This window comes from Schistocerca serialis, chromosome 4 (genome assembly GCF_023864345.2).
Source record: "Schistocerca serialis cubense isolate TAMUIC-IGC-003099 chromosome 4, iqSchSeri2.2, whole genome shotgun sequence".
Taxonomy (NCBI): Eukaryota; Metazoa; Arthropoda; class Insecta; order Orthoptera; family Acrididae; genus Schistocerca; species Schistocerca serialis.
Window position 1 is genome coordinate 838,436,299 of NC_064641.1, and position 144,179 is coordinate 838,580,477.

Consider the following 144,179-nt stretch of genomic DNA (forward strand, 5'->3'; position numbering starts at 1 on the left):
ATAGACACCCCGTGTGAGCAGTACAGTAGTGTATCTAAAAAATATTACCAGGTGGTTCTATCGCGAAATCTTTGGTTGCAAACATGGCAGAATACAAGCGATTGGGTAATTCCGCAGATGGACGTTCCGAAACAAACGCGGGTATATACCAGCTCCGCTCGCGTGTAATTTCTAACCGCGTGTTAAATATTGAGGACGAGGAGCGTGAGCTAAGATTTGGACAAACATAGCAGATGAAGTCAATTGGATAAACTTCGCATGTTTATTGAAATGTGGCAGAGAGATAAACGCGAACGTGATAACAAGGAGAAGGAGCGGGACGAGAAACATGTCTCGTCATTCTCCAGTTTAAAATCGGACGTGGAAACTAAATTTGATTCCATGGCAAGTAACTTAAAGGCAGATATACAAACTAAATTTGACTCAATGAATAATAATTTGAAGGCCGAATTAAAATCGGATATTGGTAAACTCGGATCACAAATGGTTACAGTAGCGGCAGAAATGACTCAGTAAAGGGTAATATGAAAACCAAATTTGGTACAGTCGAAAGCAAGATAGATTTGGTAAAGGACGAACTAAAAGAAGGTCTCAAACATGCCCAGTAGCGCATATTATGCCGGTTTACGTTACCGCTGTTGGTAAATTACGCTTCGTCATTTCGCGTGCAAAAAATCTTGTCATCGTCTCGTAATTTCTCTTGTGCCCAGTGGCAGAACTGTACACGACGTTCAAAGTCGTCGCCATGCAATTCCTGGTGCAAAGAAATATGGTACGGGTGCAATCGATGTTGATGTAGCATTCTCAACTCCGACGTTTTTGAGACTCCCGATTCTCGCGCAATTTGTCTGCTACTGATGTGCAGATTAGCCGCGACAGCAGCTAAAACACCTACTTGGGCATCATCATTTGTTGCAGGTCGTGTTTGACGTTTCACATATGGCTGAACACTTCCTGTTTCCTTAAATAACGTAACTATCCGGCGAACGGTCCGGACACATGTGGATGATGTCGTCCAGGATACCGAGCAGCATACATAACACACGCCCATTGGGCATTTTGATCACAATAGCCATACATCAACACGATATCGATCTTTTCCGTAATTGGTAAACGGTCCATCTTAACACGGGTAATGTATCACGAAGCAAATACCGTCCGCACTGGCGGAATGTTACGTGATACCATGTACTTATACGTTTGTGACTATTACAGCGCCATCTATCACAAAGCGAAAAACGTGGTCCAACTAAACATTCATATTTCTTTACGTGCTACACAAATACGTAAGAAAAATGGGGGTTCCTATTTAAAAAAACGTATTTGATATCCGTTTGACCTATGGCAGCGCCATCTAGCGGGACAACCATAGCGCCATCTGGTTTCCCCCTTCAAGCTAGACGAGTTTCGTTCTTTGCAGTTTTTTCGTTTGATGCTTATTTCGTGCGATATTTAGTCCGGTCACTACCAATGGACCACCCTGTATATCTCTGATTTACCCATCATAACAATTGCTGATACAGGTGCGAACGTGAATGCAATGTCATTGTGTGTTTTCAGAGAAGTATCTGCCATAATCAAAGTACCCACTTTACCTGTTCAAGGCTGTACAGTCACCGGTGCTGTTGGTTCCATGATTCAAAGAGTAAATCTTCAAACCCAAATACCAGTCCGAATAGAGTCAGTGACAATCGCATGTGTGTTTTTAGTCATGAAAAATCTATCCGTTTCTTGCACACTCGGGATGGAGTTTCTCCGCAACACAAGAGCAGTAACTGATATTTATAACGGTGCATGCAAGTTAACAGTCAACGAGAAAGCAATTATGGTTCAACGTTTGCGTGACAAGATAAAAGTAGCGGATCGACAATGTCATGTTTTGATGCGCCGACTGAACCGGAACGGTAAAGTACGCCAACGATCACCTGTTGCATTTCAGCCAACACATTGCCGATTGTGACGAAGACGAGCAAATACCGGCTCAAGAAGAAATAATTCGAAAAACCATGGAATCACGTGAACTAAGACGCCTAACAGCTAGACTTATTCCATCTTTTAATGAGATATTCACGGCTATTTTCTACCAAGCCAAGAGGCTTTGAGTTCGACATGAAGATCATTCCCCATGAAACATACTGCAAGACCACCTATGCGGTTCCGCAATCCAAGAAGGCAGCCATTAGAGACGAGATAATTGGAACATTGTCGAAAACTCTGGTTCATCCTATTGCAGCCCCTTAGTTCCTGTTATAAAGGAAGATGGTAGTGTAAGGTTGGTACTGGATGCTCGCCAACATTAATAAAATAGTATCACCGGTTTGCACGAGGCCTGAACCGCTCGAAGAGCAACTACAACAATTTAGAGGTGTAAGGTGTCTGTCTAGTGTTGACCTAAGAAGTAGTTATTAGCAGGTCCGGCTGCCACAACAATCGAGGAAGTACACTGCATTTATTTTCGCCGGCCGGTCGTATCAGTTCAAAGTAGTTCCGTTTGATTTGAATGTCAGTTCCGGAAACTTTATTGCGGCTTTGGATTACGCTCTGAGACCAGAAATTTTAGACGGCGTACGTCGATGACTTGCTAATTGCCACTACTTCATGGGAAAAGCACATCCAGCTGATCGAGAGTTATTCAGAAGTTTCACGGACTACGGAGTTACTGCCAACCTCAGGAAGTCAAAATTCGGGAAACAAGAGATCAAATTTTTAGGCCACTTGATATTTTCAGAAGGAATTCGACCGGATCCTCAGAAACTTTCAGCTATAGAAAACTTTCCTACTCCCACCACGAAACGCCAACTTAAAGGGTTCATCGGAATAGTGTCATTCTTTCGGCGTTTCCTATCCGGACGATGTCTTAACCAGGAAGAACAAGTAAACGGAGAGAAGAAAATCAGAATTATTAGCTTCGCGAGTCGCGTATTTACGGAGTGTGAGCGAAACTACTCAATAACGGAATTGGAAGGTTTAGTCGTCGTATGGGCATTTCGGAGATTCAATTATATTTATGACCGAAAAATAAAAGTCTATTCCGATCACCAAGCCCTCAGCTTTCTCCTTTCTTGTAAATTACTACACCCGAGGTTAACAAGGTGGTGTCTTTTCCTACAGGAATACCAATTAGAAATTGTCTTCATTAAAGGAAAGGACAACGTCATAGCCGATGCACTATCACGCATGCCGGAGGAAATGCTCGAAAATTGTGAATTGGAGGAACAATTACACAACGGACAGATATTGGTAATGAAAGACCCGATTCACCGAAACTACTGCCTACAGCTACGCAGACAAATGAAGACCTTGCAATACGCCGATATAAAATGGAGTAAAGGGGATACTTACGTTAAATCCTCAACACCGGTTAGCGAAATTTTACAAATTACATAAAGGAGTATTATTTCATCGGACGACGGAAACCGGAAGATGGTGCGTGTCCATACCCCATGTCTATGTGGAACATTTGTTGTGGTATACCCACCTGTCTTGGGGACATTGCGGTCCTGAGAAATGCAAGAAGAAAATACCGATGTACTGCTACGTTCCTAATTTTCATGGAATGATACATATACTCTTACGAAGCTGTCTAGTATGCAAGAAAGTCAAGCCATTTAATCTGTCAAATGCTTTGCCATTAAACCCCAAATTATCCCAGAAACCAGGGCAGATAGTAAGTATAGATCTCGCTGGACCGCTCCCGACAGGAAGAGGAGGTGCGAAATACCTTGTGGCACTTCTGTTTACAAAACATATACGTCTGTACGCGACCAAGTCGTCAAAAAATGGTAAAAATGGCTCTGAGCACTATGGGACTTAACTTCAGAGGTCATCAGTCCCCTAGAACTTGGAACTACTTAAACCTAACTAACCTAAGGACATCAGACACACCCGAGGCAAACGGTCGCGCGGTTCCAGTCTGTAGCACCTAGAACCGCTCGGCCACCCCGGCCGGCAGTCGTCAAACGCGCCGCCGATTATAAGAAGAATAGAGCAGGATTACTTCCCACGTTTCGGCAAACCGGAGGCCATACTTTCTGACAATGCCTCGAACTTTATCGGCAAACAATGGAGAGGTTTTCTCGCAAGAAACAGCATCGAGCAAATTTTGATTTTGATTTCGAAATTCAGACCATAGTCAAACTATTTAAGGAATTCAACCGATTCATCCGCACATATATTCCGACACGCCATACAAAATGGGCGGAATTTGTAACCCCGTTCGAGCAGATAGCCAACAACCTACCGCACATGTCAACTGGTTACACGCCAGCAGAACTAATGTCGAATCAAAGGGATCGATCCGATACCTAAAATTCAGAGTGATGAAAAAGAACTCGATGAAAAACTCAGACAGGCCATGATTTCACTTACTGTTCATGCGAATATCAGAAATAGAGCCCACGATGAGAAGATCGAGAAAGTGATAGACTGCAAAATTAATGAAAAAGTGTTAGTGAGGACGCATTACAAACCTTCCAATACTGTACCGTCTAAATAAAAAGTGGAGAAACTTGTACGAGGGTCATTACATAATTTTGCGCAAACCACACATTGGTTGCTATCTGATAGGCCTAGCCGATCCCGTATCTGGAAGAATAAAGGGTCTATACCACCACCAGGACATTAAGAAATATGCTTCGAGCCGAGGAAATAATAATGACCATTGAGGAAGATTTTGCCGGTCACATCTACAAAAAGACCGCTGAAAGACAATAAGAAGAATGAATCCACGACTCAAGACACTGCCGCACAGAAAGAGGAAAGAAGAAAAGAAAATTACTAAAGAATGTCGCCGACCAGATTTACAGGAGAAATTATTGGATTAGTTTTAAGTTAGTTATTAAGAAGATGAAGTCCTATGCGACTGATGGCCACGAATGGCGAATTATATTGAGATTTTATTTGAATGCAATGGGAGGACGTCGCCGGTGAACCGACTTCCGACATTCTACATGATGAATTTTGTTAGATGCGAGACGAAGATAATTTTATCCGAGGAAGAGACGGCGCGACACGATGGAGAGAGAACAATTATTCGTAAACACCGCATGTAACGACAGATGTAGACGCGCGGATGATGAAAGAAACTCCAACGGCAAGTGAGATAATGAACCACGTGGACTGAGAGGTAAGGAGAAAGCAAGGCAACGTATGACGTAACCCTGACGGCAAACACGCACAGAATTTATAACTCATTTGTTACTTGACATGCCAACCTTAAATATTTACGGATCGACGCGCGAAGCGAATACTACACAGCGCAGGAAGACGGGATAATGCGACCACGCCTATTTAAAATGAAAGTTTCCATACTTAAAGATATGATCAAGCTACTAGAATACTGAAGCGTTACAAGAACGAAGACCAAAATCTTTGCTACTTATCAAGAAGTGTGCAACCAATACAAAGGACTGATACATGAGTCTACGATTTAAATCTGTACTGCCCAACTATTAGAAGCCAAATGTAAATATCACCACCCACGAGGAGGCAATTTGATATAGACATTGTAAATAAAATGTAAATAGAATAGAAAATAGTATTAGAGGTAAATTTAGAAGTAATTTGACTTCACTGATACTTTTGATGTGGCAGAAGTGTCACCGATTTTTTTGTTTTTTTGTAAAGATTTCAAGGAACTTTAACATTTTCATCTCACTATGTATGTATGAATTCCATGAATTCCTACCTACCCTATTCCCATCGTAAGTGAGAATCAGTAGTTGAATGGACGACATGTAAACAGAATGTGAACACACACTGGATGCAAAAAATTCTAACACTTCGCGACTCCTCGTACCTTCCAAATTTCTTTTAACCCTTTCAACAACTTTCGTTCCGTGATCTCTTATTTTGTAATAGGATTTCACCGCGAATAGTCAGTTATCGGTCATTTGTCTTCTTTATTACTTTTATCGACTGGAACACATGAAATTGAAAATCCGAATGCCGTGACAGTTCCAGTTGGATGAAGCCACGTTCTCACCGTTGCGAGTTTATCTGTTGGCACACAATTCTCTCTAATGCACAATCAATGAAAGCAAATGGTTTGCAAATCATAAACAAGAAAGTAAGAGAAATCCGTAAAAACCCCATTAACTTTAAAGAGTATCTTTGAGACAGAATTCAAAATTAAAATTACTCTGAAAGCGAAATCGAATGGCTATACCGACACCAAACGAACTGACTAGTAAATAAACTGTACATACTTATGATTAAGCAAATACTGTGACTATTAGCAATTTTTCTTCGTAAATTGAAACGAACAAAATATGGACATGTGCACTGCTCATGTAAATCAGCGAATGACAATATTATAAACTTGTGTTTTACTCATGTGAATCGGAAGTGACTAAGTTAAAGTGTATAGTCACCGATTAACACAAAACATCACAGGACACGTTAGGCAGTGGGAATTATAAACAGTGCTACGAAGTTTTACTCCAGCGTGCATGCTCAAAACTTTAAATGACCTTACCTGCAGGCGACTCTTGCAGCTTGCAGACGACGAACCACAGCAACGATCCAAGGAACATAAAGTGAAGTTCGCCCTGTAGTGAGCTTCGCAGATACGTCAAACACACTCACAATGCAGTCAAGTAATGAGTTATCAACGAAAAGACAGTACTTCGAAGGTAGCTTAGCTAACCCGCGCGTACCGGCGTAACCGGCAAGCCTGTACTGCGCGCGAACGGCTAGGCAAGCTACGGCAACAGTGGCACATATCGCCTCTGACAATGCTACGTGATTGACTTTAACAGCCGCGTACCCAGCGGCAATTCAAAATATGTACACAGACATTTCCTCGGATATAGAGACCTGCATAACAATAAATGCACCCAAACTAAGGACTTATGTCAAGCACCGAGTGTACACTAAACACGAACAGTAGTATAGTCATTTCGGAGCGAAAATATTACTGAACAGTGTATAAATGAAGTGAGCGAGTGCACACGCTAGCTTTGTAACTCTGATGTTCACATCCTTATCCCTTACCCCGTTAGTGATATAAGCTTAGTGTTAAGCGGAACCTAACTCAGGTTTTCATGAGAAAGAAAAAGACACCAAGACGAACACACGTCACGGACATTTATTAACATGGACGAACAGTTAACATAATGAGATTCCAGCTTCGATAAGTCCTTGTCTTGCCCACCAAACCACGTCAAGATGCGGTGAGACAAGACCACAAACTGCCATCGACAACCCACAGCGAAGAACGTCAAAGTGTTTTGTGTTCGTGTGCAACATGAAAGTTCATTAGTGCAAATTTAAGCAATAAGCAAATGCCGTGCAATTCACACATAAAAAGAAAACAAAAACTCTACAAAAGAGACAAAACCCCTAAACTAACTAAAATATCGTACAAATGTACAGACAATGATTACTGTATAAGCCATCTACCTTTGATTTTCATGTTAGATTATAAGTTTCTCTCTTTTCAGCAGGACTGAATTTATTAAACTTAAGATTATGAAAACTAGATCAATCTATTGCACAATTATATTTCAAGCAATGAAGGTCACCGCCTGTCCATAGACAGACGAACACAATGACCGTGGCACCGATCACAATGGACTGAAGCATAATAGTGCGAAAACAATGGACTTTAAATTCAAGGCATAAACACTTCTATGCACTTATTTGATAAATTTTATGGATATTATGATGTATATGTTATGGCAATTAATGTAAGAGTGTGATTTTGACAATTTATATGAATACATGTACTGTGCGCAACTACAATATCACTGGAATTACGCGTGGATCACGAGAATCCAGTAGAAGTTCTCGTTCTCCACACGGGAGGCGATGAGATGTATTTTGGCACCGCCACATCTCGTCACATAAAACACTGATTTGCGTAATTAAAGAGGCCAACAGGCATTTATTTGCCAGTGTATAATATTTAACTACGCATTGTAATTAGATATTTTAACGATTTACAAGGAGAAATGAATCCAGCGCTACTGACGCGCCAAAGAAATTATAGACTAATTCAGCGCGCATGTAAAAACATCGATATTAAAGACAGACTCTGAAGACATTTGAATATTACAAACGACAAGCGCGCAACGCATCGTCCACTGCCGGACGATATCTCTCTCTTTTTATATCCTGTATAATAATTTCTATGCGCCAAGTTTTTTTCACAGAGCCAACCCTGTCCGACGTGTCATTGTGAGGACAGTGAAGGCGAGGCCGACGTTACCATACTACTTTTATTCCCCTACTTGTAATGTTCTTCAAACTCTGTTATAAAATGGCCCTTAGGTACATTTTCAGAGCGAGTGACATCCGGGAATTTCTTAGCAATCTTCACTTCTCAAGTCGTACATCGCTCGTGCAAAGCCTCTCTGTTCCACAATGGTACGCGGCACTTTCTAAACGGGAAAGGGACCCACGCAAGTATTTGTTGCTTCCCCTTCTCAGTCTGATGCTTAATAATAATAATACTATTTCCTTGCATCAGAGAGCCTTGTTATATTCCATATATCTGATGTCGATGTCGACCCAATTGTTATGTGATGAATGAACCAAGACCTTTTCCTTCAATGTGTCATGATGTGCTCAGTGCTCTAGAAAAGGCATAAAGTTCAATGCTTCTCTGCAATTCTTCAGTGTAGAAACTTACTGCTATTTCGATACCTTTGCTATCCTTGAGAATGCACCTTGTCAGATTTATCTGCTGCAGTTTGCATACTGTAATTATCTGTTGACTAGTTTGGTAAGTGTGATTTTTTGAATAAAGTTTTGTATTATGAAATTTGTACTAAGCACTTACACATTAAATTTCTATTTTCTTGGTTCCACTATTGTAATACGAGTATTTGCAATATTTAGAAACTCATTATTGCAAATGTCAATTTGTTTCATGTTTATTGTTTGATGACTAAGTTATTTGTAAAAGAATGTCCATGCATTTGTTTGACCAGCAAAAATTAAAACACATTCATTCGAATGTTTTGCAATACTTGATTTCATATGAGAGAATGTTGAATAGTGGTGTACTTCATTAGTCCAGTCCTGTCTCGAAATGTCTGTTACAAAACTCACCACCATGTTTGGTTTGAAGGTTGAATAGTGGTGTACTTCATTAGTCCAGTCCTGCCTTGAAATGTCTGTTACAAAACTCACCACCATGTTTGGTTCGAAGGTTTAGTGGACTGTGATTCAAAGCTGTCTGCAGCAACTGGCCCCTCGCCTGTGGAACTGTCTTGCCTGTCTCTTTTCACAGGTAGGGCCCAAGCAAATTTGGAATATGTATTGATGACCATTAAAATATATTTGAAACTTTTACTTTCCCATGAGTATTGCCCCGTATCTACAAGATCAGACTGCTTCATATTATCACACGTCTATATGGAAATATTTTGTATGCTGGTTTAGGGTGTTCTCAAACTACTGTCTCAGTAATATAATAATAATAATAATGATAATAATAATAATAATAATGATGATAATAATAATAATAATAATGATGATAATAATAATAATAATAATAATAATAATAATAATAATAATGATGATGATAATAATAATAATAATGGCAAGCACCCGTATCATCTAACACAGCCACACATCGATCAAGACGCATCCAACACATGGCTAAGAAAAGGCAATATATACAGTGAGATGGAAGGATTCATGATTGCAATACAGGATCTAACAATAAACACCAGATATTACAGCAAGCGTATTATTAAAGATCCCAATACCACAACAGACAAATGCAGACTTTGCAAACAACAAATAGAAAAGTAGATCACATCACAAGCGGGTGTACAATACTAACAAATACAGAATACCCCAGAAGACATGACAATGTAGCTAAAATAATACATCAACACGCTCCCACATACAAGTATGCACCACAAAATGTACTGGAGAATGATGAATACAAATTATACTGGAACAGAACCATTATAACAGATAAAACAAGCCGGCCGAAGTGGCCGTGCGGTTAAAGGCGCTGCAGTCTGGAACCGCAAGACCGCTACGGTCGCAGGTTCGAATCCTGCCTCGGGCATGGATGTTTGTGATGTCCTTAGGTTAGTTAGGTTTAACTAGTTCTAAGTTCTAGGGGACTAATGACCTCAGCAGTTGAGTCCCATAGTGCTCAGAGCCATTTGAGCCACAGATAAAACAACACCACATAACAAACCTGACATCATACTCACCAATAAAAAGAAGAAATTAACACAACTAATCGAAATATCCATACCCAACACAACAAAGATATATAAGAAAACAGGAGAAAAAATTGAAAAATACATCCAACTGGCTGAGGAAGTCAAGGACATGTGGCATCAGGATAAAGTTGACATTATACCAATTATACTATCAACTACAGGAGTCATACCACACAATATCCACCAGTACATCAATGCAATACAGCTACATCCAAACTTATATATACAACTACAGAAATCCGTAATTATTGATACATGTTCAATTACCCAAAAGTTCCTAAATGCAATATAACATATACCATAAAGTTAAAAGGAAGTCACACTTGATCAAGGTCCGCATCACTTTCCATTTTTAACCAGACATAACGTCTGAGAAAAAAAGAAATAATAATAATAATAAACCCCGTGGAGGCCCGGGAAAAGAATAGGCCTCCGGTATGTTCTGCCAGTCGTAAAAGGCGACGAAAAGAACAAACCACTAATAGGGCTAACCCCCCTTTTAGTGTGATTAGTTGGTTCAGGACAGAACTAAAGAAGCCTCAGACAATCACCGTCATGGTCAGGGACAACGCTTGAACCCTATGCCCGCCCACAATGGTAACGACACTGCTAGCCAACTGGAAAATGATTTAAATCCAAATAGAGGTGTTTTGCAGGATATGCTTCCTGCAACCACCCTAGAAGGAAAACAAAGACAGACGATGAGATGGTCAGATGAAGTTAACCGACACCTCATGTTCTGTTATTACCAAGCAACAAACCTAGGAACCAACACAACTGGATACAGATCACAAGTATGCATAACATTTATTACCAGATACCCAGAATAAAATTTTTAACAGAACAACGACTAGCTGATCAGATCCGTGTAATAATAAAAAATAACAGGATACCCCAGTCAGAATTAGAACACATCAAACAACAAGTACAACAAATACTGGAACAAAATAATGTGCAGTCAGAAGAAGAAGAAGAAAATACAGTAATGGACTCAAACATCCCAACAACATCAAACAACATGCATCAATTAAACAATCAGAGGAAAACAAAATCTTAAGACAGCCACCAGAACAAGCAAAAATAGAACACGAAGTGACACACATGTTAGATATAGAAGAAAAATTTCAGCTGACATATATAGAATACAAAGACACAAATACAGACATTAGACCATTCTTGTATAGACCGCCAAATAACTCACAAGTCGAAACAACAATAACAACTATAAACACAATCGTACACAACAAAATAAATGAAAACACAACTATGGAAGAGTTACAACTACTGGTTTATATAGGAGCACTCACTACACTAAATATACACACTAAGCAGAGATCAGAACCAACCAACACACAGAAGAAACCCACAAAACCAGCATGGCTACACTGGCTACAGATCAGAATAGAAAAACTGAGAAAAGACATCGGACAGCTAACACAATTTATAAGAAATGAAATATCAGACAAAAAACGAAAAAAGTTAGGTAAAATCTCACAACAAGACGCGATAGAGCAGTTAGATGAAAAGAAGCAGAAATTACAGGCATTGGCCAAACGACTTAGAAGATACAAAAAAAGTGAAAATAGAAGGAAACAAAACCAAACATTCAACACAAACCAAAAGAAATTTTACCAGACAATAGATAACAGACACATTAAAATAGACAATCCACCAAACATAACATACATGGAACACTTCTGGAGCAACATATGGTCAAACCCGGTACAACATAACAGGCATGCACAGTGGATACAAGCAGAAACAGACACATACAAGATGATACCACAAATGCCTGAAGTGATAATATTGCAACATGAAGTCACCTGAGCAATTGGAAAGCCCCTGGAAAAGATAAAATAGCAAATTTCTGGCTAAAGAAGTTCACCTCAACACATTCACATCTAACTAAATTATTTAACAGTAACATTGCAGACCCATACACATCCCCTGATACACTCACACATGGAATAACATATCTGAAACCTAAAGATCAAGCAGACACAGCAAACCCAGCTAAGTATCGCCCCATAACATGCCTACCAACAATATACAAAATATTAACTTCAGTAATTACACAGAAAATAATGACACATACAACACAGAACAAAAATATAAATGAAGAACAGAAAGGCTGTTGCAAAGGTGCACGAGGATGTAAACTGATAATAGATGCAGAGGTGACATATCAAGCTAAAACTAAACAAAGGTCACTACACTACGCATACATTGATTACCAAAAAGCTTATGATAGTATACCCTACTCATGGTTACTACAAATATTGGAAATATGCAAAGTATAATGAAATATTGGAAAACCACACTTAATATCCAAACAAATTCAAATAACATCACATCACAGCCAATACAGATTAACCGTGGAATATACCAAGGAGACTCATTAAGTCCTTTCTGGTTTTGCCTTGCTCTGAACCCACTACCCAACATACTAAATAATACAAATTATGGATACAATATTACTGGAACATACCAACACAAAATCACACATTTGCTATACGTGGATGACCTAAAACTACTGGCAGCAACAAATCAACAACTCAACCAATAACCAAAGATAACAGAAGTATTCAGCAATGATATAAATATGGATTTTGGAACAGACAAATGTAAGAAAAATAGCACAGTCAAGGGAAAACACACTAAAAAAGAAAATTACATATTGGATAACCACAGTGACTGCATAGAAGCGATGGAAAAAACAGATGCCTATAAATATCTAGGATACAGACAAAAAATAGGAATAGATAATACAAATATTAAAGAAGAACTAAAAGAAAAATATAGACAAAGACTAACAAACGTACTGAAAACAGAAGTGACAGCAAGAAACAAGACAAAGCTATAAATACCTATGCTATACCAATATTGACCTACTCATTTGGAGTAGTGAAATGGAGTAACACAGACCTTGAAGCACTCAATACACTTACACGATCACAATGCCACAAATATGGAATACATCACATACACTCAGCAACACAAAGATTCACATTATGCAGAAAGGAAGGAGGAAGAGGATTTATCGACATAAAAAACCTACATTATGAACAGGTAGACAATTTAAGAAAATTCTTTCTAGAACGAGCAGAGACTAGCAAAATACACAAAGCAATCACTCATATAAATACATCGGCTACACCATTGCAATTTCATAATCACTTCTACAACCCTTTGGATCACATAACATCAACAGATACAGAGAAAGTAAATTGGAAAAAGAAAACACGACATGGCAAGCACCCGTATCATCTAACACAGCCACACATCGATCAAGACGCATCCAACACATGGCTAAGAAAAGGCAATATATGCAGTGAGACGGAAGGATTCATGATTGCAATACAAGGTCAAACAATAAACACCAGATATTACAGCAAGCATATTATTAAAGATCCCAATACCACAACAGATATGTGCAGACTTTGCAAACAACAAATAGAAACAGTAGATCACATCACAAGCGGATGTACAATACTAGCAAATACAGAATACCCCAGAAGACATGACAATGTAGCAAAAATAATACATCAACAACTTGCCATACTATATAAACTAATAAAACAACCCGTTCCTACATACAAGTATGCACCACAAAATGTACTGGAGAATGATGAATACAAATTATATTGGAACAGAACCATTATAACAGATAAAACAACACCACATAACAAACCTGACATCATACTCACCAATAAAAAGAAGAAATTAACACAACTAATCGAAATATCCATACCAAATACAACAAATATACAGAAGAAAACAGAAGAAAAAATTGAAAAATACATCCAACTGGCTGAGGAAGTCAAAGACATGTGGTATCAGGATAAAGTTGACATTATACCAATTATACTATCAACTACAGGAGTCATACCACACAATATCCACCAGTACATCAACGCAATACAGCTGCATCCAAACGTATATATACAACTACAGAAATCTGTAATTATTGATACATGTTCAATTACCCGAAAGTTCCTAAATGCAGTGTAACATATACCATACAGTTAAAAGGAAGTGACGCTTGATCAAGGTCCGCGTCGCTTTCCATTTTTAACCAGACTTAACGTCTGAGAAATTAAAGAAAAGAAATAATAATAATAATAATAATGAGAAGAAGAGGAAGTCGATATTGACTCCTTCTGAGCTTTGAAGTAAGATTTCTTTTGTATGACTAGTATATCTTCCAGCAGTAGATGTTTTGAACAGTCTTAATCATTCTAGTAATTTGTTGGCATTGTCATATATATTCTAAATAGATGTAATTGTTTTCCTTGTAGGTGGCAATATTGGCACTAATGCCAACATATCCAACAAATTCCAGTTTATAAACGTTTTTGTACTTCCCATTGTTTAGGTTTTTTAGTTGTACTGATGGGGCATTGTTTTCTCTATGTAGATTAGTAATACATAATATTTTTAAATGCAGTTTTAATTCTTTTCGTAAATATCTGTGACTATTAGTAGTTTTTAAGAACATTAGGTTCAAAACCCAGATATTCTTTTAAATTCTCTATCCCCAACCCGTGCTGTGTGCTTGATTTTATGTTACATACCCATGGTCTATGGGTAGCGTCTTTGATTCATAATCAAAACGTCTTCGGTCCCAGGTTCGATCCCCGCCACTGCCTAAATTTTGATAAATAATCAGCATTGACGGCCAAAGACTTCCGGCATAAGAAGTCAGCCTCATTCTGCCAACGGCCTTGTCAAAGAGGGCGGAGCAGCGGATAGAGGTTCAGGGCACTCTCTTGTCCTAGTGGTGGGAAACTGCCCCTAAAGGCGGAAGAATCAGCAATGATGAACGACATGAGGATGCAGAAGGCAATAGAAACCACTGCATTAAAGACACGTAACGTGTATCCACAGGACATGTGGCCTGTAATTGAAGAAGTGTCATGATGATCTCTCCATTGGCAAAAGATTCCGGAATAGTCCCCCATTCGGATCTTCAGGAGGGGACTGCCAAGGGGGAGGTTACAATGAGAAAAAGCTTGAATAATCAACGAAAGGATAACGTTCTACGATTCGGGGCGTGGAATGTCAGAAGCTTGAACGTGGTAGGGAAACTAGAAAATCTGAAAAGGGAAATGCAAAGGCTCAATCTAGATATAGTAGGGGTCAGTGAAGTGAAGTGGAAGGAAGACAAGGATTTCTGGTCAGATGAGTATCGGGTAATATCAACAGCAGCAGAAAATGGTATGACAGGTGTAGGATTCGTTATGAATAGGAAGGTAGGGCAGAGGGTGTTACTGTGAACAGTTCAGTGACCGGGTTGTTCTAATCAGAATCGACAGCAGACCAACACCGACAACGATAGTTCAGGTATACATGCCGACGTAACAAGCTGAAGATGAACAGATAGAGAAAGTGTATGAGGATATTGAAAGGGTAATGCAGTATGTAAAGGGGGACGAAAATCTAATAGTCATGGGCGACTGGAATGCAGTTGTAGGGGAAGGAGTAGAAGAAAAGGTTACAGGAGAATATGGGCTTGGGACAAGGAATGAAAGGGGAGAAAGACTAATTGAGTTCTGTAACAAGTTTCAGCTAGTAATAGCGAATACCCCGTTCAAGAATCAAAAGAGGAGGAGGTATACTTGGAAAAGGCCGGGAGATACGGGAAGATTTCAATTAGATTACATCATGGTCAGACAGAGATTCCGAAATCAGATACTGGATTGTAAGGCGTACCCAGGAGCAGATATAGACTCAGATCACAATATAGTAGTGATGAAGAGTAGGCTGAAGTTCAAGACATTAGTCAGGAAGAATCAATACGCAAAGAAGTGGGATATGGAAGTACTAAGGAATGATGAGATACGTTTGAAGTTCTCTAACGCTATAGATACAGCAATAAGGAATAGCGCAGTAGGCAGTACAGTTGAAGAGGAATGTGTGGTGTCACCGCCAGACACCACACTTGCTAGGTGGTAGCCTTTAAATCGGCCGCGGTTTGTTAGTATACGTCGGACCCGCGTGTCGCCACTATCAGTGATTGCAGACCGAGCGCCGCCACACGGCAGGTCTAGAGAGACTTCCTAGCACTCGCCCCAGTTGTACAGCCGACTTTGCTAGCGATGGTTCACTGACAAATTTGCCGATAGTTAGCATAGCCTTCAGCTACTTCTTTTGCTACGACGTAGCAAGGCCCTATTATCATTTGCTATTTATCTTGTGATGCATGTACCGTCAGACCGATGTTCACCAATTATGGATTAAAGATAAGTATTTCAGAAGCTACGTACCTTTTTTGCGAGTCTCTATTCCTTTAACTGTTACAGACCTCACGGCAGCCTGCGTGAGCTTAAACGCGTGCCTTCGGCTTCCTCTCATAGTGGCTTGGCTGTCTTGCCAAGTCACAACAGTTTGGCGCCGAGGATTGGCGACGAGCCAATTCGCGTTTGTACCAATACAGACTGATATACTTGTGTAATGGCTTCGCCACAATCTCCAGACGTACTGTCCGAATTTTATTGCTTGCAGAATCAGCAGACGCAGGCCTTACTGGATGCCCTTGGACAGCTCGTTCAGGGTCAACGTGCAATGCAAAACGATGCGTCCGCCGCCGCTCCACCGCTCCCGCAGTCACAACACGCAGTTGCACCACCTTTTCGTCCTTTTGATGCTGCACTGGAAAGCTGGACGGAGTGGTCACGCCAATTTCGATTCCATCTCGCCGCTTACAGAATTCAAGGTAACGAGCGGCAGCCTTAATTGTTCGCGTCCGTAGGCGTCCAGACGTACCGTGTGATGGTGCAATTGTTTCCCCGACGCGATATAGCAACTCTGTACTACGATGAAATTTTGTCTGCATTAGACGCATATTTCAAAGAATCAATCAATGTAGTTGCGAAACGGTGTACCTTCTTTCGTACAAAACGTACGGCAGGTCAGACTAATAGGGAGTGGGTTGCAACCTTGCAAGGCCTTACTAGGGATTGTGCTTTTGAGTGTGAATGTGGACTCTCTTATTCAGATACTATGGTACATGATGCTATTGCACAGAACGTTTCCGATGTTCGTATACGGGAACAGATTTTGAAACTTGTCAATCCCTCCCTTCAACAAGTGATGGACATATTGGATCGGTAGGACACACTTGACTTTGTTCAGGAATCATTTGACACTTCGCCACCCATGTGTCAGGTTAACCGGCCCACCGGGGAGCTCCACGGAACAGTAAACAGCCCTCGCGCCCGTCCGCGCAGCTGCCGCCTGGTTCTCGGCCACATGTACCACGCTGGCAAGCAAATGCAGTGCAATCATGCCCGCAGTGTGCTACTAGACATTCGCATGAGAATTGCCCGTCACGCCAAGCTATTTGCTTTTTCTGTAATAAACAAGGACATGTTCAGAGTGTTTGCCAGAAAAAGCTCCGAATGGACACTCACAACCATTCCAGGCCCTTTGCTTCGCGCCGGAATCGGAATCGAACCCAGAATACTCTGGCTCGTGAACTGTCGCCCATGGAAATTCATGTAGTTCATTCCACTCAGCCCAGTGCCACTCTCTCTAACAGTGACTGTGTTTGTTGACTGTGTTTGTCCCACGAATAGTGTGCGTCGACATCGCCGGAAATCCTGTCAAGTCGCAAGTGATTCTGTACCAGTTCACGTTGCACGAGACAGTCGCTCTTGTCTTCAGCAGGACAATAAACTTTTTGTAGACTTGGACATTAACGGCAACGTGATACCATTCCAGCTCGATACCGGAGCTGCAGTTTTTCTGATCAATCACGACACGTACAAACAGCTGGGCACACCTCCGTTGCATGCCGCAAATGTTAAGCTAACTACATATTCAGGTCACGGGCTCCCTGTGTTAGGACAGTGCAGCCTTCTTGCAACATACAAGGGACAAACAAAACTTGTGTCATTGTATGTCCTTCGTTCTTCTTCTGCAATGAACTTGTTTGGTTTCGATTGGTTTCAGTTGTTTAAATTGTCTATAGTAAATCAGGTCCTAGCAGTGAACCAGACTGTGCCTTCAGCCAGTGTTTCTCGTCTATGTGAAGAATTTGCAGACATTTTTGCACCGAGCCTTGGTTGCGCTAAGAACTATGAATCACATTTGGAACTGAAAGTAAACGCGCAACCGAAATTTTTCAGAGCACGCAATGTTCGCCACGCATTGCGTGATGAGGTCGCAAGAACATTACACGATTTGGAATCACAAGGTGTAATTGAACGTGTGCAGGCTTCTCTCTGGGCATCACCATTAGTAATTTTGCAAAAGCCTTCCGGAAAATTGAGACTTTGCATGGACTTCAAGGCAACAGTGAATCCCCAAATAGTAACTGCAACTTTTCCTTTACCCCGCCCAGAAGATCTTTTTGACAAACTGTGCCCGGGTAAATATTTTTCTAAGTTATACCTAGCAGATGCATACTTGCAAATACCGGTGGACGAAGAATCCCAGCTCGTTTTGGTGGTTAACACGCATCTTGGTTTGTACCGATTCAAACGACTGCTATTCGGGTGTGCATCCGCCCCTGCATTGTTTCAGCAATATCTACAAACTATTTGTGCGTCGGTCCCTACTGCAGCAAACTATCTCGACGATATTGTGATCTCCGGAAAGACGGACGAAGAACATTTAGCCAATCTCCGAACATTATTTCAGGTCTTGCGATAAAATGGTCTTCGCTTGCGGATGGACAAATGTGTGTTTTTTGCTCGTGACTTATCCTATCTGGGACAAGTCCTCAATGCCAAAGGCATACATCCCAGTCCAGAGCACCTCCGTGCCATACAAGACTTGCCTTCGCCGCAGAATTTGAAGCAGCTACAGAGTGTGCTGGGAAAAATCAATTATTATCATCGCTATGTGCGCCACGCCTCTTCCTTTCAGCTCCGCTTCATCGCTTACGCCGTAAAGGTGTTCCGTTCGTCTGGACGACGGAATGCGAACGCGCCTTTCGCCAGTTGAAATCGGCGTTGCTTTCCAATACTTGCCTTACGCCATTCGATCCCAAGAAACCCCTTTTGTTGATGGTGGATGCATCGGATTTCGGGATTGGAGCTGTGCTTGCGCACAAAGATGGATCGCACGATCGCCCTATTGCCTTTGCGTCCAAATTGCTCTCGTCTGCGCAAAGAAATTATTCACAGATCGAGAAAGAAGCACTGGCTCTCGTATTTGGTATTACAAAGTTTCATGATTTCTTGTATGGTCGTCACTTTACCATCATCACAGACCACAAACCTTTGACATCGCTTTTTCATCCGAACAAGCCTGTACCTCCACGTACAGCGCAGAAATTCATTCGCTGGACTATTTTCCTCTCGCAGTACTGCTGTGATATCTTGTATCGGTCCACTGCTAAGCACGGAAACGCCGATGCGTTGTCCCGTTTGCCTGTTGCTGAGGATAGAGCATTCGATTCCTCCGAACTTGCTTGCATGTTCATTGATTCGGAAACCGATGACGTGGTCGAATCGTTTCCGATTGATTTTCGTCGTGTAACTACAGCCACAGCTGCCGACCCTGTCCTTGCTACCGTTCTGCGTTTTGTTGCTACGCAATTGCCCTTGTCAACGTCACGGATCGAGGATCCGTTGGTTCGCCGATTTTTTGCTCACAAGGAGAGACTTTTTGTACGACGTGGTGTTTTGCTGTTGCGTTATAATGATCAGTCCAGGGTCGTGGTCCCACGTTCGTTACAGTCCTCTGTCTTACGGCTTCTCCACCAAGGACATTGGGGTATAGTGAGAACGAAACAACTTGCTCGTCAGCTCTGTACTTGGTTCGGAATCGATGCCGCGATTACGAATATGTGCTCTTCTTGCATGGCGTGTGCCGAACAACAATCAGCACCACCGCGGAAATTCTTTGCGTGGCCAAAAGCCACTTCCCCTTGGCAACACTTACACATCGATTTTGCTGGTCCATTCTGAAATGCTCGATGGTTAGTTGTGGTAGATTCATTCAGTAATTTTCCTTTTGTTGTCTGGATGTCTTCCACGATGTCATCTGCCACCATCCAAGCGTTATCTGCTATCTTTGCATTGAAGGTCTTCCACAGACTACTGTTTCCGACAATGGCCCACAATTCATGTCTGCCGAATTTCAGTCATTCTGCAAGGCCAATGGTATTCAACATCTGCCGTCCGCGCCGTTTTCGCCGCAGTCAAACGGTGCCGCAGAACGATTGGTCAGGACTTTCAAGTCACAGATGTTGAAGCTGAAAGAGTCGCATTCTCGGGAGGACGCGTTATTGCTCTTTTTGTCCTCGTATCGCTCTGAGCCTCGAGATGGTCGCTCGCCGGCTGAGTTACTTCACGGTCGCCCTCATCGCACCTTGATGTCTTTGCTACATCCGTCGCATCAGGTTCCTGTGCAGCGGCAGACACCTGCTTTTGCCCCGGGCGACGTTGTCTACTACCGCAACTATCGAGGTTCACGGCGTTGGCTCGAAGGGCGCATTCTTCGCTGCCTCGGCCGCGCTATGTATCTGGTTTTGGGGGCCTCTGGTGAGGTGCGTCGGCATCTCAATCAGCTGCGCCTCTGTCGTCGCACGGGATCTGCCGCTCCCCGTCTGCTTTCAGCGACGGTGCCGTCCGGTCAGCGCCCTGGGGACCCATCTACTGGCTCGCCTCAGCCCCAGGTGTTAGCGACGATGCCTTCCATTTTGCCCCATGGCGACGCGCCGGCGACGCCCGCAGTGGACGCGTTGCTGCAACCGCCGGGCGCCTCCCTGGGTCACGTGCCGCCGATCGCTTCCTGTGACCCGTTGTCCTCCGCCATGGACTTCTTGCCCGCTCCGGACCATAGGACGTCTTCGCCCATCGGGCGCATACACCGCATGTTGGACTAGGTTTTCAGGCGTTTCCTAGCTCCCCTCGGACCGAATGGCAGGGTGCGGGTGGCACAGCCTCGCCTGTTGTTAGGCTCCCCACCTCGTCGCATACGTCAACATGGCGTCCTCCCCACGGCGGGCGGAAGCCTTATAACACAACCGTACGCCGATTTGCGGGGGAGGAATGTGGTGTCACCGCCAGACACCACATTTGCTAGGTGGTAGCCTTTAAATCGGCCGCGGTCCGTTAGTATACGTCGGACCCACGTGTCGCCACTATCAGTGATTGCAGACCGAGCGCCGCCACACGGCAGGTCTAGAGAGACTTCCTATCACTCGCCCCAGTTGTACAGCCGACTTTGCTAGCGATGGTTCACTGACAATTTACGCTATCATTTGCCGAGACGATAGTTGGCATAGCCTTCAGCTACGTCATTTGCTACGACCTAGCAAGGCGCCATTATCAATTGCTATTTATCTTGTGATGCATGTACCGTCAGACCGATGTTCACCAATTATGGATTAAAGTTAAGTATTCCAGAAGCTACGTACCTTTTTTGCTAGTCTCTATTCCTTTAACTGTTCCAGACCTCACGCCAGCCTGCGTGAGCTTAAACGCGTGCCTTCGGCTTCATCTCATAGTGGCTTGGCTGTCTTGCGAAGTCACAACAGAATGGACATCTCTAAAAAGGGCCATCACAGAAGTTGGGAAGGAAAACATAGGTACAAAGAAGGTAGCTGCGAAGAAACCATGGGTAACAGAAGAAATACTTCAGTTGATTGATGAAAGGAGGGAGTACAAACATGTTCTGGGAAAATCAGGAATACAGAAATACAAGTCGCTGAGGAATGAAATAAATATGAAGTGCAGGGAAGTTACGACGAAATGGCTGCAGGAAAAATGTGAAGACATTGAAAAAGATATGATTGTCGGAAGGACAGACTCAGCATACAGGAAAGTCAAAACAACCTTTGGTGACATTAAAAGCAACGGTGGTAACATTAAGAGTGCAACGGGAATTCCATTGTTAAATGCAGAGGAGAGAGCAGATAGGTGGAAAGAATACATTGAAAGCCTCTATGAGGGTGAAGATTTGTCTGATGTGATAGAAGAAGAAACAGGAGTCGATTTAGAAGAGATAGGGGATCCAGTATTAGAATCGGAATTTATAAGAGCTTTGGAGGACTTACGGTCAAATAAGGCAGAAGGGATAGATAACATTCCATCAGAATTTCTAAAATCATTGGGGGAAATGGCAACAAAACGACTATTCACGTTGGTGTGTAGAATATATGAGTCTGGCGACATACCATCTGACTTTCGGAAAAGCATCGTCCACACAATTCCGAAGATGGCAAGAGCTGACAAGTGCGAGAATTATCGCACAATCAGCTTAACAGCTCATGCATCGAAGCTGCTTACAAGAATAATATACAGAAGAATGGAAAAGAAAATTGAGAATGCGCTAGGTGACGATCAGTTTGGCTTTAGGAAAAGTAAAGGGACGAGAGAGGCAATTCTGACGTTACGGCTAATAATGGAAGCAAGGCTAAAGAAAAACCAGGACACTTTCATCGGATTTGTCGACCTGGAAAAAGCGTTCGACAATATAAAATGGTGTAAGCTGTTCGAGATTCTGAAAAAAAGTAGGGGTAAGCTATAGGGAGAGACGGGTCATATACGATATGTACAACAACCAAGAGGGAATATTAAGAGTGGACGATCAAGAACGAACTGCTCGTATTAAAAAGGGTGTAAGACAAGGCTGTAGCCTTTCGCCCCCTATTCTTCTATCTATTCATCGAGGAAGCAATGATGGAAATGAAAGAAAGGTTCAGGAGTGGAATTAAAATACAAGGTGAAAGGATATGAATGATACGATTCGCTGATGACATTGCTATCCTGAGTGAAAGTGAAGAAGAATTAAATGATCTGCTGGACGGAATGAACCGTCTAATGAGTACACAGTATGGTTTGAGAGTAAATCGGAGAAAGACGAAGGTAATGAGAAGTAGTAGAAATGAGAACAGCGAGGAACTTAACATCAGGATTGATGGTCACGAAGTATATGAAGTTAAGGAATTCTGCTACCTAGGCAGTAAAATAACCAATGATGGACGGAGCAAGGAGGACATCAAAAGCAGACTCGCTATGGTAAAAAAGGCATTTCTGGCCAAGAGAAGTCCACTAATATCAAATACCGGCCTTAATTTGAGGAAGAAATTTCTGAGGATGTACGTCTGGAGTACAGCATTGTATGGTAGTGAAACAAGGACTGAGGGAAAACCGGAACAGAAGAGAATCGAAGCATTTGAGATGTGGTGCTATAGACGAATGCTGAAAATTAGGTGGACTGATGAGGTAAGGAATGAGGAGGTTCTACGCAGAATCGGAGAGGAAAGGAATATGTGGAAAACACTGATAAGGAGAAGGGACAGGATGATAGGACATCTGCTAAGACATGAGGGAATGACTTCCATGGTACTAGAGGGAGCTGTAGAGGGCAAAAACTGTAGAGGAAGACAGAGATTGGAATACGTCAAGCAAATAATTGAGGACGTAGGTTGCAGTGGCTACTCTGAGATGAAGAGGTTAGCACAGGAAAGGAATTCGCTGTGGGCCGCATCAAACCAGTCAGTAGACTGACGAGGGAAAAAAAAAAAAAAAAAAACAGGCACATGCGATTCTTTCCTCCTGACTGCGTATGTTCCATCTAACTCGGTATTGCTGTGAAATTAATAAAATTGTCAAATAGATCAAATTATTCTTCCCTTGCGTTATTTCTCGTTTGTGATAGTCATTCAAGAATTTTAGCAACGTACTGAAACATGTCTCTGAGAGATAGGTTTCTCTCCAACTGCCCTACTTTTAGGAAATTAAATTTCTGTCGAACTGCTTAATTTTGCATTTTGTCGACACATTGTTGCGTATTACACAGACCGATACAGTATACAGCTTATATTCTCTCAAACTAGTTGCGAGGGTTTTTTTCTCAATCTAATCTAGCGCAGTTTAAAATATCAATGACCTTGCAGTTGACACTCAGTAACCTCCAGAATGCCGTCCATTTTGTTTTAACTATTCTATTAAGGCCGTCTGCTCAGGCATTTATATAGCATGCGGACGTATGTTCTGTCTGTGCACCCTCTCAGAATAGGAGGGTCTGACCCGTGGATCACCGATTTAAATCAATTTTACAAAGACGTTCTAGGTTGAAAACGGAGAGACACGTCTTTTGGCTTCTTACTTAACACTTCCTAGTTCTTGAAAAATCTAGGACAAAATTGATGACGGAAAGTCAACGCTATATATCGAAAGATTGTCTAAAACATTTTTTATTAATATAATATGAGTTCCAAATTTATTTATGTTTGCGTTCTTAAAGTTTGAGTTTTCATGCTGTAGCTTGAGTATCCGTCATTCGACACGTCTAGCAGAGCGACATTGGCGGTCGAGCCGTCGAAGCGTTAGAATGGCTGGTCTGTTTTCGATTCCTGGTCGTATCTTTTTTTCACTACACACACACTATATATATCTGAAATGATTTTCTTTGCCTTTTTTCGAAATAAAACACCAGGAGTTACGATGATCAATCAAGTAAGAATATACAACACGTTGACAGTTATTTTCATGGTGATACATGGCGTACTACATAGGACTTTTGTAGATGATGGTGGTGACGATGAACCAACTAGCACTGTGAAAGTGATACAACGGAAATGTACCTCACTTTGTCAACCGTGTAACGTTTACTTTTTCCGACAATTAAAGAATTTCATCGTGTGACGTCAAAATCATACAACATGTAGCAAAGCAGATAATTAAAACATAGGATAAATGCTGTCAAAATTCAAGAGTTGGTCCATAAGCAGTTGTCAACGCCTGTCTTTCAATATACGCTTTTATATGCTTGGTACGCCTGCAAATTGGTGTCCGATATATATGTTTTTAGCTATGTGATTGAAGTATGTTTTCCACGAACAATGTACTGGAAAAAAATAGTGCGGCGAGATTTCGTTGGTGTGTTGCGCATGGTGCGAGAAATATTTATCTTTTGCCTGCTTTTCAAGCCACTGATTACGAGAACGCTCATGAACAGACGATCAGTTGGATTTACGCAATACCACACTTTAGACGTACTTTTATCTATGTATCACCTTAAAAATAACTGTCAATTCATTGTATACAGTTTTTTGATTATTGATCATTCCTCCTCGTGTTTTACATAAATGTTTCAAGCCACTGATTACGAGAACGCTCATGAACAGACGATCAGTTGGATTTACGCAATACCACACTTTAGACGTACTTTTATCTATGTATCACCTTAAAAATAACTGTCAATTCATTGTATACAGTTTTTTGATTATTGATCATTCCTCCTCGTGTTTTACATAAAAGAGGGAAAAAGAAGTATTCGAATTATCAGAATATTATCTGATACACCGAATAAAAATATCGAATGAAAAAAGCGACGATCAAGTATCGAACACGGACCAGCGGACTGATAGTTTAATATCTTGACTGCTCAACCGCTGGCCTCTCCCTGCTAGACGTGTAGAGCTACAGTATGAAAGCAAAAACGTTAACAACACTATTATTATTAACTTTGGACCCAATATCATTTAATAAAAATGTTTGTTTGTAGACGATCTTTCGATATATAGCATTGCAAATACGATTTTTTTTATCATCACTTTTGATCTCGGTTTCTTCAAAAACTAGCGAGTGTCTATCAAAAAGCCGAAAAACACGCATTTTAATTTGTCCATAGAGTAATGTATAGTGGTGTCTTTTCTTATTTCCACCTATATAGTTGCAAGATCCATCACTCGGTCTGTTCTTCCATAATTTTCGATGTTGATTTCTCGTTTTCAGTTAACTTATTAAACAATTTTGATGGTGCGTACATTCACTTGCAAGGGTGCGTCATGTGACTGTACCTGCCCATGATGCACTATGGGACTTAACGTCTGAGGTCATCAGTCCCCTGGAACTAATTAAACCTAACTAACCCAAGGACATCACACACACATCCATGCCCGAGACAGGAATCGAACCGGCGACCGTAGCAGTCGCGGATGTACTGATGCAATAAGGTACTGGTATAGTATTATCTTAAAAAAATAAAACGTCAGGTATTTCATCTATAACGCCGATCATTCGGTCGTCTTTGTCATAACCTAAAACCTGCAATGTGTGTACTTCCAGCAATCAGTGGAAAGAATGGTCCTAGAAACCTTCCGTGAAACGCATGAGCATAATGGTTGGACAACAGAAGAAAGAAAATTTACTAATATTTTGTTTTTCAAATGAGGTTAAATATTGATCCCATTGTAATACAGAATTTTGTTTATTTACAACTTAATTCTTTACAAGTCTTTTGCATATCTCCTCTTAATACTTTAACACATTTAACACCTTGAAAGGGAAAAAAATATTAACATTGTCCGCTATGAGAACCCGCTAGCGAGATTGTTTCACATATGTTACATAGTTTTAAGGACGTTAACGATGTTCACGAGATCAGTTTCCCGGTCTATTCCTTTGAGGAGGAGGAGGAGGAGGAGGAGGAGGAGGAGGAGGAGGAAGAATCACGAATAAAATATCACCATTCACCAAATACTGTCCAGGCGCGCTTCTGGTGAGATACTGGTAACCGGGTACGAGCGTTTTAGGCCTTAGGTAGGGGACTGATTGGTGTCACCGACTGGTACTTGTGCCTCGTGATCCAGAGGAAGTTGTCCCCTGCGAAGTAGTCCTCCACCTCGTTGAGGGTGCGGCCTTTCGTCTCCGGCATTATCAGGTACACGAGGAGGGTGCCGAGGAGGCTGGCCATGCCGAAGGCCATGAAGATCCCGGCGATGCCGATGACGTCGGTTAAGAAGGGGAAGACTTTGGTGGCGACGAAGAGGCCCGAGTTGAAGATGAAGAAGGTGTAGCCGCCGGCGACGCCGCGCACGCGCGCGGGCAGCAGCTCGCCGATGGCGATCACGGGCAGCAAGAAGAAGCCGGCCGTGTTGGTGGCCACGTAGAGCAGCAGTAGCGCCGCGATCACCATCGGCTCTGACGCCGGCACAGGCTCGGAGGCGGGCCGGTGTTCCTTCAGCAGGCAGACGACGCCCAGCGCCAGGGCCGAGAGAGCCGACAGCACGCCCGACACCATGGCCATGCGCCGGCGCGTCCACCATATGAGCAGGCAGCAGCCCACCACGCAGAAGACCATGCGCACCACCGCCACCGCCACCGAGAACGTCTCGCCCTTGATCTGGCTGCCCGTCGAGCTGGCCGACTTGACCACGATGTCGACGCCGTAGAAGATGACGAGGAACGTGCCCGATACGATCTGCATGATGTTCAGCAGGTTGACGATGAGTAAGGGCTTGTAAACCTGGGGCATTACGAACACCTTGCAGCAGCCGCCCTTGGTCTGTGAGGCCTGCTGCTCGTCGTCCGACCGCGCGCGCTCGATCAGCTCTGTCAGCTCGCGAGCCACCTGCAATCACATCGTGTGATATGTTACAGTACAGAATAGTGACGGGTAGAAATTAGAAATCAAGTCACACCAGAGGCAGAGGCGGAAGCAGGAACTAAACAAGTAAGTTGCAAGTGGGTCATGTCGTCGACACATAACGACACTGTATGCTAAGTGAACATACACATGCAGCAGAAGCGAGAGCGACAGAAAACTGAAGGAAGCGAGACATGTGCAGGGTGGTCCAAAAGTCCGGAAACACCCTCATAAAATCCAAATGGAGTAGCAGACAAGGAAACAGAGTCCCTACACACGAGGATCGGGAAGGGGGAATCTTTATAGGCTATGCCACCAACATGGTCCAAAGCGAGGGGAAAGATCCACCGTGGTATAACAATCATGTACGAAAGGTACTACGGAAACAAAGAAAGCTTCATCATAGGTTTAAGAGTAGTCGAATCATAGCTCATAAGGAAAAGCTGAACGAAGCGAAAAAGAGCGTAAAGAGAGCAATGAGAGAAGCATTCAACGAATTCGAACATAAAACATTGGCAAACAATCTAAACAAGAACCCTAAAAAGTTTTGGTCATATGTAAAATCGGTAAGCGGATCTAAATCCCCTATTCAGTCACTCGTTGACCACGATGGCACCGAAACAGAGGACGACCGAAGAAAGGCAGAAATACTGAATTCAGTGTTCCGAAACTGTTTCACTGCGGAAAATCGTAACACGGTCCCTGACTTCAGCCGTCGCACGGACGCCAAAATGGAAAATATTGAAATAAACGATATCGGAATTGAAAATCAACTGCTATCACTTAGTAGCGGAAAAGCATCCGGACCAGACGAGATACCCTTAAGATTCTACAGTGATTATGCTAAAGAACTTGCCCCCTTTCTATCAGCAATTTATCGTAGATCGCTGGAAGAACGTAAAGTACCTAGCGACTGGAAGAAAGCGCAGGTCGTTCCCATTTTCAAGAAGGGTCATAAATCAGATGCGAATAATTATAGGCCTATTTCGCTTACGTCAATCTGTTGTAGAATAATGGAACATGTTTTGTGTTCTCGTATTATGACGTTCTTAGATAATACAAATCTCCTTCATCATAACCAACATGGATTCCGCAAACAGAGATCATGTGAAACTCAGCTCGCCCTATTTGTCCAAGAAATTCACAGTGCCGTAGACACTGGCGAGCAGATTGATGCCGTATTCCTGGACTTCAGGAAGGCATTTGATACGGTTCCGCACTTACGTTTAGTGAAAAAAATACGAGCTTACGGAATATCGGACCAGGTTTGTGATTGGATTCAGGATTTCCTAGAAGAAAGAACACAACATGTCATTCTTAACGGTTCAAAATCTGCAGATGTAGAGGTAATTTCGGGAGTACCGCAGGGAAGCGTGATAGGACCTTTATTGTTTACAATATACATAAATGACTTAGTTGACAACATCGGTAGCTCCGTGAGGCTATTTGCAGATGACACGGTTGTCTACAAGAAAGTAGCAACATCAGAAGACTCGTACGTACTCCAGGAGGACCTGCAGAGGATTAATGCATGGTGCGACAGCTGGCAGCTTTCCCTAAACGTAGATAAATGTAATATAATGCGCATACATAGGGGCAGAAATCCATTCCAGTACGATTATGCCATAGGTGGTAAATCATTGGAAGCGGTAACGACCGTAAAATACTTAGGAGTTACTATCCGGAGCGATCTGAAGTGGAATGATCACATAAAACAAATAGTGGGAAAAGCAGGCGCCAGGTTGAGATTCATAGGAAGAATTCTAAGAAAATGTGACTCATCGACGAAAGAAGTAGCTTACAAAACGCTTGTTCGTCCGATTCTTGAGTATTGCTCATCAGTATGGGACCCTTACCAGGTTGGATTAATAGAAGAGATAGACATGATCCAGCGAAAAGCAGCGCGATTCGTCATGGGGACATTTAGTCAGCGCGAGAGCGTTACGGAGATGCTGAACAAACTCCAGTGGCGGACACTTCAAGAAAGGCGTTACGCAATACGGAGAGGTTTATTATCGAAATTACGAGAGAGCACATTCCGGGAAGAGATGGGCAACATATTACTACCGCCCACATATATCTCGCGTAATGATCACAACGAAAAGATCCGAGAAATTAGAGCAAATACGGAGACTTACAAGCAGTCGTTCTTCCCACGCACAATTCGTGAATGGAACAGGGAAGGGGGGATCCGATAGTGGTACAATAAGTACCCTCCGCCACACACCGTAAGGTGGCTCGCGGAGTATAGATGTAGATGTAGATGTAGATGGCGGCCATCTTGAAAGCCACCATCTTGGATTCAACTCCAAAATTTAAAATGCGAATGTGGACATGTGACATATCAAACAGATAGAGAATTTCACCAGAAAAACAATGCCGATGTTATTTTAAACATAGGTTTATTCATTCTCGGGTTATAACCAGTTACATGTGGCAGCAGTGGGACGCTCGGCAGCGTGAGTATTACGTACTGAGAAGTCATAGAATGGGGGTCTGGAACGGTGCAGAGTGACTATCCCATGCCTGATATGTTACATGTGTGTAACTGTTAGGTATCATTTACTCATGCTTACGTTTTCATCATTGTTTCCCTATTTCCAGGTTACAAAATGTCCTTAACACATGAAGAACGCATTGAAATCATCTTGATATCAGGAGAAAGAAGCACACGGGTCATTGCTGAGGATTTCAACATTCGTCACCCAGCCAAACAGCCCACCACTCACAGCGCACTTGCCAAGCTTTTGGCCAAATTCCGAGCAACAGGTTCTGTTGCAGATAAACCTGAGGCTGGAAGACCAAAATCCGCCATCGATGAAGCAACAACAGTGAGCGTGTTTGCATCATTTAGCAAGAGTCCGCAATGGAGTACTCGTCGCCTGTCACAAGAATGTGGTGTTAGCCGTACCTCCATACTGCGAATTTTATCGTTGCACTAATGGCAACCATACAAAATTCAGCTCTACAACATCTGAACGGGGATGACCCAGACCGTCGGTACAGTTCGCAGAATGGGTGACACAGCAGCTGCAGATAAACCCACGTTTCCCTATCAGCTGCTGTCCAGTGATTAAGCCAATTTCTTTATCAATGGTGAAGTGAACAAGCAGAATCATAGATACTGGTCAGACAAAAATCCGCACTGGATTGATGCTTCCAAAACGGTCGACTCACAAAAAGTGATGGTCTGGTGTGGTGTGTAGGGTACCAAAGTCGCTGGACCTTTTTTTATTGATAGTACGTTAACAGCCAATGGTTATCTGAGGTTATTGGGTGAATAAGTGTTTCCCTCGTTGGTAACGGAGGACCGGAGATTTCCGGAATTCTTCCAGCATGATGGAGCCCCACCACATTATGGGCACAATGTGCGAGCATACCTGGACGTGCAGTTCCCTCAAAAGTGGATTGGTAGTAGGGGTGCTGGGGAGTGGCCACCACGTTCACCAGATTTGACTCCATCGGATTTTTATCTCTGGGGTCATGTCAAAACACTGGTTTTTTATGTGAAAATACGGGATTTGCATCATCTAAAGCAGCGCTTTGTTGACGCGTGTGGTCAAATCCAGACAGATGTGTTGGTCAAAGTTCATCAGGACTGGGTTCAGAGGATAGCATTAACAATCCAACATGATGGACAACATATCGAGCCATTCCTATGACTATTGGTGGTCTGTCAGGACTGTGTAACATCGGCTTCATGTCTCTTCGGCACATAACACACATGCTGCTGAGCGTCCCACCGCTGTCACATGTAACTGGCTATAACCTGAGAATGAATAAAGCTATGTTTAAAATCACAACGGCATTTGTTTTCTGGTGAAATTCTCTATCTGTTTGATAAGTCACATGACCACATTCCCATTTGAAATTTTGGAGTTGAATCCAAGATGGCGGCGGCATAACCTATAAAGTTTCCCCCTTCCCGTTCCTCGTATGTAGGGACTCTGTTTCCTTGTCTGCTACTCCATATGAATTTTATGAGGATGTTTCCGGACTTTTGGACCATCCTGTATTTTCGTTAGCTCATAGGACATTCTGCAAGAAACTCTGTCTCTCTCAAGAGCACATAGTGAGAAACTGACAGAGCAGTTAAAGTGACTGTGGCAGAATAAGGAGGATACATGCAGTTATTACAAACCAAACCTTGCACCATAGTCTCATGCTTGCTTCCTTTAAAAACCCCAGATCTCCAGCTTTCATCATGAGTTGATCATTGGGATCGATGGAATTCACATTAATAGCTCGCGACTCCGTGATTACGATACTGTAGTGAATCTACGTCCTAGACGCTCCAGAACATTCTATGAATTAGCTGAAGATGACCCTTATGAACATCATGCTGGTCGTCACCTACCATCTACTGATGGAGGAACTGATTGTCTTCCAACAACACCACATCGCTGGGTGCTGCCAGCACTGAACTTCTACACAGAAGCCAGCAACAGGGCCCCATGAGAGCCATGTTTCTGATCTAGACTCGGGTGCTTTTGCGTGCTGCTGGAGCTGAGGACACTCTATGCTGAGGAATGGCTCCTCCTGCTTGCCAGCAAGCAACTGCCGGAGCAAGTGTCACTGACATCTCCTGGGGCGTGCAACCGCTTAGCAGACTCTACGGGCGTCAGCTGGAATCTAACACACAGCTGAATAAGTAACAGCCGAGGCTGGTGCGGAAGAGCGACGACTTTTAGACGTTGTGAATAAATGACTGAACTGTAATATAAACATTAACGTCGAGAACACTTCACTGGTTCCCATCTCTGTCCAGACTCCACGCATGGGTATCTCTGCTCAGACTCCGTAGATACGTGACTTAACGAATATAGCTGTTCACAAGTGTAGAACAAACCCTGATCTCGTAGTCATCCTTCGAATTCACAAGACCAAACAAACAGTGATATTTATTGACTTCAGAAAAGGATATTAATCCATAGACAATATATATATATGTACTTGCGTTCATACGCAAAGTGTCCACGCTGATACCACTCAATCCCTGTGGGTGCTAACCAGCCGCAGCAAGGGCTGGCCGATGCTCCAGAATAACAACAACCACTCCTAGGCGTAACAGGGAGGCAGCAGCTCGGTATCACAAGTGCGATCCCTTTGTTGGCAGGGGGCTCAACCAAAAGGGTACATAACGATCCCACTATTCGCATTAACTAATGAGCTAGCAATATCGGGTTTACAAGACAATGGCATCGAGTACAAAATGAAGAGGTAAGGCCATATGCTGAAGACGCTAAGTTGACTCACACTACAGAGATAAAATTTGGATGGGGAGGTCAAACCCCAAAGTGGGACGTAAAACGTAAGGATAGCTGGGCCAATGTAATCAAAGACACCAAGATATGGGAGGGATGGGGCAAAGGGAAAGGATCGGGGACAGGAATGGCAGTGTGCAGGAAAAGGTTGGGAAAGGGAATGTGGCCTGGGAAGGAGGAAAGGACCTCAATATCTCAGGGCCCGTATTCACCAAACACGAACTCATGAAAGAGCTGTGAGCCCTGGGACAGCCGTCAGCTGGTGAACTCCAAAACAAATGCCCCCAGACAGGTTGTCAAAAATGGGCGACCAAAGTCTGAATGACCATATAACTCTCTGACAAGGCTACCTATTGCCTTGCATGTGAGGAAGTGTCAACTCACCTGCTTGCTGGTCTCCGACGTGGAGCCGCGGAACCAGGCGAGCGCCTTCTTGGCGTCGTCGAAGCGGCCCTGGCGCACCAGCCAGACGGGGCTCCTGGGGATGAAGCAGAGCGCGACGACAGCGAGCAGCGGCAGCACGGGCCCCGTGCCCGCCACCACGTGCCACTCTAGTCCGGCGCCCAGTGCGTACACCAGCAGGATGCCCATCGAGTAGCTCAGCGTCGGCACGCCCGCTAGCAGTCCACGGATGTGCACCTCGGACAGCTCGCCCAAAAATGCCTGCCACAAACAACAACAAAGTTTTTCTCTCTACCGTTGAAATTTCCTGACGTCGGTGCCTCTGAGCTTCTGCGACATCACAAAAATCACTCACGGCCACAGCCAGAATCCATGTACTCTTGGTGTCGTTCATCGTGCGAAGCAAGTTTTGCATCTTACGGCTCTGGAGATTTGATTGGAGTGGCGGACCTGGTTTAATGCTTTCCTTTGCTACACTACTAAATTAAACTAAATTTAAACTCCTGCCGCAGAAGCCGTGAAGGCCCAATGATACCGACTGACCGCCGTGTGATCCTCAGCCCACAGGCATCACTGAATGTGGTCAGCACACCGCTCTCCCGGCCGTATGTCAGTTTCCGAGACCGGAGCCGCTACTTCTCAATCAAGTAGCTCTTCAGTTTGCCTCACAAGGGCTGAGTGCACCACGCTTGCCAACAACGCTCGGCAGACCGGATGGTCACCCATCCAAGTGCTAGCCCAGCTCGACAGCGTTTAACTTCGGCGATTTGACGGGAACCGATGCGGCGAGGCCGTTGGCTCTGCTACACTACATTACACTAAAAATCATTGTAAATAGCGTTTATTTATATACGCAGACTGAAGCGACGAACGAAAATTTGCACCAAGGCCGAGATTCGAACCAGTCTCCTGCATACTAGGCAGATGTGTTAACCACTACGCCATCCTGGCACAGTGGTTTTACACAACTGTGCGGACTACCTTAGCACGCCTCCCTCCGCAATCCTCAATCCAAATATTGATACTGACGTACTGTTCCAACATGGTTGGGGAGTTTCTGCAATGTTGTTGGTGTTAGGGGCAATAACGACTGGTCTGAGGCGTGAAGGGTAATTTGGACTGAGGAGGGAGGCACACTAGGATATTCAGTGCTATTGTGCAAGGCCACTGTGCTAGGTTGGATACTAGTGGTTAGTGCATTTGCCTAGTCAGGAGGAGACAGGTTCGAATCCTGGTTTTGGTAAAAATTTTTCGTCGCTTCAGTCTGCATAAGCACATCATAGATGGTTCAAATGGCTCTGAGCACTATGGGACTCAACTGCTGAGGTCATTAGTCCCCTAGAACTTAGAACTAGTTAAACCTAACTAACCTAAGGACATCACAAACATCCATGCCCGAGGCAGGATTCGAACCTGCGACCGTAGAGGTCTTGCGGTTCCAGACTGCAGCGCCTTTAACCGCACGGCCACTTCGGCCGGCGCACATCATAGATGTTTAAGACATGAAAAGATCTCTGGAACCATGTAGCTACCTTTGATCAGCGCATTCTAAATAAGTTTCGCCGGCCTCGCTTTGACCCATGAGACAAGGTTTAACATCTCGTAATTCCACAGTCAGTAATTAAAAGCCCTATAGCTAAATATACTTTCAGAAATATTTACAGATCGGGCCACTGGAGTGGAATATGTTCACTAACAATTCAGTGCGCCACCTGTTACTGGCTACTAGCAACTTCCTCTGATACAAATGGCTATGAGCACTATGGGACTTAACTTCTGAGGTCATCAGTCCCCTAGAACTTAGAACTACTTAAACCTAACTAACCCGAGGACATCGCACACACCCATGCCCGAGGCAGCATTCGAACCTGCAACCGTAGCGGTCGCGTGGTTCCAGACTGAAGCGCCTAGAACCGCTCGGCCACTGCGGCCGGCTGAAAAAAAGTAAAACTGTTCCAACTCAGTAGGGGAAAAGCTACATAGAAACACGAAACAGATTAGTACGAAACAAATTAAATTTATTAGTACCAACTAACCATAGCCAAGTCTGTCACTTTTATCTAACACCACCTCCAGCTGGCTAATGGTCACACGCTCTGCTCTGAGGCCAGTTTTGACCGAACAGGTCCACGCTCACTGAACAACAATAACACTGGAGGAGAAAAAGGGACGCCGCTTAAGCAGAATTCGACGTCCAGTCAAGGCAATGCGGTTTCGAAAGTTTTGTAGGTTTTTCGTAGCCGGAAAATATTCTCGTTGTTCACATAGGATCAGTAACTCCAGAATTCCGAAATTATGACCCCATTAAATTACAAACTCCTCCCCAGAGGGCCACGGCTTTTCACCTTAACCCCACGAGGGCCGCCGGACCACTGCTCGATTTCGTGAGCCCCAAATTGCTCCACAACATTACAGTAGACTCATGAAAATCCGACGTTTGACAGTCTCGTAAGTCGGTGATCGGAACTGCGCCTGTTCCAAACACGGATAGGACACATTTACTGCGACAGGCGCCTCCTCCCCTCTACCACTTGCCTCACGGCAATATAAAATGTGTGTTATCGACTGTGCTCTTTTCATGTTACTAGTGAATTTGAATTCTGCTACACGGATTAATCGTTCTGTTTCAATTTTTGTGTTGGAATGTGTTGTGTGATTGCGAGTCCAAGTTGAAAAGCTAAACGTAAGCATAAAAATTAGCTCTTACTGATAAAAGAGAAATTATTTGAAAGGTACGACCGAGGTGAATCTCCAACTTCCGTTCCCGAAGCTTGTGATACCGGGCGACCTACCGTTTATAAAGATGACTAAGAGAAAAACCCTTTGCATGAGCGACTACCCTGAAGTTGAGGAAGCTCTGTACGTTTGGTTTAAACAACAAAGTAGCAGACATGTCCCTAATTCGGGAGATATTTTGAAACAGAAAACCCAGCTTTTTTATAGTGAGATGACCAAGAAAGGTGATTTTCGTGCCAGCGATGGTTGGTTCGAAAACTTTAAGAAGCGGCATCGCGTTCGTTTCTTGAAGATGAACGGAGAAAAACCATCATCAGACGAGACTTCAGTTTCTCAGTTCAGTCAGGACTAAAATGCCAAAGTGAACGAACTAGGCATTACGCCGAAACAACTGCATAATGCCGATGAAACAGGCTTCAGCTGGAGGCAACTTCCAACAAAATCTTTTGTAATGAAGGAAGAAAAAAAAGTTTCAGGAAGGAAGCCTCAAAACGAGCTTACCACGTTAACTGTGTGTGCCAATGAAAACTTTTAGCTGTGGACAAATCCAAGTCTCCACGCGCATTCAAAAAACATGTAAGTCCAATCTCTTCCGGTGACGTACAAAAGCCAAAACCGACCATTGGTTACTACAGAAGTTTCTTTTAGACTGGTCTTCCAAATATTTTGTACAAGAAGTCAAAGAACATTTAAGGAGAAAAAAACCTGAAGGCCCTTTTGTTGTTAGATAATGCTCCAGGACATCAGGACAAGGAAGAAATGAGAGTTAAGATGGCTGATTGTTGCATAGAGGCTTTGTATTTGCCAAGAAAATACGACTGCATTGATTCAGTCGATGGGTCAAAATGTTATCGAAATATTAAAAGCACATTACAAAAAGCGTCTGATATCGTCAGCCAACGCGACGCAGACATCACATCAAACTTGAAAAAATTTGACATCAAGCACGTCGTTGTCAATGCAGCATTTGGGTGGCGTCAAGTCAAGTATTTAACTCTGATAAAATCTTGGGAACACATTTGGCTAGAAAACCCACTCCTTCCAAAGAAAGACGACAGAGATAACAAATCTGAAGATGATAACGAATTTACCAGGGCTGCGCTTACATTTTGGATGAAATTAACATTCCGCAAGAAGATACCGATAAATTGAGAAGGTGTGTGTTAAAGATAACCTTGGTTCTGAACTAACAGAAGAGGTGATCCAGGACCTTATCGCTCATGTAGACGACGACCACATTGAGGCGACCACGGAACGGAAATGCACTATCACTTGTAATGAGGTTATGTCGGCTGCCAACCCATTGGTATGTTGGTGGAACTCAATTACGAGAACATTTTAACGTAAAAGACATTCGAAACAAAAGTCATTACGGACTATTTACGAAAGAAGAAAAACTATTACAGATTTTTAAGCAATAATACGCTATTTGTATAGACTATATCTCTATGTATGTGCATTTGTAATACATACACACACAATAAATTTGACTTATACGTACATATCTTTTTTTTATAACCCTAGTGATAGTAAAATGTGTGTGCGTGTGCGCGCTCAATATGTATTCCAGCAGTAGGCGTGCTATATTATGTACAGTACATATTCAATATTTATACAAAACAAGTTTTCTAGACTTAGAAGACTAAATTTAGATTAAAAAATTCTACCTTTGGCAATCCGGCATTTTTTAATACTCCTAAACCATCTCGACCTCGTAACTGTCGCACTATCGCGAGCCTACTGTATTTACATTTGAGAGTTCCAGCCAATCGGAAACAGGGGTTAATTGAAGGCATTTTAATTGTCTTTTTCCTACTCCTGCTTATCGTGGTTCTGTCAACTGCTGAATATTCAACAGTAGTCATGTTCTATGGTTATGGGCAGATAAATGAGAAACAGAAACAATAAGCGGGTTTAGAACATTTTCTGTGATATTCCTGAGACGCGTGGTTTGCCGCGAAATTATTGTCGCCACGTCAAATCTTCAGCAATGTTAACGATGTTTCTTTCCTGAGAGATCCATGCTAAGAAAAGTCGTTGTGGCAAACCTGCCTTCGTCTGATGGCTCCTTGTTTTCGGAATTTGTATGTTTCCAATGTCTCTGCGATCGGTATCATCCAAGGCAATGTACCAAATTTTCCTGAAGAATAAAATTCAACAACATAAGAACTTATATAACAATGAAGTATAGGCATATGAGACATTAAAAAGATTGTAACTGCTGACACACGTTACGTAATGTTTGATACTTTCTATGAAAATGAGTTATACTTTCACAGTTAATGTAACGCCTTTGTAGCCCTTAATTGGCCCGACGCGGTGGTCTCGCGGTTCTAGGCGCGCAGTCCGGAACCGTGCGACTGCTGCGGTCGCAGGTTCGAATCCTGCCTCGGGCATGGATGTGTGTGATGTCCTTAGGTTAGTTAGGTTTAAGTAGTTCTAAGTTCTAGGGGACTAATGACCACAGCAGTTGAGTCCCATAGTGCTCAGAGCCATTTGAACCATTTTTTTAGCCCTTAATTTTGTGTGAAGAATTTTTGTAGTAATGTTGTAAGGACATGGGTAGACAAATGAAAAAAATATATGTTTATAAAATACACTCAACAATCGCGTTTCGAACACGGGTCGCACAAGTATTAAACCACGACGCTAACAACTGCCACCGCTTCGGCTGTGCCAAAAGACACCGAGCACCGTTTTCTCAGAAACGGTGGAGTATCTACGGATTAGCCGAGACACGCGTTCGCTTATTTTGACCGCTCTTCCACTAAGCAAAGTTTCTGGGAAGTCAGCCGTGTGCTCCTCGTGGGTGCAGGTGTGTACGAAGTTTCCTTGCTGCCTGCCTGTCCCTATCTCCGCCGCAGCTCAGCCTGCCGCAAAGGAGACAGGAGAGTACACGTGTACTGAAGCACGGTGGTTAAAGCAGGGCAGCTTCAGCTACTGCAAGCCTGTCAAGCTTCGCGGAAATCGTTCAGCCTGCAGCACCTGGCAACAGGTTGCGCTGTCACTCCAACGGGACTAACCAGGCATATTTCTGCGTAGGTAGTTTCACCGTAGCTCATTCATCATAAAGATGGCAGCAACAAAATGAACAAATCAATCTTAAACGAGAGTGAGGAGAAATGAAGACTCGGACTGTATACCAGTCAGGTAACAGAGCCCAAGCCCAGCAGGGGAAAGGCTGTGTGTTTATGAGGCAGCTTTAAATAAACCCGCAGGTGATACGCAATGAAAACTGCATAAAAAGTTACTGAACACTTTTTTGGGAACATAGACTATCTTACGACATGTTTGTAAATTGAACAAGCACTCACTTCATAGGTGTATGGAAGAAGACTAAGGCTTAGTGGCCGCCAAGTGTGTGGAAATGTACATCTATGGATTGGTAGAGGCGGACCAATTCCGTGGCCTCCACGCTCTCCTGACCTCAACCCTCTTGACTTTCATTTATGGGGGCATTTGAAAGCTCTTGTCTACGCAACCCCGGTACCAAATGTAGAGACTCTTCGTGCTCGTATTGTGGACGGCTGTGATACAATACGCCATTCTCCAGGGCTGCATCAGCGCATCAGGGATTCTATGCGACGGAGGGTGGATGCATATATCCTCGCTAACGGAAGACATTTTGAACATTTCCTGTAACAAAGTGTTTGAAGTCACGCTGGTACGTTCTGTTGCTGTGTGTTTCCATTCCATGATTAATGTCATTAATGTGATTTGAAGAGAAGTAATAAAATGAGCTCCAACATGGAAAGCAAGCGTTTCCGGACACATGTCCACATAACATATTCTCTTTCTTTGTGTGTGAGGAATGTTTCCTGGAAGTTTGGGCGTACCTTTTTGTAACATCCTGTATACTCTGCTAGTCACCAAGCGGTGTGTGGCGGAGGGCATAGTTCGCGCCAGCGGAAAGCACAGTTCGCGCCAAAGTCATATTCCCCCTCTTTCTCTCCCCCCCCCCCCCCCCCCTTGCCCCACGCGCGAGGGAAAAACGACAAGCTCTGATTTCCCATATCTCTGAATGGTGATCACTGCGCGATTTGAAAGGTGGTGGTAATAATATATGACCTACATCCTAGGCGAAGATCGGATTTCGGAATTTCGTGAGCAGCCCCTTCCGCTTAGCGCGTCGTCTATCTGCAAGTGTATATAAAAAAAAAAAAAAAGGTTCAAATGGCTTTGAGCACTATGGGACTTGACATCTGAGGTCATCAGTCCCCTAGAACTTAGAACTACTTAAACCTAACTAACCTAAGGACATCACACACATCCATGCCCGAGGAAGGATTCGAACCTGCTACTGTAGCGGTCGCGCGGTTCTGGAATGAATCAGACCCCTGATAAGGGTCCCATACAGACGAACAGTACTCTAAGACTGGACGAACTAACGTATTGTAAGCAATTTACTTTGTTGAAGGGCTGCATCGCTGCACGATTCCACCAATAAACCGCAATCTAGAGTTCGCCTTGCCCGTTACTTGTGCAATCTGATCATTCCATTTGAGATTATTTCGAATAGTCACACCCACCTACTTGACGGATGTTACCGCTTCCAAAGACTGGGCATTTATATTGTACTCTTACATTAATGGGGATTTTCGCCTTGTTATACGCAGTAGGTTACACTTACTTATATTGAAAGATATCTGCCAGTCATTACACCACGCATTAATTTTCTGCAAATCCTCACTGATCTGTTCACCATTCTCGTGTGATACTGAAAGGGTACAGTACCGCCCGACATTGAAAATAGGTACAACATACTTCATTATTCTTGTCTGAACAACATTTTTTCTAATAATAACTCAATTTCAATTAATACAGCGAAGCCGGATACCAGTGTGGGAAAGAATGACAATTTATTTATTTAATTGATCACATGTGCACTCCCACAAAATAAATCCCTACATCCAGTTTGGTGAGATCTGTGAAATGAATGAATGTATGGTCGTCTGCTAACCGCAGATAGTGAATGTGAATATATGATCATCTTTGAGACGATCCTTTGGCCACCTTTGGTGGGACCAAAGAGATGAAATTTACCTGAGCTTTGAGCGCCTGAAATGTGGCTGACCAATACGGTAGCATGGTCTTCCCCCACCTCGACAGAGGTGCGAGAGGACCTGAAGAACGGCCATGTTTCGGCACTCTGCCGCTGGATCTTGTGCTGTTAAGACCTGTCTTGGGTGTGCTCCGTAAAGACAAAAAAGTGGAAACATGGTATGCATGTGGAATATTTAAGAGTAGTTCGAAATAATAATTTCTCTATTTCAGGAACTTTTGTGGGGAGAATTAAATGTCAGGCAGGTAATATTAATGGGATCGTAATAATCTTCGGAAGTGACCAACGGTCACAATGAAACCACGTGTAGCGATAAGTTGAAATACTTCCGTGTGCTTAAGTTAAGCTGAATTACTAGCGTGTGTACAATAAGTTGAAATATTTAAGAAATAGCGTGTGTACCATAAGTTGAAATATTTAAGAAATGGCGTGTGCAGGACTTGAAATTAGAGACGAGTACTTCCACGTGGTGAGTACTGTGTGAGTCTCAATCTGTGTATGAGACAAAGGATAAAGAGAAGTACTCGTCCATGGTATCAGTTGAGGACTCGCGTGTGTGATGAATATGTTCTTAATATTACTTTGCGTGATATGATTCCGTGTGACGCTAGATTCAAACTCTGAGAGAGAAGCAAGGTGAGTCGGCCGTCTATCCAGCAACGCCACTTGGCTTGCATTGCACAGGAAGACGTGCATATATCTCCAGAGTTCATAGTAGGAAAGTAGAATTACAAAGTGGGGCAGTGTCGTGTGAAACTGGGATAAATACTAATTGAAGTGGGAAAGCTGAAAGTGATAGTGTTGTGACTATTTGTTGTATTGTATTCCATGTTGTAGTGTGGTGTATGTCATGTAATTTGGGTATGTGTGGTTTGCATGGGAGAGTAGCAAGGTAGTTTCAAAAGATTAGTGGGTTATGCTTGTTCCTTCTGTACCGCTCGATCTGGAGGAAAGTTTCGTGATGATGATTGTGAGAGTCGAAGTGTGAGATATAATAAAAGATCCACCATCCTATCCAGAAAGTGCACTGTAGCGTTAAATAATTACGAGACCATAAGGTAGAGAATCACCAATGTAAAGCCATGCCCACTGGGCGGAATTTCTCATGTGTTATTGTTGTAGGTTATAGAATTTGTGTGTTTAGTTTATAGAATTTATCGGAATAAATAAAATAGTGAAAAGAAAAAGATTGGTGGACTTTTCCTTCGAATTGTATGTTGTCATGATGTCCCGAATTTATAATGTGTGCGCCATTCATATTCAGTGCAGTGGCCACGTGTTGATAAAAGCCGTTAAATAAAAGACAAAAGGAAAATGTGGTATTGCCAGTGCATAGTGAACAGTCAGAGTTCTGTAAATTACTGATAGTCAGATGTGCGTTTCCGTTGCGTATTATTCATACAGGAGGATAATTGGTAACTTAATTGAGAGTACGAGAGTTCATATTACTCGATAAATAAGAATGAATCCACTCGCTTGGCAGACCACTCATCTTGCAGGCCTGACTGCTTGATGCCACAGTATGAGCAAGGTATGTGGGTGCCTCTCAATACTTTCGTGTAAACTACAGCATCATCGGCAAACAGTCTAATACTGCTGTCAATACTAATGTGTACTAAGGACTTAAGACCATTTAGCAGTATATAGGCTTCCTAAATTTAGGGCAAAATTGATTGAAACAGGAAAAAAAATATGGCTCAGTGGGTATTAAAAACTACGTTCTGGTAGAATGCAACGTAGTGCGAAGAAAGCTTAGCATGAAAGAAAAGGTTCTTCTTTTAGCTATGTACTTCTTAGATTAACATAACATGAATAACGAATTTGTTTGCTAAAATGCATTTGAGAAATACAGAATGACTTATTTTGGCCACAGAATGGATTCAGTATACCCGCTATACACAACCTGGAGAGATTAATTAAATTGGTACAACTGGGGTCATATTTGCCTCTAACACACGAAGATTACAGAAACTAGATTTCCAAAACCTTATTTTAGTAGGGGTTTCAGTATAAAAAACATGTTCAGGGTCATAGATGCAAAGGATGGTTCTCTTTGCCACAGCGAACATTACACGTGACCTGATGATGTTTCGAATTGAGAATAGCTAGTACTATCTAAAGAGGGCAGAGTTGCATAGAAAACCGTTCATATCGAAACAAATAAATAATTAATTATTTAAATAAGCTGCAAGTACGCCGAACAGGAAAAATGGAAAAAAATCCATTTTCTGCCCTATCATAACCCAAAATGAATGTATATTTCGTTTAACCTCATCTTGTGATAGTCGGGTAAAAAACGACTTCTCGTCAACTCCCGAACCCTACTCATAAAACTACAATGAAAGCGTACAGAATAAACTGCTACGCCGGGTAGCGTCCAAGTAGGCAAGTAAGATTCCTTCGTATATGCGGCTGCCTGCCTGCTAGGCTAACAGGCATGCATGGACTGGTTAAAATCGGAACGTGGCCCCTGCCATGGAACTGAAGAAACAAACATTATAGCAGTGACAACCGTACTTCTACGGATCTCGCTTCGTGTGCCGCCACCAGCAGCCATAATGGCGGTGTAAGCCTGAAAATGGAGGGAGGAAAGGGCCGAAACCGTTACCAACACAAAAAAGTGGAAATGTGATCGTAACTATTTCTATTGGTTTTCTAACATTTTATACTGATCACTGCAATCCAGTCAAGAATGCTTTCTAAAAATTTAGACACTGTACAACAAACATACAACATAGCGACACTAATGGGCGTGGGAAACGTTGGAATGCAGTTTGAATTTGTTTTTACATGTCGATTTTCCATGTTTTATACGGAAAAAGTGTATGCTGTATACCCGACGTTACGACAGCGACTCATTATTATAACGTACAACGAAAATTAAACAGATACTCAAATACTGAATGTTATTGTCATTGATTTATCTGTGGAAATGTAAATCTGCTGATGAGGTAATGCTCACGTTGAGTCTGCTGCAAAAATCGCTGTTACATTGAGAGCTATATTCCACAGAACAAATTATAACTGTCAACTTTCTTCGTAATTAACAAAATTTCAATCCAGCAATATCGTAAGCTCTCTTGAGTAAAACGAGCAAGTGAATTAGTAGGACTCGTTACAGTTGATAATATTGACTGTACTGACTGGAAAGATAAAGGAAGCAGAGATGGGAATTATTCAAAAAAATTCTATCTTCATAGTTACCCCAATAAGGACACCACTCAAACCAAACTTTATCTCTAATGAAATATTCACGCCTACAGCTATTATTTCTCTCTGTGAACACAAATAATTGTTTATTATTTATGACGTGTAAATAAAAGAACGTGCATCGTAGCATTCCAGCGATTTTCGGTACTTCTTATGCAGAATTATATAATTAGTGTTTGTTGCTTCAGCTCAATGCAGTTTCCCCGTTTGATGAATCTTGTTAATGGTCTGTACAAAAATATGCCACTATGGGTCAGTGTAAGTTATTGCTGTTCATAACGATAAAGAAGCTAGCCGACGGAGGTCCAGATCATGAGCGCAGACTACAAAGCTAAAGGTTTGGGGTATGATCCCGCGTTGGTCGTACCAGTTTTTTCAGTTTTTTAGAGCTTCTTTCACCTTCAACATTGAGAATAATACCATATCAAGTGGCACCGTTTCAGAATACATCTTGAGCTGTCGGTCCAGAGCAAGGACACACACGATGCGTAGTAAAGCACTGCAGTGTTCAAAGCAACCTTCAGGTTGACCACAACTTCCTCTTAAAACGTTTGTGGAATGGTGCTGGACGTCCAAATTCATTTAAAAGTGTTGTGGGGTTAATGCCGCCACGGGAATGGTCCAATCCGACATGTAGAAACCTACCCTGAAACTTTTTACGCGGAGAGAATACATCAAAAGAAACACTGACAAAATTTTACCTGCCAGGGCGCACTGCATGCATTTTTAATAAATGTTGAAAATGGCCCAATTCGTAGCTCGCCCTGCAGCTGGAGAAATGTACACCTTTACCGTATCTGTAGCGATAACGCATGCGCAAAAGATTCTGTACTTATCTCTCATTGACGGCACATAGGTAAACATAACACGGCACAACGCCATCATAATTTGTAAAGCGAATTTCAGTTTCCGCTTTTAGTTTCACTGACACAGTTGCTTACAGTTACTCTTCACTCAAATCTGCAAATACCCACAATAATTAGCAGTTGCCTTTGCGGCATCGTTACATGTTAAAAACAGACATAAAACTATTTTCTTTATGATGTCTTCATACATGTTTACTAATAGCATCTCTATTTGTGCAGGATCTAGAGTTTCACACTGTTTTCAACCTTGCAAAGAGAAAATAAGAAAAACGTGGTATGCAGTCGAAATCATCTACTCCTGAAGATCTTCATATGTGTTTTTGTTAGTTAATTTCCTGGACGTTCTTTCAAAAGATGTCGACATTTCGTTAGAAATTGCGGTAACATTAGAAAAAAAGAGGAAGTAACTCTGACTAATCTGTGAAATGTGGTTCGAATGATTATTGTAAAGCTAATTGAATTCCAGAGGAAAAAAGCAGTACCTTCCTATCCCAAAGAAAACGTGTAGACCAATAGCAATAAGTTACAAAGGAAAAACTATAAATTTTTTGGTTCAACAAAAGAGGGAGAATACGCTTAAAGATAAGCTTTCTGCAAAGCCAGTTTCATTCTGTAAAATCCGGACGTGTATTGTATAAATGGAAGGAAGATTTAAACGCAATATGAAACTCTTAGAAGTGTGAATACAAAAAAACCTACTCGAAATTTAGATTCACTCGTGAGAGTTTATGCACCTTTCACTGAGGGAAATCTATGAGATTACACCCCCCTGTATTGTTGGTGAGATGAACATTACTGGTTTCCAGACTTCTTCGACCTGGCTAAACAGATTCAGCAAATTGCATTGATAAAGTAGTCGCAAAATTACGAAGTCTAATTGAAGTAAACGTGTAGAGGAGATGTCATTAATAGTTAGTAGTATAGACAAATTCGTAGCTTCTTGTTATACTCTAAAATGCTGCGGTATCAGTAAGGTTTCCTACAAGAAATGCGTGCAAACCGCACTTCAACGTTCCGAGAAAAATAAATAAAAAAGGCTTAACTGAGCGTCCCCATCCACTGACAGGGAAAATGACGGTGCGGTGCAGTCAGCTGGTAAGACAAACGCTACTGGGAGCAGCTTGATGGAGGGGGGGGGGGGGCAACCACAGAAACTGTGGCTACGAAATACTCGTATTATAAATCAGTCAACATGGCTAGGAGTGTGTTTTTGCTAGAAAGAGCAGATAAGCCGTTGTTAGCATCTCATTTAGACACTGAACTGGCATAACTTTGAGTATGATGGACGTAGAAGAGGAATTATGGGTGAAGTTTAAACAAGTTGTAGATTGTGCTCTGAAGAAATATGTGCGTAGTAAGCGGATTAAGGACGGAACAGACCCACTGTGGTGTAACAATGACATTCGGAAAACGCTGAGGAAGCAAAGGCTGTTGCATACACTGTCTTAAATGTACCGCACGAATGACGACAGGCAAATGTTAGTAAAAGTTGGTGCGTCTGTGAAAAAATTATGTGCGAAGAATACAACGACTACCATCGTCATATCTCGCAAAAGATCTGGCCGAGAACGCGCGAAAATTCTGGTTATATGTAGAATGGCTAAGCGGATCTAAGGGTTCCATCCAGTCATTCGTTGACCAATCTAGTGTGGCAGTTGAAGATAGCAAAAAGAAAGCCTAAGTTTTAAATATCGCCTTTAAGAAATCTTACACGCAAGAGAATCGTATAAACATACCGTCGTTTACGACCGAACAGATTCCCTTATGGACGATATTTTAATAAGCATCACTGGTGTAGAGAAACAACGGAAAGAGCTCAAAACAAATAAGCCGCCAGGTCCGGATGGAATCCCAGTTCCATTTTACAAAGAGTGCACTAGGGAATTGGCCTCTAACATTGCTCTCACTTATCGCGAATCTCTCAGCTAGCACAGGGTCCCAAACCATCTGGCAAAAAGCGCAAGTCAATCCTGTATATGAAAAGGGCAAAAGAGTATAATAAATTTCCTTGAGACTGAGAAGCTTGTGTTCGTGCATCAGCGCTGGTTTAGAAAGCACTCAGCGAAACGCAGCTTCCCCTTTCCTCGAAATGAAAACGTAGGCATTGTCAACTATAAAATTCCGACGTTTCGGCGACTGTTGCAATACGACTTCCTCAGGGTGTATTGCTAACTACTGCGAACTACTGATGAAGGGGAACGGGCGGATTTCACATTTCTACGTTTCTGGAAAGCGTTTGACAAGGTACCCACTGAAGACTTAACAAAGATACGGGCGTGTGGAGCAGGTTCCCAGATATGGAGTGGCTCGAAGAATTAAGTAATAGAATCCAGTATGTTCTCTTCGACGACTAGTGTTCTTCAGAGGAAATGGTTTCGTCAGCAGTGCCCCAGGGAAGTCTGATAGGATCGCTATTATTTCCAACATACATAAATGATCTGGCGGACGGCATGGGCAGCAGTCTGCAATTATTTGCTGATGATGCTCTGTGTATGGTACGGTGTATAAATGAGTGAGTGTAGGCCGATACGAAATGACTGACAATATTTCTAGTTACATTTAATGCATTCGCAGTTGCGGATTTGGACAACCATCAGCTGTAGAATGGAATGTCAATGGAAAGTTGTGCCGCACCGGGACTCGAACCCTGATTTCCCGCTTACTGCGAGCGTTCGCCTCTCCATTTGGCTACCCGTGTACGACTCACGGCCAGACACAAACTTCACTATGTCGTTAGCCATGGGTCTACAACCTGTACTCTTACATCCATTATGTATATTCCCGTACATGTGAGAGACTTTACTGAAATGAAGATGGTATCAGTACTTTCGGACATGTCCGAGAGAACTGATACCATCGGTGACAATGTAGCTCTCGTAGAATGAAATGATAATTAAGACCCTAAGCTGTCGACAGGCGTTGATATACGTCAACGGGGACAGTTGAAAATGTGTGTCCCGACCGGGACTCGAACCGGGGATCTCGTACTTACATGGCAGACGCTCTATCCATCTGAGCCCCCGAGGGAACAGATGATAGTGCGAATGCAGGGATTTATCCCTTGCACGCTCCCCGTGAGACCCACATTCCCAACTTAATGTCCACACACTGCGTTTGTAGCACCCCTGCCCATTATTCGCGGCAGACAATCTTACCGAGTCCTATAAGAGTTCGGGCAATGCGTGTGCATCCAGCACAGAAGGAGGAGGTCAAATGGCCGGTTAGCCTTAACTATATAAAGATGGCATGTGTTCTTTCGGACATGTCCGCCGCGAGTAATGAGTGTAATGGGCAGGGCACTACGGATGTAATGTGTGGACATTAAGTTGGGTATGTGGGTCTCACGGGGAGCGTGCAAGGGATAAAACCCTGGAGTCGCACTACCATCTGTGCCCTCGGTGGCTCAGATGGATAAAGCGTCTGCCATGTAAGCAGGAGGTTCGAGTCCCGGTCGGGGACCACATTTTCAATTGTCCCCGTTGATGTGTATCAACGCCTGTCCACAGCTTGGGGTCTTGAATTATCATATCATTTTGCTTGAAAGTCGCTTGCCCGGTGTCGGCGGATAAATGCTATGCATGCAGGCATGTCCGAAGGAACTTTGCATCGTAATTCAGAATAACACAGGCACTGTAATATCAAAAATTTGTAGTTGGTATGATGAATGGCAATTGGGTCTAAAACTAGAAAAATATGATGCGGATGAGTAGGAAAAACAAGCCTGTAACGTTTGAATACAGTTTTAGCAGTGTCCTGCTCGACACAGTCTCGTCGTTTAAGTATCTGGGTGTGATGTTGCAAAGCGATATGAAATGGAACGAGCGTGTGAGGATTGCATTAGGGAAGGCAAATGGTCGACTTCATTTTGTTGGGAGAATTTTAAGAAAGTGTGCGACATCTGTAAAACAGACGGCATAAAGGACGTCAGTGCGACTTATTCTACAATACCGCTTCAGTGTTAAGGGAAGGCAACGGTCTTTTCGAGGAACACTGCCAAGAAAATTTGGAGAATCGGCATTTGAAGCTGACTCCCCTACTGTAGACGACATACATTTCACGTAAGGAGCACGAAGGTAAGATACTAGAAATTAGGGCTCGTACAGAAGAACACACAGTCTTATCTCACTCTATTCATGAGTGGAACAGGAAACGAAAGGAAAAAAAGGAAAGGAAGGAAAGGAAGAAAAAAAGGAAAGAAACGAGGGCAGGAAAGAAACGAGGGCAGGAAAGAAACGAGGGCAGGAAAGAAACGAGGGCAGGAAAGAAACGAGGGCAGGAAAGAAACGAGGGCAGGAAAGAAACGAGGGGAGGAAAGAAACGAGGGGAGGAAAGAAACGAGGGGAGGAAAGAAACGAGGGGAGGAAAGAAACGAGGGGAGGAAAGAAACGAGGGGAGGAAAGAAACGAGGGGAGGAAAGAAACGAGGGGAGGAAAGAAACGAGGGGAGGAAAGAAACGAGGGGAGGAAAGAAACGAGGGGAGGAAAGAAACGAGGGGAGGAAAGAAACGAGGGGAGGAAAGAAACGAGGGGAGGAAAGAAACGAGGGGAGGAAAGAAAGGAGGGAAGGAAAGAAACGAGGGGAGGAAAGAAAGGAGGGAAGGAAAGAAAGGAGGGAAGGAAAGAAAGGAGGGAAGGAAAGAAAGGAGGGAAGGAAAGAAAGGGAAAAAGGAAGAAAGGGAAAAAGGAAGAAAGGGAAAAAGGAAGAAAGGGAAAAAGGAAGAAAGGGAAAAAGGAAGAAAGGGAAAAAGGAAGAAAGGGAAAAAGGAAGAAAGGGAAAAAGGAAAGGGAAAAAGGAAAGCGAAATAACGCCGGGAAAAAGTAGTGGGAGATGCTAACGTAAGAATAAAAGAAATGTGAGCAGTAGCGGGGAGTGAATTATGGGAAGTGGTGTTACCTGACAGGGTGAAGCGGTGACGCCGACGGCGAAGCCACAGACGATCCGCCCGACCATGACGACGGGGTAGCTCTGGGCGAAGGCGAGCAGCAGCCAGCCGACTAGGAAGGGCAGCGCGGTGAGCTGCAGTGCGGTGCGTCTGCCCACCTTCTCCGACAGGTACGAGCTGAACAGCGCCCCCAGCGGAGTCGCCGCCGAGTGCACGCTCGCTGCGGGGGGCACACAGCATACGCTCTAAGGAATGTCTTCGCAGGTAACCAAATAGTCTTAGAGGAAAATATAATAGATCAGACTACGGTTCATTTAAAAAGAATCGTATCAACTGTTACTACTTTGTTAGGCTAATGTTAGACACATACCCAGTTACCCTTTATAAAAGTAATTTTCAGTGCAGGCAGTGTATTTGAAAAACTATTTCATAGTTTTCGGATAGCTAAGTTGGTCCCCCTCAGGCCGCATCATGCTACGTGATGGTAAGGACAATAGCAACAGTTAAGAATAGCATCAGGTTAAACAAGAAACGACGAATAAAAATTTGTACGTAGACCGGGATTCGAACCTGGATTTCCTGCTCACTTGGCAGTAGCGCTAACCACTGCGCCAGCCTGACGCAGTGGCTGTTCCCAACTGGGCGGACTACCCTCGCACACCTCCCTCCTCAATCCAAATTCCCATTCACGCCTCAGCCAGCGTGGTATTCCCCATAAACTCTAACAGCATTGAGGCGCGCGAAATTAAGACCTATTCGAACACGAAATGGTCCTTATTACAACAATTATGCAGTGCAGAGGAACAAAATTATACTTTGTGCCTTGGGTCTATATAGAGATGAATATCCGAGAAATCAGTGAGACAGCTTTCCTTGAATGTTCATATATATACATATATATTGTGCGACTGCAGATACAGAAGGCGGTTGAGCAGTTCTAACTGACAGGTTTCATGCAACCCGCAGTGCCTTCTAAAACCACGCACGAGATACTCAGATTCTCTCACTTGCTATACAGAAACTATTAGTCCTACAGGAAAAATGGATAATACCGCTTTGTAGGAAATTTTTTGTAGTTAATTTTTGTACTAAGGTACGTTTTCACGGGAGCCATGGTTTTCGAGTTATTTAAGACGACCGGCTTTGAAGATCACTTTTGTACTTTATATTGAATAATTCTAAAACTGTGGCCTGGAGCGTAAACTTAGCCCCCAGTACAAAACTTCGCTACATTAAATTACCTAAGATATGTACCATTCACTTTTTCTGTAGGACTGATAGTTTGCAGGTAATGAGCAAGAGTATATGAAAATTTTGCACACGGTGTTTGAAGACGTTGCGGGTTGCATAAAACTCATGGATAGGGGCAACTGAATCACCCTCTAAAAGAAGCTGGTTTATCATAGGCTCAACAAATATCAAAAACGGTTCAAATGGCTCTGAGCACTATGGGACTTAGCGTCTGAGGTCATCAGTACCCTAGAACTTAGAACTACTTAAACCTAACTAACCTAAGGACATGACACACATCCATGCCCTAGGCAGGATTCGAACCTGCGACCGTAGCGGTCGCGCGGTTCCAGACTGAAGCGTCTAGAACCGCTCGGCCACCGCGCCGGCCAACAAATATCAGTAGCATCCATAAATACTAGAATCTCAAAATCGGTAACACTGTGCTTTAGGTCCTTACTGTTCTCAGCGCTTCAGTGTTTGCACCAGAGTACATTTTGGATAAGGCACCGTCGTCGGTAACAGGAAGCGCCGCCGACTTGCCGAATATTATCGCAGAGCAACGAGGGGAGAGCGGCCGGCACTGACCTATCCAGGATTCCATATCCTCGTTGGTGTGGATGACGGAGTCGTTGTGTCGCAGCTGGGGCAGCATGACTGCCGAGAAGCCGATGGGGAAGCCGCAGCCGGCGGTGAGCAGGAGGCAGGCGGAGGCGGCCAGCAGCTGGTTGCGCGTCCCCGCGCTGCTCCACCTGGGGCGGCGCTGCCCCCCAGCGTCGTCGTCTCCGTCGTCGTCCGCGTGCGGCGCCGCCGGTGGCAGCCGCAGGGCGAGGGCGGCGGCGGCGTCGACGGGGCCCAGCTTCTCCGACGCCAGCAGCTGAGCCTGCGCGCCGGCGCCGTTCTGCAGCATTGGCGCGTCCGGTCTGGCGGGGAAACAGAGCAGGCCACACGTTATTAGGCGGTACCGTGACGTAAGGTTACGAGTCTACTTTCGCGTCAGTATCGTCTCTTCAGGGTGATTCAGCTGCCCCTACCGCTGTCGTTTTATGCAGCCAGCAATGTTACTAGGTTGGTGCGTAACTTACAAGGGAAACTTCCCATCGGACCCCCTTGTTGTAACGTTACTATAAACCTGTACGATTATGAGCAAGCCAAGAACTGTTCGAAACAAAATAAAGTGATGGACTTTGATTTTCCGCACCAACCACGGGGGGATTTCGACAAAAATTAACTTTCCGATAAATCTCGGTGCACCGTTGTAATGTACATTAAAAAAGAAAAATTTTTATTTGAAATGTCTTTTCATACCTGCTACCCTTTCAACGTTAATCATTCGGAAATACTGAACTCATTTTTTTCCGAGGTGGTGCTTCACCCCCTTAATCGTTGCATGGGCACAATACAAAAAGTTTCTTATTTTGCTCTACTTTATATTCAAAGCCTATCGACCTCTGAGTGTATCCCTCGGTTTACTTGTAAGCACTGTGACCTTTCTTGCAGAACAACACTAATATAGACAAGCAATAGACAATTGGATTAGAAGCCACTTGCGACGAATGGTGTCGAATTTTGTAGTACAATACGCATTCTAACTCTACGAGCTAATTCATAGTAATTGTCACTGCAGACGTAGATGCGTAAATTAGGCACAGTGGGCCAGCTCGCTTCAAAACCTGGAGAGATGTTTTTTCAAGTGCACGTTACGACTTAAGTCCCGCGAATTTTTTTATTTATTTTTCTTTTTTTTTTAAATTACACCGATGCATACTTGCCCAACGTTGCAGCGTCATTCCATACAGTGAATCGGACGACGACAGATGTTTTCAGATACTGTTTGTGTAGCCTGTTTAATATATTACAGCTGCCTAGTTGTCAGGATAAAGTAAGGTGGATAGCCTCCAAAGGCTGTTTAGGACATTTTTAACCGGTGCAATGACATATATGGAATTAAAACTAAACTGCTACTAATATTTTCCGAAATCATTGGCTACAAAATTTACTCTGCATGGCTCTACCCTCCTAAATGTCTCTTCTACTACTTTAATGCACGTGTTATACGGAAAGCAAGATCTGATCGGTCACGAAACGAGAACGACATTGAAAAATTTGCACAGATGTGTTAGGCTGTGTCTTTAATGTGCCTGTAGATCGCGTCACGTGACTCTTTCCAGTTCTTAGCACACAGTTAGCACGTATAGATGTTTAGAATAGCAGTGTCTCCCTCCAAGTATTGGTGTCCGTAGAGGTTTCGTACGATTTCACGCAACCCTACACAACGTAAATGTGATCCATTTCCTTCTTCGGTCCGGACTTGGCTCTCTCTGATTCTCTGCTCACATGAACCGCTGGCTAAGAAGACAACATATTGGCACAGAAAATGAACAGCAGAACAGCGTAGAGAATTGGCGGCTGCCTTCTATGACAGCGGTATTGGAAAGCTGGTAAACGCTACGAGAAATGTCCAACTCGAAGCGGCGACTGTGTAGAGAACTAGCTGGAATGTGCAGCAAACTCCTGCAAATAAAACATTTTTAATTTTCACTGTGGTTTCTATTTCACGACCGATCAGACCTTACTTTCCGAACAGTCATCTTAGTACACTAAACAATTTCAAATGCGTCTGCGTGCGTATATTTGAACGTTTTAGTGGTTCAAATGGCTCTGAGCACTATGGGACTTAACTGCTGAGGTCATCAGTCCCCTAGAACTTAGAACTACTTGAACCTAACTAACCTAAGGACATCACACGCATCCATGCTCGAGGCAGGATTCGAACCTGTGACCGCAGCGGTCGCGCGGTTCGAAACTGAAGTACCTAGAACCGCTCGGCCACATCGGCCGGCTCGTTTCAGTGGACGGTAATTTCTCTACCGAGCGGCAGTGCCACATGGTAAAACTGTGTCCTTCATTGTTGCAATTATCTCAAACTAAAAAGGAAGTAATTAGTATTTTCGGTAGTATTCTTTGGGGGCTATTCCGAATTGCGATCAATTTTTTTCGCAAATAATTTTTTTTACAAGATTAAAATATCCCCGAGTAATATTTCTTTCTTCGTGAAATGCTGCAGAAGTATTCAAATTTTGTACAGAGAACTCTAGAACTGAAAGGCACATTTCTTCTCGACCAGATTCACGGGACCCACAATATTCGGCTATATAATACACGATGCCGACATAAGCCCACTTAGTTTTGATGTACTGATGTGCCATAACGAAGCAGCCCTGTTGCCAATTGGTCGACTATTTGAAGATGCGCAGGAAGCTCGGGATAAGGACACCTGGCATTACTGGGACTTTACACACAAATATTCCAGTGAGATAACCATGCATCTCGTATTCCATCAGCTTCTGGCCTCTATGGATCCTTTCATCTCGAGACTCCAGAAAATGGCAATTGAAGAAGATAAACAGCTGCCACCTGAGATAAAAGATGTGCTCTTCGAACCATTTCCCGGTTGACAACCCAGCAGCGACTTTTCTGAAAGCAATAATGACATAAGCGACGAATGTGGTTACGTTTTAGATATAAAAATATACAATAACGACTAAAACATTTCAACACGACAGTTTCGGCTTCTAATTTGCTATCAGCGAAATTTTGCTTGAATCCGCTAAATTTATAATTTTTGATCCGCCAAATGGATCCGACATTTTGAAATTTGTAATTTCGACATCCGATTCCTAATGAGCGATCCAAAGAATCTAAAAAGAGCACAGTTTCATAGGATTTTATATCCATTTTTCTGTTATGTCCAGGTTGCGAAGCGATCTAGCCCACTGTGCGGCGCCAATATGAGTAACTTGCCCCATACCGGGGGCGCACACGGACGTAGCTGTACAGTAAAGCCAGTGTTCTGTTCTAAGTCTCATGCATCTGAACACGAGACTTATTCCCAACGTGCAACCTGTGCTTTCGGTGAAGTTCTAGTGTACGAGTATACGCGAAGTTAACGCACAGTCATGGACTTCCTGAACATACACTATCAGTAATGAAGGAGCTAAAATGGAAATTGTCCGCATGTTAAAGATAGAAAACTGTAGAATCGTGGTCGCTGTAATCGCATTTTAATTCGCGTTCGACTTCCAAAGCCATTGCTGCTTGACGACAACCTTCTAAACGGAAAACCGGTTAGCAATGGCAGCAGGTCAAACACAGCGAGTTTTTCATTTTTTAGTATGGAAGTATTCTCTCAATGTGTGATGGAAGAGTTACTTAATGTGGCTGTATTTTTATCTGCAAGGACCAACAGTAAAAATAATTTACTACTTCCACTTACCAATTTTTATAACGCTGCTGAAGGTTGCCTTATTTGTAATAAATATCATTTCGTACAGCTTTTATCGATTTCTGAATCTCAATGACGATCGCAAAATTTGCACAGGCTGCAAAGCACCAGAAGTATCAATAAAAAATGTTCTCTCTCTCTCTCTCTCTCTCTCTCTCTCTCTCTCTCTCTCTCTCTCTCTCTCTCTCTCTGTGTGTGTGTGTGTGTGTGTGTGTGTGTGTGTGTGTGTGTGTGTGTGTGTGTGTGTGTGTGTGTGTGTGTGTGTGTGTGTACGTAAACGTAACTCCGGCAGAAGCAACGTAATGAATTTAGTTAAGTCACAAGAAAACATGTTTTATGTCATCAATAAAGGAAACATTTATTCGCCGACAAGAATGGAACTGAACTACCTACACTATCGGAAACATGTTTATCGGAGGTTGTTTTGTGACCTCGGCGACCTTGGCAACGTTTGCCAGCAACGCGGACAGGCGGGAGTCTGTGAGAACCAACTTGCTTCGCGTCTAGCAGTTTCTCGTTCGAACTACAAAGCGCCTCGAGCGACTGGGAAAATATGTGTGACATTTCAAGTTGAAGTAAAAATTACGGCACAGACGATCGTAGTCATGTAGTAATGCTGCTGAAGTAAAACTGGTAGAATTACGACCCATATACCTCAAGCAGCATACCACCGAAACTCAGCACATGCCATGTTTCTTGACTTCCGGAAGTCATATGACATTTCTCTACAGTCATCACGTGAACAAAACACGAGCTTGTAGAATACAGAATCAGATTTGTAACTGGCTGTAACCCTTCTTAGAAGTTAGTCTTGAACGTAAAATGTGGAAACCGCTTCGGGTCTATCCCAAGGCAGTGTTGCAAGACGGTTACCTGTAAATGACCTGATGGAAACCGCTACAAGCTCAAAGAGCCTTAGGATGGTGTTTTTACTTCCCACATGAAAGAAGCTGAAAGATGGACAAATGTCAGACCGATTCATTGAATAGTCTTAAAAATAAATTACTTCAGTAACGAAGGCGTCAGCCTACGAAAAACCTTCGTATATCAATCCTTGACTATTCTTCGCCGAATGATTTGGAGTCATCCTGGAGTCATAAACAAGTACTGCGAGAAGAGCGTGTTCCATTACACAGGGGATTAACAGAAAATGTCCGAGAGGTAACGTTTCAGTAGTCTACTAACAACGTATTACTTCTTCCGGTATATGCCTCAATCAGTTACCGATTAAATAATTACGAGCTACAAGAGAATGTCCTCCTTGGAAGATAATTAAGAAACGGAAAAACACTAGGGTGAAATGATGTAATGAATAGAGCGTTCTCTAAATGTGGACAGATACGTGATAATGTCTATGACGGAGAGAAAGAAATCGGTAATATTACAAGATTACTAAGATCTAGAGCACATCAGAGTATTTAAATACTTGCAGCCAATATACTAACTAGCGCGATGAAATAGAACGAACACCTGAAGGCGAATTGAACAGATCGGTGAAAGACGATTACATCATTAAAGGAGATCGCTTAGAGGACAATAGTGCGACTAATTAAAGGGTGTTGCTGTAGTGTTTGGAGTTCTTATGAAGCGGTGATGATCACTACAATTGCTCTAACCCAGGACCGTGATTTTACTAGAGTAATTGCCAATTTACTGGACAATCGAAGATTCAGTGTTGAATTTCAAGCAAGTGACGGCCCTTGGAGGGACAAAAGAAATGGTGTAAACCAAGGGAGTGTATTGTCACCGGTGCTCTTGGAAGTTTACACAAATGATCAGCCAAGACGTAATACACGCGAAAGTTTCAGATATGCTGATGACCTTGCTTTGACGATACCGACAGATGACCTTGAACAAGGCATTGACAAGAGCTCAAGCAATGTTTTCTGATTACTACACTGAGGTCATAAAAGTCATGGGTTACCATGTCGGACCTCCTTTCGCCCGGCGTAGAGCAACCACTTGACCTGGAATGGACTTAACAAGTCGTTGGAACTCCCCTGCAAAAATACAGAACCATGCCGCTTCTAAAGCCATCTATATTTGTGAAAATGTAGCCAGCGCAGGATTTTGTGCACGATATGACCTCTAGCTTATATACCATAAATATTCGATGGGATCTGGATGGCGAAATCATTCGCTCGAACTGTCCAGAATGTTATTCAAACCAATCGTGAACAAGCGCACTGTCGCCCGTAAAAATTCCATCATTGGCTGCAGAAGGTCTCCAAGTAGCCGAACGTAACCATTTCCCGGCAATGATCGATTCAGTTAGATCAGACGACGTAGTCCACTCCATGTAACCACACCTCACATTCCATTAGCATTACGGATCCACTATCAACTTGAGCAGTGCCTTGTTGGCAACTAGGGTCTATGGCTTTGTGGCGTCTGTGTCACACGCGAACCCTGCAATCAGCTCTTACCAACTAAAATCGGGACTCATCTGACCAGACCACGGTTTTACAGTCGTGTAAAGCGATACAGTCACGAGCCCAGGAGAGGAACTGCAGGCGATGTCGTGCTGCTAGCAAAGGCACTCGCACCGGTTGTCTGCTGCCATAACCCTTTAACGACAAATTCCACCACACTGTCCTAACTGGACAGGAACAGGGAATCAGCGATCACAAAGCGGTTACTGCAGCGATGATTTCAGCCGTAAAATGAAATATTAAAAAGGTAGTGGGATTTTTCTGTTTAGAAAAGTGACAAAAAGCAGATTTCAGAGTACCTGACGGTTCAACACAAAAGTTTTGTCTCAAGTACAGAGAGGGTTGAGGATCAGTGGACAAAGTTAAAAACCATCGTACAATATGCGTTAGATGAGTATGTGCCAAGCAAGATCGTAAGAGATGGAAAAGAGCCACCGTGGTACAACAACCGAGTTAGAAAACTGCTGCGGAAGCAAAGGGAACTTCACAGCAAACATAAACATAGCCAAAGCCTTGCAGACAAACGAAAATTACGCGAAGCGAAATGTAGTGTGATGAGGGCTATGCGAGAGGCGTTCAATGAATTCGGAAGTAAAATTCTATGTACTGACTTGGCAGAAAATCGTAAGAAATTTTAGTCTTATGTCAAAGCGGTAGGCGGATAAAAACAAAATGTCCAGACGCTCTGTGACCAAAATGGTACTGAAACAGAGGATCACAGACTAAAGACCGAAATACTAAATGTCTTCTTCCAAAGCTGTTTCACAGAGGAAGACTGCACTGTAGTTCTTTTCTAGATTGTCGCACAGATGACAAAATGGTAGATATCGAAATAGACGATAGAGGGATAGAGAAACAATTAAAATCGCTCAAAAGAGGAAAGGCCGTTGGACCTGATGGGATACCAGTTCGATTTTACACAGTGTACGCGAAGGAACTTGCCCCCCCTTCTTGCAGCGGTGTACCGTTGGTCTCTAGACGAACGTAGCGTTCCAAAGGATTGGAAAAGGGCACAGGTCTTCCCTGTTTTCAAGGGACGTCGAACAGATGTGCAGAACTATTGACCTGTATGTCTAACGTCTATCAGTTGTAGAATTTTGGAACACACACTATGTTTGAGTACAATGACTTTTCTAGAGACTAGAAATCTACTCTGTAGGAATCAGCATGGGTTTCGAAAAAGACGGTCGTGTGAAACCCAGCTGCGCTATTCGTACACGAGACTCAGAGGGCCATAGACACGGGTTCACAGGTAGATGCCGTGTTTCTTGACTTCCGCAAGGCGTTCGATACAATTCCCCACAGTCGTTTAATGAACAAAGTAAGAGCATATGGACTATCAGACCAATTGTGTTATTGGATTGAAGAGTTCCTAGGTGGCAGAACGCAGCATGTCGTTCTCATTGGAGAGAAATCTTCCGAAGTAAGAGTGATTTCAGGTGTGCCGCTGGAGAGTGTCGTAGGACCGTTGCTATTCACAATATACATAAATGACCTTGTGTATAACATCAGAAGTTCACTGAGGCTTTTTGCGGATGATACTGTGGTATATCGAGAGGTTGTAACAATGGAAAATTGTACTGAAATGCAGGAGGATATGTAGCGAATTGACGCATGGTGCAGGGAATGGCAATTGAATGTCAATGTAGACAAGTGTAATGTGCTGCGAATACATAGAAAGAGAGATCCCTTATCATTTATATACAATATAGCAGATCAGCAACTGGAAGCAGTTAATGCCATAAATTATCTGGGAGTAGGCATTAGGAGTGATTTAAAATGGAATGATCATATAAAGTTGATCGTCGGTAAAGCAGATGCCAGACAGATTCATTGGAAGAATCCTAAGGAAATGCAATCCGAAAACAAAGGAAGTAGGTTACAGTACGCTTGTTCGCCCGCTGCTTGAACACTGCTCAGCAGTGTGGGGATCCGTACCAGGTGGGGTTGATAGAAGAGATAGAGAAGATCCAACGGACAACAGCGCGCTTCGTTACAGGATCATTTAGTAATCGCGAAAGCGTTACGGAGTTGATAGATAAACTCCAGTGGAAGACTCTGCAGGAGAGACGCTCAATAGCTCGGTACGGGCTTTTGTTGAAGTTTCGAGAACATTCCTTCACCGAAGAGTCAAGCAGTATATTTCTCCCTCCTTCGTATATCTCGCGAAGAGCCCATGAGGATAAAATCAGAGAGATTAGAGCCCACACAGAGGCATACCACAATCCTTCTTTCCATGAATAATACGAGACTGGAATAGAAGGGAGAACCGATAGAAGTACTAGAAGTACCCTCCGCCACACTACGTCAGGTGGCTTGCGGAGTATGGATGTAGATGTAGATACGTTCGTCGTACGTCTCACATTGATTTCTGCGGCTATTTCACGCAGTGGTTGTTGTCTGTTAGCACTGACAACTCAACGCAAACGTCGCTCTCTTGGACGTTAAGTGAAGGCCGTCTGCCACTGCGCTGTCCGTAATGCGAGGTATTGTCTGAAATTTGGTGTTCTCGGCACACTCTTGACACTGTGGATATCTGAATATACAGGGTGGTCCACTGATCGTGACGGGGCCAAATATCTCACGAAATAAGCGCCATCTAGCGGGCCAACCACAGCGCCATCTGGTTTCCCGCTTCAAGCTAGACAAATTTCGTTCTTTGTAGTTTTTTCGTTTGACGCATATTTCGTGAGATATTTGGCCCGATCACGATCAATGGACCGCCCTGTGTAATTCCCTAACGATTTCCGAAATGTCCATGCGTCTAGCTCCAATTACCATACCGCGTTCAAAGCTAAGTCCCGAAGTGCGGCTTTAATCCCACAGGAAATCTTTTCACGAGAATCACCTGAATACCATTGATAGCTCCGCCTATGCAATGCTCTTTTATACTTAGTGTGCGCGATACTACCGTCATCTGCATATGTGCATAACGCTATCTCACGACATTTGTCACCTCAGTACATAGATCCCCAAGTGAATGCTGCTAACTCGAATAAATAAATAAATCAAGCAGGGGTTGGAGCAACCCTTCACCGAATTCAGGGACAAGCTTGGGGGTAGCATTCGCAACAGAGTGATATAGCCAGCCCATACGGAATCTAAGAGGAGTGCTCGTAGAACTTTAATGAGCATCTTCGGAAGAAGGGTGACACTTTCTCGCAACACCCTGTTGGTTGAATTAACATGACTAGTGCTGGACGAATGTGCGATGTTTTGCTGCCACCGTCGTTTACCTCGCCCTGAGAACAACAGAGAATAGATTGCGTACCGGGGCATATAGGCACGCATTCTTTCCTCACTCACTACACGAATCGAAAATTAGAAAATCACAAACATTGGTACTAACAAGGGAACCTCCCCATCGCACCCCCCTCAGATTTAGTTATAAGTTGGCACAGTGGATAGGTCTTGAGAAACTGAACACAGATCAATCGAGAAAACAGGAAGAAGTTGTGTGGCACTATGAAAAAAATAAGCAAAATATACAAGATAGGCAACATCAAGGATATGGTGGGCTCAGTAGCGCCGTGGTCCCGTGGTTAGCGTGAGCAACTGCGGAACGAAAGGTCCTTGATTCAGGTCTTCCCTCGAGCAAAAATTTTTACTTTCTTTATTTTCGCAAAGTTATGATCTGTCCGTTCGTTCATTGACGTCTCTGTAATAAGTTTAGTGTCTGTGTTTTGCGACCGCACCGCAAAACCGTGCGATTAGTAGACGAAAGGACGTGCCTCTCCAATGGGAACCGAAAACATTTGATCGCAAGGTCATAGGTCAACCGATTCCTGCACAGGAAAATACATCTGGTATATTCTATACGACACTGGTGACGGCATATGCGTCACATGACAGGAATATGTTGTCGACCGACCTAACTTGTACACTTGGCGAATTGGTGAAAAGATTCTTCTACCTTGCCCGATTTAGGTTTTCTTGTGGATGTGATAATCACTCCCAAAAAAGTGATGAAAACATAAGAGTTTGTCACATAAACTGCAACAAATGAATGCAACAGTTTCACAGTCGCACAGTTTTCCCTGTGCTCTGTCAAAACATATGTTTTTAACGTTATCAAATTTTTCCGTGTGTTGACTGTCAAATCCTGCATATGTCCAAGCAAATCTGAACATGTCCTGGAATTTTGGAGAGCGAAGTTGATTATGTGTGAGCACCTGAACTTGATAATTGTCTGAAAATAAAAAATTAAACTTTTCACGCGAGGGAAGACTTGAACCAAGGACCTTTCGTTCCGCAGCTGCTAACGCTAACCACGGGACCACGGCGCTACTGAGCCCACATTAACCGTGATGTTGCATATCTTGCGCATGAACTACTCAGTTTGTATATTTTGCTTATTTTTTTCATAGTTCCACTCAGCTTCTTCCTGTTTTCCCGATTGATCTGTGTTCAGTTCTTCAAGGCCTATCCACTGTGCCAACTTATAAATAAATCTGAGGGGGATGCGATGTGGAGGTTCCCTTGTAAGCACCCTGCACCTCGCACGTTGTTCTTGGTTGCGGAGAGTGCAAGTAGATGTAGATTTATTCAGAGTCTTACCAGTGCCAGTTTGTGATGGGAAAAGAAAGGATGATGGTGGAACACTCCTCCACACACATTAAGCTGACCTGCGGAGCATAAAAGTGAAAGTGAACTGCAGGTACTGGGGTCGGCAGCCATCAACATGCTGATTAACACAGTGCATAAGCGTCATATCCCGTATTTCGCAGAATTGCCACCGTGTTGAAAAGGGGTCAAATTAAGCTTATCCGTTTACGTTCAACCGTTTTTTAGAAAACGACGGTCAAAGTTTTGGAGGTAATTTATGTGCCTTTCAGCGAGTAAATAGACCAGCCGAAGAGGGGCTTAGGGCTACTGCCGCATTTTCACAATTTTGCATTTTGTTCAAAACCCGATCATTATTTTTATCTTTGTTTTTCGTTTATCTACCAATGGCTATAGAAAACTACTACACGGATATTTTCCAGTGCATATTTGAATAACGTTGTCATTCGTCTCCTAATTGTCTGTCTGGTGAATAAATTTACAAATAGAAAAAGTAATACTAATAAATCCGTGGGAAAATTAATTGAAATTGTTTTCGGTAAAATTCCAGTAGCGTATCTTGATTCATAATCAGTTGCAAGCGCCAGTTTTCGGAGAAGCGTTCAGTGATGCTTGATTTGATGTGAAATTATTGCTAACAAGTGAAATAGTCGGTAGTGTTAACGACGCGTCTTTCCGGAGTAAGAGTCATATGAATAAATGTCGCTGTGGCAAATTTGGAATTTGTGTTTTCAATGTGTCTACTAACGGTATCATTCAATGGAAACGCACCGTATCTTCCTCAAAATAACTATTTGAATAAAATATAATAATTAAGAACTGATATAAGAGTGGAGGATAAGAATGAGAATTTAGAAGTCTGTAACCCCAGAAAATACCAAACACACACATACAATATAAAATAAAAGTATGACTCTTATTGTGAAACCCAGCTGCAATTTTACAATTAATGTAACGCATATGTATTCTCTAACCTGATAAGAAAAATTCATGTAGTAACCTTGTAAGGTTATGTGTGGATAGATGAAAAAAAAATTAAATAAAAAGAATAATCGGGTTTCGAACACGGGACACAGAAGTGAGAGGCCGTGATGCCAGTCACTATGCCACCAATTGGACTGAGGTTATAGCGCGCTAAAAGGCATCAAAACTGCGTCGAGAACATTGACCTCCGTTTTTTGAGAAAAGGGCGAATATTTACGGATGAGCCAGGACACGTGTTCGTCTATTTTGGCTCTCTTCCACTGAGCGTAGTTTCTGGGAAATCGGATTTATGGCACTTGCCGTGGTCTCCTCTTAAGATTAGGAGAACCTTGCCGACACGTACATCCGCTTATTGGACGTCCTAGTTGACGGTCAGAAAAATGAAACCTTGACCATCACTTGCAGCTGACAAACTTTGCGCGCTGGCAAGCCGTTAAGTAACAGGGAACATCGATTCTCCTGTCAGTTCTCGCGAAGTCCATCCAGACCGGCTGACGACCAGACCGTGCCGACAGAAGAGGAAGCGCCACGGCGTTGTTATTTCGGCCGAAGTTAGGGTCGGTGGCAACAAACACTGAACTTGTCGACAGGCAGCATTATGTAATGGATTATAACAGTAGTGGTATGTTTTACTATCGTGATTCTGATACACAGATTTACGCGATAACTGCCGACGTCAGCAGCGTCTCTTTCTTGCGTGCTGTTGTCGTTTCTCAGCATGACGCATTTCTTCACTCCCCTTGTCACGACAGTCGCGGCCACTAACAATCACGATGAGCTGCTTAAAATGGAGCTCCTCAGATTTCGAAGAACTAACAATCTATAACCTGTTAACGTCAATATTTTCTGCACAATCTGCTTGGGGCACAAAATCAAGCGGTTTTGACGGATAGAATTATACGTTACTCGGAATGATGAATACTCAACAGCAAAGAACCTAATATCAATTATACCCCAGGGAAACTTAACACACTGCGGACGGATCCTGAGTACACACTTGTTTCGTGCGCCATCCGTTACGGACGCATCTCGAGGTAACACTGTTTTCTGCATGTTGTCTGTAGATGCCATCTCTTGTGATCGTCTATTTAGTTGTTTACATCGGTAGTATCAAACAAGATTGCCTTTATGTACTTTTCGATTATTGAGCATTTTAATGTATTTTGATATTTCAAATAGTTTTAAATGATTTAAATAGTCAAAACTGTAGGAGTTTTTTTTTTTTTTTTTTTGCTTAGTACAGAGAGTTTAAGGAATTTATTCTCATTTTCAAGCTTATTTGCGCATTTGTTTGCATATAAGCAAATGCTCTTGAAAATTGGCGTATATTCTCTCAACGCTTTGCGCTAAGCATAAAAAAAATGAGTAACTGGGCAGTTTTCACTATTTAAACCACGAATGACACAGCTGCAGGCTTTCCTGAATCATCTAATATGATGAACGAAATTAAGTTTCAGAGATACTACTGTCGCAGCAGACTTTGAAATCATGGCTGCCGGAGCCTGGATATATCATGTTGAAAAGATAATAACGCTTTAGCTATAAGACTTGGCACACCTAGGTTCGCTGCATTTTAGCTTCATCATCAGGTGCAATAAAATCAAGTCATGTTCAAAGCGAAAAAAGAACGGTTATGAACGTTGGGTCAGCCCATTCTCTTCTTTCGGTCTGAACATGACTATTTTATTGTACCTGATGATGAAGCTAAAATACTGCGAAACCGGTCGTGCCTCTAAATAAAGACTTTCAGTTAAAGCGGTCTAATCTTTCCAGAATTTATTATTTCCCTCCTAAAGGTCCTCCTGCTCTTAGTGACGGCGCTATTCAGAAAACGAAAGGAAATGAACGACTGTGAAATAAATTCTGGACAGTGACATCATTAGACCTGTGATGAAGCGGAAGGGTCCAGTGTTTTCAAGTGATTCCGACCATAACGCTGAAGATGATTCTGTTCTTGTGAATGATTCGTTTTATCAGAATGTTAATCCTTTTGAGACGGCACTCGAGCCTCACTCACCAATTTCCTCGTTATATTCAAATGGTGTACCAGATACGCTCAGAAATACAAACTGTTCACTGTCAATGCTTTTGTCTGCATGAAACTTTGACGCTGGATGATTTTAAGGAAATGCAGAACGTTCTTGACTGTGTGTCCACTCGCTACACGAAATGCCTCTTTACTGAACCGCTGATAAATGATACATAAACAAGAAAATGAAACGTCTAGACACCGTCACGTCATTTAAATAAGGGGGGCGTTCAATATGTAATGCGACACATGTTTTCTGAAAGCAGGTTGTTTTCATTCAGAATTCCAATACATCATATTATTCCCCCAAACCCTATTTTTCAACATTATCTCCTTTCAATGCGACAGCCTTAAGCCGTCGGCACACGGACCGTGCTGTCGAACGTTAACGTTGAGTGAGCCAAGTTCAACGTGCTGCTGAACGCTCAGAAACGATGCGACTTGTGCACACGGTACGTGGGCCCCAACGCGGTTACGCGATCGCAACGCACTCCAGCGGCAGTTGAGGGATGTTTCTAGTTCGTAAATCAGACTATTTACTCAACGGGCGCGCGTAAAATTACCACGTTAGTTCCATTAAAACGCGCATTTCCTCCATCGTCCACGAAAAGGAAAATACCATGTTCAGTCAACAAGGACACAGGCTTGTAAAAGTGCCATGACAAATAGAGCGGTTCAAATTTGGAATACTTCTCCCCATAAGATAAACATTACTTCGTCATTCCTACAGTTTAGTAAAACCCCAAGGTCAGTCTTACTTGATCACTGTTCCTTTGCAACGTGTGAATTACGAAGCATAAAAGAAAAAGGAGCAAAATATCTTTATACAAGTAGCACAAGCTGTCCAGTAGATTAAGTCAATCGAACAGTCACCTCTAAAAAAAAAAGTGGACTTACATTTACATAACATCAAATATTATAGTATGTACTTATATTAAACTAATAATAAAGTATCAGAACCTAATAAAACGCGAATGTTAGGGAAAAAAATTTGGAAGTGTGAAGACGTGAACAACCGCCCCAACAAACAACCCAACATAGGCCAGTGACACTACGCGTTACGCTGAATCAACAATACACCCCTTGTATCAAATCATAGTTCTAGCCCTTGCTGAAAACCTTAATCGTATATATGTTACAAATTGCAATATAATTATAACAAATTGTACCAAGAACAATGCGTTTTGGGTGGATCTTCAGTGTGTCGCTGGCTTCAAGTAGCCTACTCTCATAATACGCAAGTTAGAATAATTCTTTTGCCACGAATATGATGTTTCTCAGTATTGTGTTGGAAAGAATCACACAGTTAACAACGGGTTTTCCAGTGAATCTCACTTTGCTGGTGCTCAGAAACGGGAAATACACATATAGGCTTGAAATGAATGCCAATATGGCGCCTCACAACTCTGTACTGAAGGGAGACGGCGTGCGTGTGACGTAGGTGGCGTTGTGCCATCTCATTGGTCAACGCTCAGACGCACGCTCAGAATATCTGACATGCCAGATATTGCTCTGCACGTTCGGAAAGACTCCTGAACGTGCTATTCCGCGCTATGACGTCAGAAACTCGGCACGCTCAACGTTCGGATGCACGGTCCGTGTGCCGACGGCTTTTCGCCAACCTTACTAGAGGGGACAGGCAGGAGGCTGTGTGAGCGCATGGTACCACTCTAGACGTCGACGTCGGGGCCAATGTCTTGCTGCATCAGTAACCTCCCGGTTATCCACGTACTACAGCCAGCGAAGTGCATCCTTCATCGGGCCGTACCTGTGAAGGTCTGAAGGTGCGAGTTCCGGGCTGTAGGGTGGATGAGGAAGAACAGATCAATGAAGTTCTGGGAGTTTCTCTCTGGTGTGCATAGTTGTCATGGAGAAGTTCGTTTGAATTTTTGTGGCGACAAACACGCTGAACTAGTTTCTTCAATTGCAGACTGAGCTTTTGTTCACTGCCAGATCTACGTCGACGTTCTGCAAGCGCCTATGAATATCTGCGATGCTCTAGTTTTTCACCAAAATAAACACAATGATACCTCTGCTTGGAACGCACCTCCGTTACAGACGCCATATTGAAAGTTAAGTATAGCGCTGCCACCAATCGGAATTTCATGAAACTATGGGGTTGAAGAGGTACCAGTACCCCACAACAGATCCCGAATTTTTTTTTTTTTTTTTTAATCGAAACTGCCCGAGAGAAAAACAGTTTTGTTGAATTACTTATCGAACGCCCATCGTACATTTCGCGTAAGGACCACAAAAATAGGACAAATTATTACTCGTAAGGAGTCATATAGAGTGCCATTTTTCCCCTCGCTCTATTTGCGTGTGGAACACGAAAGGAAAGGAGCAGTAGTAGTGCAAAGTACCATACAGTGATTTGCGGCGTATGTGAGTAGATGTAGATTTAGACGTAGATGTTCTCACCAGATTATTGAAACAACAGTACAAGAGTTTACTGTTTGTAAAAATTATCTGTAATAGTGCAGTGCACACTGGTAAAGCGTCGAGTTTTCTTCGGTCAGAAAACGATTGTGTATACTACGTGTTTCACATTATAATAGTTCGGTCAATAATACACTTTCACCATGTAGTAAAGAACACGATAGGTTCTATAAATTTACTACGCGACACAACAAGTACCGATTGTCAACTTCATTATCATGAAAGTGGTTTGTAATTGATCCACAAGTTTTCGTGTGTTTTTGTATTTTTCGAAAACTTAATTATTTTTGATGTACTTTATTTAACATTTATTCTATTGCGCCATTATATTGCTGTATATAATTACAATATTATGTCTCACATTAGTATCGTTTGTTAAAACTTTTATATTAACTTAAGAAAATATTGCCATGAAGTTGTAAGTAGGCTGTTTATGTTTTCTTATTGGCAACGTTACGTAGCGCTCTGTATGAAAATCACTGGCTGTGCTGTGTGCAGTCTGTGGCTAGTTTGCATTGTTGTCTGCCATTGTAGTGTTGGGCAGCTGGATGTTAACAGCGCGTAGCGTTGCGCAGTTGGAGGTGAGCCGCCAGCAGTGGTGGATATGGGGAGAGAAATGGCGGAGTTTTGAAATTTGTAAGACTGGATGTCATGAACTGCTATATACATTATGATTTTTCAACACTATTAAGGTAAATACATTGTTTGTTCTCTATCAAAATCTTTCATTTGCTAACTATGCCTATCAGTAGTTAGTGCCTTCCGTAGTTTGAATCTTTTATTTAGCTGGCAGTAGTGGCGCTCGCTGTATTGCAGTAGTTCGAGTAACGAAGATTTTTGTGAGGTAAGTAATTTGTGAAACGTATAGATTAATGTTAGTCAGGGCCACTCTCTTGTAGGGATTTTTGGAAGTCAGATTGCATTGCGCTAAAAAATATTGTGTGTCAGTTTAGTGTTGATCAGAATAGGTAAAGAGCGAAATGTCTGGGTACGTTCAGTTTTGTTCAGCTGTTTGAAAATCAAATAATGTAAGAGATTTATCAGTACAGTAATTCAATAATTTTTCTAAGGGGAAGTTTCAAAGTAACTACTTCATCAAGGTTTCATACCCTTAGCTGTATGTATTATCTTTGTTGTTCTGAGCTCTGTCGTGGTTGGCAGGAATACACATGTGTTGAGAGTTCTGCGTGTTTGTTTAGTGCGCAGTAATTGAATATATAGTTCTTGGCCTAGTGAAGTTATCAAATATCATTTAAAAAGAATGAAGAATGTAATCAAACCGTAAGACTTTTCATTCAAGGTTTTTCGTAAAATAAAACGAAACCAACGACCTTCTTCATCAAAAGGAAAAAAAAAATTCGTACTCAGACTGTTACAGGAAGTCGTTAAAAACATGCATATACACTCACCAGTACTCACTGTCAGATCAGTTACATAGAAATCCTAACCGTTATCTATTTAGTTCTTTGAAGTACTGAAAAGCTTTCACGTAAATCAATTCAGTGTGGAAAATGTGAGATTTACCAAAACAACATTTTAATACTCTATATTCTTATTATATAAGGCAGATTATGTTAGAAAGTCTAGTGCATGAGCAGCACCCACAGCATGAATCAAATCCGCACGCATGACAGTCTTGCTTCACTGGAGCTCTATTTAAATGAGTATTGCAGGTTTGACGTAAGGTAACACACACTCTTAAGCTTCCTGGGCAAAATGCTGTGAAGTTTAACAAAGATTCGGGGGACTTGGGCGGCACTGAACGGTCGTAACCCTATGGAATAGTAAACAAGTAACAGAGCGAACTGTTTCGTCTGAACACGCGCATCAAAAGTACCGTTTACAAATACTTAACATTTTTTGGCTCACATCAGCCGGAGGACACACATTCGCCATCTAGAAGTTTTAGCTTTGCACCAGCAGTGAAGGAATTGAGAAATAAGAAAAACCGTCATAGCATGACGGCGGCTGTTGCTTGAGGTTGCGGTTACTTGCCGTGTTATTTTCTCCTTTTTTTTTCTTCTTCAAGGAACACGCCGGTATGTAACACGTGACACGCGCAACATCCATCTTTCTGAGAAAGCCTTGTAGCGATTACGTCTAGCAGAGAGAAGATATTCTTAACAGGATGCGTTCACGATGCTATTACCCTTCCTTGCTGACGACGACGTACGTACGGGAAAGTTTAGTCGTAGAGTGAGTGTAGAGAATTTGTCCGCGGTTCTATAAATGGAAGCTTTTTGATGAATGTAAGTTATTGTGGATGGGTAGGATAAACATTCCTCTAATGTTCGAATACAGTATTAATGCTATAAAGCTGGATTAAGTCACGTCAAAAAATTCATTGGGAAACGACATGAAAAGTAACGAGCACTTGATGTCGGCTGTACGGAGGGCAGATGGTCGACTACGGTTTATTGGGAGAGTTCACAACGCTTTAACAACTTATTCTTGAGTACTGCTCGAAAGGTCGGGAGCCCCTTCAGGTCAGATTATAGGAAGACATCGAAGGAATTAGGGTTGGAGGGGGGTGGGGGAAAGGGGTTAGTAGTCGGAGAGATCATTACTAGGGTGTCACGGAAATGACTAAGTGGGAATTACTCGAGGAAGCAGGAAAATATTTTCAAGATAAGCTATCGATGAAATTTAGAGAATTAACTTTTGTGGCAGACTGAACAACTGCCTCGAACGTTCAAGGACAAAACAAAGGATGCGAGGGCTTGTCCCCTCGTTCCGTTTGCGAGTGAACATGAAGGGGAATAACTATTGATAGTACCCTCCACCAATCAGTAGCTTTCGGAATTTGTATGTAGATGTGCACCGCAAGCATTTCGCCTGCGACGTATCACATTTCGGGTGGGTTAGTTAATTTTGAACAACAATCAGTCAGCGGAACCGAAATCGAGTATTAGTGCATGAACGATGTGTACAAGTGGGAAAGAAGTGTTACACACAAACTCATCCTGTGAGTGTTTCAAAGCAATTTCTTTGCTGACGATGTCAAGATCGACATTTTTCTTCTTCTTTAATCTGGGGGGGGGGGGGGGGGAGGGGGTAGGGGATGAGGGCAGTAATTTTTTGTAGCACACACATGTGACTGGTTAAAAACAGCTGTGTCAATGCGCAGCGCAGCTCCATTTTCCTGACTAGCTTCTGAAGGTAGAGTTCCAACTACCACAGTGCTCAGTAAGTCATCGCTATTGACGGACTTTACCACCGCCTCCTTCGCTTCCCAATATTTTAATTCAGTATTTACTTACATCATGCATACAAATGACGTCCAAATAATTAGAAATATTTACAGTGGATACCAGCTGCTAATGTTTAGTTAACTAGATGTGAGCTGAATAACGCCATTAAATTCGAAAAAGTGAACCACATGCCTAAAAGTTTGTTAAATTAATTTGAATATTATCAGCGCTGGCATTGTAAGGGTACTTTAAGTATCATTTCGGTTATCTCGTCAGGTGCAGTTTGTCAGCTCAGCTGTCGGAATTCGTGCTTTCTCTCAACAAATCATCTCTTCCTGCACAGATGGTATTGCACTTTGACGCACAGTTAACTTACACATCAACAAACACAAGAACAATCTTAACGATTGTTTGACATTTTTCAGTTTGCGTCCAGTTATTTCATGGGAGTAATATCCAAGCAAATAAACATTCTCCCCTAAATGATTTGATGAAGATATTGTTCTTACTTCGACTGCTACGTTTTCTAGAAAGACACTTGGGGTGTTCCGGATTGGGTCGTAAATGGTAAGTTTCAGCTCACTCTGCCATTTCTCCACCTGTTTCGGGACCGCTGACTCTTGACGTTACTCAGTCAATGCGATCTGTGCCATGAGACCGTTTTCAGTTTCTGAAACTGAAGTAAACATCGGGTGATAAATGAATTTGTTGTGCAGGAGTAACATGCTACGAAGCTGATATTATTTGTAATGGATTTTGCGATTCTGGTGGTCCAGGGACACTCCCTCCCGTTTCAAACTTCATTTGTACATGAAATGTAACCAGACTGAAGGGTAGCCCGAGAAAAACTATGAATGAATTGAAGTGACAAATAAGGGGCACCTTACTCTTCAGGTCGAGTCTCCAGTAAGACTGTTTCGGGCTCTTCACTCTAGCATTGCCCTTCCTGTAAAGTTATTACATAATACTGCAACGTGTTCTGCTGCCTTACAGAGCACTGCATTTTGCTTAAAAATCTTGGTGATCTGATATTCCCTACATTCCTACTTAACAACAGAATCGTCCTCCATTTGAGGTTTCTGTCTAATTTACTCTAACAACGTTGGAAGTCCACTGCTCGTTCTTGCTGCTGTAACTATTGCGAACTCCTCTTCGCTAGAGCCTGAAAACAAGCCAAAGTTATTTCTAAGCTAGAGCTGGTTCTTTTCGTGATGTCTTCCTGCCATCCGCCAGTTGCCATTCCATCTTCTCACTTCCCAGCCTTTCCGCTTCTTGGTTTGCTTTCTCGTGTCGTACCCGAAGGGCACACGATAGAACTAACTGCTGCACTGTAAATATTTTCCTACTTTAAGTCTTGCAGTTGCAGATTAGCGCCTCGCTGAATTCCCTGCTAGGCTTCCCTTATATTCTTCCCAATGAAACGCCCACTACACTCCATTATTCATGAAACTATGGAAAGTCGTGTAACTCTCCTACTCGGGCTCAAATTATGAAGTATTTTATACATTGATAATGAAGTAACAAGAAGTTTCACAAGCAAATAACTGCGTTATCAAGTTCAGTTACGCACAAATGTTAAGAGAAACGTTTCCTAACTGTGTAACACGAATGCCTCTGTATTTTTCACAATCGAGCACAGTTCTGTTGAGACGTCTTATTTTCCGTATGCCTACCCGCCATTTTTACAATAAACGCGTAACTGGAGCTTCCTGAAAACTTTAAACTCATTTGAAGTAGTGGGAAAAGAAGCAGCTTACTGCCAGTGGCTGTCCGTCAATACCACAGCGAAGGTCTTACAACACAGTTGTGGAAGCTGAAGGTACAGCATTCCGTTCGAAACACATTGCTAACCTCTTTTTGCCGTCAGCTTACAACTTGCAATAGCGATACTACCCACGTAACCTGCCATCTCCTCCTTCCTATGATCGACAGCGTTCCTTACTCGTTTTCAGCATAGGTTCAGAAAATATTCTGTCACGGGTAACTTGACTCGGCTGAAAGTGACAGTGCATGTAAGCTTTCTTGCGCAGGCATAACCTGATGCGGTAAATGGGAAGACCCGCAAGGCTACTAGGTGGCATACTGCCCTCAGCCACATCGATGAAACAGGCTTTTATGGACATTTTCCCATATTTAGACGGCCCTCATTCACAATTTATTTTAAAAATCGATTTGCGACATTCCATCTAACCCTCGTTAAGAAGAGATCTGGTTCATTTGAGACGGTGTTTTAAGTCTGACTGTCATAGCTATCACTGTTAACACTCGTCCACTGTAGGAAGTCCTACCTAGTGTTCTATGCTCGCAGAAAATCTCTCCTCCTCCTGGTAATCATCATCATCATCATCATCATCATCATCATCATCATCTTCTTCTTCTTCTTCTTCTTCTTCTTCTTCTTCCTTCATAACGGCAACACGTCATTCGCAGCTGACAATTAGGCAGCTGGAAAACCGGGCGTATTAGAAGGGTTTCAAACTCTTAATTGAGAACCCTATTTGTGAGCTTTTTAAACGTTCGTGTTCTTTTTTTAATGTTCCTGAGCAGAAGATGAGTGAGTCATCCGGTGACCGTGTCTGATTTTAAGTTTATGTGGTTGTTGCATTTTCGAAACCTAGAGATAGGCCCCACAAATTTAAATATATTTTTAAGATGTATTAATCACAGTTCATGGGGAGCAGATAGTGTCTGAATTCTGAAGTTTCACAGAATCTTCGTGCAGTACAGTAATGTGAAGCATAATCTATGGGTTTACAAGACCACCTAAGAAGTGTTAGACGTGGACCACCATGAGGGGATTTAAAAGTGTTATGTTGCGAAAACTATAAAACAGAAAACAAAGTAGTCTCACACGAGAATAATCAACATAAAAGTAAATGAAAATTGTTGTCTTTGACGGCTTAGATAAATCAAAGTTAGATATACTTTAACGATACCGCGCTTCGCGGAAATTGTTGGAATTAGTAAATTATTTAAATGAATTTCATGAGTGAAGTTCTGTTTTAAACTGTGGTGTATATTCTTCCTAATATCACTCAAAATTTGTCGTTTTCCGACTATTTATTTAGAGTTAGGACAGAAAATAATATTTCTTAAATTTCGAGACTTTCGGGAGACGTCTAAGTTTAAGAGAGACAAATTTAATCAGGACTGCCAGAAACATTCTTAAAATTTGTAGACAGCATTTCTGTAGACAACATCACTACATGCAGCAGGCCACTGCCAAAAGCTACCAGTACGGGTGTAAATGAGTTCGCTTAGCAATTCGATAGCGAAATAGCCAGTGGACCTAAGTCCAAAAGAAGTGTTTACTCTCCACACTGCATCATACGTACAATTTCGTTCATACCATGCGAAATTTGTCTTTAGGATGCAGATTGTAATGAGTTCAAAATTTTGTACTACTACACACACGGATAGGTACAATGAGACTGAAATGGGAATGGAGCTCAATAAGCTGGACCGTCAATTTAAATCAAACTTGTATCTTACTACAAGGAACTGTCAAGCTCTAATTTACAAATGGGAGACTTTTTTTTTTGGTTTTAGGGCGCAAAACTTCTATGGTCATTAGCGCCCGGTCCGTGACTTAGGAAACAGTAAAAAACCGAAATTGAAAACCAGCAGCAATGGGAACGAAAGTCATAAAATTGGAGAAACTAAAAGCAGAAGGAAGGCTTAAAAATCCACTACAGAAAGGGGTTGGTTGTCCCCAAAAGAAGCTTCAAATGACTGACGTCATTTCACTGGCACTAATAAACTTGAGAACGCGGTCGGCCGAGCGCGTGTCATCTGCTAAAATCGACGATATAGCAGGCGATAGCTGTAGACGGGAGCGTAACGGATTAAAAGGTGTCTTACCGTCCACAGCTGAGAGCAGTGGGGACAGAGTGGGGGAGGATCGCCGCTTAAAAGATGTCGATGGCTAAAAAGACAGTGCCTTATCCGGAGTCTAGTTAAAATTACCTCCTCCCGACGACGCGTTCGGGAGGAAGAGGTCCAAGCACAAGGAAGAGCTTTTATGTCCCGCAATTTATTATGGGTAAGTGTCGACCAATCCATGTGCCATAAATGAACAACGCGTCGACATAGAACGCTCCGTAGATCGGCGAAGGGAATCGATTGCTGGCCGAGGAAGAGAGACTGCAGCCTTGGCTGCAATATCGGCCGCCTCATTTCCACAGATACCAGCGTGTCCCGGGAGCCAGAGGAACGCCACCGCTGATGGCGGCGGATGTAGTGGACAGCCTGGAGAACAGCGTAAAGCTCCGCAGTATAAACCGAACACTCGTCGGGAATCCGAAAGTGATTTGGGGTGTCGCCAACAATATAGGCACTCCCTACACCTAACGATGTTTTCGAGCCGTCGGTGTAAATAAATGTGGCGTCCGTCATTTGTGCACATAGAGCAGCAAATGCCCGACGATAAACAAGTGAAGGGGTACCATCCTTGGGAAATCGACAAAGGTCACGGAGCAGGCAGATCCGGGGACGGAGCCAAGGCGGTGCTTTACCCCAAGTTGTCAAGAAGGTGTTAGGAAAGCGGAAGGAAAGAGAATGGAGCAGTTGACGGAAGCGGACTCACAACAAATGGGAGACGTAGGACCAATCTATGATGGGACCAGTTTTGGCAACCAATCACTAAGTAATTTTCTCCAGTGTTTATACGCACCCAGGGCACACACACACAAAATCTACGTCTTACATTACAGTGAACATACGTCAATATTTAATGCGAAATAAGACAGCGAAATTTTTACCTCGTCTGATTCGTTTAGGCACCTTGCGGAGGAACTATTGAATATGAATTTGATAACGTACCCGCATCAGCCAATTATTACTTGCCAAAACTCTGCCAGAAATGTTGAGATCCCTGTCATGTCTACTACTAATGTCTTCTATTCACCAATTTACTTTGCCTTAAAAATGTTAATGCGTAACTGTTTTATGTATGTCGGTATAAGTATCAAGGTAACAGCCATGTACCTTGTACTGTGTGTACCCATTTTATTTCTTAAAATAAATGTAAGCGATTACGGTTTTCCCTTCAATCTTCAAAACCAATCACCTTCCCTCCCTAGCTCAGTCCAGGGTTTTGTCACTGATAACCAAGAGTTTGATCTCCAGTGATACCATGTAAAAATCGCGTTAAATATAGAAAACAGAAACGGAATGCACCTAGGCCAAAGAGTTCCATATATTACTGACAATGTAGTTGTCTTCGAATGACAAGCGCGATGACTAAAGGAGAATGCAACCGCTAAGTATTTGATTGCATTTGTTGATGACACGAATAGTTATCAGGATGTAAGTATCCTTACTAACATTTCCAGGGACGAAACCTCGTGGGAAACCAAAAAGGCACCGTCGGGTAGCTTGTGCAGAAGATGAGGTGTAGAAGCAGAGACAAAATTTGCAATGATGAAAGACAGTTTGTAGGGAGTGTTCATAAAGATGTCGAATCTAGAGGGGGAAAAAACCTATCATTCGATAGTATCGGTTGGAGAAGAGTTTTGTATGCTCTCTGCTCCTTGTATGCTCTCTCCTTCGCAACTGCAGTACGTTTACTGGAGAGGCTTACAATGAATCTTAGTCAGATATCTGCCTCTCCTGCGGTTATTTTTATGTGTCATTTCAATTTAAATCGCTCGGTACGCGAACTCCAAGCTATTTACATGATATTACTGCTTCCAGTCATTTGAGCGACGCACGACAATAATAGGTAAGAATCGACTTCAATGTCAATGATGAGCTAAATGTGGCACAAATTTACAAGAGCCACTCATTAATCATAACTTGTGGGTTCATCATTAAAGACTGACTTCCGCTTATACCATTCCATGTTTCATTAGTTTCTAGTCCATCATCGAGTCATTTCCGTGAATCACAATGTAGTTATATCTGAGAAACTGTGACTGTCACAATGTTACCATCAATTTTGCTCTTGGGTTTTATTTAGGATCACGTAATAATTGCAGTGGTACGAAAGTAAGGAAAACTAGAATTGCATAAGTCACATTATGCATGGAGGGCCTCAGTCTTGTTTCACAGCGTACGCAGGAGAAGGGGGCGGGGGGGGGGGGGGAGCGGTGAGAAATTGATGCATACAAGCTTAGGGACGTATCGTAGGGACAGCGAGATGTTTCCCCACCAAGGGCGCAGGCATAGGAGGGAGAACACAGAAACTTACTGGGAAAAAAGTTAGACAGAAAAACAGTTTAAGAAGTAGCCGGGAGAGGTATCCGACGTATCCCATCCCTTGTGTTCTTATCTTCTGCCAACAAGAATAAGTCTTTCTGTGAGTTTGCGACTGTGACCGAACACAAATTGTTGTTGTGTCACTTGTAAGCGGCGTTTCGTTCAAGTAGCATCAAAAAGAAACGACTATTACCAAAGAGAAGTCTGTCGCTAAGATGGTTGATGTGATGTAACTGGACAAACCGTTGCAGTGCTTGGAGCCAAGGACGAAACACCAGGAACCGGGCATCGACCGCTGCCGGTCATCGACCCATCTCCTCAACACCCTCAAGCAGTAGCAGGACGCTTCCATGACAAAGTTCTGCGTAAAATTTTTTTGTTTATCTATAGACACAATCAAATGTTTATGACACAGTCATAACTGGTTTCGGCCATACAATGACTATCTTCAGATGCTAAAGGCGACATACACTGAACACAGGTTCATGCGTTGCGTGTCAGTGCCCTCGGCCCAGCTTTCAGGGGGCCACTCTGCTATGACTGAGTGTGAAGTGACGACAGCTGCTTCCATCATTGTGTATGTTCCAGAACATTACCGCATGACAAACAAAGTCAGCTAGGAGCAGCTGCATTTAAACCCCTCCCGAACTACTCGTCGTCGTCGTCGTCGTCGTCGTCGTCGTCGAACAGCTGGGCAGTAACGTGACACCCAGTCGTCCAGCCTGTATTGACCAGTACTGTACTGATGACACAGCCGCCACTGTCACCAAGCGAAGCAGTCACACGGACCGTCCACCTTACACCCGAGTAACGCGAGACTCCCTCTGTGCACTAGCGGCCACAGCGGTACCACATGTTCAGCGTTTGCACCAGCCAGGCTGGGCCATAGACTGACGTACTGAGAGACGCTGTGACAGTATTTGCATCGTTCTCCATCGACACTAGCAGCTTCAAGGTCTAGCACTGTAAACAAACAACAATGAAAGATTTCTTGTCTCCAAAAACTACCTACTTCTGCTGCATCCAGATCTATCGCTGGCAGAGAATCACTGTCCGCATCCAGGCATTCGAGAAACCCCGTCATCATTGGCGTCGAAAGTCTGTCGTCTTCTGCACCGCTTTAGGAGCAACACTGTACTTTTTCCCCTACAGCTGCCAATCTGCTTCACTCGGTGCCTGGAGGCGGCTGTGTCAACAGTAGAGCAGATCTCGGTGCTCGCTCCTCTCACACTGGAGCTCTGATTGCTACGTCGCTGCTGTATTGTAGTCCCAATTATGGCTTTCTCGGCGCATGATGATTCTGAAAATGTTCTCCAATATTCGAATAGATGTCATCATTCAGATGGCCGACGACACCACCCAGCTACATACTCTAGAACATTTCAAAATCTTAAAGATCAGGTAGTGGATGCTGCAGCTAATAAGCAAATAATTTCTGTTCTTTATTACACATCATTTTAAAACTAGAGCACGGTAGCTGTAACAAACTGTTACATATAGAGTTTGTATTACTTTCAATTTTTTGGAACGTTCATACAATTTTTAATTTACTACAGTGACACGATTCAATTGGTATGTGCAATACACTGATGTGAAGGAAGTCATGAGATACCTCCTAACATCGTGTCGCATCTCATTTTGCACGCCGTAGTACAGCAGCTCGACGTGGAATGGTCCCAGGAGGTCGTTGGAAGTCCCCTGCAGAAATATTTAGCCACTCTGCCTCTATAACCGTACATAATTGTGAAAGTATCGCCGGCTCAAGATTTTGTGTACGAACTGACGTCTCGATTATGTCACATATATGTTCGATGGGATTCATGTCGGGTGATCAGGGGTGGCCATATCATTCGCTCGAGTTGTCCTGAAAGTTCTTCAAAAACCAATCGCGAACGGTTATGGCCCGGTGATATGGCGCAATTGTCATCCATAAAAATTACATCGTCGTTGGGAAACGAAGTCTGTAAATGGCAGCTGATTGTCTCCAAGTAGCCAAACAACCATTTCCAGAATGAAATTTTCACTCTACAGTGGAGTGTGCGCTGATACGAAACTTCCTGGCAGATTAAAACTGTGTGCCCGACCGAGACTCGAACTCGGGGCCTTTGCCTTTCGCGGGCAAGTGCTCTACAAACTGAGCTACCCAAGCACGACTCTCGCCCCCGTCCTCACAGCTTCAATTCCGCCAGTACCTCGTCTCCTACCTTCTAGACTTTCTAGTCAGTGGTCGGTTCAGATGGATCAGAGGATTCAGTACATTCCATGTAAACACAGCCCACACCATTACGATTCACCAGCAGCTTGTTCAGTGCTTGTTGACAACACCAGTCCATTCGTGGGGTCTGCGCCGCACTCTAACTCTGGTATCAGCTCTTACCAACTCAAATCGGAACTCATCTGACTAGTCCACGGTTTTCCAGTCATCTACGGTCCAACCGATATCGTCCCGAGTCCAGCAGAGGCGCTGCAGGCGATGCCGTGCTATTGGCAAAGACACTCGCGTCAGTCGTCTGCTGCCATAGCCGATTAACGCCAATGTCGACGTACCGTCCAAACGGATACGATCGTCGTATGTCCCACATTGATTTCTGCGATTATTTCAAGCAGTGTTGCTTGTCTGTTAGCACTGACAATTCGACGCAAATGTCGCTGCTCTGACATCGAGTGGAGGCCGTCGGCCAGTGTGCCGCCCGCAGTGAAAGGTATTGCCTGAAGTTTGGTTTTCTCGCCAATCTCTTGACAGTGTGGATTTCAGAATACTTAATTCCCTAATCACTTCCAAAACGGAATGTCTTGTGTGCGTAGCTCCAGCTACCACTCCGCGTTCAAAATATTAATTCCCGTCGTGCGGCCATTATCACCAAGGAAAACTTTTCACGACTCACCTGTAGACAAATCACAGCTTCGTCAATGCACTGTCCTTTTATATCTCGTGTAGGCGATACTATAGCCATCTGTATATGTGCATATCGCTATCCCAGTTCTGCCAGTGCCTCATAATCACCTCCATACAGCCCGCCACAGGCGAAGGCGTCCGAAGGCAAGGCAGGCAGCTGATCGATGAGGAAGCAGCTACGTAGGTAATGATACGTGACACCTGTTTTAACAGGGACGCTACGCCGAGCACACTGAAGCTATTAAAGAGATTACTTGGCCTCCGCTCGTTGCGCCAGTGACGATCTGTTTTAACAGCGACGGGAAATTCGTTGCCCAAGACTGCGAGTTTCTGCTTTAATCTTAATACACATCTGAGTTATTGTAAAACATCTTTAACGAGGGTACGTGTCCCTATAATTATGAATGTAGTCGCAGCCTATATTACTAAGTTCACATACGCTGCGAGTCCATCTAGTCGCTATCTCAAACAAATACGTACCAGAGCGATCTGTAATACGTTCTCGTTTTACAATGGTTGGAACGTTGAATAAATATTTAAGAAGCCCAACTATCACCCGTGACATACAGCAGAACGCCAAGACAAACATCTGCAAGTCAAGACGACAGGCGTAATGCAGATGCTCAGCAAAAGTGGTTATTACGTTGTGGTCGCTCGCATACCGTAATAACAGCACGGAAATTTAGTTCCTGCCATCTCAGCCTATAATAATTCATTCGGTTCAAATTGATACTGAAACATTATTGCAAGATGAAGATCGACAACAGTAGAAACAAGGGTACTGGAATATGACCTTGGCGCAAATTGTGCCCTCCGCCACACACTGCTTGGTGGCTAGCGGAGTATATTTGTAGATGTAGATGTAGATAGTCACATTAGAACAGGCGATGTTGAGGGAGTTACATTAGAAAATGAGAAATGAAAAACAGTAGACGAGTTTTGATAGTTTGGCAATAAAACGATGGCTGAAAGAGAGAGAATATAAACTGTGAGCCGCATCGAGACTAACTCGGGACCTTTGCCTTTCGCGGACAAGTGCTCTGCCATCTGAGCTACCCACGCACGACTCACGACGCGCCCTGACAGCTTCAATTCTGTCAGTACCTCGTCTCCTACCTTCCAAACTTCACAGAAGCTCTTCTGCGAACTTTGCAGAACTAGGACTCCTGGAAGATAGTGGAGACATGGCTTAGCCGCAGCCTGGGGGATGTTTCCAGAATGGATTTTCACTCTGCGGCGGAGTGTGCGCTGACATGAAACTTCCTGGAAGATTAAAACTCGACCTCTGGAGCTATGCCTTTCGCGGGCAAGTGCTCTACCATCTGAGCTACCCAAGGTCCCGAGTTCGAGTCTCATTCCGTCACACAGTCTTAATCTGCCAGGAAGATTCAGAACAGAAGCTTTGCAAGGCAGTGTTACGGAAGAATGCTGGAGATGATATGTATAGACTTGAAATGGAGGAAAAAAGAAATTTATGGAACAGGTCAAAAGAATGGATCTATTGATAGGGCATCGACAATTTGGTGGATAAGAAGACCCAGGCTGAAATACACTAATCAGCTGATTAGCTCCTGTTTTGGCATGACGTCTGCACTTGGCACGCTTCCTTATACTACTACTGTACAGACACGACGAACCACATGATCATGGTATTTTGCTGTATGCATCTTCTTGTTGACACTCGCACATAATGTGACAGGTATAATCTTCCGAAGAAGGGCACTAAGTGTCCGAAACCGGTAGAGAAATTCCTTTTATGTACCTATTTGTTTATTGTTTCGTTATATACGGCTACCACTGCTGAGGACGGGTTTTAAAAATCCTCTTGTACTTCCTTTGGGGTAGTTTGGCAATATGAAAACGAATGTTAGTCATTTTCGCCTTCGAAACAAAAATGGCTCTTAAAATATTTAATTTTTATGTAATATTTCATACTTACAATTAATAAAATTGTAAAAATTATTTACTAGCACGGTAGTGCAACTCTTTGCGAAAAAATTAAGCCTAAAACCGTTACTATAGGGCCATCCGCTGAGAAGATCTAGCCAGTTATCTAGAGCGCCTTTTTCTTTCTTTCAACAAATTGATGTATCTCCAAAAATTACGCTTTTTTAAAATTTTTGAAACAAGTATATTTCTGGCTTACCGCGGGCTTTACTTACAGTGAATAGTAAGTATGTGAACGTGAATGCTTGAGTTTTTTGATCCCGATTTTTAACGGTTTTTTCGATATATCTTCAACTGTAAGAAAGCAATCGCTACTTCAGAAAAAACAATTAATAGAATTTTTAAGTTCTACAACTTTCTCGTTTAACGGTGGGCGCTACAGAATGAAAGTTTCGCCCAGCAGTGGAGCGTTCGCTGGTATGAAAATTCGTGGCAGATTAAAATTGTATGCCAGGCCGAGACTGCCAAGTTCACACAGTTTTAATCCGCCAGGAAGTTTCAAATGGCATCTGAAGTTTAAGAAAAACCGTATCTTGGAACTTTGTGGATTTTTGGATCGATTTTCATAGAAAAGATAATATTTAAAGTTTAATTTTCTGAACGCTCATATTTTCTGCTTTCAGGTAATAATTTTGGAATCTCTTCTCCATAGTGTTTGGATCAGCTACTACGACCCTCGCCGCACGCTACCTGGTTTTGCTACTGTGGCAGATCGAGAAAAAGGCGAAACGCGTCTCGGAAAAATTAAGGTGCAGCAAGAAAAGTATTTCTGTGTTTACTGCAGAGGACGGCCACGGAAACAAGCTTAGTATTAGGATAGTTTACACTTAGCTGTACTTCTGTTAACCCCATTTCGTTTCTCACATTGTTTTTCTTATGTATTAGATAAAGGTTTCGTAACGACAGAGTCAAAAGCACGGGCAGTTACCACTCAGGCAGCAGTACATCTCTACTGAAGCAGATGGCTCAACTTAGAGAGCAGAATGCAGACCTACACAGGCAGTAACATGCCGCGAGGGCACTGAGCCTCCTCCAATTTAGATTTTCCCACCCTGGATTCAGCTGCCACTAACCTAGTTAATCCTTTTTCAGGAAGGACAGAAGAGTAAATATTAGCGTTCGTAGATGTAGTATTGTAGCTTATCCATACTGCCGGAGCCGGCTCGCCGAACATTCCTGCAGGCGCCGCGAGCGCAGTCTCTTAATACAAGTTTACTTCTAGCTGGTAATTGGTGCCGAACGTTACGAATTGTCGATAGCTAGCTCTGCCGGCAAACATTCTGTGTACCTAGATGCACGCCCGTATCGGGGCTCTGTCGTGTGTTGTCGACATTTGTCTTCAGACAAAAGCTGAGTACAATATATTTGTTTAAATTGCACTTGTGTCAACTAATCTCTTGCTTGCCTATCCAGATTCCTACGGCGACAGATTCCCTGACCACATTCCACCCATTTATCACTAGCAGCGGAGACGTAACATTTTGCTCCTCGGAACGTAACGGTTACCAATTCGCAACATAACACTAGCTAACCTGTTGACAGCTGAAAATCTGCGATCTTGGTCAGATGAATAGTTGTTACAGATTAGCAAGTTACGTTGGAGAGGAGACGCGAAAACTTAAACGACGGTCGTTCAACGAGTACTGCAACACATTTATTTCTCGGTCAGTTTCGCCTGAAAAAATGCGAAATTTGTTGTGGGACGTCATGGAATGCTCTCGCTTCGACTTCTACAGTCTCATGACACGAGGCGGTGCTGTACGTAGCCTTCAAAATGTGGTCTGTAATGGAGTTACTTTCCAAGCTGAGAGCTGAGTTTCTTTTGGCGGAAAACCAGATCATCGCAGATATTCATAGGCGCTTCCAGAATCTATACGTAGACCTGACAGTGAACAAACAGTCTTTGGGCGAGACGTCTGTCATCACTGCAACAAAGTCGCGCAGACTTATCTCCAGCGTGCTAGCCGACCATATAAAACTTTGGAACCTGCGGTCAAACTGATCCGAGGTGATCGACGCATCATAATCAAACTGCTTACTGCTCAACTGGGCGTTCATTCCAGTAGCGCAGACATTCTCGTCCACCAGTTAGGATAATCAAAGGTGTGTACCTGTTGGGTCCCTCTCCCCCTAATTGTTATCAACAAGTATGAAGTTTAAGCCATTTTAACATTTCACCTGATTGTATAAACGAGTACGAATGTTTAGCTGTTTTAACTTGTCAGAATTGGATTTATATACCACCTGAAGTACACACACATATATTTAACACCTCAAAACAAACACCGCTAAATGCTTAAAGCAATTATTCTGTAATAATGTTGTTATGATGTATATTCTTTGCACTTTGCGATTATGTCTTCTCTTCTGCTATATGAACCTTGCACCCAGCTGATTCCAGACGCCATATTTGTTTACAAATGTGGCAGTATACATGTGATGTGTTACGACAGCAAAAGGAACCTGTGACCACTGAAGGTACTGCAGTTTACTTATTTAATGTTTACCACTAGATATCAGTTTAATTTTTTGTCAAAAGTAATCCTAAACCATATTCTGAAATAGTGTCTTGTTTCTCCACTAGGAAGTGCCACAAGTTCCTCCAAAAATCGTAACACCACACACACACACACAAATGTAATACTTACTAATGTAAATCCACCCGATGATGGAGGTTTAAACCTTCGAAACGCGTCGTGGAAATAAATAGAACGGTGACTGGTAACAGTGAACTTGTTGTTTCATTTAATGTCTAGAGTTTTGTAGACAGGATATGGAAAATTAGTGTTATTACCCACCGACAGACAGACATTGATTAAACAAATAAGGCTGTTCTGCAGAAAGTGGAACAAAAGGCTCTGGACGTATTTCTGCAGTCGCTTCGAATCAATGTGCCAAGAAAGGTGCGTGCAGCATTTACAAAGGACTTGGCTAACGCCACAGGCGTAGCTACGGCTTTTGAGGAAATAGACGCAGTAACTGGAGGCCGCGACAGAGAAATGTCTTTTCCACTGACATAAAATGTTATCGTTGTGGCCTTGTCGTCAGTCAGAGTGTAAAAGATGTGGCTGAGTGGGACGCAGAAAGCGAGACTGCAGAACTAACAGGCATAATGGGAAAGGACGGAATAAGAACAATCAGCCATTTTGTGACGATTATTTCTCCCTGTGGAGGTGTGGGTCAACGGAATATCCTCACATTTGGAGATAAATGCTGGAGATTGAAATTATGTGTATAGATTGCACCTGAGAACAATTTTATTTATTATTATTATTTTATTATTTTTTATTTTATTTATTTATTTATTTATTGTGACAGCATGACCTGGAAACTACCTAAGAACCTAAGAAGAGTCCTCAGATTGTCTCCTAACCGTTTTTATAGATAAAAACAGCAGAGGGCGTGTAACACTTCCTCTGAGAACGCCAGATATCGCTTCCGTTTTACTCAGTGACCTTCCTTCAGTTGCTATGAGCTGTGATATTTCTGACACAAAATCGCGAACCCAGTCGCAGAACTGAGACTATACTGCATGGGTATGCAACGTGATTGTAAGCCACTTGTGAGGAACGGTACAGAATCATTTTGGAAAGCCAGAAATATGAAATCAGTTGGAGATCCCCTGTCGATAGCTCTCTTAACATGATGAGAATAACGAGCTAGTTATGTTGCATAAGAACAATGTTTTCTGAATCTGTGCTGACTGTGTGTCGATAGAACTTTTTCTCACAGGCAATTTATAATGTTCGAACACAGTACATGTTCCAGAATCCTACCGCAAATCGACATCAGTGGTATGGTTGTGTAATTTATGAGATTACTTCTGTTTCCTTTTTTGAATATTGGTGTGACGTGTGATATTTCCATATTTCGGTTACAGATCTTTCGTCTAGTGGACAGTTGTATGTGACTGCTATGTATGGAGCTGGAGCTATTATATCAGCGTACTCTGAAAGGAATCTAACTGGTATACATACTGGACCAGAAGACTTGCCTTTATTAAGTGATTTGAGTTGTTTCACCACACCCAGATATCTACTTCCAAGTCACTAATTTTGGCAGAGGTCTGGACTCGAATTCTGAAACACTTCGTAGCCACAAAGTCCATCTCTCACGAATAATCAACGTAATTAATCTGCAAGCAAGAGTATTAAGGGCCAGTTCGCGTGATGAAGTACGACAAATTGCAGGAAAAGCACTGTCGGTTAATGTGAGAACAGAACTATTGGTAAATACATTCGTTGTGGGACAACTGGAAGAAAATCATGAGCTAGATAAAGTACGGTATTCTGTGTGTGCAGGAGTATTACAAGCAATTAGATAGTGAGCAAACTTTGCCCATTAGCGTTGATAATTTTGGGACCGAAAATGTACGTTTAATCTAAGGGATTGTTGGTCGCCAGTTTAGAAGTTCTAGGCAAAGTTGATGTAGACAAACCAAGTTGAGACCACAGCCATGAGCAAGAGGTCAGTATAACTGCATTAAGTGTAAAATTAGAGCATTAAGAAAGAGTAGCAGTGAAGAAGTTTACCAACAATCCTGGTGATACAACATGGGATTTAGATTGGGAGTCAATTACCTGTGTACTGTTAGCTTTGTATGGTGCCCAATCACTATCAACCAGTAATGGAAGAATTCATCAACCAACAACAACGCAATGATATCGCTGAGGGAAGTACCAGGACATGAGGTGCTGCTGCGCTGATCGTACCAAAGAAAAATTCGGACTGTAAGACTAAGTATCGATTCTGCTGCGAGTACAGATAGTGCAACAGTCTAGCAACTACAGACGTGTATCCAGTACCAAATATAACTGAAACCCTGGATAAGTTGGGACAATGTAGGTGCTTCTCCACTCTACATCTAAGAAGCGGCTATTATGTGGAAGTAGTATCAGAGAACTGAGCAAAAAGCAGCATTATCCGTTCCTTGCAGTCATTGCCAGTACCAGTGAATGCCTCTTGTTTTGAAAAATCCACTAGCAACGTTTCAGCGGTTGTTGGACCGAGTTTTGAAGGGATTGAAGCCACAACAGTGTATGCTGTATGTGTACGATATTATTTTGTTTACTAGTGATATAAAGGAACACTTGGAAAAGTCTGAGCGATACTTTTAAGAGACTGTGCTTACCACACTTAACCCGTAGCGTAGAGAAGTGTCATTTTGCACTACAAGAAGTAAATTACTTGGGACATGTAATAGGCAGAATAGTAAAAACAGACCAAATATTAGTGAAAACCATATGAAGTTTCCCAACACCTCAGACACGCAAGGAATTACAGTCGTCATTGAGGATAGCTAATTACTATAGGAAATTTGTAGAGGTATTTGGAGAAATAGTACGACCTCTGATGCACGTGTTAAAGATATGTATGAAGTTTCAGTAGACGCTGCAATGTGGAAGCGTGCTTGAAATATTGAAAGAGCTATTAACAACTGATCCTGTATTGGTATTTCTGGACTACAGGAAAGAATTCATATCAACATGTGCTGCTAGTAATCGTGTGGTAGGTTGTGTTTTAAGCTAAGAAATATGAAGTCAGCTGCTTATGCATCAAGGCACTTTAACGTACCGGAAAGCATTTATCATACCTCTGAAAAGGAGGTGTTGAGCTTGATAGTAGAAGTGATTATGGGGATTAAAGGATCCTCTGAGTAGACAAGATGGGCATTAAAACTGAGAGAGTTTAATTTTGAAGTAATTCGCAAACGCAGTAAGAAAGACAATATTGCAGATGGACTTAGCAGAAAGAAATCACGGGTCTAGTACAATACAAGATGGGATACGGATAAAAGATGTTGTTGTTATCTGAAGTAATCAAACCAAAGATCGGGAAAAACGGTGAACCGGTATGAAATTTAGTGAGAACATTGAAAGAAGTGTGGAAATGTGTGCAAAGAGCTGATACTAAGGCCCCGGAGTGTCAAGAAAGAGTGGAACAATGCAGTGCTAAGTTATCAGAATATTAAGTCACTGGGTGATGCTGATAAGCCCATATATCAAGAGGGTTGAAACAAAAAAAAAAAAAAAAAAAAAAAAAAAAAAAAAAAAAAAAAAAACTATACCCCTTACCAAGGCCATATTACGTTGCTGAATTGACCTTTCTAGATAATAAACTACAGCTGTCAACACGTGTGACTGTTGTGCATGATGGGCACAGGGACGCCCCAGTTACTCTGCCACCTCTACCAGTAGACCTTCCAAAAAAAGGTGAAAAGATCAGGAGGAAAAGGAATAAACCAGTCTTCTACACAAGCTGCAGATGCAATTCCTTAAGGATTAGGATCAAGAAAGAAGCAGCAGCAGCAGCAGCAGATTATGATCATGTTCGGGAAGAATAACTAGTGGTAGGTGAACATTTAAGTGTCATTGATGGGTAATAGTAATTTCTGGATGTTGTGTATATAAACTATTTAGCTTATGTGGTGGTAATTCAGAGGACCTTGTGTTATATAGGAACGTCAGATGATACGAATAGAGTGTTCTTTTATTTTGTGAGGATTACAGTTATGGGTGTTGTTTGTAGACGAGGGACTTGGATCGAGAAAGGGATACTATCCTCTTGATTTAAAGCGTCTGGGAGTTTTCGTGTTAGCTACTCGAGAGTGAAAACAGGATATCTCGGAGAAAGCTGCCGTCGCCACGGTAAACTGCCATTATCATTATCTTGTTGACGGCCATCACAGACTGTAACTACAGATAGACTGACCACAATGCAGCGAATGACAGAATTCGATGTTGGACAAGAGCCGGCAGCAATGCCAATCAGAAATACTCCCTTGCTATGCAGTCCTTAAAACATGAAAATGTGGAAAATAGTTTGTGTGAACAGATTGTTCAGTCTAGCCTGTACCACAAGTGTGACTGACTGTTTTACCATTAGCCGGCCGCTGTGACCGAGCGGTTCTAGGCGTTTCAGTCTGGAACCGCGCGACGCTACGGTCGCAGGTTCGATTCCTACCTCGGGCATGGATGTGAGTGATGTCCTTAGGTTAGTTAGGTTTAAGTAGTTCTAAGTTCTAGGGGACTAATGACCTCAGCAGTTAAGTCACATAGTGCTCAGAGCCATTTATTTTTACCATTACTTGTGACGTTAACCTAGAGATGTGACAGCACACTTACGTGCCAGCTGTAACGTTTTAAGCGTACACACATCTGTGCACTCGAGAGTACTAGGCAAAATGGCGTGCTTCACCTTCAACACATACAATAGACCAGTGTGGCAATATTCGTATTCACAGAACTGTGATGGCGAAACAGCCAACGAATGACACCACTTGAAAATGGCGTCAGGTCAAACTTGTGCAGGAGCGCACAAATTAAATTCAGTAGTTGCAGGCTACAAGGAGTCATTTAACAATTTCAGAGAGAATAACTAAACTTGTACAAAAAGAAGCTTAAATAGTTGGACAAATTTCGCTACTTGTAAAGAATAGTAAATGAAGGAGAAGATACGACACAGTACCAGGTTTTGCACAAGGCAAAAGGGCGATGTGCAAGCATGTATAGCTTCTAATATGCAGGAAAGGCCTTGAGCCTAGCAAGAGATTCACGGTAATTTGTATTTGAACTGAAAGGTGTACGGTGGTGAAAACGTACATGAAACGAATAGTTGCTACTGAAAGAATACTATGAAGGATGCAACAGTGGTCCTGAAATGCAAACTACAGGGTGAGTCGCGTAAGACGTAACACCCCCATTATTCCGGGGCCGATTGCGCGTATCGACAAGCGGTGTTCGGCGAATCATAGACGACTATGGGGCACATACTTTGGTACATGCACAATAATCACAACATTTATATTGACCGAGATAATGAGGCAAGTACACGTTTTTTAAATGGGACGCTATACTTTTTACCATCATTCGCACGCTCTGGAAAAAACGCATATAGTGATGTAACGCATGTGGCTATTGTGATTCAAACTTCGGTTAAAAGACGCTGGGAAATATTGTACGACTGAATGTCGAGGCGGTCGGAAGCGGCTGCAGACTTAACACGCCTCGCGCGACCCGCAGGCATAGTTGCCGTGCTCAATGCAGCATGCACGGCCTACGCTACGTAGGTAAATCCTCATCCGCCCTTTTTTAAGCAAAGTTTGAATCACAATAGCAACATGCGTTACATCACTATACGCGTCTTTTCCGGAGCGTTCGAATGATGTCAAAAAAAAATAAATTAAAAAATGTACTTGCCTCATTATCTCGGTCAATATAAATGTTGTGATTATTGTGCATGTACCAACGTATGTGTCCCATAGTCCCCTATGATTCGCCGAAAACCGCATGCCTGTACGTGCAATCGCCCCCGGAATAAAGGAGATGTTACGTCTTACGCGGCTCACCCTGTATAGGCGGCTAGCTGAACAAACAATCCGGAGCGTTGGTGACAAATATGAACAATTCACCATTGTTGGTTTCCAAATAACGACAGAAAATACTGCGATGACTAAAATTCGGCACTAACGAGGAGAACGAGAGGTGCATCAAGTTTGATTTGCGAGTGCATTATTTGACACAGAAGTGGTCCCTCTGCTCTCGTCGACTGCACATTTTTCTCTTGATATCATCTTTATTCCTCTCCGACAATGCTACGGCCGGCGTAAAAAACGAGGCGAAGATGCGAGCGCCCGCCAGCTCAGCTGTTGCTCGGAAGGGCAGCGTCACGGTGTAGCGGCGTTGCCTTTCCGCGCCGCGTGTCCGACAGCTGCGTTTCTTATCGTCGGGCTTTATCGGCGGAACGCAGTGTTAACTGCCCAGCAGAGCTTACTGCGCCTGTGGCTTATCCAAATACTACATTTACACCAGCGTACACAGTGCTTAGGTGGAACACGTGGGCATGGAATTCTCATATCAAAACAAAGAAAAATATCAAACGTGTCTGCAGAGTAAAATAGGTAAAATAGTCCCCCATTCGATCTCCGGGCGGGGGATACTCAGGAGGACATCGTTATCTGGAGAAAGAAAACTGGCATTCTACGGATCGGAGCGTGGAATGTGAGATCCCTTAATCGGGCAGGTAGGTTAGAAAATTTAAAAAGGGAAATGGATAGGTTAAAGTTACATATGGTGGGAATTAGTGAAGTTCGGTGGCAGGAGGAACAAGACTTCTGGTCAGGTGAATACAGGGTTATAAATACAAAATCAAATAGGGGTAATGCAGGAGTAGGTTTAATAATGAATAAGAAAATAGGAGTGCGCGCTAGCTACTACAAACAGCATAGTGAACGCATTATCGTGGCCAAGATAGACACAAAGCCCACGCCTACTACAGTAGTACAAGTTTATATGCCAACTAGCTCTGCAGATGATGAAGAAATAGATGAAATGTATGACGAGATAAAAGAAATTATTCAGGTAGTGATGGGAGATGAAAATTTAATAGTCATGGGTGACTGGAATTCGACAGTAGGAAAAGGAAGAGAAGGAAACGTAGTAGGTGAATATGGATTGGGGCTAAGAAATGAAAGAGGAAGCCGCCTGGTAGAATTTTGCACAGAGCATAACTTACTCATAGCTGACACTTGATTCAAGAATCATGAAAGAAGGTTGTACACATGGAAGAACCCTGGAGATACTAAAAGGTTTCAGATAGATTATATATACGACAGAGATTTAGGAACCAGGTTTTAAATTTTAAGACATTTCCAGGGGCAGATGTGGACTCTGACCACAATCTATTGGTTATGAACTGTAGATTATGACTGAAGAAACTACAAAAAGGTGGGATGGGACCTGGATAAACTGAAAGAACCAGAGGTTGTACAGAGTTTCAGGGAGAGCATAAGGGAACAATTGACAGGAATGGGGGGAGGGGGGGGGGCGAAATACAGTAGAAGAAGAATGGGTAGCTTTGAGGGATGAAGTAGTGAAGGCAGCAGAGGATCAAGTAGGTAAAAAGACGAGGGCTAGTAGAAATCCTTGGGTAACAAGAGAGATACTGAATTTAATTGATGAAAGGAGAAAATAGAAAAATGCAGCAAGTGAAGCAGGCAAAAAGGAATACAAACGTCTCAAAAATGAGATCGACAGGAAGTGCAAAATGGCTAAGCAGGGATGGCTAGAGGACAAATGTAAGGATGTAGAGGCTTATCTCATGAGGGGCAAGATAGATACTGCCTACAGGAAAATTAAAGAACCTTTGTAGAAAAGAGAACCACTTGCATGAATATCAAGAGCTCAGATGGAAACCCAGTTCTAAGCAAAGAAGGGAAAGCAGAAAGATGGAAGGAGTATATAGAGGGTCTATACAAGGACGATGTACTTGAGGACAATATTATGGAAATGGAAGAGGCTGTAGATGAAGATGAAATGGGATATACAATACTGCGTGAAGAGTTTGACAGAGCACCGAAAGACCTAAGCAGAAACAAGGCCCCGGGAGTAGACAACATTCCATTAGAAGTACTGACGGCCTTGGGAGAGCCAGTCCTGACAAAACTCTACCATCTGGTGAGCAAGATGTACGAGTCAGGCGAAATTCCCTCAGACTTCAAGGAGAATATAATAGTTCCGATCCCAAAGAAAGCAGGTGTTGACAGCTGTGAAAATTACCGAACTATCAGTTTAATAAGTCACAGCTGCAAAATACTAACGCGAATTCTTTACAGACGAATGGAAAAACTGGTAGAAGCCGACCTCGGGGAAGATCAGTTTGGATTCCGTAGAAATATTGGAACACGTGAGGCAATACTGACCCAACGACTTATCTTAGAAGAAAGATTAAGGAAAGGCAAACCTACGTTTCTAGCATTTGTAGACTTACAAAACGCTTTTGACAATGTTGACTGTGATACTCTCTTTCATATTCTGAAGGTGGCAGGGGTAAAATACAGGGAGCGATAGGCTATTTACAATTTGTACAGAAACCAGATGGCAGTTGTAGGAGTCGAGGGACATGAAAGGGAAGCAGTGGTTGGGAAGGGTGTGAGACAGGGTTGTAGCCTCTCCCCGACGTTATTCAATCTGTATATTGAGCAAGCAGTAAAGGAAACGAAAGAAAAGTTCGGAGTAGGTATTAAAATCCATGGAAAAGAAATAAAAACTTTGAGGTTCGCCGATGACATTGTAATTCTGTCAGAGACAGCAAAGGACTTGGAAGAGCAGTTGAACGGAATGGACAGTGTCTTGAAAGGAGGATATAAGATGAACATCAACAAAAGCAAAACGAGGATAATGGAATGCAGTCGAATATGTCGGGGTGATGCTGAGGGAATTAGATTAGGAAATGAGACACTTAAAGTAGTAAAGGAGTTTTGCTATTTGGGGAAGAAAATAACTGATGATAGTCTAAGTAGAGAGGATATAAAATGTTGACTGGCAATGGCAAGGAAAGCGTTTCTGAAGAAGAGAAATTTGTTAACATCGAGTATAGATTTAAGTGTCAGGAAGTCGTTTCTGAAAGTATTTGCGTGGAGTGTAGCCATGTATGAAAGTGAAACATGGACGATAAATAGTTTAGACAAGAAGACAATAGAAGCTTTCGAAATGTGGTGCTACAGAAGAATGCTGAAGGTTAGATGGGTAAATCACATAACTAATGAGGAGGTATTGAATAGAATTGGGGAGAAGATAAGTTTGGGGCACAACTTGACTAGAAGAAGGGATCGGTTGGTAGGACATGTTCTGAGGCATCAAGAGATCACCAATTTAGTACTGGAGGGCAGCGTGGAGGGTAAAAATCGTAGAGGGAGACCAAGAGATGAATAAACTAAGCAGTTTTAGAAGGATGTAGACTGCAGTAGGTACTGGGAGAGAGGCGAAGGATAGAGTAGCATGGAGAGCTGCATCAAACCAGTGTCAGGACTGAAGACCACAACAACAACAACGTCTGGAGAGCACCCAGGACCCGAACGGGAATTGGAGGCGGGGACGGGGATGCATTTTGAGATTCAGTTGTTCTGGGTAAACTTGCTGCTAATGTCCATTGTGTGTGTTCCGCCTTTCTTCGAACTGAGTGATTTCCCTAAATCGCTTCAGGCAAATGCCGGGATAGTTCCTTTGAATGGACACGGCCTATTTCCTTCCCCATTTTTTCCAATCCAATGGGACTGATGACCTCTTTGTTTGGTCCCCGCCCCCAACCCAACCAACCTTCAAACTGGTACTGTACAGATACCTTTACGTTTCTGTGGGGCGGAGCAGAATTCGATTTTGATTTGTGAAGACCGATTTTTTCCTGGGCGGCAAAGGATTTTTTTTTTTGGGGGGGGGGGGGGGGGAGAGGGTATGGCGTCAGCTCTCGTATACGCAGTCTCTTACCCTGCAGGGTAAACAAAACAGATGGTCAAAACTGACAAGACGGCAGTAACTTACTGGCTGGTGAAGTGTTTACGATATACGGGCCGTGTCGTTTAATGCCAAGCTCATGAACTACTGTGCACTCATTCGATGAGACGCTCTGTTGGCAGAAGATTGCCTCGCAATGTATAGTACAGATCTGCATGACAGAAACCAAGGAAAGAACCAAGTCGTTAGAGTCTTCGACAATGGGGCATCACTGCTGAAAACCAGGAAGGTGGCATTTTCAGAAAGAGACGTGAAAAGCACCAGCGTTTGCTTGAATTGTCAAAACTGAAACCGTGGAGGACTTGAAATGAAGATAGAAGAGTCTCTCGATGAAAAATAATGAGAGATTACTTGGTGCAAGTTGAAGCTCACAAAAAGATGTGTTTTAAATAATGTAGTTCATAGCTGGTCGAAACTAGAGGAGATTGGAATGCTCCGTTTTTTAGTTATTGCTGGAAGAGACTTAATGTGCTCCATACAAGTCAACTCTAATTGAATTAAATTCCCTGAAGTAATGTAAATGAAATCTGTAAAATACACTGATGTGAAATGATATTCATGAAATCCGTTGAGAAATGACAGACTTGCTGCGTAAGATACCGAGACCGTTGCCGTTGCGGACCTTCTTGTCCAGTTGTCCAGACATCCCGGCAAGACCCAACTGTGTCCGATTTTGCAGAATACAGCTACGAGCTTCGCTCGAGTAATGAAGTAACATCATCTGTTACGGCAACATGTAAATGCAGGTTCAGTTTTATTTATGTCAAGTTTATGTCGACAAGGTCGTCTCGCAGGTAGCACTACATGTTACGTATCCTGTATCGATTATGCAAGCACCATCATTCGAGAAAATACCGGACTTCTCCAGTAGTACGGGACTGCAACTATTTACGCAGCGACATATGGAAGAATCGGTTTCCATTTGAATATTGATAAGACGATTCTTTCTAAACGTAATACAAGCAACGAGTACAAGTTAGTACTACCTGAAGTGCTTATTGCAGATATATAGGGCGTGAAGCGTATAGTGAGTCAACTGTTTACCGTCTAAAAAACTTATAGTCTACGAAAATGCCTAAGAATGGAAAGAGAAAGTGCCACTTTTCTGTTTTCAAGAAAAGACGTACGAATCAGGAAGAATTGAGAGAGATTTATAGCTGTTTAATCTCAGTAACGCACGGAAGTAAGGCAGATGTGGGGCATCATATTGCTACGAAGAATTATATAAATAGATTCGCGTAACATCGACATCAAAGCCTATTTCTGCATTCAAGATTGAAAAGATACTCAAAACGAATTGCTCGTTGCTGCTGCAAAACTAACAATAGCTCATAAAATTGTCAAACATCATCAGTCCTTCAGTTCTCTTGATCATACCGTAAAACTGAATCCCGCAATGTATCTTGACTCCAAAGTCGCTGCAAAGCAGTCTACAGCCGGGACCAAAATTGGCTCAAAATATTCTCGCGCCACACTCCGTGTTTGAATGCGTAAAACAATTGCAAGAAGTTTCATTTTACGGCATAGGTACCAACCCATCGAACAACAACGCTTGAAAGATGTTTCCTTTTGTTGTTCAATGCCTTACTGAAACTGATGGAATCCAACAGAAGCTGCTGAAGTTTGATTCGCTGAACAAAGAAACATTGGAGATAACTGCAAAGTTTTCTCTAGACACTTCAAGATAACTATAAATACCATTAGAAAAATTAATAACTTTTTTGTGAAGACAATACCAATACCAAGTTTGTAGGGCTTTATCCAAATTAAAAAAGAAGTAGGAAAACATGTAGAAGAAATTGGATGCCCTGCTCACATTCTTCATAATATTGTATCAAGCGCTGCTGGAGTCTTATTTGTCGACATCGAAATAATGGTCATGAAAATATTTGATTATTTTTCAATATACACGATAAGGACAGATAAGCTGAAGGAGTTCTCTTATACATTGATGTCAATCACCAGATCTTTCTATCCCACTCAAAAACAAGACGGCTGTCGTTAATGCCAGCAGTTGAGAGAATTCTTAAGCTCTGGATTCCATCAAAACAAGTTTCTGTAGCCAAAGACAGGCTACCTAATATAATTTAAAATTTTTTCATAAGTTTGATCAGTGAAATTTACAGTATGCTCCCGCAGTCAAACTTGGGTCTGTTTGAAAAGATATAAAAAGCATGGAGAAGAATAAAGTCTCGATAATTGAAAAAAGAAATATATTAATCGACACTGAAAGAAGTCTGAGTGGAAGGAAGACTGCCACTTTTATTGACATGCAAACCAAGAGGAATTTGAACAAATTAAAAAAATAGAAGCCCTAACCAAGAAATAATTAATTTGGTTTCAAAGTTCAAGGAAGAAAGAAAGACTCTATACCACAGCATTTGATTACTTAGAGAAATGGGCTATTTCTTTTGATAAATATCAAGTATTTGATTGGATGATGATTGAAAACATTATATACCTGACTAAAAACAATGTTAAGATTTCAGTCGATAATTTTTTTCAGAAATATATGTGTCTGAAGAGCTTTTTAGAAGCTAAGCTTGATTTTGAAGAATGGAAGTCTAAACACTCCATGGAAAAAAGGTGGATTTACTTTCTTAACGAAACCGAAAATCTTGAAGGCTAATGCCAACTGCTAAATTATGCCAGTATTTCTTTTCTATTCGCGCAAGTAGCGGCACTGAGGAAAGAGTATTTTCGCTGATGTCGGCCCTGTGGACTGATGAAAAAAATCTGCTGCCAGGGACTGTGGAATCAATCTTACAGCGCTAGTTTAATTACAAGCTGATTTGCGTGGAGTTTTATAAATACTTAAAAGGGAAAAAAAAGACATACTGAAAAAGCTGAAATCTTCTGAAAAAAAAAATTGTGTACCAAATACTTCTGCCGCCCAAGTTCCATGCAACTGTTTTCTAAATAAAAAGTAATTAAACAATTTTTTTTGCTTCGTTTCTACATGCCTATATCTGAGGTTTCCGACGAGGTCCCAGCTACTGTAGATATTGCAACACTATGTACAATAAACGTGTTGTGACAAATGGAAATTTGCACCGGCCTGGAATTCGAAACCAGACCTGTCGGTTATCGCAGAATATAAGGATTTTATGAAATGATTACTGCTTGTCTTTTTTTAAAAAGATCTTACAACAAGCATGTTGTTGTTGTGGTCTTCAGTCCTGAGACTGGTTTGATGCAGCTCTCCATGCTAATCTATCCTGTGCAAGCTCCATCTCCCAGTACCAACTGCAACCTACATCCTTCTGAATCTGCATAGTGTATTCATCTCTTGGTCTCCCTCTACGATTTTTACCCTCCACGGTGCCCTCCAATGCTAAATTTGTGATCCCTTGATGCCTCAGGGCAGGTCCCACCAACCGATCCCTTCTTCTGGTCAAGTTGTGCCACAAACTTCTCCCCAATCCTATTCAATACCTCCTCATTAGTTATGTGATCTACCCACCTAATCCTCAACATTCTTCTGTAGCACCACATTTCGAAAGCTTCTATTTTCTTCTTGTCCAAACTATTTATTGTCCATGTTTCACTTCCATACATGGCTACACTCCATACACATACTTTCAGAAACGACTTCCTGACACTTAAATCTATACTCGATGTTAACAAATTTATCTTCTTCAGAAACGCTTTCCTTGCCATTGCCAGTCTACATTTTATATCCTCTCTACTTCGACCATCATCAGTTATTTTGCTCCCCAAATAGCAAAACTCCTTTACTACTTTAAGTGTCTCATTTCCTAATCTAACTCTCTCAGCATCACCCGATTTAATTCGGCTACATTCCATTATCCTCGTTTTGCTTTTGTTGATGTTCATCTTATATCCTCCTTTCAAGAAACTGTCCAATCCGCTCAACCGCTCTTTCAAGTCCTTTGCTGTCTCTGACAGAATTACAATGTCATCGGCGAACCTCAAAGTTTTTATTTCTTCTCCCTGGATTTTAATACCTACTCCAAATTTTACTTTTGTTTCCTTTACTGCTTGCTCAATATACAGATTAAACAACATCGGGGAGAGGCTACAACCCTGTCTCACTCCCTTCCCAACCACTGCTTCCCTTTCATGCCCCTCGACTTTTATAACTGCCATCTGGTTTCTGTACAAATTGTAAATAGCCTTTCGCTCCCTGTATTTTACCCCTGCCACCTTTAGAATTTGAAAGAGAGTATTCCAGTCAACATTGTCAAAAGCATGGAATACTTTAAGACTACTGATATTGAAACCCCAGCATCCTCCTCCTCCTCCCGAGTGTAAGTGCCATCAGATATTGCTACTGTTAAGAACTACTGAATTCACAAGCATGTGAAATACTTTCAAACTGGAATTCCGGGCGGGAGGGAAGGAAAGGGAAGGGAAAGGAAAGGAGGGAAGGGACGGGTGGAGGGTGAGATGATAGGTTCATTGTATCACTGTATTGTACGGTATGGTATGCCGTTCTCGTTTCTACGCTGCCTCGCTTTGCCACACACTGCAGGCAACAGCTGACCGACGAAAAGGGTGGAGTTAATTTTCGCTGTTGGGCGGTAAACCGTAACAGACAAGGAACCCAAGTCCTGACAAGACACCTAGCATACGGTTAACGTTTTGTGTAACGCCCCCGAAAAGGAAACGTTTAGTTGTATCGCAATATCATGCAATATGTGGAGAAATGTCCATTTCTGCGAAGATTAGGAAACGGCTGATTCACGATGACGGCTGATAACTGGTAGCGGAGACCAGAGATCAAGGTCACGAGCTGTGGCTAGCCAAAACGGCTGCGGCCGTTCCTCTCTCTGGCAAAGGCAGCTTGCCTTCCCGCGGGCTGCGCTAGCTACAGATAAGCCCAGAGGCTCCCGAGCACAACCATTATTAGCGTTCGGAACATAAACGTACCCAGAGGGTGAGGCGGCTCTGGCTTTCTAGTTCCCAAAGCACGAGGACCAAACAAAACAGCTGTAGCCGCTTTCTCACAAGCCGTTCTGAGGAGACTTGTGCAACGTCATCGTTAACTGCGAATCTTGGGTGAAGGGCCTCCTTGGCTACTTTCACTCACACATAGCTGCCTCACTGTCGGGAAAGACAGAAGAAATGAAAAATAACATGATTTGCTGTGAATTCTACTTCAGAACGCTGCCAACATGAACGGACTTTGCCAGACACGTCTTAAAGGTAGGAAGTCGTGTCCGTAGCCCTTGCGCCTGCTGTTAATGGTGGAAAATATTGTTCCTACTGTTCTGATAGAGCGGTCTTCATGTTATAGTTCATAGTCATGAAAACGCAAAGGTCAAAAGAACGTAAGGCTTAGTCAACAGTTTTGTGTATGATGCATGTCTGCTTTAGGTTTCACATGGATTATTTTAACTGTTGACTAAGCCTTATGGCCACGCCATAGCATTTGTACGGATAATTTTACTGTTGGCTAAGTCTTATGATTTCGTATCTTTCTTTACACAATGCGTAACACGTGTTATTACTTCTTCTGAGTAAGACAGGTTTATATCTGTGGTAACCTAGATAAAGGTTTGAAAAAACTTTTGACGTGGAACTGGTTGCCTGTATAGTTCCCATTGCATCCGTAATTCTGCTGTTGCTGACTACAGCCATGTTCAAGATTTTATAATGGCCCAATCTAAAATACTGAACAATCTGCTAACAGACGTAACTGTAGTTTCAGGACGACATTTTTGTCCACACAGAAGAACCCGCATTTACAATTGTAGTTTGAAGAGGATAAGCTCAAGAGAAACGATATTGTGATGCTCTTCTCTATTACTTATCTATTAATACATATTTTCACTGACGTTGGATGTAACTGGCCTATGATAGTTAACACAACCTGTGCTGGACGCAAGTCTTTTTTGGAGACATGACTGCGTTTTATGTGACGCTACAATCGTTCTTACCACACGCGGTAAGCTTGTAGTAAGCCGTGTAGCATATAAATGGTTACAGTGTTAAGCAAATGGGCTAAGGTAAAAAAAAAAGAAGAAAGATTTGGGTTCGACGTCTCATCGACGGCGAAGTTGTTAGAAATGCCCGAAATCATATTATCTGCAGATTTCAAATTTTCTGTTCTTTTTTCCTGTTCACTGCGTATTATAAAGCTCACATAGATCTCTTATTAGTCCTACTGCAAGAACCCTTATCTGTGCAAGGCCACGTTCTCTGGGAACGTCTACATTAATGTATTCAGGGTGTATCAATAAATAGCGAAAACTGATATGTTTCGAAAATAGACGATAATAGAAAAAGGAAACATTCCAGTAAAAATGGTTCCGATTGTGATTATATGGTTACGAGCCGACAATATTTCAATATAACTTGTAACCCTACTTCATACAAATGTATCTCAATTGTAAGCTTTTTGATTAAGTCCAAACTAATTGGGCTCAAAATGCCCCCATAGCCTACCTTCATAAGAAATACAATACCGCTTCAGTATGTTGCATTTTGCAATTTATTGGACACTCGTACCCCTTCAACGAAGTGTTCCACGTGTCGTTCTCGTCTTTGGATGCAATAATACACTTCTATTTACAGGAGTTACGAATTCTTTCAAACACCCCCGGATCATATCGTGTACTTCGTCAAGACCGTACTATTCGCTGCTGCAGTTATCAACTACATTAACTGGAGTGATGCACACCTGAGATGATCCAAGACAGAAAAATCCAGAAGTCAGATGATCCCGGAGGCCAAGGTTCAGGGCAGTTCCCCACCTATCCATCTTCCATCGTGTTTCAGCGATAGATGCGTTACATCTGCGGTGAATGTACTGGTGCGCCATCAAGCATGTACTACGTTCCTCGATGTTGGCTCACGGCGTATTCACCAGTGCTCTCCTCTCCCGCAGCAGAGTGTTTGTTGACAGCCTCTATCGCTTCGTCAGAGAACTATGAATTGCATAAGCTGGTGAGGTAAGATACACTGTTCGTCTGCGTTGCCCGGTACTGAATCAGCATATCCGCCGTCGCCATAAGCATGGCAACAGTTTAACACTGTCACGGTCAGTTACACAGGAGCTTGGCAACTAGAAAGCAGGGGAAGTTTGGGCGCCCCGTGTAATATGCTGTAATTACACATACAGGTCTCTATACAAACTGCAGTGTGGGTTTTCTGTAGCGTTACTAGCCGATTCGATTTCTTTCCTGTTCTGTTCTTGTGAGGAACGGTCGAACGACGACTTGACTCACTCCTTTACAGCAAACTTAAGGATGCATGAAGCGTAACTGAAATACTGATTTTTCTAAATTTACACGGTAGCCTGTCTCGAGAAGAGCGTCATCCTTACTTCAGTGCTCTGGATACCTAAGACTCATTTTGTCTGAAACTGAAGTCTTATGGCAATGTTGGAGGCTCCGAGGAATCTAGGGGAAAAGGAACACTCTCCTTCGTGTAGGCGATATCTGCGCACTGTATTTGATGGTGTTCAATGTTAATAGGGTGCATGGGAAAATGAAACCGTTGTTACCCCATGTAGAACAACAGGGCGTTCACGGCTGTCAGTGTCCCCGTCTAACGAACGGTTGATCAGTGGTCACTTCATGAGTGAGTACAATAAGGTTAGAAACTAAGGCCTTGGCGTCCAATGTGAGAATCAGAAACTTCACGCTACGATCTGCCCTCCTGCCACCGCCCAAATAGCGCGAATGTAAATTCATTATGCCACCAGCATTCGAAACGGGTCGCTGCACCAGAGTGCTAACGTGCGTTAGCCATCAGACGGGTTGTGGAGGGTGATTTACTGTAGATTAAATAAAATGATTGCAGCTGTAGCGCCAGGTCTCTAAACACTTGGCCGCCCCGGTTAGAGGTTAGAGCCCTCCCTCGGGAGCGTGTGTGTGTGTGTGTGTGTGTGTGTGTGTGTGTGTGTGTGTGTGTGTGTGTGTGTGTGTTTTTTTCCAAATTTTCTGTCGATTTGTAGCGTCCCTCAGATCTGAGATGGCGTAAATGGCATGGATAAAACCATTCTCTAGTTACGTTACGATACACGCCTTATGTCTTATGACGCAGCGTTAAGAGTTTAAAAACTCAAAGAGTCGTTTGTTTTGGCAAGGATATTACACCAATAGTAATTTAAATCTTAAGTACATGAAATAATGTAATGGATACCATGAATTATTCATTGAACAGCTTACAAGGTCATATTTCTTGGTCAGTAAAAAAATGGAAGGCATTTGCATGCATTAAATCACTCCTTACACTCCACAAGTATTAAAAAAATAAGGTGTGGAAGTTAATAAGTTGAAGTCCTGACTGCAGTGACATTGGAATTGTAAGAAGTGATTACCCAGTATTAAGTAGCTGTTCTAAGGTCAGCGATAATACCATACCAGCCACGGAAATAGCTTATCTTTGACGATAGGAAAATGGTGCTGTTACCTGCATTGGATGGCCAGTTTTCACTGCCACTAATTTACAGGCAGTTCAGGTTACCTGATGGCCTGTTACAAAAAGTGAAGTACCCAGCAGGTACGGTAAGATGTCAACGTAACTTCGAACGTCACGTAAATGATTAGAGTTGCAAGTCTCTGTAGAGAGGCCAACAGAGTGCACTGGCGTTGTTAGATGTTTGGTGTTGCCTCGTCCGATGGGGTAATTAAGGGGCGTCACATGTTAAGTGGCCATTGTGAAGAACACGGAGATGCCTGGCGCTCGTGTGGGAGACCGTTATCTGCATCAGACAGTTTGAAAGGAGCCACGTTGAAGATGGTCAAATCATGAGTTATTCAGTTTTTGAGGCATTCGGACGTGACAGTTGTCCGATGTTTGACTGCCTGGAAACGTCAAGCCAGGCATACTTGTCAAATTTCCTGTCGACCGCATGTCACCACCAGGGAAGATCGCTATACTGGCCTCTCTATAGAGACTTGCAACTCTAATCATTTACATGACGGTCGATAGTGTGTTCGTGTTCGAAGTTACGTTGACATCCTACCGTGCCTCCTGGGTACTTCACTTTTTGTCAGGCAAGCACACCGTAACATCTCTGCCGACCATCCGAGAACAAGTAATAGATACACTGTGTCATCCTGAATAATTGGTCGGAGACTAGGAACATACTGAGTAGGGAATTACCGTCCAATGCTGCGCCGTCAGCTGTTATTGCCGAGGCACAAACGGCTGCGCTTGGAGTGCTGCCGTGAGCGGGAAGCAGGGAGCGCCGATGAACGGTTTCCTACTGTGATCAGATGACCACCGTCGGCGAGTATGGAGGGAATCTGGAGAGAGGCACATTCTTCTAATGTCTGGAGAGGGTCAGCGGTGCTGCTCCTGGCATTATGGTGAGGGGGAGCCATCTGGTATGACTACAGTGTACGTCTAGGAGAGACTGGGGAAATTACGACAGCCCAACGGTACCATCACGAACATCCTGCATCGTTGTGCGTTACTTCTCGCGTTACAATATCGTGGTGCCATTTTTGAGCGGTACAGTGCTCGTACATACATGACACGTCTGTCTACAAACTGTCTGCGTGATGCTCAGACACTTCCACGGCCAGCAAGATCCCCTGCCCCTGATAGGATGTGTGTGGGGCCAGCTCGGACGTCAATCCATGCCAGTGCCAATACCTTGCTTATCAAGGACCACTTGCAACAGTTGTAGACCAGCTTGCCTCAGGAGAGGCCAACCGGATCAGAGCACACATCGAGGCCAGAGATGGTGCAACGTCATAGGAAGAAGTGCGCTCATACTGCCAAGTTCTTGAGTCGCGGAATGAGCCTTTCAGTGGTACTGAATCGCCGAATTTACACTGATGGGACTGATGCTCCCTTTCTAATGACCTCGTCGTCGATGGAATGTTAAATCCTACTCCTACTTCCCAGTTTTGACACTGATGGAAGCAATTTCGTTGCCTATTATGAAAAATAAACACCTTGTTGTAATAGACAAATCACAAGCAACTAATAAAATTGTGGAAAAGTGAAGTATAATTTTCCAACAGTCGTGTATTCATGTTAGAAATGAAGACTCTGTGTCACTGAAATTTCCTGGCAGATTAAAAGAAGCGTGTGCCGTACCGAGCCTCCAACTCTCGCTTGCAAGTGCGCTACCTACTTACTAAACTCACGACCCGTCCTCACAGCTCTACTTCCGCCAGTACTAGGAGACGAGATACTGGCGGAAGTAAAGCCGAGAGGGCGGGTCGTGAGTTGTACTCGTGCTCAGGTAGCTCAGTAAGTAGAGCACTTGCCCATGAAAGGCAAAGGTCCCAAGTTCGACTCTCAGTCCGACCCACAGTTTTAATCTACCAGGAAGTTTCATATCAGCGCACGCTTCTCTGCAGAGTGAATATTGCATTCTCTGTGCCATTGTCGGGGATTAATACAATTCGGTTTTTATTGTGAAGGCTACTAGCTGTGCTGGCAATGGACTAACGCATATGTACACATCGATCGGTAGCTCCCAAGACGTTTCACCACAGAACTGAATAAATATGCAAATGACAGTAAAAACCGACCATCCAATGCGAAACAGCAGTACTTCCCTGCTGCAAAGATACTCTTTGTCTTGCGTGGTTGGTATGGAGTTAGTACTGACCTTAGGACAGCCACTTAACATTGGGTAATATCACTTCTTATCTCTGCAGTGCCACCGTAATCAGTACTTGAACTTATTGATTTAACTGTGTCGCGAGACAGGAAACGTGACTGAATGACTAACTCGATAAGTTAGATTTATATGACGATAAAATCTATCGCTAGCAAGACTGATGTTCATGATCTGCTGTCTGGGAATACCAGAGGTGTCTTCTACAGATAAATCTTTTAACGTAAAGCAGAGCACATTATTACGGCAGTAAACGTGGGCAGAACACAGAACTCGTGTTTTTTTTTTTAAAAAAAGACAATCTTTCACTCTATGCTGGCCATTATGGCCGATGCTTGTAGAAATGATAGCACTTCAGTTAGACGAGCTTCACCTAGGGGGATTAATTCAGCAGAATTTTCCTTCCTCTGGGAAGTAGAAAAGATTGCTGAAGTTTCTTACACGTCAGGACTAAAACATACGGCGTCTTCACCTCCTCCGAATTGGTTCGCCTGACCCAGTATTCAGAAACAGAGAAATGGGATAAGAATCATGACCATGTGGGGAGCGTTTAGAGGCGGAGTACGGCGCTAATTACTATTTTTAACATTTTCTCATCGTGGCTCACCAGCTTATTGTCAGGCTCTCGAAGGCGAACTGATCTGTCAAATTTCATACTTTCACATGTATTTCTTCAACATGTAGCTGTTGAGTTTTGCCCTCAAAAATACGACTATTATATTCAATTCGTCACTTCTAAATATCAGTAACACATGTTTTGAGAAGGAAAAAAGTTGTTCTCAAGTTACTCAACTTACGAATCGGAGTGGAAAAACCTAATCCACTGGAAAACGAGAAATGACTAAGTTACGTGACATATCTTGGAAGTACATTAATATATACATACGAAAAATTGTCGCTGAAAGTACCACGCACAAAAATGGATTTGAGTAATGCACAGCAGACGAAAGAACTTGGAAAAGTTGGACCCACTGGCTGAAAAAAGTTACCAAAGCCGGAAGGAGGTGCACAACGGATCGCTGGTTTGTTGCGGCAAACAACGAATACGGCAAAAGGTGTGGGACAGCTTCCGGCAGTACCACTGCACGATTATAGAGACAACAGAAACTACTATTTACTCATTGGTTGCTGAACATGTCACCTGAAAGTCAACTAGTTTTTCGCTAACAATGAAATGTAATAGCAGCGACACATTGTAGCAGCGAACAGGAAGGGGACAGCTTTCGCGTTAAGTGTCTCACTTCTAGTCAGCAATGAATGAGAAATACTTGGCACAGGTTGATTACATTCCTAGCAACGTTTCATGAAAGAGTTTTGTGGTCCACTCGGACGAATTTGGAAACTTCCCATTCGTCTGTCACACTCAATCTCAACAGCCAGTGAAAAGTAAAACTATTAATTTACTGGCACTCCAGATCGCCTGTTCTACAGTTTGTCCATAATCGGTTTCCATGATATTTCCGTCTCTAGCTCTTCTTTTTGATGTGTTATAAAGTGTATTTTATCACAGAACGCATACGTCAATATCAGTGATGTAACCATATACATTCTAAGGAAAACCGAAGACGCACTACGAAGTAACTATCCGGACGGGATGGAAATCGGTAGATTATTGCAATTTCAGAAAAACTTTTTCAGTTATTCAATAGAAAGAGTTTCACAAATTGAGCAAGTCAACAACGCGTTAGTCCATCTCTGGCTTTTATGCAAGCAGTTATTCGGCATGGCGCTGGCAGAGCTATTGGATGACGTCCTAACGGATATCGTGCCAAATTCTGTCCAATTGTGGCGTTAGATCCTCAAAATCCCGAGCTGCATGGAAGTCCTTGCGCATGATGCTCCAACAGCTGAATGGATTGTCCAAAGCAGTATATTAATGAAACCAAGCTGAAAGCCCCTAAGTCAAGTCTCCATCTACTAGAAGGTAAACCACACCCCAAGTGATCAGTATATATTCGACGTTGTCAGCTTTTCTCACGTCATTTTTTCATTTGAACAAAATTCCCTGGAGTCCCAGAAGTTTCTGTTCAATGAACAATTAATCTGTTCCAGAGTCAGCCAATGTACTAACGTTTAACATTTTTTGTAAGAATTTACTGTGATTTCAGTGGTCAAGTTACCAGTCTGGCACTACCTTCAGCAGCTGTTGCAAAATCGTAAGTAGTGCGGCGTGGCACGTATCTTCGGATTTATAATGGACCTGAAATGATTTGAAAGTTAAATAAGCTGTCTTCAGATCTTGCACTCAGAAAGGCGATACCCGCACCGACTGCAGCTAAACGGGTCTGACGTTTTAGTTCGCTGTCCCTTGAAGATGAAAGCGAGAGAGATGAGTGAGCTGAAGTATACTCGCCTTAAACTCGCCTATGACATCATCTCTGAATTCGCCCTCCCCCTACGCTCGGACACTCAACTCGCGAGTCTTCGCCATTCTCCAACTAACGGAAACTCGTCACTTGAATGTTATGGGGTACAGGTGGACTGTATCAGCGTAGAAAGGAGAGCGAGAACACGAGTTCGAAGGTACAAGTGGGCGCTCGCATTACAGGTATGTACGCAACAGTTGCGCAATACGATTGTTATACACAGTACCCATACAATGCCGTCGGTTAGCACGACACGAGGATGATGTGTATTCTTTAAACTGTGTTTAATTATTAAAATAAATTTGTAATAGTTTTTGAAAAAATTGTAGAAATGAGTGATTTAGCCCATAAACGCATGTTGCCTTGACCAGTAGAATACACAAATAGCGCACATTTTGGCCGCAGGGACATAAGAGTGACATTGCTCTGTGTCAAGTTTTCGTTTGTCGGAGTACATACGTTTTCTGCTGGTGGAGTTGGAATAAACAACAATACAACAATTTTGTTTGCAATATATATTCAGGATGTGGCACCTCACAACCCTTATGAATTTGAAAAATGTCGTATTGCCGCCTTGAGCTGCTGGTTAAATACTTTATGTATACAACCAGTTTCAGTCGTCATAAAAATATTCACAGCATCATGTCATGCGAAATATAAAATCGTTATCGTCAGTTGATAAAAGCACGAATGATACACTTATCATATCTTAATGTACTTAGTCAATCTATGAAACTGTGCTGGGAGTGTTAAAATTGTAACCATCGTTAATGCCGTGAACAGATTCATATATACCTGTATATGAATATGTGCATCTGCTAGTTATTCCTGTATGTCTCAATTAATTGATGAGGTAGATAATTATTTTCCTCATATAAAAGGTGTATTTGATTTCCAATCAAAAAGCTTGATCATTAATAAGTGAAAACAATCAGACTTATCTACAAGAATTTTCATTAGTTTTCTTTTTCCAGTTAATTTTATTATTCTTGCAACAATGCTTTCAAAAAATTAAGATTACGATTTGAATTCGAATCCGACCGAAGAAGATCAGCACGAACGTCTTTTTCTCTTAGATTCTTTGTAATTGCTGTAATCTTTCTGATCTTTGAAGTAGAAATTGCGTTATTTTACTAACCGGAATCATTATAAAGACATCAGATATTATAATTTGAGCATTTTCAGCAATATTAATTTTATTTCTTCTACACGAATGTACCAGTCTGTTCACAGCGTTAACGTCGATTAGAATTTTGATGTAAATTGGTACACGCCCTAGAACAGTTTTTAAGAGACTGACTACGTAATTTATATTACGATATGATAACCGCGTATTATTCACGATTCTATCACGTGGCTGTAACGATGTGAAATTTCGGCTAACATGATGCTGTCAATACTTTTATGTACCCGGCGATGGCCAGACGACTGAACTGGTTGTATAAACAAAGTATTTTACCAGCAGCTCAAGACGGTAATGGGAAAATTTTCAAATATAACGTTTTATTTTTGTCGTAATTGCGATTTTTATTCTAGACTTTTTAGCCATGTTACCACATCTTCATTGAAACCCCTCAGCATATGTATTATTATTGTATTGCAGTACTTAAGTTCTGAACATTGTCTAAACTGTAGACAGAAACCGGTTGCCAACCATAATGTTTTATTCAGTTTTGATACATTTTAGTGTACGAAAGTCTTCAGATGGTGTTTCCCTTGACTTGATTTTTACGGAAGCGGAACGTGCACTGTAAACTGTCCACCCGTAAATACACTGCAACACTTAATATTTGTCTTAAAACACTCTACAGTCTCACAAAACTCAGCTACGTTAGATGCCGTCTGATGGTGACAGTTCGTCATTTCGCCCTGTCAGTGCTATTTAACAACAGCGTGATCGTGCACTCAACTTGGATACTGAGTCGCGACTAGCCTCATTCCAGAACGCTGCAGTAGGGGACAACGAGATGACGAATAGGAAGCGGCCGCAGCTGTCACACTCTTGCAACTGCTGCAGAAAGGAGCGCAGCCGATGCTATTGACGTAGCGGCGACGCTTTGATTTTCTGGACTATGCAACCTCCAGCGTTTGATTCGTACTTGTTCAAGTCGTGCTGTGTGTAGCTGGGGCTCCCGAGCGGCGGACTCACCGGCTGTCCTCGTGGTCCATGGCGGCGCCAGGTCTGCTGCTGCTGCGGCGACGTCGGTGGGTGAGCGCGCGGCGGCCGCAGCTGCGCTTGTCTGAGCCGGCCGGCCGCCCGCGCGCTGCTACGCGCCTTCGCCCCACCCCACGGCGGCAGCCGCGCGTCAGCTGACGTCACAGCTGTGAGGTAACCGCACCTCACCTGTCCGGCCAGGTGATCCGCGGGCCCCTCCAACTCTGCCGCCCCCGCAACGTGGTGCCGCCGCCGTCAGCTGTCCGTGCTGGCGGACTCAGCCACGCCCCCGCTCTGGTGGCCCTGACCGCCGCAGACAGCCGACACGGGCCTAGCGACCTTCACAGACTGTCAGGCTTCCAAGGGCAGAAAAAGTCCCGATAAAAGGCCCTACACACTCTCCGACCGACCGACCGACCCACCGAACGAGGTGGCGCAGTGGTCAGCGCACTGTTCTCGCTGTCGGGAGAACGGCGGTTCATACCCGCGTTCGGCCATCCTGATTTAGCTTTTGCGCTATTTCTCTAAACCGTTTCAGGTAAACGCCGAGATGGTTCCTTTGAAAGAGCACTGTCGATTTCCTTCCTGATCCTTCCCAAATCCAATGGGATCGATGATATCGCTGTTTGGTCCTCTCTCCCGAATCAAGCCAACCGACCAAACGACAGATCGACTGACCGACCAACCAACCGACCAACCGACAGATCAACCAACCAACCACGACCGACGAAGATTTCTTGTATTAAATATGGAAAGCGATTTTTTTTTTTTTACTTTCTTCCCTTGATTCACAAGTACTATCGTTCTTCTCAACAGATTTCTTGCCCATTCCAACTACCACCATTCTGGTAGTAAATGTCTTACAATGGGCTTAATTTATTTTCTTATTCAGCACCAGAAACGAGCACCAGATTTGATGATGATGTTTGGTTTGTGAGGGCACTGAACTTCGCTGTCATCAGCGACCATACGAAGTCCCAATTTTTTTCACACTCCAATTTTTTATACAGTCCATTCTAGCCACTATCACGAATGATGATGAAATGATAAGGACAACACAGATACCCAGCCCCGTGCAGAGAAAATCCCCCACCCGGCCAGGAATCGAACCCGGGATCCCGTGATCCAGGGGCAGCAACGCTAACCACTGGATCATGAGTTGCAGACAGCACCAGATTTGAACATGAATGTACTTATAACTTTATATTCATGAAAGCTTTTTACCTCCGTGTGTCATTCCTAGCATTGCAAATAAGAGGTTCAAATGGCTCTGAGCACTATGGGACTTAACTTCTGAGGTCATCAGTCCCCTAGAACTTAGAACTACTTAAACCTAACTAACCTAAGGACATCACACACATCCATGCCCGAGACAGGATTCGAACCTGCGACCGTAGCGGCCACGCGGTTCCAAACTGTAGCGCCTAGAACCGCTCGGCCACCCTGGCCGGCGCAAATAAGAGGTACGACGTGCAAAATGCATAAATTTGGTGACGGCACTGTATGGGAAACGTGCTCCTACTTATGTGACAGAACGTGCGCTTCTGTTACCCCCTGATTGCCTGGATCAAGAAAACATACGCATTGTAAAAGTAACGTACATTCGGCACAAAAAACACATACATTGCTGCAATGGGATTTAATGGAAGTTGTACTCTGTTGTCTGAAATGTTTAGTCGACATTTCACACCTGCTTCGTCAGAAATTGCTCGAAAATACTCCTATTCTGTTTTGTCCGGAAAAGTGGCTTCCCTCGTAAACTTCGTTGTCCTAGATAACAGAAGCAGATTGACAGGTGAAAATATGAAAAGAGATCCACTATTGCCTGCCGGTGGTGATTTCTGGTTCCATTAATTAGTTTTTCTTGTAAATAACTGATTTTGCAGTACATTATGTCTCTCATTGGTTAATGTTGAATATAATAAAGTATTTATCAAATTTTAAATGTTTTAAATGTTTGTTAATAATTTCTGTAACTTCGATTTTTCTATTCTTGTAAATATTGAAAATATCGATTGATATTTCCAATATTCTTGGCTCGACACTACCGATGCCTTTTACAATTATCCGTACGATTTATCCCGATATTTTAAAAATTTGCCCATCCCTACGCCACTTCACGCAACACGTTGTGCCGTGTGTAGCATTGTCGCGCCAGCCGCCCGAAAAAAGTTCTCTGGTTTCTGTGCACAGGATTCAGTGCTATGTTACACAGTGAGAGGTGGACGAAACTTTGACAGTTTCTGAAGAAACTTAGAGTCTGGATATGTTTTTGGGTCATGCCATGCGAAGAGTATAGCAATAGAGACGCAAGAAATGAAGCAAGTGTTTAATTTTGTAACAGGTTTATGCGGCACAGAGTAAAAGATATAAAATTTATAAATTAAAGTCAGTCGACCTTCTGTATTTCGGTTTTAAAATTTTATTTACGATACTTACGGAAATGAAGGCTAAGAACCGAAATAAAGGCAGACTATATCTTAGATTCCATTTCCGATACCTATCGGAAATAAAACGGTCAAAAGACGTTTATTCATAACATGCTTCATTGTTACAAGTGTTAAGTAGTCTAACCTATATCCATGCCTTTTGCCATGAAGAGCGAATGTGGGACATGTTTTATAGATGTTCGAGGTACATTTCTTATGCACCTCATGTGTTTATTTGATGATGTGCGCAACCAGCATTTGTAATCTTTCTTGTTCTCATTTGAAATGAGTTCCTTAAATCTACGGGGTATCTTTTATGCAACATACATAATTAGTAATGTTTCTATGAATTTATATCATTTTATTTACTTTGGTATACCATGATGTATTTCTTCAGGCAACTATAAACCATGCTGCAGATTTCAGAAATTATTTAGGTAAAAATTGTGGAGATACAACAGCACTGAATTTGAGGTCTTCTTAATTTCTGCCAGTAGCTAGAATCCATAATGTAGCCTACAGCCTTTCCTTACAGATTACAGCATTTCATGACTGCACTCTTTTTCTTTAAGAATGGTTTCATGATGATCAGTAGCTCCGAAATGCATATTTCGTACATTCTTAGATAATTACGAATATCATCCGCTCCCGACTCGTAAAGTAACAGAGCGTTGGTTAATCTCATTCTCTGCATTAGCCACTTTTTTCTCATAGCTTTCTCTCGGCATTTTTGGCCTTGTTACCTCCAAAACACTGTCGCAATGTGTGCAGGCTGGCACGAAATAAGCCGATCCGTGGGTAGGTCGATAAACTAGTGTGCGTGTGTGTGTTCTAGGGCTTTAGAAGAGACAGCAGAAACGGAGTTCAGTAACTTGCGAATGCCTAGGTCTGCCTTGTTTGCTGACATCCAATACGTGCGGCCAAGGCCATAGCCCGACAAGGCGCAGCGTGTTTTGCCGCGACAGAGACCACACAGATAAGTATAGCTGGGTCGAGCTGAGCGCTGTGAGTAGTTACATACTGGACGATACGTTTCGAAATTTAAAAATAAATACTACAGAGCTTTCTCCTTCATACATAATATACGTACAACAAGCACCCATTTATACTTACGAGAATTATCCGTCTTGCAAATTATTATAGTTATTATTGTTGTAACTACTGTTGTCTTCAGTTCGGCGAGTGATTTGACCAGCCCTCCATCTACTCTGTCGTGCGCAAGTCTCTTCGTCTCCGAGTAACTACTGCGACTTACATTCTTTTGTACCTACTTACTGCGTTATCCCTTGGTCTCCCACAACAATTTTTACTCCCCACACTTTCCTCAAGTATTAAATTAGTGATCTCTTGAGGTCTCAATGTGTCCTATCAACCGACTCCTTCCATTAGCCAGATTGCACCGCAAATTTCTATTCAGTACTTCATTAGTTACGTGATCCACGCATCTAATATTCAGCATTTTTTTGGAGCACTGAATTTCGAAAGGTTACGTTCTCTTCTTGTCTCAACTCTTTATACTCCATTTATCACTTCTAAAAATGGCTGCCCACCAGTCACTTACCTCCAGAAAAGACTTCCTACCACTTAAATCTATATTCGATGTTAAATTTATCTTCGTTAGAAACGCTTTCCTTGCCTTTGCCTATCTACATTTCACATCCTCTCTACTTCGGCCAGAATCAGTTGTTTTTGCTGTCCAAATAACAAAACTCGTCTACTACTTGAAGTGTCTCGTTTTTTAATCTAATGCCCTCAGTGTCACCCGATCGCATGTAATATCAACAGATCAAAACGAACTGCAAAATGATTTAGACAAGATACCTGTATGGTACAAAAAGTGGCAATTCACTCTAAATAATGGAAAGTGTGAAGCCATCCACATGAGCGTTAAAAGAATCCGCTAAATTTTAGTTACACGATCAATCACGGAAGTCTAAAGCCTGTAGACTCTACTACATACTTAGAGATTAGAGTTACAAATAACTTAAATTGGAACGATCACATAGATAATGTTGTGGGGGGAAAAGCAAACTAAGGACTGCTGTTTATTGACAGTACACTTAGAAAATGTAACAGGTTTACTAAAGAGACTTCTTAAACTATGGTTTTCAGTCCACTTTGGAGTATTGTCGTGCAGCGTGGAATCCGTATCAGACAGGACTGAAGTAGGACATCAAAAAATTCAAAGAAGGGCAGGTCGTTTCGTATTATCGTGAAATAAAGGAGAAAGTGTCATGGATGTGGTACTCGGATTGGAATGGCAGTCATTAAAACAAAGGCGTTTATTCTTTGGGGCAGAACCTTGTCATGAAATTTCAATCATCAGCTTTCTTCTCAGAGTGTGACAATAATTTGTTGATGCCCACCTACATACACAGAAATGATCATCATGATAAAACGAGAGAAATCAAAGCTATCACGGAAACGTTTGTGTTTGTTTTTCACGAGCGCTGTTCGCGAGTGGAACAGTAGAGAAGTAGATTAAATGTGGTTCGGTGAACCATCTGCCAGCCACTCAATCATGGATTGTCGAGTAATCATGTAGATATAATTTGACTTCATTCCATTATCCTTGTTTTGCTTTTTTGTGTTCTTTTATCATCCTTCCGTGACACTGTTCACTCTGTTACAAAGCTCTTCGAAGTCCTTTGCTGTCTCTGACAGAATTACAATGTATCAAACTTTTTGCTTGTTCTCCTAAGACTTTAATTCCCACTCGAAAATTTTCTTTGGTCTACTTTACTGCTTGCTCAATGTACAGACTTAATAGTCTCACACTGTCTCTGACTGTTTCCCTTTCATGCCCCTCGACTCTCATACCTGTCATCTGGTTTCTGTAGAAGCTGCAAATAGCCTTTCGCTACCCGTATTTTACCACCGATACGTTCCCTAATTTTTAAGGAAGTGTTCCAGTTAACGTTGTCAAAAGATTTCTCTAAATCTACAAATGCTGTAAACGAACATTTGTCTTTCCTTATCTTCTAGGATACGTCTTAGAGTCACTATTGACATGTGTTCCTAAATTTCTCCGGAATCCAAACTGACCTTTCCGACGTCGGTTTCTATCAGTTTTCCCATTCTTTTGTAAAGAATCCGTGTCAGTATGATGCAACCATGACTTATTAACCTGATAGCTCGGTAATATTCACGCCTGTCAGCACCTTCTTTCTTTAGAATTGAAATTATTACATTCATCTTTAAGTGTGAGGGTATCTCGGCAGTCTCATACATCTTACACATCATGGCTGGCTCTCCCAAAGTTATCAGTAGTTCTGACGAAATGTCATCTACTCCCGGGGCCTTGTTTCGACTTAGGTTTTTTAGTGCTATGTCAGATTATTGTCGCAGTATCATATCTCCCATCTCATTTAATCTAGGATCTCTCCCATTTCTACAATATAATTTTTTAAGTTCATCTCCCTTGTGTAGACAATGTATATACTCCTTTCACCTTTCAGCTTTCCCTCCTTTGATTAGGATTGGTTTTCCATCTGAGCTCTTGATATTCATACAGCTGCTTTTCTTTGCTCTAGAGACCCCTCTGATTTCCCTGTAGGCGGTATCTATCTTCCAGATAATCTTGGCATAATTGGACGATTTAGAAAAATTAAAAATCAGAAATGGAACTATTCCATTGGGATTAAAACGAATATTCTCATTTAGAATACAAATTTCTGGTTGCGAAGACGCAGACTACAGCTACACTCCGCAAGCGGAGGGTACTGTGTGTGTACCAGAGCCATTCCCCCCGTCGCCCCCCCCCCTCCTCACCAATCCCCCCTCTCTTGTTCTAGTCGTGTGTGGTTCGCTGGAAGAAAGATTGCTAGTAAGCATCTGTGTGACCTCGAATCTTTCATAGTCTTTCCGCAGTAGTATTTGTTGACTCTTCTGGGGACGTATGCTCTAGGAATTTTAAGAGCAGACCATGCCATGATGCAGAACGCCCCTCTTGCAGCGTCTGCTTCTTGAATTGGCTAAGAATTTCTGTGACGCTTTCACATTTACTAAATGAACGTATAATGAAACATGCTTCTCTTCTCTGGATCTTCTCTATTTCCTGTATCAGTCGTATCTGGTACGAATCCCGTACTGACGAGCAATATTCGAGTATTGGTCGAACGAATGTTTTGTAAGCTACTTCCTCTGTTGTGGGCCACATTTCCTGAGGGTCTTCCAATGAATTTGTCTGCGTCTGCCTTACGATTAATTTTATGTGGTCGTTCGACTTCAGATCACTCCGTACGCACACTCCTAGATATTTTATGGAAGTAACTGCTTCCCGTAATTGTTCATCAATTGTGTACTCATACAATAAAGAGGCTTTCTATGTATTCTCAGTACATCACATTTATTTTTGTTGTTGGTCAATTGCCACTCTGCACCACAAGTCGATCCCTCGCAGATCTTCCTCCATCTTATCTGCGAAGTAATGATTCTATAACACTCCAGTGAGGGACGTCCCAAATTACTTTTATGTCTGAAGATTTCTCTCCGCTGAGAATGACATTCTGTGTTGTGCTTTCTAGAAATTCTTTACCCTAGTCACTCAGTTGCTCTTATATTTCATACGCTCGTATTTTCTTCATTAAGTGGCAGTACGGAACAGTATCAATGCCTTCCACATATCCTGGAACGCAGCATCTACCTGGGCTCCTGTACCTACTGCTTTCTGGGTCTCGCGGGCGGACAGAACAAACTGGGCTTCACAAGATCGCTGCTTTCGGAACCCATGTTGGTTCCTGCAGAGGAGATTTTCGGTCTCCATAAATGCCATAACACTGGAACATGTACATGTTCCAATATAATTCATCATGCTTTCCCGACGAGGCGTTGTTATGTTGATTAAATGGGTTTCCGCGGTTGTTTGCGTCAACTGATACAATCAGTACCACACAGCATCTGAAGAAGACTACGAGTTGGTTGGTTGGTTGGTTTGTGGGATTAAAGGGACCAGACTGCAACGGTCATCGGTCCCTTGTTCCAAAACTTAAAAACTACCACACAGAGTAAAAAACGGATAATAGAGACAACAGACAACACAGGACAAGAAAAACTCAGACAAAGAACAGACATAACAAATTAAAATCACACGGAGTGTGGCAGTGGTTGGCCGACCATAGAATAAAAAGGGAAAAGCCAACCACCGAGAACACATTAAAAACTCAGTTTAAAACCGTAGGCAAAAGGCCAGAATCAACACAAAACAATAAAATAAAACATAAACACTCATATTAAATGATAAAAACCCCCTGCCCGAATAAAACGTAAAACTAAGCCAGCCATAGCAGGGTCATCAGTTAAAAGGGCAGGGAGCGTATCAGGCAGCGCAAATGTCCGCCTAACCACAGCTAAAAGGGGGCAGGCCAACAGAATGTGGGCCACTGTCAAAGCCGCCCCGCAGCGACACAGAGGAGGGTCCTCCCGGCGCAGTAAGTAACTGTGCGTCAGCCGGGAGTGGCCAATGCGGAGCCGACAAAGGACGACTGAGTCCCTGCGGTTGGCTCGCATGGATGACCGCCACACAGTCGTCGTCTCCCTAATGGCACGGAGTTTATTGGGCGTGATCCGATCGCGCCATTCAGCGTCCCAAAGTGCAAAAACTTTTCGGCGGAGGACCGCTCGCAAATCAGTCTCTGGGAGGCCAACATCCAGAGATGCTTGCCTGGTGGCCTCTTTTGCCAGACGGTCAACATGTTCATTGCCCGGGATACCGACATGACCGGGGGTCCACACAAAGACCACAGAGCGGCCGCAACGGGCAAGAGTATGCAGGGACTCCTGGATAGCCATCACCAGACGAGGACGAGGGAAATACTGGTCGAGAGCTCGTAAACCGCTCAGGGAATCGCTACAGATCACGAAGGACACCTGAGCAGGAGCGGATATACTCTAGGGCTCGAAAGATGGCGACCAGCTCAGCAGTGTAAACGCTGCAGCCAGCCGGCAAGGAACGTTGTTCGGAATGGTCCCCTAGAGCTAGCGCATAACCGACACGACCAGCAACCATCGAACCGTCAGTGTAAACAACGTCAGAGCCCTGATACGTGGCCAGGTTGGAATAAAGGCGGCGGCGGAAGGCCTCTGGAGGGACTGAGTCCTTCGGGCTCTGTGCCAAGTCGAGCCGAAGGCAAGGGCGAGGAACACACCATGGGGGGTGTACGCAAAGTGACCCGAAAAGGAGGTGGAACAGTGAAAACCCTAAGCCCAGAGAGAAGCTCTTTGACGCGGACCGCGATCGTATAACCTGACCGGGGCCTGTACCGCAATGGAGGGACACCTGCCTCCTCAAGTATGCTGTCCACTGGGCTGGTCCGGAAAGCACTAGTGGCAAGGCGTATTCCGCTGTGTAGGATTGGTTCCAGTACCAGCAGCGCAGATGAGGATGCTGAGCCATAAGCCAGGCTCCCATAATCCAGACGAGACTGGATTAACGCCTGGTAGCGCCCCAGCGGGTGTGGCTCAAACATCTCAGAGCATTTAGATGCCGCCAACACGCCTGTTTAAGCTGCCAAATATGAGGCAGCCAAGTCAGCCGGGCATAAAAAACTACACCCAAAAACCTGTGGGTCTCCACCACAGCAAGGCTCAGGATGGACTGTTCGGCGCCGGCAGAAATGCATAACGCGGGTCTTGGCAGCCAGAAACTGAAAACCATGCGCTACAGCCCAAGACTGCTCCTTGCGGATAGCGCCCTGTAGCTGACGTTCAACAGCTGCAATGCCAGTAGAGCGGTAGTAAAGGCAGAAGTCGTCAGCATACAGGGAAGCGGAGACAGGATTTCCCACCGCCGCAGCGAGCCCGTTTATTGCGATTAAAAACAGGCAGACACTGAGGACAGATCCCTGTGGTACCCCGTTCTCCTGAATTCGGGAGGAACTATGGGAGGCCGCGACTTGCACGCGGAAGGTACGATACGACATAAAATTTCGGATAAAGATCGGCAGAGGGCCCCATCCATGAAGCGTAGAAAGTATGTGATGACGCCATGTCGTATCGTACGCCTTCCGCATGTCGAAAAAGACAGCGACCAGGTGCTGACGGCGGGCAAAGGCAGTACGGATGGCCGACTCCAGACTCACCAGATTGTCGGTGGCGGAGCGGCCTTTACGGAACCCACCCTGAGACGGAGTCAGAAGGCTCCGAGACTCCAGTACCCAATTCAAGCGCCGGCTCACCATCAGTTCGAGAAGCTTGCAAAGAACGTTGGTGAGGCTAATGGGGCGATAGCTGTCCACCTCCAAAGGGCTCTTGCCCGGTTTCAAAACGGGGATGACAATGCTTTCCCGCCATTGCGACGGAAACTCACCCTCGACCCAGAGACGGTTGTAAAGGTCGAGGAGGCGTCGCTTGCAGTCCACTGAAAGGTGTTTCAGCATCTGACAGTGGATGCGATCTGGCCCAGGAGCGGTATCAGGGCAAGCGGCAAGGGCACTGTGAAATTCCCACTCACTGAATGGAGCATTGCAGGATTCAGAATGGTGGGTGCGAAAAGAAAGGCTCCGACGTTCCATCCGCTCTTTTAATGGAGCGGAAGGCCAGGGGGTAATTGGAAGATGCGGAACTCAGAGCAAAATGCTCTGCCAAGCGGTTGGCAATTTCGTCGGAGTCTGTACAAACTGCTCCATTCAGTGAGAGCGCAGGGTCGCTGACAGGGGCCCGATAGCCATAGAGGCGTCGGATCTTGGCCCAGACCTGCGATAGAGAGACATGGAGGCCAATGGTGGACACATACCGCTCCCAGCACTCCTGCTTGCTTTGGCGGATAAGGCGGCGGGCCCGCGCACGCAGACGTTTGAAGGTAATGGGGTGTTCAATGCAGGGATGTCGCTTGTGACGCTGGAGCGCCCGCCGGCGATCTTTAATGGCTTCAGGGATCTCAGGCGACCACCAAGGCACAGTCCGCCGCCGAGGGGACCCAGAAGAACTGGGAATGGAAGATTCGGCGGCAGTAACGATGCCCGTGGTGACCGATTGAACCACCGCATCAATGCCATCATTAGAGAGAGGCTCAATAGCGGCAATGGAGGAAAACAAGTCCCAGTCAGCCTTATTCATTGCCCACCTGCAAGGGCGCCCAGAAGGCTGACGCTGTGGCAGTGAGAGAAAGATCGGAAAGTAGTCACTACCACGCAGGTCGTCATGCACTCTCCATTGGTCAGATGGTAAGAGTGTAGGGCTGCAGATCGAAAGGTCAATGGCAGAGTACGTGCCATGCGCCACACTGAAGTGTGTGAAGGAACCATCATTTAACAGTGAAAGATCGAGCTGTGCCAATAAATGCTCAATTGTGGCGCCTCGACCTGTCGCCACTGACCCACCCCACAGAGGGTTATGGGCGTTGAAGTCGCCCAGTAATAAGAAAGGTGGCGGCAATTGGGCTATCAGCGCAGCCAGGACATGCTGCGCGACATCACCATCTGGTGGAAGGTAAAGACTGCAGACGGTAACAGCCTGTGGCGTCCACACCCGAACAGCGACAGCCTCTAAAGCTGTTTGTAGAGGGATAGACTCGCTGTGAAGAGAGTTAAGGACATATATGCAGACGCCACCAGACATCCTTTCATAAGCTGCCCGGTTCTTATAATAACCCCGATAGCCACGGAGGGCAGGGGTTCGCATTGCTGGAAACCAAGTTTCCTGAAGAGCAATGCAGAAGAAAGGGTGAAGGCTGATAAGTTGTCGGAGCTCAGCTAGATGGTGGAAGAAACCGCTGCAGTTCCACTGGACGATGGAATTGTCCATGGCTGAGAAAGGCGTGACGGGTCTGAGAAGGCAGATTACGCCTCTGGGTCACCTGCTGCCTCCGATGGAGCACCCGTGCAAGTGCTATCCATTGCGTCTGAGGGACCAGCGAGATCGAGGTCCTCAGCGGACACAAGAATCTCCACCGCATCCTCAGACGCAGAGCTTGTAGGTAGCAGGTGTCTTGGTCTTACGGGTCTTCAATGTCGTTTTCTCTCGCTGTTCCATTGGTTGGGACTGAAGATGATCGCGAAGCTCGATGACCAGCGACCTGTGGCTTCTTCAGCCACTGGTTGGTGTCTGCTGTGCCGCTGGTAAGGACCTGGGAAGGGAGTGACCCAAGGGATCCCTTCCGAGCGAGAGAAGCCGAAGAAGACTTACGCTTCTCCAGCTTAGAAGTGGGGACTGGTGTCCCCGGTGGTTTAGTGGGTGCTGCTCCCGAGGTAGATGGTGTGGGAACAACAGCGAGAGAAGGGGCTCCCATCGTCAAGGGGGCAGGTGAGGTCCTCTGACTCTGAGAGCTGACTGTTTGTGGTGCAGCTAAAGGAGCTGGAGCAGGAGTGACAGTTGATGACATCATGCGCACGGGATGTAGCCGTTCAAATTTCCGCTTAGCCTCAGTGTAAGTCAGTCGGTCCAGGGTCTTATATTCCATGATTTTGCGTTCTTTCTGTAAGATCCTGCAGTCTGGCGAGCAAGGTGAATGAGGCTCTCCACAGTTGACACAGATGGGAGGCAGAGCACATGGAGTATCGGAATGAGATGGGCGTCCGCAATCTCGATATGTGAGGCTGGAAATGCAGCGGGAAGACATATGGCCGAACTTCCAGCACTTAAAGCACCGCATCGGGGGAGGGATATAGGGCTTGACGTCACAACGGTAGACCATCACCTTGACCTTCTCCAGTAATGTATCACCCTCGAAGGCCAAGAGGAAGGCACCGGTAGCAACTTGATTGTCCCTCGGACCCCGATGAACGTGCCGGACAAAATGAACACCTCTACGCTCTAAGTTGGCGCGCAGCTCGTCATCGGACTGCAAAAGTAGGTCCCTGTGGAAACTAACACCCTGGACCATATTTAAACTCTTATGTGGTGTGATGGTAACGTTAACATCCCCCAACTTGTCACAAGCAAGTAACCTGCGTGACTGGGCGGACGATGGCGTTTTTATCAAAACTGACCCAGAGCGCATTTTGGACAAGCCCTCCACCTCCCCAAACTTGTCCTCTAAATGCTCTACAAAGAACCGAGGCTTCACGGAGACAAAGGATTCCCCATCAGCTCTGGTACAGACGAGATACCGGGGCGAATACGTGTCACTGTCATTCATTGCCTTTCGTTCCTCCCATGGTGTGGCCAGGGATGGGAACGATTTGGGGTCATAAACGTTACCTTTAAAATGAGCCCTCGAACGCTTAGAGACTGCTGGTGGCTGGCCACCAGCAAGAGATTATGTGCCACGCTTCATTGCGTGTCATCCACCCTGATGCCACCTACTCCGACCAAGGGCCCTCCCCATGGGCGCCACCCAGCCACAGCAGGGGCCACCTGGCAGGATGGCCATTGCTGGGAGTCCTGATGCCCCAGGGAGACGGGCATCTACTCCTTGGCATACATGGGGAGTAAACGGCGCAGGCATCAGTAGAGCGATCCCTGTGTTGTCAGGGGGCTACAACCAACAGGGTACATGGCGGCCCCACCACAACGGATTGGCTACCGTGCTGGATCTTAGGTGCAAAAATGTATGAGGTCGTCGTAGCAGCGAAAAACAACACTGCACAGTGCAGCGTGGAAATCGCACCCATGGACATATCCTCGCCCAAGAGATGGAAAACGAGCTGGACACCATTGCAACGACGACAGATACAGTGCACCATGTAAGGCGCCCTTCCCCAATTGGCTCGCTTTTCGGAACAATTTAGAAAGATGGAGGTCAAACCCGAGAGGGGACCATCACATAAGGCCGAAACATTTGAGACTCCTGTTAGTCGCCTCTTACGACAGGCAGGAATACCGCGGGCCTATTCTAACCCCCGAATCCGCAGGGGGGAAGACCACGAGTCATGCAGTTGAAATGTCGTGCAGGAAAGACGCGAATAACCGGCAGAAACCCTATAAATCAACATGACTTGTTCCAATATTCTACAACAGACCAACGTCAGGGACATAAACCTATAGTTTTGTGCGTCTGTCAGACGACCCTCCTTGAAAATTTTGCTTTTTTCCAATTCTTAGGAACGCTTGGCCCCTCTAAACACCTACGATACATTGCCACTAGAAGAGGTCTTTCACATATAGCAAGGTCTTTCACATATTCTGTGTAGAATGGATCTGGCATCCTGTCATGTCCAGATGCCTTTCCTTTGTTGAGCTATTTCAGTGGCTTTTCTATACCTTGGTCACTTATTTCGATGTATGTCATTTTGTAGTTCATGCGAAGATCTGAAGGGGGAAGTACGGTGCAAGTTTCCTGTGTGAACCAGAGTGCAATCTTCATCAGTGCAACAATTTTGGAAAAAGACGTTAAGAATTTTCGGACTTTTCTGTGTCACTGTTTCAATGTCATTATGGTCAGAGTGTCTGGACAGGTGGCTTCGATTAGTCTACTTAAGACCAAAACTTCTTAGAATTTTCTGTCGAGCTGATAAGAGTTTTGCTTTCAGATTCTTTTATCGTTTCACGTGTAGCCTCCCATACGCTAATTTTGTCTTCGTTAAGCTTTTGTTTGTGAGGCCTTGGCTACCTTAACATTTGCGGTGGAGCTCTCTTGGCTTTCTTAGCAGCTTGCTAACACGATTGTCAAAACACGGGTGGCCGGCCTCTGTGGCCGAGCGGTTCTAGGCGCTTCAGTCCGGAACCGCGCTGCTGCTACGGTCGCAGGTTCGAATCCTGCCTCGGGCATGGATGTGCGTGATGTCCTTAGGTTAGTTAGGTATAAGTAGTTCTAAGTCTAGGGGACTGATGACCTCAGATGTGCTTAGAGCCAAACCACGGGTGTCTTTTCCATCATTCACAATTCTGCTCGGAACAGTGTGATGAAAATATCGACGAGCAGTTGAATAGTGCAGCTATGAACCGGGATTTTAGCACTTAAGTGACGCAGATGTAGGGAACAAAGTGTATTCGATAGAAGAAGGGAGCAAAGACGAGACGACCGAGAAACCAGGCAGTGAAGTGAAGGAAAATGTACGAAGTACGATGTATTTTAAGAGTAAATTTGTAAATGTGTTATCAGTTTCTGGTTATTAACGGGTAAAGAATGCAGCAGGCTTTGAAGTATAACACTGGCATGATTAGTACATACAGTAAATATCATTTTCGCGCCAAAACATATTTTGGATTGTCTGTGTTTTTAGGTTATTCGTGCAGTCTCAAGTCCGTATTAACCTGTATTAGCAGGAATTTGCTATAACTGGAGGAAATTAATACAAACTTGGGGGTAGTGCCTAAGGGGAAAACAGTATGTGTATTTTTTTCAACCAGTTGGTGGCAAGTTCCACAGTGCAAGATATTCCAACGATATCACCACGCCTGCCACGATATCTGTAACATGTCTATGTAAATAAGACTCACGTTCATAAACCATTCTGCATCCAGAGACTTGTCAAACTGATAATTTCACTCTGTTTTAATTTAATCTTGGCTGAGGTTTTTTATTGTATTTTCAACCTGACGTCACACAGGGAGTAACATGATCGGTTTCGACTTCTTAGTGATGTATCTTTAGATGTTCTGAATCCGGTACGGATTAACTCGTGAATTGACAGCTGCATTACTTCGTAGCGGATTGAAGACGTTTTTATGAGAGAGAAAAAACAACTGAGGTCATAAGCGCCCATGTCATAATCTCGGAAACTAATACGAAAAAGAAGTTAAAAGTGACTACACTTGAAGCCCAGTTGACGGAAGGAAAGAGCTAAGAACAAGGACACCCTCTTGGAGAAAGATCCACGAAAGACGCCGTAGAGATGGCGGAGGTCCCTAACCAAAGATTAAATGTCCTTCGTCATATTGCTACGGCGGATAGAAAACAAAACGCAGTCTACAACCCTAGCGCCATTCGCTTAAGCAGCCTGTAACTCAAACGGCAAGCATACATTAGGACGTACAGTAAGTGGTTAAAACGGGCATTGGGTCAGGAAATGGCGAACCATCAAAGGCTGACGACAATGAGCAAAAAGTGGTGGGAGATCACCACTTAACAAATGGCGATGGCTGAAACGAGAGCCTAGCTAAAACGATCTTCTGGCGGCGAGAGGAGGCGGCGAAGCCTCTGGGAATGGTTTAGTTCCGTGGAGTGATGATGCCAAAGTGACACCATCTGTCGAAAGATGGCAACGTGGAGATCATCCGAAGGAATGGAAGAGGTAGCGTGCCGAGATGGGAGGACTGCAGCCTTGGCAGCAGCGTCAGCAGCCTCATTTCCAGTCAGACAGATGTGACCAAGAACCCCCATGATGATCACAGCGGATGCCTCAACAGCGAGCAATTGGAAGCATTTTTGGAACGCTTGCAGTAAGGGATGGATGGTGTACAGCACACAGAGGCTCTAAAGGGCACCGAATAGTCTGAGCATAGGACAATTAAAAAGTCCATGTCGCCGGATGTCTTATGAAGCCAATTAAGTCCAAGATGAAAACAGGCCACCACACGAAGCCTAGGCTGGGAAGGGTTCACATCCATTGGGAATGTGGCAGATAGCGTGAAGTTAAGCTGCTGGGGCAGGAGCTGAAAGCGAGCTCTGGGAGGTAACACACAAGGAGGACGCGACCCATACTGGCGGTCAGGGGAGTCATCGAAAAAGGAGGCATAGGATGGGGGTCAGAAAATGGGATGCGTATCTGCTGAGGAGAACGACACGCCGGCATGACAGCAGTAGTTCGGCAGCTTCTGCGTAGAGAGACTCAGCCGGGGTAGTGTAAGAGGCGCCTGTGGGCAAACGGATTCCACGATGGTGGATTGTATTGAGACGACGTAAGATGGACGGCATTTCAAATGAGTAAACTAAACACCCAGTCTAGTTTCGAACAGACACGGGATCCAGAATGAAATTTTCACTCTGCAGCGGACTGTGCGCTGATATGAAACTTCCTGGCTGATTAAAACTGTGTGCCGGACCGAGACTCGAAATCGGGACCATTGCCTCTCACGGGCAAGTGCTCTACCAACTGAGCTACCCAAGCACGACTCACGCTCTGTCCTCGCAGCTTTACTTCCGCCAGTACCTCGTCTCCTACTTTCCAAACTTCACAGAAGCTCTCCTGCGAACCTTGCAGAACTAGTTCTGCACACAGTTTTAATCTGCCAGGAAGTTTCATACCAGCACACACTCCGCTGCAGAGTGAAAATCATTCTGGAAACATCCCCAGGGCTGTGGCTAAGCCATGTCCTTTCTTCCAGGAGTGCTAGTTCCTCATGGTTCGCAGGAGAGCTTCTGTGGAGTTTGGAAAGTAGGAGATGAGGTACTGGCGGAAGAAAAGCTGTGAAGAGGGGCGTGAGTCCTACTTGGGTAGCTCAGTTGGTAGAGCACTTGCCCGAAAGGCAAAGGTCCCGAGTTCGAGTCTTGGTCTGGCACACAATTAATCTGCCAGGAAGTTTCAGACACAGGATCGATGCACCTGGAGGAGGGTGTTACGATCCGCTCCCCAGGAAGTACCGCTTGGGACACGTAGGACATTGAAGGACTGGGTGCAATGTGTGGCTAGGTAAAACACGTTGGAGGACCAAGAAAGTTTTCGTTCAAGCACGAGCCCCAGGAATTTCGTAGTCTCAGCGAACAGAAGAGCAACAGAACCAAGATCCCCGCCAGAAATTCATACAAACGGTTTTGCCTTGCCGCACCCAGTTCTCCTGGATAAAGGTGTCTGACAAGGAAAAACAGACACGTACCTTGAAAAATCTGCCTATTAGAAATTCCTGAAGTAAACGATCAGACAGGCATGGAAGCCCCGCGTGTATACAATACGGAGGATACCAGTCCTCCAGCAGGAGTCGTAGGCCTTCTCCAAATCAAAAACACGGCCACAGTCTGGTATTCAGTTCATGACATGGATTGACAAAGTGACGAGATGGTCAACTGCAGAATGGCGCGCTTGAAATCCACATTGTGCGGTTGTTAGTAGAGTGCTGGATTCGAGCCACCATACCAGCCGGCCATGAATCAAACGTTGCACCACCTTGCAAACAAGGCTGGTGAAACAAATGGGCGGTAGCTTGAAGGAAGGTGTTTGTCCTTACTGGCTCAGGCCATCGTGTGGGGAAAAATGCCATCTGCCCAAATGCGATTGCACTCTGCGGCTTATCGCTAACAGCAAGTTCCGGCGCTGGCGCCATATCACTTCCGGTTATGTGAACTTTAGCGCGGACCATGCCTGGTAAAACTAGAGCACGGCCGCGGCTATACGAGTATAAGCAATGTATCTGGAAAGACGCTGTCAGTCGTCGTGCACCTGCACGTGCAACAACACTGGACTGGAAGCAGAGATGCCGCACTATAGGAGGAGATTTAGACGTTCGCGCAAGTCGGTGTATAAGGCTACTGACAATAAACAAGTGACCCTGAGTAGTAATGGTGGAGCGCAAGTTGTTCTGCAAGGGCCGTCCGTGTTTGCGGATGTGTTCTTAACTTTACTCTGGAGCAGAAAGATACAAGTCAACCTGGTAATGATTGGGTGACTGCTGCAATTGTGCGTTATCCAGAAGGTACAGTGAGGGCCGTCGCAGGAATGGAGGCTTTTAATTGCAGAGATGTCATTGCTTATCGCACGTTTCAAGTAGCCGAAGTCTTCAACAGGGATATTGGTACGTCATATTTCACGTCAAATATGCCATTTGTTGTGAGGACAAGGAATCATCGTAAAATAAGTAAGACCGAGTCCGTGTCTGTATGGTTTAAAGGACAAGTCCAAAAATTAAAGTGACAGGTGATCTAAACCTTTTATTATAGAAACTGAAGTAAAGTACGTATCCTTTCCTTATCTCGCGTCTGATTTTTAAAATAAAAAATCACACATTGATCTTTCCAAAAGGCGAGAAGCTATTCTTCTTGGTTGTAGTTCTCAGGGGCACCCAAGGATGTCCTCTGTGGGAGGCAACTCTGGACATCTCTGCGAGTCTCTCTGCCGCATGCTGCAGGAAGTGAGGGGTGTGTGTGTGTGTGTGTGTGTGTGTGTGTGTGTGTGAGAGAGAGAGAGAGAGAGAGAGAGAGAGAGAGAGAGAGAGAGAGAGAGAGAGAGAGAGAGAAAACAGCCACGAGACTGTCCTCATGTCAGGCTATTAGAACTTCAGAATACTTTCCCAAAAGTATCGCAGACATGTTCCCCAAGGGAGGGGGCAAAGAATGGCAGGACAACAGACATACAGCACGGAAAGAGAAGAGGCGCTGCAAATGCTGTAGCCCCATTGTAGCCAGGCACGAACTCACCGAAGAGTGGTGAGCTTGCTGGGGTGGCATCTCGTGATGACTCATAAAAAGTCTAAATCGACTGTTCTATTTGTGTGATACGAGACAGAGAAATACAGTAACAGAATTTCGGAAAAAAAATTAGATTCAGAAGAAAGAATGAAGAAGGCTCTGTCCAAATTCATAAAATAAACTGAAGAACAGCTTAAACTCCGACACTGATCGAAACGATCTCTAATGACATAGACCGTTTACTATTCTTCTTTGATAATAACACTGCTAGACGTACTGATTTGTTTTATTTCCAAAAACTTTTAACTTAAGATTTTTCAGGTCTATAGATAGCTTTCAGAGGTTACTTAAAATTACTGACACTCTGGCTAACTGACAGATTTTTAACTTTATAGATTAAAGATAATAAACAATTACCTCTGGTCGATGATGTTGCGAAGTAGAGTAACCAATTGATTAGTACTGAAAACGATATCCATACTGAAATTAATGGCATTTACAACGAGTTTGGAAATAATGAAGCTTGAAAAGTAGCTTTTCTATGTATATTCTTTGTTATTTTTAAAACAGACTATACGCGTTTGTATTACGTTTGTGGATAAAAGAAGATTCTATAAAATGTGCTTTTGTGTAAATCCTAAAACAAAATTAACATCCCAATAAATTTTTCTATTTTAGGGCTGGATTAGCAAGACAGCCTCACTTCAGTATCATCTAGGATAATGCTCGCACCCCGGCTATGGATAGGTTGCGGTTGTCTGTATCCTCATACGTCGTGTCTGTTACAAATTTTGGTGGATTTCCTGTCAGAGGGTTCACAGTTCGTAGTAACTGACGGAAAGTCATCGAGTAAAACAGAAGTGATTTCTGGCGTTCCCCAAGGTAGTGTTATAGGCGCTTTGCTGTTCCTTATCTATATAAACGATTTGGGAGACAATCTGAGCAGCGGTCTTCGGTTGTTTGCAGTTGACGCTGTCGTTTATCGATTAATAAAGTCCTCAGAAGATCAGAAACTGCAAAACGATTTAGAAAAAATATCTGAATGCTGCGAAAAGTGGCAGTTGACTCTAAATAACGGAAAGTGTGAGGTAATCCACATGAGTGCGAAAAGGAAATCAAACTTCGGTTACACGATAAATCAGTCTAATCTAAAAAACGTAAATTCAACTAAATACCTAGATATTACTATTACGAACAACTTAAATTGGAAAGAACACATAGAAAATGTTGCGGGGAAGGCTAACCAAAGACTGCGTTTTATTGGCAGGACACTTAGAAAATGTAACAGACCTACTAAGGAGACTGCCTACACTGCGCTTGTCCGTCCGCTTTTAGAATACTGCTGCGCGGTGTGGGATCCTTACCAGGTAGGACTGACGGAGTACATCGAAAAAGTTCAAAGAAAGGCAGCACGTTTTGTATTATCGCCAAATATGGGAGAGAGTGTCACAGAAATGATACAGAATTTGGGCTGGAAATCATTAAAAGAAAGGCGTTTTCCGTTGCGACGGAATCTTCTCACGAAATTCCAGTCACCAGCTTTCTCCTCCGAATGCGAAAATATTTTGTTGACACCGACCTACATAGGGCGGAACGATCACCACGATAAAATAAGGGAAATCAGAGCTCGTACGGAAAGATATAGCTGTTCCATCTTTCCGTTGCGACGGAATCTTCTCACGAAATTCCAATCACCAACTTTCTCCTCCTAATGCGAAAATATTTTGTTGACACCAACCTACATAGGGCGGAACGATCACCACGATAAAATAAGGGAAATCAGAGCTCGTACGGAAAGATATAGGTGTTCCATCTTTCCACGCACTATACGAGATTGGAATAATAGATAATTATGAAGGTGATTCGATGAACCCTATGCCAGGCACTTAAATGTGATTTGCAGAGTATCCATGTTGATGTAGAACACAGTTTAATTATTCTTTCATTTGGTCTTATGGCTAAGCTACTGCCCTTTGTTTGTGACCATGCAGTAGCACGTCAAATGTCATCCAGGCGTTGAGAGATGAAGTAAGCTAGCCGACAATAGGTTGTTAACGTTAAGTGCAGTCCTCTCGAAAGTCTTTTGTAGTGGTTGTCAGTAAATGTTAGTTTACATGGAAACATTTCTTTGCTGCTAGGAACTACGCTTGCGTGACCTACAGTAGCGAAAGCAGTTAGTGAAACTATTCAGTTTCCGGGCGTTTGACAGCTTTACCAGACCAGCAAGCCAGGACTGTGGCAGACACTATTCAGCCAGTGGATACTTCGGTTTGGGACACATGAAATCATAATCGCGGATGAAGGTGCAAATGTTATGTTGGAATTAATGCAACAGCTATGCAGGCTGTTATGCATTAAAAAATTACCGACTAGCGCTGTGCATCCTCAGGCTAACGGTCGCGCAGGACAATTGTGAATATTTTGAGTTTTTACATAAATGCTATGCATAACAATTGGGACGTCTAATTGGCCTACTAGAAAGTTCACCAGAGCACTGGGTTATAAGCAATTTTTGGGTGCAAGATCCCTTCGCCCTTTGAGTTACGCAAGGCCCCTTCGCCAGAGAACGATTTTGCTAGGAGGGTGAAACCCACCAGCAGACAAGTATAAAATATGAATACGAGGGCTTTAGAGAAACAGGAAAGGGTGTAAGGTGTGAAAGCAGTGTTACCTTAGTACCGTGTGAGTCAGTGGGTTATGTTAACGAATCCTTATGTGCCGGAGAGGAAAACGAAGTCTGTGTCACGGTATAATGGCCCTTACCAGGTAATAGCGATGACGTTGTCGGTTAGACTTACAGCTCCACACCCGCCCTTCGAAAATGCGTATCAGTTCCTTGGTGAATTCGGGGCCGATTAAGAGGTGTTGCAGGTAATGGATCCGACCGACTAATTCCACGCACTCATTCCACAGTTTTACCACTAATGTTCTATCCTGTGCTCCCATATGTGCTGCCTTACTCCTCAGGCCGCGTCCTATGTAAGCGACAGAAGCGACCGACAGCGCGCGAATGTTTCAGACGACGGAACACCACCGCAGGTATGGTTACAAAAGTGTGGCGACGTCCGTGGCGCTGCCTGTCCTCTGCTGCAGCCGGCGACGTCTGGATTCAACCGTGTTTGAATCTTGTTGCTGCAGCACGCGCGACAGAGAGAGCGACTGCCTTGTGGCTTCTCGCGGCAAAGCTGTGGAGCAGACGAGACGGCAGCTATGAAATACTCACCATCCGATTTCAAGAAAACTACTCGGTGAAAAAAATTAATTCTTTCGCATCTTATAACTTGATATCTTTGCTCGATAAAGGTCTGAATTTATTTTCGTTATTCGTATTAGTTACTGTGCTGCGCGAAACTGAGTACATGGCTGCACGAAGTTTTCAGAATCTGCAGAGGTAAAATCACATTGCATAGACTTTCCTTATAGTTCATTTAATGCCATACATTACTGCGCATGAAATGTGACCCATATATATCTAAATTGTATTTAAAGTTGAGACCGTTCTTGAGATACTGGTTGTTATATTCGCTGCGCTTCGGGGATCAAGTCGTCGTAAAAATCATCGAGTCTCAAACTGTTCAAAACATCGAAACGACGTTTCTTGGAAATGGCAGCACGCAGAAAGGACTGTTTTATCGTCTGATTAACACAATAGTTTTTTAAACGCGTGAGCATTGCGAAAACAAGACTTCCTATAAATTACATCATGAGGTTTTGTCCCAATTTTCATAGCCAAACAAAGAGAGAGAAGAAAACGGGTGTGAGGTCTGCTTGAAATAATCAGAGTAATTAAAGAAAACTTAATGAGTTAAGGAAAAATTGAAATATTCCACGAAAAGCTGCTGCCCAGATATGTAAATGAAGTGTCAGAAAGCTCATCTGTTCAAAGCCAAGCTATTTTACACATAAAAAGATACATTGGTGCGGTATTTAAATGTGAAGAAGGCTTCCTTCGAATCAAGTACCAAAGTTAGGATTTTCGAGAACAGAAGACTTTAGGAAGGCAAACGAGGAGTCAGTAAGATCATGCTTTCTGAATAAAACTTTAAAGTAAAAAATGAAAAAAATCGGTCAAATATTTTGTGAAATGATTTGTGTTAAAGAAATAAATAGAACAGAGAAACGTTCTACATGCCTTTGAATGATGAACAGCAAATGAGGTGCATCAAGCTGCTCCCTAATATTTTTTTATTTCATACTTTTAGACAAATTTCACAAAACGTCTGACTTTCTTCTCAAAAATTAACTGAAACGCTTGGCCTTAACACTGATTGATGATGAATTACGTTCGCAACATCAAATATCTACGGAATTTCATGGTTGTTCATTTTAATTTATTAGGAATATAATGTGTCTGGTGTACTGGGATAGGTGTGTACGCACTTAAAGATCAAGTACTTTGGCAAGACCTTAAAAATATACTTAGCGATGCAGTGTAAATAGTATACATAAAACCTGGTATTCAGAACTGAATCAGTTGAGAAATAAGAAGATGCTGGGATCGAACCCAGAACCTTTTCGTAGTCGCAGTTTCATACTTTTTTAATCTCATTTTGTTCGTTATTTTTCATTCCATTTGTTCGGGACGGACGTCCCATGACACCCTTTCAAGTGCATCGTTGATCTATTTACGGTTTTTTTTTCTTTTGCAGAGGGCGTCTAACCCTCTGACCGAACACGCTGAGCTACCGTGCCTGCGCTGGGAACGTTCTTGTTAGACCACAGTTAACTCTAGTTTGCTATGCTAATTTTTTATTTTTAAGGTACTCATTCTTCCGCATTTATCGGCTGTTAATAGTTTTCAATCATGTAAAAAGCATTCGCCTTTAGTTTTTCATGAGATAGTCGAGTGCGCCTCTGCTCATTCACGTGTTTTCGAAGAATTTGTCTGGTGGTCCTCGTAGTTGATATATGTTATGAAATTCTCCATGAAGATTGTAAATTTCATGCACAGCATTCCTTTCCGCTTTATGTCTCTAAGTAGAGTTATTTTTGTAGCCTTACTCTCCTGCTACAGTATTCTACAGGTTAAGGAGGCCGTTTTATAGGAACAGCTGGTCTGCTGTAAGCAGCCGAGTTGTGGGGCCTTTTATTATAGAAAATGAAGTAAAGTACCTACCCTTTCCTTACCTACCGTCTGATTTTTAAAAAAAAAAAAAAAACTACACATTGACCTTGGCAGAAGCCGAGAAGCGAAGCGATTCTTCTTGGTGCTGTAGTTCTGAGGCGCACCCAGCGATGCTCTCTGTGTGAGGCATTTCTGGGCATCCGAGAGTCTCGGTGCCGCACGCTGCCGGAAGAACGATCTCCGCGGCAATAGGGTCCACAATGACGTCATCTACTACGGTCAGGCCGGAAATAGGACGAGTACCCTTGGTCCCAGAGAACCGATGGAGGTTGCACCGTACGACAGAGGGGGGGAAGGGACCGAACTACGAGGTCATCGGTACCTAGTTCCTAATAAAACAATTCCACAAGTATGAGAATAAGACAATGGGACTTTCAAACAAAACAGAATGAAAGGGAAGACCACAACAACGACTGAAGGGCAATAAACACGTAATGGACAAAATGGGACAAGAAAACCATAAAGACGCAAGAAACAGGTAGGAGAGGTTAAAACAAGAAAGCAGGTTACCATGGCTGGCTGACCATGAGGATAGAAAGGAAAAGGCAACCACACTGCAACACATTAAAACCTCCACCCCGAAAGCGCTAGGGTAGAGGGATAAAGGACATGTGCTCAAACTTAGAGCAAATGATAAAACTCACCCTCACGAATAAAACGTAAGACTAAAGCTGATGTTGAGCCATTGTCGCCCAACACCGAAGGCGCTGGGAAAGTTAAAAGTCCATCGCAGAGCGGCTAAAAGTGGGAAGTCCAGCAATTCGTGAGCCACAGCGACACCGAGGTGGGTCCTCGCGACGGAGGAGGTAACCATGCGTCAGCCACGTAGGGCCAATGCGGAGGAAACAGAGAAACACAGTCCCTGCGAGAGGCGCGCACGGAAGTCTTCCACAAATTCGTAGTTTCCTTAATCGCACGCAGCCTGCTGTGCGTACTGAGGTTGTGCCATTCCGTCTCCCAAAGCTGAAAAACCTTGCAGCGTAATACTGAACGCAGGTCAGTTTCAGAGAACCCGATCTCCATAAGCGGTTTTCACGTAGCCTGTTTGGCCAGCCCGATTTGCTTTATTTCCAAAAAAAATTAATTTTATGATTTTCCAGGTCTACCGATAGCTTTCATAGGTTACCTAAAATTACCGACACGCTGGTTAACAGTGACAGATTTTTCTGTAAATTGAAGGTAATAAACAATTACCTCTGGTCGATGATGTTGCAAAGCAGAGTAACCAATTGATTAGTACTGAAAACGATACCCATACTGAAATTAATGGAATTGTCAACGAGTTTGAAAATACTGAAGCTTGGAAAGTAGCTTTTCTGTGTACATTTTTTGTGTATATTTTAAAACAGACTATACGTGTTCGTGTTACATGTTTGTGGATAAACGAAGATTTTATAAAATGTGGTTTAGTGTAAATCCTAAAACAAAATTAACACCGCAATAAATTTTTGTAGTTTAGAGCTGGATTAGCAAGTCAGCCTCACTTCAATATCAGGTAGGGTAGTGCTCGCACCCTGGCTATGGATAGGTTGGTGTTGTCTGTATCCTCATACGCCGTGTCTGTTACAAATTTTGGTGATCACAATTTACTTGTTCTTTCATTTGGTCTTATGGCTAAGCTACTGACATTTATTTCTGACCAAGCAGTAGCTCGTCAAATGTCATCCAGGCATTGCGAGATGAAGTAAGCTAGCCGACAATTGGTTGTTGACGTTAAGTGCAGTCCGCTCAACAGTCTTTTTTAGCGGTTGTCAGTAAACCTTAGTATACGTGGAAACACTTCTTTGCTAAATGAAATTTCCCAACTTTGCTGCTAGCAACTGCGCTTGCGTGACCTGCAGTAGCGAAAGTCGTTAGTAAAAAGTATTCAGTTTCCCGGCGTTCCCCTTTTAAGACATTGGAGTATTAGTTGCTTGTGCTTTTAGATTAGATGTCGTTTCAATAAATGCGACTTTGAGTGTGGATCTGAGAAAACTGTTGGTTTCCACAAAGTTATGCCATCTCTAGGTGCTTTTCTGAGGTAATGATAATTATTACGAGAAAAATTTGCGATGCATTGTTGCACTTGAGACAGTGCTTCGTGACATGAAAATAGAATTGAATATGTCGGAGTACCTACCGAAACACAGTTTGCAAAAAATATTAACACATTTCTACATTTTGAAAATTCTGTAGATGCTCTCCGGTCAATATGAAGCTAGGCTAAACGTAGTGGTTTCACTAAAATATCAGCTGAGCAAATGCACAAGGTAGCCAAAGAATACAATGTGGAATTAACAGTGGAAATACAAAATTTTGCATTTACGGAGCTAAAAACTTTGTAGGTTTCACAAAACTCAGAAAATAATTGTTGTAGGAAATTGTGGGCCTTAGGACGAGGTGTGGATCCTACAGCGACGTCGAATAAAAATCTCGACTGGACAAAAACAAAAGCTGTGTGTTTGCAAATTTTAGTTCAGACGAGAATGTGTTTTGTGGTGTTGAGACAGGAGACCAGACAGCGAGGTCATCGGTCTCATAGGATTGGGGAAGGACGGGGAAGGAAGTCGGCCGTGCCCTTTCAAAGGAACCATCCCGGCATTTGCCTGGAGCGATTTAGGGAAATCACGGAAAACCTAAATCAGGACGGACGGACGCGGGATTGAACCGTCGTCCTCCCGAATGCGAGTCCGGTGTGTTCAGACGAGAATGCTTCACTTGTTAGTGAATTTTCTTTCCTTATAACGTCCTGAACCTTGTTAAAATACGTAACTGATCTGACGTAATTCTTAGGTGGCTGAAGTAGTTTCTGGAGTAATCTACTGAAGTTTCGTAGCCGAGTACCAGAGTTAACTATTTCTTTTTGGCCAGTCACGAATTCAAACAAGTTTGCTCTTTATGTTTTGTACTGAATTTAAGTAGGCAAACCTGAATTCACCTTTAGTAATGCAGCTGCCAAAGTTCACATTTCAAAGATGGAAATGATGCTTCGGTACACATAAAAAATCTAAACTGAACTTTAAACTGATGACATGTACTAAACTAGTTCCGCTACGTTGGTTTCAAGAAACAAGTCTTGCAACTTAGTGTTTCCGTGTAAACAAGGCTTGACAGTCGCTCGTGAGCCATTGGCGACCACGGTGTCGTATGGATTTCGAGAAGACCGTGAATTATTTCCTGACTAATATCCGCCGGAATCGCATAGATTCCTGTAATATCAGTGTCGAATGACCTACCTTGAGCACAGTGACAAAAATAGTACTGCTACTTGAACTTAATATGCAATTTTTACTTATAAATTCTCGTGGAAAGAACTCTGAAGTACGTCATCTTATGAGATGTTTGACCACCGTAGCCGATTCACGTTGATTTTATTGAACCGAATTTAGAAGCCAATCCAACTGAAGGACGTTGTTATCTGAAAAAGCATATATTTCAATAAATGTACAAACTTCACTTAAGTGCATCACTGTTCGCAGAAACCAGTCACATCAATTTGATTAAGATAAATCGTATTTCTCTCTAAGCGTGACAATTCTATTACGTGAAAGGATATACTTTTCCACGAGGCAGACGAAGTTTGACTAAAGGACATGATCTAATTCATCCGCTCAGGGTCAAAACTAACATGTATCCCCCTACACTGACACCACAGCGTTATTGGCCAGGAAGAGCAGGAGTAATAACAGGGCGCTCAAATGGCTCTGAGCACTATGGGACTTAACATTTGAGGTCATAAGTCCCCTAGAACTTTGAACTACTTAAACCTATCTAATCTAAGGACATCACACACATCCATGCCCGAGGCAGGATTCGAACCTGCGACCGTAGCGGTGGCGCGGTTCCAGACTGAAGCGCCTAGAACCGAACGGTCACCAGGGCCGGCAATAGAGGGCGTCTTAACGGACATCGACTAACCGCAGACATCATATGCTGTTCAACTGGATCTGCGTAAGGGGCAGAGACGCAGCCTGGAGACAATTTTGTGGAGATGAAGTGAACCAATTTATGGAAAGGGAGAGCTACGTTTACATAGTAGAAAAAGCGTTTGTTATGAAACATCTCTGTTCACAAGGCTCATGAAATGTGTTCCAATGAGCGAGTCTGAGAACAGCAATAAGAGTTGCAAAATGGTATGCAGAGAAATAAGCTGGGTCGAGTCAGTAAAAAAATTGTGGTTGTTAGGGACAAGTGCACTGAATTATTAGGATCAGCCCCCGGTTCTAGGATATTTCCAAACCGGTGCAAAAAACTTATGGTAGCCATCCCCTTCCGCTTCCGTCTCCCAACCCCCCCCCCCACCCCCCACCCCCCCGGAGAGTTGTGAGATAGATGGACTTCAAAAATTAAAAAAATCTATTTTTCAAATGTATGTTCATTTTGTAGCATACACCTTTCTGAAGAGTTTGAAATATAAAACATGTGTTCGAGGAAATGTAAGACATGATATTTGGTCTTAAGTTTGCCGAAGTGCAGTGCCACGGCTCTCCACACAGCATTCTTCTATCGCACGTCACTGTATTTCGCTATGTGGAATTCAAACGTATATATTTTGTAATTGAAGCCATCAAACCTATATTCAGGACAGTGGAAATTAAAATAATCTGTGGTGCTTCTCCTGCTCCCAGTCGGCCACTTTAACATCCTACCCCCCTCAAAAAAACTCAAATCAGTAACGGGTGGGATTATTTGTGAATGGAAGAATAAGAGCTCTTCAGAAAATTTGGACTCTTTATTGCCCGTTATCTAATAACTTTCTCTTTTGTATGACATAAAATTAAATATAGGAAACATAAAAGCAGTCAAGACAGGAGACGAGCAAGAGAGCTCCCATTTCTTCAACCCTTAGGTCCCAGCATTTTCTTTTACTGTAATCTTGCTACCGCTTTACACGGCGTGCTTTCCTTTATGCGAGAGAATCTATTACCTCATCAAAGTTCGTCAAATGTTTAGCTACATGAAAAATTCAAAACGTCGTTTGCTAATACTGAAAATAGTACTCAAGACAGGCGTGGGTTTTATATCTGATTACGTCTATTTCGTCACTGTCTGCCAGATAAAACGAAACAGCCCTTTCTAATATTTCAGCAGTTGTAACACACGCCAAATAAGCGAGACTGTGTTGGCAAAAATGCTCATTTTGATGTACTTCATTTACATAAATAACACGACAGAAAGTAGCAATATCGAATGCCTTTTAGGCCTATTATAAGCAAAAACTTTCATGTTAGAAAATAGTTTTACGTTTCATTCAGTGTCTCAAGGATGGGATCGAAAAGTAGTAGAAGTACGAAATTCTAATATAAATTTGGAATCGTCATATTCTTCCATATAATTTGTATGATGTCCCCGTTTCTTCTCCTTCCTCGTTTTAAAAACAATCTTGCCATCACTAATTTTGTAGCTATTCCTGCCATTGTCAAAATTTATCTTCCGGTTAGCTTCACTAATCCTGCCACAGCCGCACGGGGTAGCCGCGCGGACTAGGGGGCCTCGCCACGGTTCGCGTGGCTGCCCCCGTCGGATGTTGGAACCCTCCCTGAGGGCGCTCGCGCGCGTTTGTGTGTTTTTTTTTTGTGGTTTTAGGGCGCACAACTTCAATGGTCATTAGCGCCCAGACTACGTTAGGAATGCACTGTGAGGCACAAGTTTAAAACAGCAACTAAAAGGGAAAAGACGATAAAAGACAGACTGACAGGCATAGGATTAAAAAAACAGCATAATCAAATTTCCTTAGAGAGGTTTGTCAAGTTGATAAAACGAAGAACGCGAGCAGCTGCTCGTGGGTCATCCGCTAAAATGGCATCTAGAGTACATGGCAGGCCAAGATCAAGACGCAGTGTGTTAAAATCTGGACCGGACGTTAAAATGTGGCGGACCGTCAGCAATTGCCCACATGGGCAGAACGGCGCCGGCGCAGCCGTCAGCAGATGGCGATGGCCGAACCGGCAGTGTCCAATTCGTAACCGGGCCAAGACGACCTCCTCCCGCCGAGAAGGGCGGGAGGAGGACGTCCAAGCCGCGGGAAGAGGTTTCAAGGCCCGAAGCTTGTTGTCTGTAAGTGCAGCCCAATCGGCATGCCACAGCGATAAAATGCCCCGACAAATGACCCTGCTACAATCTGACGAAGGGACACAACAAGAAGCTGTCCGAGGCTGGAGGACCGCAGCCTTGGCCGCGGCATCTGCAGCTTCGTTCCCAGGGATACCGACATGGCCAGGAACCCACATAAAGCTAACCGGAGAACCGACGTCCACCAGCTGCTGAAGAGAGCGTTGGATCCGGTGCACGAAAGGGTGAACCGGATACGGATCACTGAGGCTCTGGATGGCGCTCAGGGAATCAGAGCAGATGACAGAAGCAGAATGTCGGTGGCGGCAGATGTAAAGAACAGCCTGGTAGAGGGCAAAGAGCTCAGCTGTGAAGACCGAACAATGGCCATGGAGCCGGTATTTGAAACTTTGTGCCCCGACAATAAAAGAACAACCGACCCCGTCATTGGTCTTAGAGCCATCTGTATAAATGAAGGTCATATTAATGAACTTCGAACGAAGTTCGACAAAACGGGAGCGGTATACCGAACCGGGGGTAACCTCCTTTGGGAGCGAGCTGAGGTCAAGGTGAACGCGAACCTGAGCCTGGAGCCAAGGTGGCGTGTGGCTCTCGCCCACTCGAAAGGTTGCAGGGAGTGAAACATTAAGGTGTTGAAGGGGGCGACGAAAGCGAACTCCAGGGGGTAGCAGGGCAGAGACATACAACCCGTATTGACTATGAAACGTCCCCTTAAAACAATTATACATGATTGTGCTTAAACTGACACACAATATTTTTAGCGCAACGCAATCTGACTTTCAAAAAATCCCTACGAAAGAATGGCCCTGACTAACATTAACCTATGCGTTTCACAAATCGCTTACCTCACAAAAATCTTGGTTACTCGAACTACTGCAATACAGCAGCGCCACTACTGCAAGCTAAATAAAAGATTCAAACTATGGAAGGTACTAACTACTAATAGGGATAGTTAGCAAATGAAAGATATTAATAGAGAACAAACAATGTATTTACCTTAACATCATTAAAAGTCATAATATATATAGGAGTTCATAACATCCATTTTTACAAATATCAAAACTCCGCCATTTCTCTCTCCACATCCACCACTGCTGGCGGCTCACCTCCAACTGCACAACGCTATGCGCTGTTAACATCCAGCTGCCGCTGCCCAACACTACAATGGCAGACAACAATGCAAACTAGACACAGACTGCACACAGCAGCCGGCCGAAGTGGCCGCGCGGTTCTGGCGCTGCAGTCTGGAGCCGCGAGACCGCTACGGTCGCAGGTTCGAATCCTGCCTCGGGCATGGATGTGTGTGATGTCCTTAGGTTAGTTAGGTTTAACTAGTTCTAAGTTCTAGGGGACTAATGACCTCAGCAGTTGAGTCCCATAGTGCTCAGAGCCATTTGAACCATTTGCACACAGCACAGCCAGTGATTTTTATACAGAGGTGGCGTTACCAATAAAAAAACCTAAACAGCCTTCTTACAACCGAACCGGGGGTAACCTCCTTTGGGAACGAGCTGAGGTCAAGGTGAACGCGAACCTGAGCCTGGAGCCAAGGTGGCGTGTGGCTCTCGCCCACTCGAAAGGTTGCAGGGAGTAAAAAATTAAGGTGTTGAAGGGGGCGACGAAAGCGAACTCCAGGGGGTAGCAGGGCAGAGACATACAACCCGTATTGACGGTCGAGAGAGTTGTCAAAAAAGGAACGATAAGACGGGTGGTCGGGCATTGACAGTAGCCGACAGGCATACCGACAATGCAGTATATCGCGCCGGTAGGTGAGTGGCAATTCACCAGCGTCAGCATGAAGACTCTCGACGGGACTAGTATAAAACGCTCCGATTGCAAGTCGTAAACCCCGATGTTGTATGGAGTTGAGGTGGCGTAAGATGGATGGTCGTGCAGAGGAGTATACGAAGCTCCCATAATCCAGCTTGGAGCGGATGATCGACCGATATAGACGAAGTAGGACCGTTCGACCCGCTCCCCACGACATACCACTGGAGAACACGGAGGACATTTAGAGAACGGGTACAATGGGCAGCCAAATATGACACATGTGGAGACCAGCTAAGTTTCCTGTCAAATGTAAGACCTAAAAATTTTGTTGTCCTTACGAATGGGAGAGCAACGGGACCGAGTCGTAAGGACGGTGGGAGAAACTCTTTGTAGCGCCAGAAGTTAATACAGACCGTCTTCTCGGCAGAAAAACGGAAGCCATTGGCGACACTCCAGGAGTAAAGACGGTCAAGAGAACGCTGAAGACAGCGCTCCAGGAAACATGTACGCTGCTCTCTGAGCACTATGGGACTTAACATCTATGGCATGTACGCTGCGCGCTGCAATAGTTGGTAAAATCGTCCACGAAAAGGGAGCCTGATACATCAGCTGGGAGGCAATCCATTATTGGATTGATCGCTATTGCGAAGAGAGCGACGCTCAAAACTGAGCCCTGTGGCACCCCATTCTCCTGGCGAAAGGTGTCCGACAGGACAGAACCCACACGTACCCTGAACTCTCGATCCATTAAAAAGGAACGAATAAAAAGAGGGAGGCGACCGCGAAGGCCCCATGTATGCATGGTGCGGAGAATGCCCGCCCTCCAACAGGTGTCGTAAGCCTTCTCCAAATCAAAGATCACAGCCGCGGTCGGGCGCTTCCGCAAGAAGTTATTCATAATGAAGGTCGACAAGGTAACCAGATGGTCAACAGCAGAGCGGTGCCTACGAAATCCACATTGTACATTGGTAAGTAGGCGTCGAGACTCGAGCAGCCAAACCAAACGAGAGTTAACCATTCGCTCCATCACTTTACAGACACAGCTGGTAAGCGAGATGGGTCGATAACTGGAAGGCAAGTGCTTGTCCTTCCCCGGCTTAAGAATCGGGACAACAATAGACTCGCGCCAGCATGCGGGAACATGTCCCTCAATCCAGATGCGATTGTAAGTACGAAGAAGAAAACCTTTACCCGCAGGAGAAAGGTTCTTCAGCATCTGAATATGAATAGAATCAGGCCCTGAAGCGGAGGACCGTGACCGGGCAAGTGCGTTTTCGAGTTCCCACATGGTGAATGGGGCATTATAACTTTCACGATTCGAGGAGCGGAAGTTAGGTGGCCTAGCCTCCTCTGCCAGTTTGCGGGGGAGGAAGGCAGGGTGGCAATGAGCGGAGCTCGAAACCTCTGCGAAAAAGCGGCCGTAGCATTGGAGACATCCTCAGGGGCCACAAGGACGTCATTCACGACCGTCAAGCCAGAAACTGGTGGGTGGATATTAGTGCCAGATAGCCGGCGCAGGCTACCCCAGACAACAGAAGAAGGAGTAAAACTGTTTAAGGTGCTTGTGAAAGCAGCCCAGCTGGCTTTCTTGCTTTCTTTAATAATACGACGACACTGTGCACGTAATCGTTTATAAGTGATACAATTCGCCACTGTAGGGTGGCGTTTAAAGGTGCGTAAAGCACGTCGACGAGCACGTAAAGCGTTTCTAGATGCTGCGGTCCACCAGGGGACCGGTACGCGACGTGGAGAAGAAGTAGGGTGAGGGATGGAATATTCAGCAGCAGTGAGAATGACTTCCGTGAGGTGTGCGACCTGACGACCGCAGCTTGTGAAGGTTTGATCCTGAAAGGTCGCGCTGGAAGAGAAGAGCCTCCAGTCTGCTTTGGAGATGGTCCAACTAGATGAGCACGGAGAGGGGGTATGCTGCAGGAGATGGATATCACACGGGAAGTGGTCGCTCGAATATGTATCAGAAAGTGCATACCACTCAAACTGGCGTGCAAGTTGGGTAGTATATAGAGAGGTCTAAATGGGAATAGGTGTGAGATGTGTCCGAAAGAAAAGTAGGGGCGTCAGTATTGAGGCAGACAAGATTGAGCTGGTTGAAAAGGTCCGCTAACAGGGAGCCCATCGGGCAGGATGCTGGAGAGCCCCAAAGGGGATGGTGGGCATTGAAGTCTCCAGTTAACAAAAATGGTGCAGGTAGCTGAGCAATAATTTGCATCATGTCTGCCCTGGCAATGGCAGACGACGATGGAGTGTAAACGGTACAAATGGAAAATGTAAAAGTGGGGAGAGTAATTCGGATGGCAACTGCCTGCAGGCTGGTGTGCAATGTGATGGGATCGTAGTAAATATCATCCCGGACCAGCAATATAACCCCTCCATGAGCCGGAATACCTACCACAGGGGGTAGGTCAAAACGCACAGAGGTGTAGTGTGCCAAGGCAATTTGATCGCATGGGCGTAGCTTCGTTTCCTGGAGGGCTACGACGAGCGGACGGTGCAAGCGGAGCAGCAACTTCAAGTCCTCTCGGTTGGAGCGAATGCTGCGAATATTCCAGTGAATAAGTGCCATCGTAAGAAGAAAAGGAAGATGAAAGAAGGGGTCACCTCGAAGGCCGCTGAGGGCCTGGCTTCGAGCGAGCACTGCCGCCGCTATCAGTAGGCGGACAGTCATCGTCCATTGGTTCTATAGGTTCATCGGCCATCTTGTTGAGACGGCCGGGAGGGGGAGCTTCCTTCGCCGGTGAACGGCCAGATGTTCGGCTACCAGCGGTGCGGCCAGACGAAACGGATGACGGCCTTGGGCGGCAACCGCTGGGTGGCGCAGGAGATGAAATGCGCCGTGGCGGAGAAGGAGAACTGTGCTTCCTATGAGCCTCCTTGGAAGGTCGTTTGGTGGAAGTACTGATCGATGGCTTGGAGGTCGAGGTACGTAGGAAGTCTGCACGGGACGGTTCCTTCTTGAAGACCCGTGCATCTGACTTCTGGATCTTCGTCTTAGCAGAAGCTGATGAAGGGGCTTGTGTCTGTGGGGTGATGGGAGGAAGAGGAGACGTCGACCGCGCGATCTTAGCACTGGCCGAACGGACGACCGTGGTGCTGAAGGTCATATCGCATGTCTGGGTTGCCACCTCCC

At 43.6% G+C, this 144,179-nt stretch overlaps 1 protein-coding gene across 1 annotated transcript; it reads right to left on the bottom strand.

The window, feature by feature from the left end:
- Positions 1 to 26,341: 26,341 nt before the first annotated feature.
- On the bottom strand, positions 26,342 to 109,565 carry LOC126473466 (facilitated trehalose transporter Tret1-like). Its single transcript, XM_050100538.1, has 5 exons — positions 109,495 to 109,565; positions 51,762 to 52,096; positions 49,955 to 50,163; positions 33,170 to 33,448; positions 26,342 to 27,506 (listed from the first exon to the last, which is right to left on the bottom strand). Exons 1-5 carry the CDS (start codon positions 109,512 to 109,514, stop codon positions 26,685 to 26,687), a joined length of 1,665 nt encoding a protein of 554 aa, XP_049956495.1. The 5' UTR covers positions 109,515 to 109,565; the 3' UTR covers positions 26,342 to 26,684.
- Positions 109,566 to 144,179: the final 34,614 nt, after the last annotated feature.

Bases quoted from the DNA above. Each gene is read 5' to 3' on its own strand.
- LOC126473466 (XM_050100538.1), bottom strand. From the start codon at position 109,514: ATGGACCACGAGGACAGCCG. The intron at 33,449-49,954 runs GTAACACCACTT...TGTTTGTGGCAG, and splicing joins TCACCGCTTCACCCTGTCAG to GCATTTTTGGGCGAGCTGTC. The intron at 27,507-33,169 runs GTGAGTTGACAC...ATGTGATTGCAG, and splicing joins CGTCGGAGACCAGCAAGCAG to GTGGCTCGCGAGCTGACAGA.